This window comes from Rhinatrema bivittatum, chromosome 1, assembly GCF_901001135.1.
Source record: "Rhinatrema bivittatum chromosome 1, aRhiBiv1.1, whole genome shotgun sequence".
In the NCBI taxonomy this organism is placed as follows: domain Eukaryota; kingdom Metazoa; phylum Chordata; class Amphibia; order Gymnophiona; family Rhinatrematidae; genus Rhinatrema; species Rhinatrema bivittatum.
Window position 1 is genome coordinate 508,513,390 of NC_042615.1, and position 143,591 is coordinate 508,656,980.

The following is a 143,591-nucleotide window of genomic DNA, read 5'->3' on the forward strand; positions in this document are numbered from 1 at the left end:
AAGGGGAAGGAATGGATCTTTTCCAGCAGCAGTCACCTAATTTAACATCCTTTTTGGAATCCTCAGTGGACGATATCCCACAAAGAGCCACTCTTTTGGTAACTTTGTGTAGAGAAAATGGTAAAAGTTTAATAATGCAAAAATACTTCAAGAATAAGGATTTCTTATTTTGCGGACAAAGGGTCCAGATATTTCCTGATGTCTCATGGAACACGCAATTAAGGAGAAAACAATTCTTGATTATGAAGCCTAGAGTTACCGTATAACTCTGGGAGCTACGTTCTTTTTAAAATTTCCCTGTAAATGCGTGGTTGTCCTTCATAAGAATAAATTTCTCTTCCAAGACCCCACTCACTTGGAAACCTTTCTGGAAGATAAAGAAAGAGATTGAGATATAGACTGCTATGTAAAAATATATCTCCTGTAGGTAACTTGGTGTTACAGATTAATGTTAGTCTATTTTTTCCTTTTAATCTTAGTCCCGTAATGTGGACTAAGAATTTTGATGCAATAAGAATGCTAAGAGAGTATGGAAATATTTGTTTTCTGCATACAAAATTTGTTCTTTTCATTTTGCAAGTGCATTATTTAAAATCTTTAATAAAGTATAAATTAAAAAAAATGTGTTTTGTTTTTTTTAAATTATTGGATATTTGTCGGCTGTGTTGATGTTCTTTTTATTAGCATGGTTTTAATGTTATGAATGATGTTTCAAATCTCTTTTATTGCTTGATGTTTTGAAAAATGATGTTTGTTCTTCCATTGGTGCACAGCATAATACAGTCGGGCTTATAGTTTCCAATACAGTTTTTGTTGGCACGTTTCTATTTTGTATTTGGTGAGGGTCTATCTGTATTTTAAAGGTCCAGTTCTTGTGTAACTTTAATTCTTGCTGTGAAAATGATGGTACTTATCACTGGCTTTTATGACATTATGGTCCTCTCTTCCTCGTTTCTATTTTAAAGAGAAGTTTCCTCTTTATTAATTTCATTTGCATGCAGAAAGTGGTTTTGAATGTTCTTGCAGAAAATGTTTTTTCATTCACATTTTATTGTAACTGCTGTTAATAGATTAGGCAGACATTGTAAGGGATGGACTCAACTAATTTTTCCTAGGATTTGGTTGCTGTGCCCATAAAATTCACAGGCTTTTTGCTTCAAAGAAAGTAGTGCTCACAAACTAGGAGGTGGACTGGGTTCTAGGGCACCTGGCAGCAAATTTTCTGGCTCCACCAACTTCAGCAGTCATCCTTTGCCCCATCAAATCAAGACTTTGTCTTGCCTGTCCCCTGCTGTAATGAATCTGCATGGGATGTAGCCTCGTGTGGAAGATAATCGGATTACCTCCTTTTGCCTCCCACCCCAGCTGATTCAAAAAGACCATTCTCTTTCAATATCTTTTCTTTATATGTATCTCTCAGTGTACGAGTTAATCTTGCAAAGAGCTTTCAACAGCACAAACATGGCAGCAGCACTGAGGCAACTATTGTTAAGGGATGGATGGCTACTTGCCCCTCCTAAACCAAACAGCTATAGTCTTGTTTCTGTGTAAAATACATTTCTAGTTGTCCTCTGCCACATCACAAGGAAGGGCCCTGTTGTTTTTCGCCAAGATGGTTGACATTGATGTGCAATGCTGCCAAGCTTAGAAGATCTGCATCAGAATATTGCCATGGCTCTGCAAAACAATAAGGCATCTAGTGTGAGCTCATAGCCCCGCAGCCTCCTGGCAGGATGGGGATGGGCGGGGGAAGTGGAGTTGTACAGATGGCAAATGACATTGTCTTATGTATCTCCAAGGATTGATCAGCTGCGTCCAGGAAAGTAGATGGATGTGACCTCTGATGCCCTCAATAGCGGGGGTGAATCTGCGGAAGACAGAAATGGAGAGATATGGGAACAGGATTAACTCAGCTTTTTGTTTCTGTTTTTGGTTTTCATTTTTATTCAGGAAATAACTGATGAAATATCTGGGCTTTAGCAGGAGATGGTTGGGTCTTCTGTGGCAAGAATAATAGACTGAGATTAGAGAAATACTAGGTATTCCTGTTTGCTAACTAGGGTGGCAATTGATACATCCCCATAATATAGGACATTCCCTTGGTAAAAGCCATATCAAATGTATTTAAAAGGCCAACCTTCCTCTATTTCCTCGCCTCCCTGGTGGCCAGATCAATAGTGGTGATGGCATGCCAGCAGCGTTGACACAGTATGTATGCCCTCCCTGTCTTTACCGTTGGTTCTCCTCCCTCTTTTAGGATCCTGACTCATGAGGACAGAACAGCCCAAGGGACAGGAAGCATATACTTGATCCTTAGCCTGCCACTACTTCCCCTCATCATATTGTGTTCCATGAAACAAGGGAACCTTAAGGAGAGGAGAGATGGGGAAGAAACAAAGGAAAAAATCTCACAAAGATAAAACTGATTGGGACCTCAGGAGGTCATGCAGTCTCTCCCCTTTCCCCTCCAGGCAGGACCCACTGTATCTAAACCATACCAGACAGGTGTGTGTGTGCTTCTGCTATTAAAAACCTCCAGTAACAGAAATTCCACCAACCTCCACAAATAACTTGTACTAGCATTTAAGTATCTTCGCAGTTAAAAGTTCTTCCTACTATCTATCCTAAATATCCATAGCAACAGCAAAATGCAACGGCACAAAAACACCGTATGGCCTATCTAGTCTGCCCATCCGCCCAACTAATTTAGTTTAGCAATTCTGATCACTCCCTCAATGAATCCTCGCGTTTATCTCATGCTTTATTGAATTCAGGTACTGGCTGTCTCCACCACCTTTACTCCATTCATTCACTACCCTCTCTAAAAAGAAATATTTCCTAAGATTACTCCTGCATCTACTCCCTTTCACCCTCATCCTATAGCCCCCCTTTCCATAGAAACCTTAGTGATATTTACATGTCTCTTTCATACCTCTCCTGTCTTGCCTTTCTTCTAGGGCAGTGTTTCTCAACCCTCTCTTGGAGGCACACATATTCAGTCAGGTTTTCAGAATTGCTGCAATGAATATTCATTAGCTAGATTTACATATATCAGATATATGCAAATATACCTCATACATATGCGTTGTGGGTATTCTGAAATCCTGGCTGGGTTAGATGTGCCTCCAGGAGAGGTTTGGGAAACACTGCCCTAGGGTATACATTCTTATATCTAAGTCTGTCCCCATATGCTTTAGAATGAAGACCACTGATCCGTTTTAGTAGCCACCCCAGTTTATATCCTTTTGAAGGTGCAGGCTCCAGAACTGTACCCAGTATTCCAAGTGAGGTCTCACCAAGGATCTATACAGGGGCAATATTGCCTCCCTTTATCTGCTCATCACTCCCCTCTCTGGGGGCCAGTGTAATAAAGCCCATGCTAAAATCAGAGTTAGGTTTAATCTAATACCGAACCACAGCATCCAGTGATCTCTGGATCCCCTATGATCATCTACTCATTAAAGCTTATCACTTATCCTTTTCCCAGTGGAGATGGAGAACAACTGATCTCTGTCCTCACTGTAATCCCTTTTATGTATTTGAAGATCGCTCTCAAGTCATCACTTTTCCAAGCTGAATAAACCCAACTCTTTCAATAAGTTATACCATCTAGACTCGTTATTTTTGTTGTTCTTCTCTGGGCTTCTTTCAGAATCCCCATTTTCTCCTTGAAGTGCAGGACTTCTACATATAGCTCGTCAGAGCTAAAAAGGAGCATATAGCATTCTGTCTGATATTATGCATAGATATAACAAGCATCATCTCTACATCCCCCTAAAACAATAAGCATTGGGTGATGCACTGTCAAACAAAGCTGCTACATTGAAACTTTGTGCAGTAAATGAAAATGTGCTTACATCCCAAATGCACACAAGCATGACTGATTGTATATTTCTTTACCTTTGTTGTTTTCACTCTGTTCCCTTGTGCACACATCCAGCCAGAGTTATCCGGTAATGTCTTACACTCCTCTCCTTCCAGACATGGCTCCATCTCGCACCACCACTTCCCAGTTACTATAGAAGCTAGAAAACACAAATGGGAAGCCCAATTACCCTCAATTCTGTTTGTTGATAAAAAGCTATGATTATAACTACAACATCAGTTAGCTCTTATTCTGGACTGCTGGTTCTACACTGCATTCCATTTATTTTAAGATGCAAGGGTAGGAGATTATGACAGAGAAAACTATTTCCTAATTCTTGTATGAAATATTTAATTAACAAAACAACTGGCCAGTCAGCTAAACAGAAAATAAAACATTCAACTTATGGATCACACCATTCAATCATTCATCCAACACATCCAATTTTCAACCATTCAACAAATAGCCAACCAAGCCACAAACCACCATCATCTAACAAATTACCCAGCCCCACTAACTATGGCAACAGACTATCCAACTGATCTACCATTTACCCAGATAACCATGCACCTACCACCTAATCAAACTACTGACCCAGTTACTAACAAGACAATGATCCATTCCAGACTACCATCTAGCCACATACTCAGCCAACCAATTTACCATGTAACTAACCTAACCAACTAATGATGCAAATTAAGCAACTAGCATCCAAAGCAATCCAGAACCCAGCCAATCACCCAAACTAATCAACTTTCTAACCACCAACCAAACCAGTCTCCCAACTATTGAACTACACCCTCAAGATAATCAACTTTCCAACCAATCAAAAATCCATCAACTAAACCAATTCTCCACCCAGGCTCAATCTAACTAATCACCCAAACTAATCAATTAGTAAACTAACAAGAAACCAACTAATGCACAACTCACCCTAACCGACTAATCACTCAATCGAATCCAACAACCACCAAGGAACCATTCATCAAATCAACTAATCAATGAACCAACCAGTAATCTTATGCAATGTCTATTCAACCAATCATCCATCCATCCATTTGCTGAAGGACCTTCTTTAATTATGTACCATCTACACACGATGGTTTGGCCTTTGTGGTCCCGGCCACCTTCCCTGGTAGGCATGAACACTTTACTGTCTGTGACCGCTCCTCAATCCGGTTCCGATTGCAGCAGCGGTGTGCTGCGATAACCTCACAGGTCCCTCCACCTGCAGTGAAACAAGATGAACCATGAGTAATCAAACCCCCACTAGATCAGTTTATGCTCTGTGTCTTTGCACCAGGCTGCATTATCATCATTTTTACACCCTCTGATACTGCAGAATGACAATGGATAAAAAGCTAAGAATGTGTTTTTCCTTTCATCAGACAATAACACAGCCATTGCAAATGATGTAGGATAAGTGACCGAAGGTGATTACTTGGTAAAGAACATAGGCTGGGCTTCACATTTCAGTAACCCAGTGTGAAAATCAGGTGTAACTAGTAAACGGAGACAGATGTGAGTGGGGAATCACAGAGCAGAGACACCTATAAGGATCATCTAAAGATATCACTGAGCTTTATCACTGGAGGAAGAGTACTACTAGCACCGAACGCATTCTTATCAGCCTCATCCATTGCTGCTCTTTAGTTCTGCACCTGCATTCAGTAATGGATGTTTTGTGTATGGTACACATGTTCTTTGGTTTAGCTTTTTTTTTTTTTTTTACTGTCAAACGCATTTGCATACCATTAGCTTACTGTATCTGAAATTAACTCTCTGTTAATGTAGGACTAAAGAAAATGTGCACTAAAACTCATTGCATATTTTGTGCTCATGTCTTATTACATTCAGCCCTTAGTGAGAAAAATGAAGTGTTATTAGTAAACTGAGACAAATGTGAGCTTGGAGCCACAGAGCAGAGAAACACACAGGCACCACAGGAAGGGATCCTTATGGGGAATACAGCAGGTGTCACTTTTAAAAAAGGGTCTAGACTCCAGAGTGCAAGTGTGCAGCCAGTGGAGGGATAAAGCAGCTAGGCTGTTTGTAAGACCTGCTAATGTGATTCATGGCATCACACCTAGCACCCCCCCCCCCCCCCCACCTCATTTACAGATCGCCCCCACCGAAAATAATCTGTGGCTACAGCTCTCCCCCCAGCTACTGACAGAAGCAAATTCCACAGTGAGAGCCTGTGAAGAAAGCTGCTGCCACCCCCACCCAACATCTGGACTCACATTACCTTACTGCATATCCAGGGCTTTATTTTGGTAGCTGAAGAGAGAGAGAGAGTGGGAAAGGTTAGGAGAATCTGCAGTGTCGCCAGCCTCTGTCAAGAGGCAGAGGCAGATTGGTGGATATCAGCACTTGTCTCGCTCTCTCTCTCTCTCTCATGGCCCCCCATCCTCTGATTCTTTGTCCCTATCTATCTTTATATCTCTTGGTCCCTGTATCTTTCAGATTCCTCTCTCTCCCACCCCAATCATACTTTTTCCTTCCTTCTCTTTCCCTCACAATTCCCTCCTAAGTAAATTACTGCCTCCTCCTCCTCTCTCCCCCTTCCTCTCCTAAACAAACACACACACACTCTCTCTCTCTCCCCGATCCCTTCTCCATGGTCAGCGGGAGATGCTTCACACCCTTCCTCTGCCAAAAAAAAATAAAATCCTGCATTCCTTTAAAAAGACAGAGTTGCTGAATATTTCCAGCCCCACCTAACAGCCAGCACCACCACTCCCTGCCAAACATGGCTTCTTGTAGGAGGCAGCCGCAAGAAAGATCCTTTAAGTTTTTTAAATAATAAGAATGTGTAAGGATTAAGAATAAAGCAGCAACTCCTCTCCCTGCTCGGGTCTGTGTGATAAGCAAATATGTGCGTTATGTGATATATATAAATGCTGAGTTACAGGAGGTCTCTCTGATGCTTTTATTCAACCAAATGAGCAAGACATGGCATCTGGGCTTTCAGTGAGATACATATATTTTTCCACACACTGAGCAAATACAAATTAAGCGTATCTCTAAACCATGACTGCTGGAAAGTAGGACACCTCTATACGTGCCCTATTTCTTACACACTTCTGCAGCTGCACCTGCTGCGTGCCCTGTTCCAGGGGCCGGAATAGCATTCCCTTGAAATTTAGCACATAGTTTCTTAATGCACACTCTAAACAATTGTTTAAACTCCCGATGCAGTAAGTTAAAGGCTATGCTAATGCATTAGGAGGTTTTTTAAAGCACATTAATCTGAAAATGTGTATTAAAAACCGCTTAGGCATAAAACATGATTTATACACATAAACCATGTTTTCTGCACATAAAATATTATTTATGTGTACAAAAGATTTTTCAGTGTTAAGAAAAAAAAAAACAAGCCAGTGCACCTCTCTCCGTTGGAAGGAAATTAAATCACAGCAGCGGGCCCTTACCTGTATGCAGGGTGTTGTGAGCACCTTTTTTTTTATGCACAAACCTCTTTGCTGCATTGGGAGTAAAGTTTGTACACAAAAAAAGCGTGCTCAGCTGCAGATAAACCTGCCCGCTTCTAAGCATGTCTTCTTCCATCGGCCTTAGAGCCCAAACACTGGGGCCTTTGGCCTGACTCCCATATAACTGTTCTTGTGGGCTTATCAAAAAATAATACACTACAAAGACGATACACGGTGCTGAAAGCTACAGGGACATGAAGTACTTTCAAAGGCTTACAAATATATTTTCTGAAAGAATGGAACAGGATGAAACTCAAATCCCATCTGGTACTGCTTCCTCTGTTGGCAAGGAATTGTCAGTAGCACCCTCCTGTCCCTCCTTATGGAGAACAAACACAGACGTTACTGAAACAAAGCCAGGCGCTCAAGCAAAATGCCTGTGGCTTCCCAAGGAAAGTGGGGGCACGGAGACCTCCAATGCCGTGAACCATTCACAGTAAAAATCAGATGTTTGCGCTGCTGCTGCCCATGCAGTGTGACCCCAAAGTTCAAGCCCTGCACTCGTACAAGAGGATGGTTCAGGTGGAGTGGCAGCTTGGCACTGCCGAGCTGCCAGTGGACTCGGTGGCACAGAGCCCTGGTGGCAGGGCTCAACCTACCTCATTGTCTGTTTTCCCTCTTCCTCAGGCCATCAGCAGGAGTTGCTAGTGCTTATCACAGCTTCAGCTTCCTGAAGGCCCCGAAAGTTGACATTATGATAAGTACCGCCCACTGCTGCTGCTGCTGCTGGCCTGGAGTAGGGGGAGATGGCAGCAACTGTGTCTTGGCTGGCCACCGGCAAGAACCTCTGCTGAAAAAAAAATCAGTGAGGAGCCAGGAGCTAGTGCGCACCCGCTTAAAAGAATCGGTAGCAGCCCCTACCCCTTCTTACTGCACAGGATTCCTGTAACCAGGAAAACCTCTGCTGGGGGCAAATTCGCTGCAGAACCTCTATGTGTGCCGGTTCTCTGCTCCATGCCAACTTTTCTTTGCTGTTGCTTTTGCTCTCCCTCCCATGCCTGCACCAGGCATAAAGGGGAGGGCTGGTGATTGGGGGAAAAGCAGGGGCGGATTGGCCTATCGGGGGATCGGGCATCCCCCGGTGGGCCGATCACTCCGGTCACGTGGTCTGCCGTGCGCGGCCGTGACAGAGCCGCGCTCGGCAGACCACGTGATGTGTCCCGGGCCGGTCCAACATCGTGAATCCGCCGCTGGGGAAAAGCCAAGTCCATTGGTGGACAGAGAGAGAGAAGCTGGGTTGAGGCCGTGTGAAAGAGAGAGGCTCCGAGAGAAGGAGGGAAAAGGACCATATGAGGCCTAGGAGGAAGGGGATCAGGGGAAGGGACACGGAGGAAGCAACAGGAAGGACAGAGGACAATGAGGGGGAAGAATAGAAGGGAGGGAGCTTGACGCAGAGAGAGGGAGAGAAAACAGGACATAGAGAGGCAAGGCCCATGTAAAAGGGGAGAAAGTATCCTGGACACAGTGTAGGGTAAGGGAGAAAGGAAAGAGGTTGGAGGGTGAGGGAAATCAGACTGATTATTGGCGGTGGGGAGGGAGGGAGGACCTATGATGAGGGAGAAAGAATGGGGGAGGGGGGGTGAGAAAGAAAGATTTTGTTGTGGGAGGGGGAATATAGGAATTTCACATAGAAAGAAGGGGAAGAGGAGTGGAGGACAGGGTGGTGGTTGTCATGGTGGTAGTGGTCTTGCGGTGCTCTTTCCTATCCTGTACATAAGAACATAAGAAATTGCCATACTGGGTCAGACCAAGGGTCCATCAAGCCCAGCATCCTGTTTCCAACAGTGGCTAATCGAAGTCACAAGTACTGGCAATTACTTAAACATTAGATAAATCACAAGCTACTATTGCTTATTAATTACTGTCATAGTTTATGGATTTTTCTTCTAGGAACTTACCCAAACCTTTTTTAAACCCAGTTACACTAACTGCTGTAACCACATCCTCTGGCAATGAATTCCAGAGCTTAACTATGCGCTGAGTAAAAAATAATTTTCTTCAATTAGTTTTAAATGAGCTACTTGCTAATTTCATGGAGTGCCCCCTGGTCCTTCTATAATGTGAGAGAGTAAATAACTGATCTACATTAACTTGTTCAAATCCTTTCATGAGTTTGTAGACCTCTATCATATCCCCCCTCAGTCGACTCTTCTCCATACTGAACAGTCCCAACTTCCTTAACCTTTCCTCATAGGGCAGCTGTTCCATGCCCCTTATTTTGGTTGCCCTTCTCTGAGCTTTCTCCAGTGCAACTGTTTTGACATATGGTGACCAGAATTGCACACAGTATTCAAGATGCAGTCGCACCATGGAGCGATACAGAGGCATTATGACATCCATCATTTTATTCGCCGTTCCCTTCCTAATAATTCCTAATATTCTGATTGCTTTTTTGACTGTTGCAGCACACTGAGCCAATGATTTCAATGTATTATCCACTATGACACCTAGATCTCTTTCCTGGGTGGTAACTCCTAAGATAGAACCTAACAGTGTGTAACAATGTCAACAAAGCACTCTGAAATAATCCATTTCCAGGGAGTAATGGAATTGATTTGTACATTATGTCTACTTGATTTTATAGCCTCCCAATATGCAGCGTAACTGAATTAAACAAAGTTTATTGCATAGTCTTAAAGAAATCAATCCTGAGGACAGGAAGGCAAGCTTCTGTACTGGAGCCAAAGGGCCAAAGGTAAAGCTGTTCAAAATAAGGTACACTGGGTCGGACGGAGGGTCCAACAAGCCCAGCAGACTGTTTCCAACAGTGGCCAATCCAGGATCCAATACCTAGCAAGTACCCAAACAACAAATAAATCCCATGATACTAATGTTGGTAATAAGCAGTTTTTGGACTTCTCCAGGAACTTGTCCAAACCTTTTTTGAACCCAGCTATACTACCTGCCTTAACCACATCCTCTGGCAATACATTTCAGAGCTTAACTGCATTGAGTGAAATAGAATTTTCTTCAATTTGTTTTCAATGTGCTACTTGCTAACTTCATGAAGTGCCCCCTAGTCCTTCTATTATCTGAAGAGTAAACAACCAATTGACATCTACCCGTTCTGGTCAGTAGTGAGGTGCACTGGAAGAGCTATGTGTAGAGGTCTCAGTACTGGAATAACAGTTTCCATTTTGCCCCATTGCACTGCTGGGCTTTTAGTTCCACTCTTTCTAGGCAGTCCATAAAAGCAATGGGGCTAACACGAGACTGAATCGTGCTCGCAGGCTTGACCAGGAAGAAACTCTAATCCCCCAGTCTGGATCTGCCTCACCACAAGGCTAGTAATGGCTTAATGCTTTCAGGGGTTTCTTAGTGAGGAAAGATTCTGGTTTGTTACAGGACCCCGAGAGCTGTAATGATTGCAATGGTTTTAAGAACGATAACTTAATTATAATTTTTAGAAAGATTAAGGTATACAAGTCTCCATCAGAAGAGAAAAGGAATTAAAGGAAGTTGGAGCTGTAGCCAGCCCATTTGGCACCTATGGCCAAGGGAAAAAGTGCGCCCTCTCCCTGAGCACAACAGATGACACCATGAGCCTGGGAAACTCTGTCACATATAGAGGGCTTTGGCTTTTATTTTGACCCAGCAGTTTCCTTCTGCTCCTTTGGGCTTCCGGTTTACTTGAAACCAGTACAGGGATCCTGGCGCCATGAGCCTTCGTTTACAACCACCAGGGATCTTTTTCCCCCATATTTTACATCTCCTCCTAATTTATACTTACTCCAGTGATTACAGTGGTGGCTCCGTTCAGAATCCAGCAGTCCTGGGCTCCCAAGCCATCCACCAGGTGTCACCATTAGGCAATGACCATGACGCCTTCCTTCCCAGGGGCTTCCTCCTGCAACATTCCCAGCCCCAGCCGAGCCGGGGCACGGAAGACCCGGCCTGGGAATCAAACCAGGGACCTTCTGCATGGCAATACACAGTGCTTACCAATTGGGCCACCTCTAGCTTTTTATGTTTATTTAACAATGTGTTATTCACTTCCTCAAACATTCAAAGCGAGCTCCAACAACTCATCCAAACATACATTAAACCACACAAATGGTGCATCAAATTACAGATAACATCTTGAAAGTACTGAATTAGCCTGAGCTGTCTGCCTCCTCGTCCCTCCCTTTGCAGTCTTCGGGCAAACACAGGTCCGTGCTGGGAGACACACTGATATGCTCATTCCTAAAAAAACCCTTTCTTTTTGAAGCTCTTGAATTAAAAATATACATTCATCATTTAAAGCACGTTTCTAAACGATTCTAGTGGACATTGCTAACTACCGCATGCATTTTCTTTGTACTCTCATCATTAGGCCTATGGTAACACATATTGGGGGTAGGCTTGGCCCTTTGAAAGCCACGAGTAAACTGAATTATAATTACAATATAATAAACCTCCCATACCAAAACAGCACCAACTGCCAGTACTCAAACAGTAACAACCCTACCTATGAAAAGGCAACACTGTAAATCTTATCCTAGGCCTTAAAACACCAATACACCTCCTATCGGGAAAACAGAACAAGTCAAGATGCTATAGACCCTTACACAGAAATTACATGCTAGCAAAACACCTCGCCTCATTCACATATGCATAACACAGATATACTCTTACCAAATATTGAATAAAGAGTTCAGAAACATGCAGAGAAAAACTCAGCTGGGAACAGTAACAAGTCAGACTCTATATGCAGTGTAACAATGGAAAAACAGAATCACCACCATTCCTCATAAAACATCAAACAATAAAATCAAGAAATATAAACCATAAGAGTAAAACTAAACTAATAAAAATATTTTTAAAAAGCTGATGAATAGAACATCTAATAATTAAAAATTTATATCAAACTTTTCCAAATGCCAATAAAATATTTCAAAACAGCAGATACATCAAATAACACCTAATAATTAAAGCTAATAAGGATAAAATTAATTCCATTCTTCATATCTGGGAACTTTTGATTTCTAGACACCCTGAGATTGTTGTGGATTAGCAGAGTGGGGAGGGGACTGAAGCCCACAGACTTTCTCCGTGCTCTCTCTCACATATACGCTCTCTTTCTCACATACTCAATCATATATACACACATGCTCGTATGATCTCTCACATGCTCATACACACACATATATGCTTGTATGCTCTCTCATATGCTTAATCATATGTACACATGTATGTATGCTCTCTCTCTCTCACATGCTCAACCATGCACACAGAAAACTATGCTCATACACTCTCTCTCAAAGGCTCAATCATATACACACACATATATGCTCATACACTCTCTCATAGGCTCAACCATTTACACACATATATGCTTATATGCTCTCTCTCTCACATGTTCAACCATTTACACACATATATGCTTATATTCTCTCTCTCATGTTCAATCATTCCCACACATGCTCATTCACTTTCTCTGTCACATGTTCAGTCATGCACAAACCCACACACATACTCGTATGCTGTCTTTCACATGCCAACATAGAAACACAGTAATGACAGCAGAAAAAGACCATCTGGTCCATCCAGTCTGCCCAGCAAGTTTCTTATGGTAGTAACTGCTGCTCCGTGCAAGTTATCCCCATGTTTCTGTTAAGGGTAGTAACTGCCGCTCTGTGCAGGTTACCCTCAGGTCTTATGTTAAGGGCAGTAATATTAACAATCAGAACCAAGCAACTGTCAAACCCATAACAAAATTACTGCTAGCAACATTTTTACAGGATGAGCAGCCTTCCTGATGATTCAGACAGTGCTGCTTGAATGTCCTTTGCTTTTGGACTTCGCCACAGAAGCAGTCCTACGCTTTTTTCCCTAATGGCTGTATATCAGTACCCCGGACCATAAAAGTCAGGGCCAAGTATTGGCTGTTATCTGAATCCAATTCCCCTCCCCCCCCTTCTGCCAAAGTGTGTGTGTGTGTGTGTGTGTGGGGGGGGGTCAATACACACATACAGACACACTCATACTCTTTCTCACATGCACAATCATATACACACACATAATTCTCATACGCTTTCTCTCACATACTTAACCATATATACACACACACAAACACACACTCGTTCATTGTCTCTCACACATGCCCAATCATACATACACACACATGCTTGTTTGCTCTTGCTCTCTTACATGCTCAATTCTACACTTGCACACACACATGCTTGTTCACTCTCACATGCACAATCATATACTCGCACATACATGCTCATGTGCACTCTCTCTTTCACATGCTTTACTATACACACACACACACGATCATACATTCTCTCTCACTATATACACTACTCTACTATATACATGCTCTACTATATACACGCTTGTTCGCTTTCGCTGTCTCTCTTACATGATCAATAATACACATACACACACATGCTCCCTTCTCACATGCACAATTATGGTTAAATATATTTTTATTTTGAATTGCAACAAATGAACAACCAAAGCCAGGGTACGTACACTCTTCTGTACCCCTGGCGTCATAATCACCAAAAGAACAAGCAACCAAAATCTCCCACCGCCGCACCAGAATCAGCCGTCCAAAACACAGTCCGGAGGGAGAAGACAAAGTAAAAAGAAACCTACAGGCTGATACAGTACAGTGCGCTCCAACGGAGCGCACTGTTAACCCACGATTGGACGCGCGTTTTCAACATGCTAGCTTTACCCCTTATTCAGTAAGGGGTAATAGCGCATCCAAAGCGCACGTCCAACCCCCCCCGAATCTAATAGCGCCCACAACATGCAAATGTATGTTGATGGCCCTATTAGGTATTCCCGCACGATACAGAAAGTAAAATGTGCAGCCAAGCCGCACATTTTACTTTCAGAAATTAGCGCCTACCCAAAGGTAGGCGCTAATTTCTCCGGGCACCGGGAAAGTGCCCGGAGAAAAGCAGTAAAAATTGCTTTTCTGTGCACCCTCCAACTTAATATCATGGCGATATTAAGTCGGAGGTCCCAAAAGTTAAAAAAAAGTAAAAAAAATAGAAAAAAAAAATTTGAAATAGGCCCGCGGCTCGAAAACTGGACGCTCAATTTTGCCGGCGTCCGGTTTCCGAACCCGTGGCTGTCAGTGGGTTTGAGAACCGACACTGTCAAAATTGAGCGTCGGCTGTCAAACCGCTGACAGCCGCCGCTCCTGTCAAAAAAGAGGCGCTAGGGACGTGCTATTATCCCTAGCGCCTCTTTTTACCGCCGGCCCTAATTTTAATAAATTAAAATACTGTATCGCGCGCACAGGAGAGTGGCCTGTGCGCGCGCCCGCTCTCCTGAGATTTTACTGTATCAGCCCGATAATGTCCTGGGTGACGACTTCCAGCATGTATCAGTACATAGTCAGATCATTCAAAATTAGACTTCTCGCTCAAGGGGGTAGATGTTGCAAATATAAATCTAAAGTTTTCAGGAAAGACCTGTGCTTTTTCTGGAAATCCATTTGCTCTGCATATTTCTCCAATTGACAAATGTGAAAGATCATGTTCTTCAATTGTTTAATAGTGGGGGGATCCCCTGATGTCCATTTTTGTAATATGCATTTTTTTTGCCAATAAAAGCGCCTTATGACACCACAGTTTCGTATTACCTGATGAAAACGAATAGGTGCAGAAATCATCAAATAAAAATACTTTAGCATCAAAAGCAAACAACACACCCGTTACGTCATGTAACCAATACTGCAAGTCCCTCTAATAGGCTTGAATACTCTCACATTCCCAAAAACTGTGCCCCAGTGACCCCACCACAAGGTGACATTTCAAACAGATATCAGAAGACACCAAATTCGCTTGAGATTAAGAGTAAAATACCCATAAAAGAAACTTAAACTGAGTTTCTCTCAGCGGAACATTATTAGTAATACAGCATACTTTAGAAAAGCTCAGATGGAGCTCCCTGGTCCACCCTGATGCCACTTGCTCATAACCAGGGCCTTTGTGAGGGTTCTGTAACATTTTATACCAAAAGGAAATGCAGTGACAATCGGGGTCATCTATGTCAAACAATTCAAGTTGAATGTCCCTTTGGTCACCTTGTAAAGCTTTAAGATCTAGAGACCTGAGATAATGGCACAATTGGAGGTAAGACATCTGTTTCATGAAAATGGCAAATTTGGAACAGAGGTCAATGTACGGTACGATAGAGCCATCTTCCATGAGAGCATGCTGTATAATGTGAGTCCTCTTATGAGCCCAATCCCTAAAAGGGCGAGAGTGGGAATCCTGGACTATAAAATCAGAATTTACAATAATAGGTAAAAAACAAATGAGAAACCCTGTAGTCAACATTAGTAAGCCTACAATACCAGTGCCATGTTTTGATAATGGGAACTATAGCACATGCACAATTATATACACACCCATGCTCATATGCTCTTTCACATGTTCATACATACACATGCTCATTCTCTCTCTCATGCTCAACCATACAAACATCTTGTTTGCTCTCTTTCACATGCTTAGTCATATATATTTATATATACAGACACACATACACACACATGTTCTCTCTTTCTCACATTCTCAATGATACACACACACACACACACACACACACACACACACATGCTCGTATGCTCTCTCTCTCTCATGCTCAATCCCATACACACACCTTCACTTGTTTCCTCCTCTGGAAGCACAAAGATCGGCAGCAGCCTCCTCCTTCAGACACTAGGGCCTACCAGCCTCTTCCTCTTTCTTCTAGCCTTCAGGCATGCTGTTCCTGCTCCTGACTTCAGGGAGGGGAGCTGGGGGTGGCCTTCTTCTTGCAGCCCCACTGCTGAGGGCGAGGAGAGGAACAGGCTGATAATTGATGCATCCCCACTGGCTGTGCTGCGCCTCACTGCAGGGTGGGAGGAAGGAGGAGATCGAAGCTTGTTGCGACCCCATGGGCCATGCTCCTCACTCCCAGGCAAGGGTGTGGAGGAGGACGCCGATGCTTCTCGCTGCAATGGTGCCTTCTGGTGAATGGCGCTTATGGCAGCGGTCATATTGGCCACAGGCTAGTTACAGCTCTGAAGGAAATTCAGAATGGGAGAGCCAAGAGAGCAGCAACAAGGAAGAAGAAACAGAAAAGTAAAGCAAACATTGAATCCCACAGCCAACGAGGCTGCAGCACCTGGCTAGCTGGCTGTGCGATCTTGTGTTTGCGTACTGTTACACAGGCAAGGGGCAAAACAACTAAAAGTTTGTTAGTGAAATGCTTCAAGCTTTTCTGGATCAACTGTAGGCAAAGCCAGCAATGCTTGCCGAGATGACATCAAGGATCTGTTTGGCACATATGCAGGGCCGGTGCAAGGGTATTAGGCACCCTAGGGCATAACAGACTGCCACTCTGTGGGGAGCCAACCCACAACAGATCACTAACTCCGTCTATGGAGTTCAACGGACTGCTGGCTACTCTCCTCGGGGGAGCAGATTCCATAACAGATTGCTACTCCTCCTCTCTGGAGGAACAGATCTACATCAGGTTGCTAACTCCTCTCCTCTGGAGGAGCTGATTACTAACAGTCTGCTAACTCCTCCCCTCTGGGGAAGCAGATCCATAACAGATTGCTACTCCTCACCTTGGGAGGAGCTGATCGATAACAGATTGCTAGCTCCTCTCCTCTGGGGGAGCAGATCAATAACACTTGCACACACACCCACACACACACACACACAGAAGCACCCTCCCTGTCTCACACCACACAGAAGCACCCTCCCTGCTCACATACACACCACACACACAGAAGCACCCTCCCTGTCTCACATACACACCACACACAGATGCACCCTCCCTGTCTCACATCACACAGAAGCACCCTCCCTGCTCACATACATACCACATACACAGAAGCACTCTCCCTGTCTCACATACACACTACACACAGACACAGAAGCACTCTCCCTGCTCACATCACACCACACACAGAAGCACCCTCCCTGCCTCACATACACACCACACAGACACAGAAGCACCCTCCCTCCTCACATACACACCACACACACAGACAAAGAAGCACCCTCCCTGCCTCACATACAACCCCACACAGCACAGAAGAAACTTCCCTGCCTCACATACAACCCCACACAGCACAGAAGCACCCTCCCTGCCTCACATACACACCACATACAGACACAGAAGCACCCTCCCTGCCTCACATACACACCACATACAGACACAGAAGCACCCTCCCTATCTCACACCACACAGAAGCATCCTCCCTGCTCACATCACATAGAAGCACCCTCCCTGCTCACATACACACAGAAGCACCCTCCCTGTCTCACATACACACAGACGCACCCTCCCTGCTCACATACACACCACATACACAGAAGCACCCTCCCTGTCTCACATACACACCACACACAAACACAGAAGCACCCTCCCTGCTCACATCATACCACACACAGACACAGAAGCACCCTCCCTGCCTCACATACACACCACACAGCACAGAAGAAACCTCCCTGCCTCACATATACACCACACAGCACAGAAGCACCCTCCCTGCCTCACATACACACCACACACAGAAGCACCCTCCCTGCCTCACATACACACCACACACAGACACAGAAGCACCCCCATACCTCACATTCACACCACACACACACACAGAAGCACCCTCCCTGCCTCACATACACACCACACAGCACAGAAGAAACCTCCCTGCCTCACATACACACAGACACAGAAGCACCCTCCCTGCCTCACATACACAACACACACAGAAGCACCCTCTCTGCTCACATACACACCACACACAGACACAGAAGCACCCCCATACCTCACATACACACCACACACACACACAGAAGCACCCTCCCTGTCTCACACCACACACACACAGAAGCACCCTCCCTGCTTACATACACACCACACACAGAAACACCCTCCCTGCTCGCATACACACCACATACAGAAGCACCTCTCTGCTCACAAACACACCACACACAGATGCACCCTCCCTGCCTCACATACACACCACACACAGAAGCACCCTCCCTGCCACACATACACACCACACACAGAGGCAGCCAACCTGTCTCACACCACACAGACACAGAAGCACCCTCCCTGTCTCACATACACACCGACACAGAAGCACCCTCCCTGTCTCACATACACACCACACACAAACACAGAAGCACCCTCCCTGCCTCACATACACACCACACACAGAAGCACCCTCCCTGCCTCACATACACACCACACACAGAAGCACCCTCCCTGCCACACATACACACCACACACAGACACAGAAGCACCCTCCCTGCCTCACATACACACCACACACAGAAGCACCCTCCCTGCCACACATACACACCACACACAGACACAGAAGCACCCTCCCTGCCTCACATACACACCACACAGACACAGAAGCACCCTCCCTGTCTCACATACACGCCACTCAGACACACACAAAGGCCCCCAGCAGAACAGCTCGTCTTCGGCCCACCGGCCTTGTCTCCGGCGGCAGCTGACAGCGCCGATCTTCTTTTCTTTGGCCCCCACTGGCCTGGTCTCCGTCGGGCAGCAGCTGGCAGCGACGTCACTCTCCCGGGTTCTAGTGGCAATACTTGGGGCTTGTCTTCACTTTTTTCAGCCACTGCCAGCTTGGGCTCCAACAGCGGCTCACGGCTCCTCTTCCTTTCTTCAGCCGCCGCTGGCTTGGGCTCCGGCGGGGTCTTGTGGCCCCTCTTCCATTATTCACCTCTTGCAGGCCTCTCTTCTGGCTCCACATGGCTGTCTTGCAGCTGTGGCAGGATGCCTCTGCTGCGGCCCTGCAGGTTTCTCTTTGGGCTGCGTGCCGGCAGACCCTCTTCTTCTCTTTGGCTGGGAAGGCCATCGGCGCCAGGGATGGATTGCCTGATCCCCCAATAGGGCAATCCGCCCCTTGTGCCGGTGTCCTTCAGCCCCTACCATGTGGCTACCGGTGCCATTGGTTGGCCCCTGTCACAATGTAGGGGCTAAAGGCCACTGGCACCATTTTGGTTAGTGGCAGCCGAGGCCCCGGGAGCGTCAGATCGCTACCAGGCCCTCTGCTGGACGACCAGGGAGGCGTCAGGAGGGTGGCACTGGGGAGGGAGGCAAGGTGAGGCGGAGGCTGGCAGAATTTTGAAAGGGCACTTTTTGCCCTTTCAAAATTCTGCTGCGGTGCCCCCTAAGTCTCGGCGCCCTAGGCACAGGCCTAGCGCGCCTAGTGGTTCCTCCGGCCCTGCACATATGGGACCAGTTGCTCAGCCAGATACGAGGGAATTATTATTTTTTGTTTTTTAACTTTTTATTTAACAACTATTAGCCATGTAGACATGGGAAAGCCACTGCTTATCCCTGACTATGAGCAAGAAGGATTGGATCTATTCTTTTGGGATCCTGCCAGATACCTGTGACCTGGATTTACCACTGTCAGAGGCAGGAGGCTAGATCTGACGGACTTTTGGTCTGACCCAATGTGGCATTTTTTTATGTTTCTTATAAGGTGTCTGACAAAATACACTGTTGAAATGTGTCCCTTCAATTACAACGTAGGGGTCCATATTCAAAACTTATTTAGAAGGATAACCCAAAAGTTATCCATCTAAATAGCAAATCTGGCATATTCAGCTATTTATCCTGCAAAATTATAGCCAGATAAGTAGTTATCCAGCTACACTTTAGCCGGATACAAAAGGGGCATTCCAGAGAGGGGTTGAGATATCCAGCTAACCTACCCTAACAGGGTCATTTATCAAATTGCTATAAGGTGTTTTCGCATGCGTTAAGCCTCTTTAACGCAAGCGAAAACGCCTTTAATGCCTGCGAAAGCACCATAACGCAAGGTGCGATGCAAATCAGAAAAAAGGGAGGAGTTTGGAGCGTGATTTGTGACCGAGTGGGCTGGGTTCACAATTTTGGGAAGCCGTATCGCACGGCTTTAATGCATATTTTAACTACACCTTTTTCATTTGACTAAAGCCGTGCGATAGGGCTTTATCACACTTTGCAATGTTTTCTCAAATGCCATTTTAAGCGCTTGGAGAGCCAGCCTAGCTGTCAGGGCCCTTCTACAACCATGGGGAGAGAGAGAGAGAGAGAGAGAGAGAGAGAGAGAGAGAGAGACTAGCCATAATGCCCTCATCCTAGGTATGTTTTTATAGCTGTATAGGAGGCCCACCTAGTAACTGTAGGTGAGGGGCCACTTTGACATTCAAAATGAGACGTAAGAACAGAACAGTGCTCTCTTGTGAAGATTTGATGACCTTCGGAGTGAGGAAACTCACCCAAGATGAGATTTGTGCAATGTTCTCTCAACCTAGCTTGATGTTACCCAGGTAGGGAGTCCATCAAGCTAAGTTGAGAGAACATTGCACAAATCTATCTTTGGGTGAGTTTTCTCACTCCGAAGGTCATCAAATCTTCAGAAGAGAGCACTGTTCTCTTCATACGTTTCATTTTGAATGTCAATGTGGCCCCTCACCTCACCGCGAGTTACTAGGTGGGCCTCCTATAGAGATATAAATACTTACCTAGGATGAGGACATTATGGCTAGGTGTGCTCTCTCTCTCTCGCTAACGCAAATTGCGATAAACTGCCTATTACCATAAAACTTGCCCCTTTTCCTATCGCATGCGATATTTAGTACATTTTGATAAATCCAGGCCTAAGTTAACTGGATAACTTTAGACCTGTTTTAAAAGAGGTCAAGTTATCTACATATCTTTAAAAGATATGCGGTTAAATAGCACTAAGTAACAGCATGGAGACAAAAAATAGATATTCAAGGGCCCGCAGCTCTCAACCATCTCTGTAAATTGCCCTGTCTCTGTCTCTCCCAGCAATTCTGAAACCTCACAAATTTCTGGGCTGTCTCCCCACCACATGCACATTTTCCCCTGTTTCATTTTTAAACTTCCAATCACGAATTGCAACCCCCCCCCGCCCCTCCCCCCTGGACTTTGAAAGCTCCCTCCCACAATTTAAAACAAAGTTAGCCTCCCATTCCAGGCCCCGGACCCCCATCCCATCCCATCCCTCAGTGGCCAAAGCTATCCCTGCCGGAAGCGAGGGTCTCATTCACCCGCTCCTGGCGTCTCCGGCGCTGCCTCTGATAGGCAGAGCTTGAAGCACATTCAGTTTATGCTTTCAGTGGTCCCAAGCATTATGAGAGGCAGCGCCGGAGACGCCCGGAGCGGGTGAATGAGACCCTCGCTCCCGGCAGGGACAGCTTTGGCCACCGAAGTGGAAGAGTGGGATGGGGGAATAACTTTGTTTTAAACCACGGGAGGGGGTTAGGGGTTGCAACTCATGACTGAAAATTTTAAAAATAAACGGGGAAAGTGTTGGGAGGGGTGGGGGAGGGGGGAGAAGACAGCCCAGAAATGTGTGAGGTTTCAAGATTGCTGGGAGAGACAGGACAATTTACGGACATGGCTGGGAACCGCAGGCCCTTGGATATCTGAGGGGTTGGGGGAGGGGTTCATGCTAACACTGACAGCGTTACTTACTCGGATATCTTTGAAAGATATCCGGATAAGTAGCAAGTTATCCGGCTACATGTATTGGGCTGACTTCAAAACCTAACCGGCTATATTCAAACATAGCACCTGATTCACTATGACGGTAAACTTTGAAACACACGTATGCACGTTTGCCAGCTCACATCCAGAGACGAGGCCATTTTATAATATACGCACGCATGGCATAAAATGGGCCGAACATGCGTGCGCACGGGCAAGCAAATGCCACTTCTACTGCGTAAGGAGGGGGAGATTTTAGTAGATACGCGCGCTGACGCAACTACCAGTTTTTCCAGTTCATTCCCAGTTCATCCAGGCAAGGGATAGGACTCAGATCCCCCACCCCCACCCCGGTTTAATAGCCTCCCTTGCCCCCTGTTAGCCCCGACCCTTAAAACCCCGCTGACTAGCCTAGAATGTTTTATTTTATTGCTTACCTGCTATCCCTAGCAGTAGTAAAGTTACGCGGCAGGGAATCCCCCACGCACTCTTATGCACGAAAGTATTTAAGTGCACGTCTCTTGGCTTTCCCCAACGCGCCAATGCCCCATCCAGACCATGTCCCGCCCCTTTTTCAAAGGTTTTGGACTTCTGCGCGTAGCGGGAAATATGCACGCACTCTTGTGGCTTATAAAATCCGCTCAGCGCACGCTGGCCCAACTTGTGTGCGTACCTCCCGGCTTGGGCGTGCCTGGGGCTTTTAAAATTCCCCTGTAAGGGTTTTCCCCCATAGGCACAAAATTGGACAAAAGCCTTAATGAACCTGACCCGTAGCCGGTTAGGTTTAAAAGTTAGCTGGATACGTGCAGCTGGATAACTTTACACAAGTATATTCAGTGGGATGTTTATCCCACTGAATAATATACGATACAAGTTGTTATCTGGCTAACTTTAGCTCCAGACTCCTAAATGCATCTTTTGGGTGTCAATGTGGTTCCCGTAATAACTGCCAGAATTTTCAACACCTTCCCTTGGCTGCTCAACCCTAAGGCTTCTGACTTTGCAGGATTAAGTTTGAATTGGTCTGTCCACAGCAACTACCACTAAGCGGGCCATTCAATTTAACTATTACAAAATTTCTGATCCGACATAAGCAAAGTCTATCAACCAAGTGCCATCTGCACAGAAAACGCAATCCAACACAAAGCTTTCTATCCCAGCTGCCAACGGTCCCAGATATAGGTTGAAAAGCAGCAGGGAGAGGGCTCTGCATGCTATCAGGTTCTCACAAGAGTATTGTTGATTCCACCGGACGCCTGATACCTCTCATGCAGGAAAGAAATCAGTCGCTTCAACGTCTTCCCCTGTAAACCCAACCCAATCAATTGCTTCTCTTTTAGCCCTTGATCGATGGTGTCAAATGCCACCACCATGATGTCCGCCTGCCCCCACGTCAGCCTGCATCCAAACTCCGTCAGTCAGGGTTAACAGTAGTGTTCTGACATTGTGTCCTTTCCAAAACCCCAACTGCAACTATGCAGACCTCCCACATGCCCTATAATCTGCTGAAAAATCAGCCTCTCCAGAATGTTCCCCAGAAATGGCAGATGTGGCACTGATCAGAAATTCTGTACCAATGAAGGCTCCAAATTTGACTTCTTTAACAGAGGGCATAGCGCAGCTTGTTTAAGAGGTAGTGACACCATCCCTTGTCTCAAACTTTTATTACTCAAGGCTGGCTATGAAAGGGGGTAAGCCCAACTCCTGGTTTTTCACCAAGAACAATAGCAAGCGGTAGAGCAGTCATGTAAAGGTCTTTATTCGTTAGGCTGTTCAGTGGACAAATTCATTCGGCCAGGGCCGGTGCAAGGGTATTGGGCGCCCTAGGCGACCCTTGCGCTGCCGCCGCCCCCCCACCACCTGTTTTGGCACCGACTGTGTGCTTCTCAGGGCACACAGTCCCTATTTCTCTTTGCCGCGAGCGGGATAGGCCCTGCTTGCGGCACCACGTGGCTGCTCTTCGGCGCCCCCTACGGCTCGGCGCCCTAGGCGACCGCCAAAGTTCGTCTAATGGACGCGCCGGCCCTGCATTCAGCTACAGTTGGCTGGATAACTTGTCCCAAATACTCAGCGTGACAAGCATCCTGCTTAAAGTTATCCGGCTGCACTGTGTACGGCTTCTAGCGCAGCTTATGAGCGAAGCTGTGCCGGACTTCCCTGGGAGTGGGTAGATTCATATCAGGAATGTTTAGGGTAAGGAGAGAGGGTCCCCAGGGGTGGTGGGGAAATCAGCCCTGAACAATGAAACCGGAGGGAGGGTGGAAGGGCCCGGCGGCCACATTTAAAATAAAGCAAGGTCTGAGGAAGGGGGTGGGGGTTAGGGTCCTGCGAACCCGGCAACACTTCTTTTATATTTAAAAGGGAGATTAGGGGGTGGGGTGCATGGCCTGGTAGGGCTTCTCTACAAGTCCGTAGGAGAAAGTAGAAAATCGGCCGTAGGCCCTTTACTTTATCTTTCTTTTTTTTTTTAAAGCGCTACTTAACCGGATATCATTTGAAGATAAAAATCAGCTAAGTGAGTCAGAAAACTAAATTACTACTCGAAACGCCCCTGGAAGGCCTCTTTTTTTATGTGGCTAGATTTTAGCCGGATAAGGAGCCGAATATACGAAAACTTTCCATTTTCACAAATGACTTTTGGGTTACCCTCTTTGTTGCCCTCATATTGGATACTACTTTCTCAGCTTCGTTCTGGAGACTGCACCTTCAAAAGGACAGAGACATGCATTCTGGCTGCAAAATCCCAAGGAAGCAATACGGGCTTTGCACAGAACAAGAACGGGATCTGAAGTGATCACATCTTCTGATCTCAAGGTGGCCAAACAGCGATAGCAAAAGCCAGAAAGGAGAGAGGAACGATCAGCAGAAAAAAGGAGGTGATAATGCCCCTGTCGAAATCCCTGGAGAGTCTTCATTTGGAATACTGTGTATAGTCTTGGAGACCACATCTTCATAAGGATATAAATAGGATGGAGTCAGTCCAGAAAGCAACTGCTGAAATGGTCAGTGATCTTCACTGTAGAGCCTATGGGGTCAGACTTAAAGATCTAAAGTCCTAGAGGAAAGGCAAGATAGGGGCGATATGACAGAGACATTTAAACACCCCAGAGGTATCAATGCACAGGAAATGGGTCTCTTTCAATGGAAAGGAGTCTCTGGAAGGAGGGGTCATGGGATGAGGGTGAAAGGGGATGGAATCAGGAGAAATCTAAGGAAATATATCTTCGCAGGGAGCGCAGCGGATGCATGGAACAGCCTCTCAGTGGAGGTGGTGGAGCCAAGGACAGTATCTGAATTCAAGAGAACATAAGACAAACACAGGGGGGTCTCTGAGGGAATAGTAAGGATTATAAAGCTGAGCAGGAGGTGTGGAAAGGAAGACTAGCTAGGCCGTGATGGGAGAACGTATGTGGTAAATATTTTTTTTGTTAGCCGGAAGAGCAGTGAGGGCTTAGGCACACTGCCTTTTCCTTCTCTTCACTGAATCTGCTTTGCCGTGTCAGCTTTTCAATATGTAAACCCCCACGTATGGGAGGGGTCCACACAAATAACTCTACCTCTCAGCTGTGCGATTTAGCATGGGGAAGTGTAGTGCAGTAGCATGCCAGCAGAACTAAAGGTTCTCCCAGGGGTGGGGAGGAGAGGCTGGAGCAGAAAAAAAAATGATATAAAATTTAAAACCCCCCCACAAAATATTACTATTATTATTACTATGATTTTTGTAAATGCAAAACAGAAAATCCATAAACCCTGCCCTTTGTCTCAGTGTCAGTTTAAGCAAATTAACAATGAGTTCCCAAAATTACCATCTACATTCTGGCCAAAATATTAGCATATGATTTCTCAGCTCAGTCTTGCATTATTGTCGAATACTCTAGATAAGATGGAATTTCTCTGCAGTCCACTTGCTCCAGTTGGGTAATGATTGCAGTTGCAAGATGCTAGAGGAATCTTCCATGACTTCCAGTGCTCCATGTGGACCAAGCGATCCCCACCAAAATAAAATAAAAATGCCCTCTCTATTATGAATAAAATCATGACAAATCTTCCAAGTATTCCCTAAAACTAATTGTTGTCTATTACTAATAGTGTGTAAAATCTACCCTAATACTGTCGGCTATTTGGAAAATAAACAAACCAAAAATTATCTAAAAATCACATTAATAACCTTTGCTAAAAAAAAAAAAAAAAAAAAAAACTATGTTTGTTTGACTGAAAAAGAAAACAGCAAAAAAAATATAAAAACCCCTCCTTTTTTTTCTTCTTTTGTCCTCCACAGCAAAGCGCAGGTAACATCTCGCCTTATGGCTACATCTCTGTGTCGCTCTCTGTGTCTGCCTCGCTTCCAAAAAAGCCATTTTCACAGGGATAACTGTGAATGGTATTCATTAGTATTCATTCTCTGGTCTTTTATTGGCTACAGTGATGAATAGATATGGTATTGCTTAACTAAGCTCTGAGACAAAAGTCTGCAATTCACTAGTTTAAAATTAAACATGTCTGATAGGTTGACAAAAAAAGTTAATTATAATATGCTCCCCCCTTAATGGACTGCCCTCATGCCAGTAGTGTAAACTAGCAAGTAGCACAGCACTGACTTCTAGCCAATAGAATTCTTTGCTAGGATCAAAGTCTTTCCCATGGAACTTTGAAGGAGAGAATTTGCCATCAATAGCCAAATAAAATAACGTTGATTATGGTTCCTTTGTCTTGCAAAAAACATTTGCTGTCTTTTACCATTACACATTTCTTCTTTAACTAACAAAATAAGAATTGCAAGAAGTTCTTTTTTGTTACCATTTTTTCTTTGAATTAAGCCTTGCTGAGCAGAGGAAGAAAACATTTAAATTAATACATTCTTGTAAGTCACAAATAACCTAAGAACAGTGCTCCGAGCAATAGAATTTTGGGGATATTACCACAAGCATGGAGACTAAAAGGGCCTAAGCTGCATTCTCAGTATAATTTCACAGGGACACCTCAGTAGATAAACAGACAGTTAATACGAGCTTAAAAATAAGTTGAGAAGGCAAAAGAATAAGGTAGAGGGAAACAACATACCAGCCACCAAAGCTGCCACAGTTGAAACAATTAGAGAGTTGAAGAGTGTAAGATCAGAGACCACTTCCTTGATTGCTGAGTGTAAACAAAAGATCAGTGAACAGAACTGGCCAGAACAAAGTTTGGATAGGCGAACAAGCTGATTCCATGGTTCTCTTTTACCATAGGTTAAAGGTGCAGAGAAACAACTAGAGGCATAGGCGTCAGAATGGGGTAGGCCACCTGGGCCCTGGCACGATCAACTTTCAGGCCCATTGTCTTGGAAGTGTGCCTGCAGGCTGCATGCACCACTTGGCTCTCTGCAAGTTTGAACCATGTGGGTGCCTGTAATCTTGTGCTGAGTCTCGTGAGAACAGCACAAGAATACACACATTTATACATCTCAGATTTGCAGAGAGCCATGCACTACTTGCAGAAGGGTGAAAAGTAGGTGGCTTGTTGGGGTGAGGAAGAGAAGGAGGTTGCCTGGTTGGCTTGATGGCTAGGCTGGTCAGAGGCTCAAGGCTAGGAGGATGGTCCAAGGCTCAAGGTAGGCTGGGGATCCAAGGCTGAGGGCTGAATGGGCAGAGAGGTTTGAGGTTTGCCGGGGGGAAGCTGAGAGAGGTCAAGGCTGACTGGCTGGGGGAGGTTGATGGCAGTTGAGGTTGGCTGGCTGGGGGGTTTTGATGCCAATCAAGGCTGGCTGGCTGACTCAGGGGAGTGAGGCTGTCTGGGGGAGGTTGATCAGGGTCAAGGCTGGCTGGCTGGAGATGAAGTTGAGGTGATCAAGGCTGGCTGTGGTGAAGTCGAGGCTGGCTGGGGTGAGAGATCAAGATTGTCTGTGGGTGAGGGGCATCAAGACTGTCCAGCTGGCAGCAAAACTGGGGATTGAGTTCGGGGGCAGAGCTTGGCTGATTTGCTTGCCCCCCCCTCAACCAAAACGGTGTTCTGCTGCTCCTAACTAGAGGGGACTCAGCATCAAGACAACCACAAAAATAACGGTGCAGCAATATTTATATGCTGGCCAACTGAGAGAAAAGAGGTTCTGAGAATGTGGTACTAACAGGGAACAGCCTGAATATGCTGCAATGTCCAGAGAGTCATAAAGAGAGGCTGTGAATATTGACTCAGCTCAAAGACTATGAAATTTCAACAATAGAAACTAGGGAACCCCCAGACCTATTATTGCCACTTTTTATAACATTATCAACAAACAATCGCTACTAGATGAAAGGAGAAAGACAGAGATGACTGAGCATATTTCAAGACCTTTCCCAGTTTACTTTAATATGAAAGAGATTGTGGCCACTTGTGCAATTTTTAAGAGCTAAGGGCATGAAATATTGGTGGCATTTGCCCTTTGGCTTGTTGTCTCCTTCATGAACAAACAGGGCTGATGCTGCGCAAACACTTATGGTTCTGCCCTCTACCCCCATTCTTTTTTTTTTTTTTAATACATAATTTTGGTTGTTTTCCCAATAACCAACACACAATAGAAACTGTCAGTCTCACACTCTGTCTCGCACCCCCTTTCCCTGCCGAAAAAAGCCCTGCGCCCTCCGACAATCCAAACTTTCAAAATTGACACCCCCTCCGAACTTATCTCACCCCATCCACAGGCCCAAAACACCTAAATTGTGCAGAAGTGATCCCCAGGTATTCCTGCCCCACCTGCCAGTACATAAAAATGGCACCGGCTGGGTCCTGGAGCATGCATTGTTGTGGTGCCACCCAGAAACCCCTGCAAAAAATACATTTGGAACCCATATGAGGTTATGCCTATTGTAATGTGTGTAGATGTAGGTTTGGCCCTCAGAAAGCCTAGAGTAAACTGAATGACAATGATAAACTAAACTTCCTGTACCAAAAAGGTACTAACTGTCAGCACTGAAACAGGGACAACCCTATCTATGAAAAAGCAACACTGTAGATATTACACCAGGCTCTAAAACATCTCCTTTAAGAATGCAGAACAAACCAGGCTTTATAAATCCCTATACAGAAACTATATGCTAGCAGAATATGCCACCTCAGTCACAGATGCCGAACACAGACAGACCCCCTCATCAAATACAGAATAAGGAGACCATAAAGAATAAATAGAAACGTGTAGACAGAAACCAAACTGGAAACTGCAACAAACAAGACCATTTATGCAATGCAGCAAAGGAAAAACAGAGACATTCCTCACAAATCATCAAAGGATAAAATCAAGAAATATAACTCAAGCATAATAAACCATACCAATAAAAAGAATATTGCCAAAGAGCTGACAAATAGAATAATATCCAATAATTAAGAACACATACAAAAAGTTTATAATTTTTCTAAATATCAATAAAAGATTTCAAAATAGCAGAGACATCAAATACCCCATATTTAAATTAATAAGAATGGAAAAATCCCCCATACCTGAAAACATTTGATATCCTGACACTTTGAGCTTATGGTGTATTAGTGAGGCTGGCACAAACATTTCTTCACACATGCACACAACTCAGGCAGGCTCCCAGTCACACAAAACACACACAGACACAACCCAGGCAAGCTCCCATTCACACACACACACACACACACACACACAGTCCAGGAAGGCTCCCATTCATACAAACACAGACACACCACTGCTTCCATTCCTCTTTTTACAGGGTTTCCCACCTCGTTCAAAACTTCTGCAGCTGCTCCTGCTTTTTTCTTTTTCTTCTTCCCACTGGTTCCTCTGCAGGATAAGCCCCCCTACAGGTTTAAATAGACCTGAAAACAATTCTACCTACATCTGTTCTGGCAGATCAAAATAAGCTGCTCAGAGGTGTTTCACGATGCCACTCTGCATGCCTCTACTGGATGCAGGAGCCATGGCTTCGGAGAGGCTCAGGGAAATGAAAAAAAAAAAATGCTGATTTCAGTGGCAGATGAGAGGAGGGGAAGGGGCATGACCTCCAAGGCATTTTTCCACCGTGACTCTGTGCTTCTGCTAATTCTATTGAGCTCTGCTCTTCAGTACACTGGCCAAGCGGGACTCGGGAGGGTAAGGATGAGGCTGCAATGAATCTGTCTGCCTCCACTGCTGCCGCTACCCCCCCCGGGTATGCCGCCCTGGGCAAATGCACAGTCTGCACACCTGGTTGCATCGGCCCTGTGAACAAGGACAATAATGTTTCAGGAGTGGAATATGTTGGAGGAGAGATAGCAAAGGTCCTCCTCCAGACCAGACAGCCGGGGGTTAACATTCCCCAGCTGTGTCACCTGACCCTGCATGGGAAGGGGTGGGACTGTAAGAGTTTCCTAGATAAGATGTAACCTGCACTGGTGAGTGTGAGTCTCCCTCCTTGTCTGTTGTGCTGGTCAAATCAACCTATACAGAACCGCGTAACTGTGTACACAATGGGGCAGATTTTAAATACTTGCGCGAGCGCGCACTTTTGTTCGCGCAGCAGGCAAGAACAAAAGTACGCTGGATTTTATAAGATACGCGCGTAGCTGCGCGTATCTTATAAAATCCGGGGTCGGCGCACGCAAGGGGGTGCACATTTGTGCAACCTGCGCGCGCCAAGCCCAGCGCGCGCTGCCTGTTCCCTCCGAGGCCGCTCCGAAATCGGAGCGGCCTCGGAGGGAACTTTTCTTCGCCCTCCCCCCACCTTCCCCTACCTCACCCCCCCCCCCCCCCCGGCCCTGTCTAAACCCCCCCTTACCTTTGTTGGCAAAGATTCGCCTGCTGAAAGCAGGCGTAACTTTGTGCGCGTCGGCCGGCTGCCCCGCTCCGTGGTCCGGTCCCGGGGGCTGTTCCGGAGGCCGCGGCCACGCCCCCAGAACGCCCCTGGGCTGAAACCACGTCCATGTTGCTGCCCCCGAAATGCTGCGTCATCCCGCCACGCCCCTGCCACGCCCCCGACAGGAAGCCCTGGGACTTACGCGTGTCCCGGGGCTCTGTGTGTGCCGGCGGCCTATGCAAAATAGACGCGCGAGGGCCCTGCGCACGTAAAACTGGAAGGATTTACGCACGCAGGGGTTTTAAAATCCGCCCCAATGTTTAGTGTTATTCTATCCCAGTATCCCAAGTAAAGAATCCTTGCATGCTGCCACAGAAGAAAGCTCAGTTATTTCTGCTTCACAGCCAGTGGTTCTCCTGAAAGCAAGGGGGTTCCTGCTGCACATAGCCAGTTCTGACCATGAAGAGTTAGATTGGGTCAGAAATGGTACCAGAAGAAAGAACTCGATAAGAGCAAGCACTAGAATCGGCGGAGAAGTGTCTGGGCACAGCTGGACCCAGGCGTGTCTATGAATCCCTACCAAAGAGGAAAAAGCTCTCCAACAGAAGAAAATACCCGAATACCTCTGCTGATCCTACAAACGGGTGTAACTGGTGGAAAACCAGCCAGGGTTCCCCCAGAAGAGAGTTTCTCTACTCTCTCTACAATGATTCTCTATGGCTTCCTCACAATTTGGGAGATGCTTTTGTATTTCCCCCTTACACCTGAGAATGAGTGCGAGGCTGAATGAGGTGAAACAGAAACAGGCTGGACACAATGCATTTGGATTCAGGCTGGGACTGGAGCAGGAAGTGGGGTGGTTGCGCTTAGTCACTGAGGGGTCTAAAAGTGAAATTAAGGGGGACTGCAGTTTGCTCAAGAGGATAAATAGAGTGGGGGGGGGGGGGAGAGGGGAACAGGGTCAGTGCTAGCCTTTTCTGCTTAATTTTTATTGATTTTCCAATCAGGGCCAGTATTGGGCATCCTAGGCCAACCTTACAGCCTTTCCTTCTGTCCGCCTCCTTGCCCTCTTCACCCACAATTATAAATTATGCATTTATAATAACAGATTTTACACGAAAAGTTTTCACTGTTCACCATTTTTTTGACACATACTTGTTTTGTAAACATTTTATGGACAATATTTTTGTTTTATGCTCAGGTGCTCAAAAAGAGCTCTTGAGTTTTTACAACTGGCTGAATAGCTGTGATGAAAGAATACAATTTACTTTGAACTATCATTCCACAACTATTCCTTATTTGAATTTAAACATAATAAAGACTTCTCAAGGAACCACCATATTTTGTAAATCTACTGACAGGAACATGTTACTACATTATTTTAGTTCACATTCAATACGACCGAAGAAAATGTTTACGTTGTTTCTCAGATTTTTGTGGTATAGACAGAATTGCAAGGATATGTGCCGAATGCAAGAGAGCGTCACATATACTGAGTGAAAGATTATTAGCTTGCTTGAGGTTATCCAGATATGTATGTGTCAAGCAAGCATACAAAAGAGCCTTGTACTGTGATAGGAGGTGGTTACTAGTCCCACAGGTCAAAAGAATGACATCTAATGTTCTTTCGTGTCTTGCAAGATATTCACCTTTATCCGAAAGCATTGTGGGTTGTATTCAGCAACACTGGAGATTAGTTTCAAATCCCCCAGGTTTTCAGAATATCCATTTTAGAATGGCATACTCTCGTGCTAAGAATCCACATGAATATCTGTATCCAGCAACATTGCCAGATAAAGAGAAGGCTTCAGTACAGACAAGTCACTATCCCAGACTCAACTTCAAATTGGCAGAGATTGTCAACTGGGGTCCCACAAGGGTCTGCTCTATCTGAAGTGTTATTTAAGATTTATATGGCCCCTCTGTTCAAACTCTTAGCAATACTGGACATAACAATATACATTGTAGGCAGACAATATTCAATTCTTTTTTCCCATTTTGTAGTTGTGGTCTGCTACGAGTGACCTGTTGACCGTCTCTACTTGTCAACACTCAGGGTTTGGCTTAATCATAATCACCTTGAGCTTAATATAAATAAAACAGAAATCTTGATTTTGAGTAGGGTACCCCTAGATAATGTTCCCTCATATTTTCAATTTGAGGAATTGCAGATTCCTGTTTCTTCTGTTGTTTGCAACCTTGGAGTGATTTTAGATCCTGAACCTTCTATGTAAACACACGTTAAGGCTGTAGTTCTAAAGTTGTGCTTTTGCAGACTCAAACCTCTGTCTTCCACTAAACATTTTCATTCTGTGTTGCAGGCATTCATTTTAATAGGCATGCATTACTGCAACACTTTGCTGATAGGCCTCCTAGCCAGCACCTTAAGCGTGCTTCAAATAGTACAGTATGTGGCTGCTAGAGTTCTGACAGGACTAGTCAGCAAGAGCACACATCACCAGTACTGCAAGCACGGCATTTGCTGCCTGTGGAATCGCGTATCAAATATAAGATCTTGATGCTTGTTTTTGGGTTATTAAACCAGCAGATTGCTCCATGGGCCAATGTTGTATTTCTGCATTCCAATGCATTCCTTGCGGTCATCTAATCCTGGCCTTTTGGATGTCCCACCCTCTCAGGTAATCCATCTATGTGATTCTCATGATCGAGTTTTCTCAGTGGCGGCACCTGCGTTAAGGAATAATCTCCCTGGTGTCAATAGGATGCTGACCTATGCTACAACTTTCAGGAAGGCACTAAAAGCTGACTTATTTCCTCAAGCTTTTGGCAAGGGCTAGGTTTTGGTATGTTTTCCATTCATTTGGACCCAGCTAACTTCATGATAAAAAGCTTTAACATCATTAATTATATACATTTCAGTCTGAGGTTAAGATAATGGCATTATTAGTTTATACGTTAGAGTATTTGCATGATGTTTTTTCTATGTTAATTTTGAATATTTTATGTATGCTTTTATTGTAATCCACCTGGAACATTTGGACATTAATGACTCTTAAATCTTTTAAGTGGACAGAAGCTTCACGGCCATTCCAAATATGGCCACTGTGGTGTTGGTTTTGTCATGCTGAAGCAATTTGTACACCCCAGTACTCAATGAAAAAATACAAATTAGGTCACTTTGCAACATGCTCATCTGTTTTTGTGGTGTACTTTATTCCTTGCTCCTGCAAGTTGATTTATGCAGGTAACTCAGGCCAAGCAACCAATTGTTCGTGTATACTATTAATGATAGCAATAATATTTAATTTATATAGCAAGCCCAGTGGCTGCTGTAAAACAGGAACTTCTGATCTTGTTTAATACAAGGAATTCCTTTTTACATGTGTAATGTGCTTTTTGAATTAAACAAACCAAGGACTTCTATTTGGACAATTCAGCTCCCAATTTTTTCCTTCTAAATGGAAAGTTAAGTCTCTTAACCCTGAACGAGAGGCATCTAATATCAATTTCTGCTGTCGTAACACAGTGAGACTCCATATCCAGCTGTATCCACAACACCAAGCAGCGTGTCAGCATTGCTTTAGGAGTAATATTTATTTAAAAACATTTCTAGACCGCCTTCCTGGCAAAAAAGAATCCATTTGGTGGCAGTGCCATAAATATAGAAATGCCAGAGGGGCTTCCAACTTCCACCTGCAGAAGAGGATCATATAAATACAGGCATGCCAGAAGGGTTCCCAATCCCCACTGGCAGAAAAGGAAGAGGCCTGGGTAAGAGGGGAGAGGGGGAAATACAGGGAAAGTAGTGTGTGTGAGGGGAGGGGGAAGTGAAAGAAAGGAAGGGAGGGGAGGAGATGAAAGGAAGGAAAGGGTAAGGCAAGTTGACGGGAACAGAATCAAAGAGATGAAAAGAGGGGAACAAGAGTAGGTGGAGGAAAGGGGTGAGAAAGGGAAAGGCCGGAGAGAGCAAGAGTATATGGGAGGGGTGTGAGTGGGGGAGAGAGTATACCACAAACACTCTCCCCTGCCATTCATGAACCCCCCAACTCCCCTAAAGAGCAGATGCAGATACAGTGGGGAGGCAGTCGGTAGGGTTTTGGGCATAAGAACATGCCATACTGGGTCAGACTGAGGGTCCATCAAGCCCAACATCCTGTTTCCAACAGTGGCCACCAGATCACAAGAACTTGGCAGGATCCCAAACAGCAGATAGATCCCATGCTGCTAACGCCTAGGGATAAGTAGTGGCTTTTCCCAAGTCTATCTAGTTAATAAGAATTTATGGATTTTTCCAAGAACTTCTCCAAGCCTTTTATAAACTCAGTTATGCCAACTGCCTTTACTACATCCTTCAACAATGAATTCCAGAGCTTAACTGTTCATTGAGTGAAAAATAATGTTCTCAGATTTGTTTTAAATGTGCTACTTACTAACTTCATTGAGTGTCTCCCTAGTTCTCATATTATTTGAAAAATAAATAACCAATTTATAGTTACCCATTGTATTCCACTCATGATTTTATAGACCTCTATCATATCCCAGCCTCAGCTCCCCCTCTTTCCTCATAGGAGAGCCGTTCCATCCCCTTTATCATTTTGGTCACCCTTCTCTGTACCTTTTCCAGCTTTTCCAGTTTTATCTTTTTAGAGATGCAGCGATCAGAACTGCACACAGTGCTCTATGTGCGGTCTCACCATGGAGCAATACAGAGGTATTATGACATTCTCTGTTTTATTCTCCATTCCCTTTCTAATAATTCCTAACATTCTGTTTGCTTTTTTGACTGACACTGTACACTGACGATTTCAAAGTATTGTCAACAATGATGCCCAGATCCTTTTCGTGAGTTATAACTCCTAATATGGAACATAATCTAGCATAACTACAGTGTGGGTTACTTTTCCCTATGTGCATTGCTTTGCACTTGTCCACATTAAATTTCATCTGCCATCTGAATACCCAATCTTACAGGATCTTATAGGATCAGGAAAAGAGTTTGACAGAGTGCAGCCAATGAGGGAAAACATACATTTTCATGAGTTTTGCAGATGAATCATCTTAACAATAGGAATAGACAACAAATACTTTCCTTGAGATCTCAAAGAACGAGAAGAATATATCCTGTAATTTTCTCTAATAAATAATTGGGTCCTTTACCCAGTAGCACTTTGAAAACCAGGGTCAGCATTTTAAAATCGGATCTATGGCTAACAGGTAGCCAATGAGGTTCTTTTAACTTAGGTATTATGTGATCTCTAAGGTTACTCCCTGTAATCAGACGGGCTTCGGCATTTTGCAAAAGCTGTAAAGCATTTATTGATTTCTTAGGAAAGTCAGTGTAAAGAGCATTATACTAATCAATTACTTCCAGAATTTATTCTAAAATCATTCTTATCAACCAAAAATCTGATTTGCCAAATTAATCTTAATTTGTAAAAAAGAGTCCTTAATACTGGCTTAATATGCATGGATAATGTTGAATTAAACATGACTCCAAGATTACAAACTAATTCGGTGAAAGGAATTATTGCTTTATCGAGATGTGACGTAGCTTGTGAGGGACTGGGCCAGCACATTTCTGTTTTCTGCATATTCAGCACCAGCTGGTTTTCCTGCATCCATACATTAATTGCATTGATGCATGTGGCTAGTTGATTTAAAGAACCAGCCAAATCAGAACTAACTAAGACAAATAACTGCACATCACCTGTATAGATTCTACAGCTGACATCAGAAGAGGCAATAAGCTCACCCAGCGGCTGGAGACAGACATTAAATAGTATCACTGAGAGAGCAGAACCCTGAGATACTCAGAAACTCTTCGTGGAAAACTCTGAATTGCGAACACCCAATCTCGCTTGAAAGTGCCAGTTTCAGAGGCATGATCTAAACCATTTTACAGTATTTTCACCTATTCCCTAAAAGGATATCATGTGGGAGAGTGTGGAATGCTGTGGACATATCCATTAAAACTAAGATCACTGCACTTCCTTTGGCAAAATCAAAGAGAATAGACACTTGTATTATTATTTATTTATATTCCACTTTTTGGCACTTTTGGATCCCTTATCTCAGAGAGTTTACAATCTAAGGCCTAGATTCGATAAACTCTGATGTTTTCTTGCAGGAGCGGGGTCACACTATCGTGGGGTGAGGGGATGTCTGCGATAGTGGGGACCCTCCCCCGAAAAAACATCATGGCTCTCTGGTGCGTTCTTTTGTCTCGCGCCCAGCGGTCCTTCAACGAGATGGCAGCCCCAACCTCACGGAACCACCATAGCCTTAAAGGGCCGCCGGCCCAATATTAAAAAATAATAGCGGCAAAACATGGAGATTGAGCGGGGGTCAGGGCCGACCCCTGTCTCAGCCCAGGGCCATCACTGGAGGCGGCCCCGACTCCCACCAGTGTAAAAATAAAACAAATGCACCTGCATGGAGACAGCCTCGTCTCCCTCACCCCCCCCCCCCCCCACCACCCAAGTGAAAAATATTTTCCCGACACCCTCCCACTTCCTCATCAAACATCAAGTTTCCCCATCCCCACCCCCCAAGAGAAAACAAGTCCCCCCACAAGTCAAACTTCAAGTCCCCCACCCCCTTGAGAGAAAAGAAATATAATGGTTCAGGCCCCCCACCCCCATGGCAAGGGGAAATCTCTCTCTCGCTCTCTGGATGTACTCACTATTTGATGAACTTGCTGCCAGATCTTCACGCCGGTAACAATATTATGGGGGGGGGGGGGGGGGGTTCCGAAAATAACTTTACTGCAACCAAGCTTTCGAAGTAAATCATTCCTCAACCGTTAGGCTGATCTTCAAAACAAATCCAACAGTAATAATCATCTCGATGCTGCTCTTCTGAGCGAGTCCTTGTCAAAGTGGCAGGCACTAGGAATACCTTCCCCTCCAGGTGGTGGAAACCGGGCTCCTTGCAGGGCACCAGGCTTTCCTCCTCTCCTCTCATGTTGTTTCTAGGGATCTCTCAGGCAGGAAGGTCCAACCTGCAACACATGGCACTTCACCTGGGCAGGAACGGGAGGCAAACAAATTCCTCCTAACAAGAAGGAAGCAAAGCTTCTCCAAACACACAGAAAACAAATCCTCTCTCGCAGCCAAAGACTGCTGTCCCTCCACGTGTTGTAGGATGGGAGCCGCGGCTTGCTTTCCTGACTCCCTCCAGGCAGGACAGAAATCCACAATCCCCTTCCAACAATATTTCTCTCAAGCACTTCTCTCACTAGACCGATTTGGTCCTGGACCAAGGATGAGTCTCTCCCCTACCTCCAGGTAGGGGGGCCTGGCATTGGGAAACCCAAGCAGGGCACTCTCCCCTCCTTCCAAAATCTAAACCAAAATGCCAACATCGCTTTCCTGTGCTGCCTGTTTTTTGATACAAGCTGCGCTGACCAGTTCAGCAGCCTCACTGGAATGGTCCACCCTCACCTACTTCCTAAGGGGTTCTCTTCATTTCGCTTCAAGAAATGTGGATAAATCAGTTAAAACATCTATGAATGGGTGTTCAAAGCTGGATGTAACCCAAAATGGGTAGTCATCTATTACACAGAAGGCAAGAAACATTTTGTTCATGTTTACTGTGTTGTGGCAGAGCTGCTATAGTCCTGTTGTAGAAACCTGCGAACCTTGATCATATCAGTGCCTTTTAAATATTTTTTTTAATCTCTGATTGTTGGAAACCCCAGAAATAAAAGTGTTGTTTCTTTAAGATTCCTCTTTTTTTTTTTTTCTGCGAGGCCCTCCTTTATCCCACGATGGGGGTTCCTCAGAGGTCGGTGCCAGTATAGAGGGGAAAGTCGGGAGATGTAAGGAGGGATGGGTTACAGGTGTGGCTGGGTTTGAAAGCCTTTGTGCCAGCTCCATTGCCCCATCTTCTGGTCCGTTTCTTAGTGACCCCGCAGAGAGGCTGGTGCTCAGTTCATAAGCAGGCACCAGGCATCTCTCACACGTTGTGTGCCCCATCAAGAGGGGTAACAAGACCAAAATTGCTTGCATAGTTTTGAAAATCCAGCACTAGTTGCATAGGTTTCTCCCCCTGACCTAACCCCTGCCCCGGAATGCCTTCACTACGATATGGGTCAAAATTTCAGGCATTCTTTTACCCACATTCAGGCTGGGCAATTTTCAGACGGATGCTTTTTACCCTGCGGAAATCCCTTTGAAAATGCTCCCCCGCACCTCACCCCCAACCCCCACCTCTCCACCATGTGCCACAGGAAGCCACGGTGGGACAGATTTTGTGATCTAATCGTGCTCCAGTGTCGGCCTCCTTCTTATTCAGTCCACATTTAGTTTCATGTCAAAAATAAACTTTGGGGGAGGGATTATTGAAAAATTAGGAACTCAAAAGAGCATTAGAGGATGCAGCTAAACAGTATTTTGTAATGAATGAAATGGATAATGTGACCCCCTAAGTATATCATGGGATACTGCCAAAGCTACATAGAAAGAGGGGGTTATTTCCACAGTGGCGTATCAGAGGCATAAAGCTAGAAGTTGATATTCAGCCACATATCCAGCTAGCTTGTCTGGGATATTCAGTGGTATGGCTGCACCACTGAATATACCCAGATAACTTATGTGGCTAACTTATTCAGATATCCCATCCACCACTCAGCCGGATTACTATTTAGCCAGATAAATAATTATCCAGCTAAGGGGCAGCTGCTAAATGTAGTCAAATATTCAAATGCCACCACTTTTCCAGGTAAGTCTGAACTTATCCGGCTAAATGGCATGAAATAGCAATCCCTAAGAAAATAGTTAAGGAAACGGAAGATTTAAATAAAGGTTATGGTTCATTGGTCTTAGAAGCTAGGAGGTCCATATTCAGAAGTATTTAGCCGAATAACTCAGAGGCTACCCAGCTAAATGAATATTTGGGCATTTATCTGGTGAAATTCTAGCCGGATAACCTTTTATCCAGCTAAAATTTGACCAGATATTTCAGGGGTGTACCGGGAGCATAACTGGGAGAGCTGAATTAGCCAGATAACTTATCCAGCTAACTCCAATATTCAGTTAGACAGATAACTTATCCAGCTAACTCTGGTTGTCCCATAGACCCTTCCTAAAGTTAGGCCCAAAAAACAAGAAGAAAGTCGGTCAAACAAAGCCGTGAGGAATATAAACACAGAACGGCCGATGTCCTCAAAAATATTTATTTGTAAAACAATATTTCAATGAATGCCCAACTCAAGGCCTGAGTTTCGCCCAATAAAGGGCTGCTTCAGGGGCTGTTAAAAACAGATTATGTCATTCGACAGGAAGCATTTTAGTAGTCTCATACCTCATTCAACTAACATCAACAAGGAATCCCAAAATATTGCTTGCAGGTCTCTCAGCATATCATGTTGATGTACTTATTCCAATGTAATTATGAAGAAGCTTAAAAATCAAAAAAGATATGATAAAAGGAAGGAGTAATATTATAGAAACTTCAAGTGCATTCAAGGGTAGTTAAACTCTTGATATCGCAGTATTTAGGTTTAATGACTTGGAATCAATATCGTCCCAACTGTAGAAAAGCCGATACACACTGTGTGCTAGACTTGAAGTTTCTACAATATTACTCCTTCCTTTTATCATATATTTTTTTATTTTTAAGCTACTTCATAATTACATTGGAATAAGTACATCAACATGATATGCTGAGAGACCTGCAAGCAATTATTTTTAACCCTGTTTTGTAAAAGCAGCCACTCCCAAAGATCAAGCTTAATGCCTTAATTTCAGTTATTCATGAGGAAGGGAGAGATCCCCCTAAATGTAATTCGTATAGACACATATCTGTCCTAAAGCACAAATCCTAACCATGAGATTTGATATAGTTCACAGTCACTCATCACCTGCCTGGCTTCCAGTACCTTTCTTCTCTCTGTCTATCAATCCAAACAGTTTAGCTTTCAATTCCCTCTTTCATTTCCTTCCCAACTCCCCTATTGCCACCCTATTTCACCCCTTCACAGACCTGTCCCTTTTCTCTGACTCCCCCCCCCCTTCAGTCCTGTAAGAACATAAGAAATTGCCATACTGGGTCAGACCAAGGGTCCATCAAGCCCAGCATCCTGTTTCCAACAGTGGCCAATCCAGGCCACAAGAACCTGGCAAGTACCCAAAGACCAAGAAGATCCCATGCTACTGATGCTGGTAATAAGCAGTGGCTATTTCCTAAGCCAGCTTGACTAATAACAGTTTATGGACTTCTCCTCCACGAACTTGTCCAAACATTTTTTTAAACCCAGGTAAAATAACTGCCTTAACTACATCCTCTGGCAACAAATTCCAGAGCTTTACCCTGCTTCTCAAACCTTCCCTACCCCTCTAGTCTGTCTCATTCCCTCCACAGCCCCCCTGTTCCTTTTCACTGCCTCTCTTAACCCTCCCCAACCTCTTCAGCTCCTTCACATCATCTCTTAACCCCTCTCCATCTTTCTGCATCCTGTCTCACACCGCCCAGCCTAACACACCCCTAACTCATACCCCCATCCAATTGCCTTGTCCCTGCTGTCCCCCTAATCCTTGAGTATCTCTGCTCTATCTCTCAGTCCCCTTTCCTCCCTATCCCCGAGCCCCCATCCAATCCCCGAGTCCCCAAACTCCTTCCATTCCCTACCCAATTTCTGAATCTGTGCTCTTCTACTCTCCCACCTAATCCCTGAGTGCCCACTCTTGCCCCATTCCCGTCCCCACCCAATCCCTGAGCTCCTGTTCTCCCCCATCTCTAAGTCCCTACCTAAGCTCCGAGTTCCCATCTAATCCTGAATCCGTGATCCTCCTCCCCCATACACAAGTCCATATTGCTGGGCTGCCCCACAACCCAGAAGCTTCTCATTTGTCTCTCCTGCCTCCTGGGGTCTCCCCCTCTTTTTCCTTCCCTGCCTCCTCTCTGTTCCAGCACAGTAGAGAGGTTTGGGTCATTTCTAACTTACTAGCTCCTCTGCTGCTGTGGACGCCACCTTCTCCCACTCAGTTCAACAATCAATCAGCTGTTTGTACCATGGCATGCTCAGTGCAGACAGGGGGAGCAGTGTGGTTCAAGCAGCTGACTGCAATTTGAACTGAAATAAAAAAAAAGTGGCGCCAGCGGCAGCAGAGGAAGCAGGTTAGACGCACTCCTTCCCTACTGGAACAGGGAGGAAGGAGACTGGGGTGGCAGATGGGAGGAGCAAGCTATTTTATTTGTGGGGGAGGGGGTATTTGCCATCCATTGCTCTCCTGTAGCGATGCTACCGCTGTCACCCTTCATCTCTGTTGAAAGGTAATAACTCTGATCTTGTCACTACTATTTTACATGCAAAAGCAAAATAGAGAAGGACAGAAGATGAACACTGAGATTTAAAAAAAAAAATGAGCGGACTGTCTTTTCTTATGCATTTATAGCGGGTTCAGCCGGACTCCCACTAAAGCCTCACTTACAACAAAATGCTCTCAAACAGTAAGAAATCAAATGTAGAAAGACATTTTCTAAAAAAAAAAACAAAAAACCCAAAACATTTTCTGCATCGTATCCAGCTAGTGATGCAAGAAAAAAAAGCTGTAAAGGAGCTATAGTGTAAAGCAAATCAGAAGATGGATGCATTTGCCAAATGAGTACAATTGTAAAATAATTATCAAATAATATCACTGCTGCTAGCTTTCTGGCAGCTGAAGAAATCATTAAATGTGAAAAGCCATTCACAGATGAAAAATATGTGAAAGCATGTTTATACAAAATATCTGAGCACCTTTTTAGCGATTTTGAAATAAAAATCAAAATAGTTTATCAAATAAGGGAATTGCCACTGTCTACAAGGACAGTAAAAGACCAGCTTGTAAAGATGGGGGGGTGCGCACTGTACTGTATCGGCCTGAGAGTTTGGTAGTAAGCCTTAAAGATGTCATTGATGAGCTGTGCATGAGAAGTAACATCAAGAAGGCCTCCAGTTACTATTAATAATAGACTGGGTTCTCCTTTTTCGAATGGCACTGGCTAAGAGCACTCCTGTTTTGTTCCCGTGTTCATAAAACCTCTGGCGGGAGAACTGAAACAACCTCTCAATGCCCTCCACTTGTACAAGACGGAGCTACTCCCTTGCTCACGGCAGCAACTGATAGACCCCCGGGGAACAGATAGCCTTATGCCGTTCCTCTAGAGCTTTAATTTTTTTCTCCAGGAATCTCTCCCGCTGCAACCTAATTTTCTTTTGGTGGGAAGCAAAGCTAATAATCTTGCCCCGTAAAACAACTTTAAGCATCTCCCATAAAACAACTGGCAACTGCTCTGCTGTCTGGTGTACCACAGCAAAGTCCTTGATAACATCTCTAACCATCTGACAAAACATCTCATTACCCAACAAAGACGGATTAGAACGCCAGACTTTAGTCGTTAAAGGACCCTGAGATAATCGTAGTGGCAAGAGAACTGGGCAATGATCGGAGATATGACTGGACAAAATATCAAGTTGCCCCAGCCCCGAGGTTATAGAAGCTGTACACAGAAAAAAGTGAATCCTACTATATGATGAGTGCCTCGGGGAAAAACAAGTATAATCTCTGCCGGATGGGTATTGAGCCCTCCAGACATCCACCACATCTAAGTGGGACATCAGAGTTTTAAGACCAGTGGCCTGATACGCATCTGAAGTACGCCTCGCAGAGCCATCTTTAATAGGGTTAGGGCATACATTCCAGTCCATCCCCCCCAATCACCAAAGAGGAGGGAGAGAAAGCTTCCAGGATCGGCCCTAATCCCTTATAAAAGGCAGTCTGGCTTACATTGGGCCCATATACATTAACCAGCATAAACTGATCTCCATAGAGTTCACACTCCAATGCCAGATAGCAGACCTCTTAATCTTTTAGGGACTTGCTCACAGTGGGTGGCAGGGTTTTATTTATTAAAATACACAATCCCCTGCTTTTCGTGTTATAGGAGGAGTAAAACACCTGGCCTACCCACTGCCTCCGGAGCTTAGCGTGTTCATTATCAGACAAGTGTGTCTCCTGCAGGAGCGCGATATGAACTTGACATTTGGCATGATGATGTTGATCTCTAGACTAGCCATAGTCCCGATGTAATTGATAAGCCAGCATAGAAACGCTCATGCCCAAAAGAATCCCCCTCCATAGCCCCCACCACTACCTGGTACCCACCAACCAGCGAACACAGAAACTAGCACCCACCCACATTTTCACAACCCAGCATGGCAAGAAGCAAAGAATGCATACCACCCACAAACCACACAACTCTCCGCCTCCCACATCAGTCATAACCCAAATGTGACCTCCACCTGCTCCCCAAGCCCCCAAGCTACTAACCTATACCAGCAGATACAAAGAAAAAACTCTGAACCAGCTGCTACCCAGATTCCCAGCCCTCCCCCTTACTCCCCTACAATACCTCAGCAAATCCATTGGTGCATGCAGAAGTCTAACCCATATCCAGCCCCATAACCCAAATGCTTCAAAACTAGATGGAAAAAGTCCAGGGTGTACAGTTCTTATCAGTGTCCACCATCTCCAAACCACAACGGGAGGTTTCCACTTTTCAGACTTCCTTCCTCCGCAGCTTTGAATCGCCCAGGAAAGGATATTCAGGTGAACCGGCAGCACACATGCTACCACTCTCAAGGATGGAACCAGGTCATAGAGAATAAATGAACACAAAGCAAGGAGCAACCACTTGAAGTACCACCCCCCCCCCTCCCTACTCCAGTCTAAATCCAGCACTTCCTCCCAGTGCATCACCCGATAATCCCCCGGTGGGAGCATAACCCAGCAGGCCTCCTAATTCCACCCGAGACCCCGGCCCATTAACCCAAAGAGAGCCTGCAATACAATCAAAGCATCTACCTCCTTAGCAACCCTCTTGTCTCCTCCTATTTCTAATATAGAAAGAGAAAAAAAAAAGGATATTTCAGAGATGCCGAGGATTCTGTGCTTGGTACAGTCCAACTCCAGCAGCAAATAGATTCTGGAGAGAACACCGTCAACATATTAACCAGGGAGAAGTGTCAGCCTGCTGTTTCCCATTGTTCACTGATTTTTGGCCGATTATTCTTAGCTGGAATGGGCTCTCCCTTCTCAATTCGGCGAGGGCTACCCAGAGCCTCTCCTCTGGGCAAGATGGCTGCCTCCGCCTCTCTCCACCGACCTCTCTGGTGTCCCTGGACCAGCATGGGCGATTGCGTTCGCCATTCTTACACTGAGGTTACTTAGGGCGCGCGCGCGCCGCCCTCTCTTTTGAATACGTCATGGCGGGAACCTCGGGGGCGTCCCTACCTCCGGGTACTAGCCTCTGATCTCCAATCCAGCTACAAGTTAGCAAGGATTCCGCTCCAGCTAATTTTGACTTCCTTCAAAGACACCTGCTCTGAGTTCTCGCTCCTACAAACCCTCTGGGGTTACGTTGGCTACACTAGGGCATTCTAGGTACCGGCTCCTCGGGGGCCTTTTCGCTCCTACCTACCCTCCGGGGTTACGCTGTTCCAGGAAGGACACTCAAGGCACCCGCTCCTCGGGGGTCTTGCTTCGCTCCTATCTACTCTCCAGGTTTCCCGGCTTATCACGATCTTAGGTACCCGTTCCCCTGGGCCTTGCTCTCGCCTGCCTTCCTCCTGGGTTAACCTGCATCTACAGAGGATATCTTGGCTCCGGTGCTCCGGGTCTTGCATCATCTCTACCTCCGATCTGCGGAGGCCATCTCTTCTGCAGCTATCAGCCTTCGTGAGTACCTTCTCTCTTCAGTCTCTCTGCCTTGTCTCACCACAGAATAGATTCTCGGTGTTCTCCGCTCCGCGGACCACTACTGGAACTACCATCGCTGACTACGTCATCTGTGACTGGGTTCTTGGTCTACCCCGCTCCGCGGACCACTACCGGACCCTTCACTTCCAGCTTCTGGTGAGACCTTCTCTGCACTTGATACAACTCAGTGCCTGGGGTAAGCTTACGGTAATCATCAGAGACCTACTCCACTGGCTGAGGAACGCAGGCTGTCCTCGGGCTTTGCCAACTGCTGTATAATAAAGCTTCTATGCTCTCTGTGGTCATTACTGAAGAGTCAGCCTATTGCTGTATTTTCCCCATGGGGCCTCTCCCCATGGGAGGAGTCATCGATACAGCAACCAAGGGTCCACAGAAATGTCAAACATACAAGCGTGTTTAAAAGCACAGGGGTGACAAGGGAAAAAAAAAATCAATGGACTTGAAATGTCACCCTCAAAACATACAAATTGTTAAGCGCCATGCCATTTTTTATGACGTTTATGGCCAGGGAGACAAGAACACTTAGATTTTTGGTAGAAAGCATAATTTTTTATTATTCAGTATAAGTATTCTTTGGAGATGCTGATGCCATGCCTCTGACAAACTGACTACCAGTATCTCCTCGTATACAGGAAGTGATCCTTCTTTTATAGATAACATTCAATACTGAACAAGGGTAGAAGATTCTAGAGATTTGCGTGACTGCCCAACGAATCATTTACATAGGTTGTCATGTCAACAGCATGATGTGACTATCTCTGAACTGCCCTGATTAGATTTCCCAGGATGTGGGCCCATTTACCATGACTCTCGAGATAGTCCTTTGTTCTGTTAAAATCTTACTGGTCAAGGTAATTAACACATCTTTGGCTATGTTTATAGATACTCCTGAGAATAGTGCCTGAAGCTCCAGCAGTTGGTTTCTTCTTTGTATGACCTTATGAATAAGCATCATCTTGGAGTCAGCCTGTCCAGATGTCCTGAAAAACCTGCAAATCATTCTCAATAAATCAATTAGAGTTCATTCAACCCAGGCAGGTTAAGAAAACAGAGGACTCTGGGACATATTTTCCTTTCTCCATGTTGGTTTTCTGTTCAGGCACATATCAAAATACAGGAGGTGGGAGGAGTAAAGAACAAAATAAGTCCTTGTTTATGCAAAAGCACAGAAAAAGTGCCCGGGAAGAGCAGCAAGCTGAGGAAGAAAACCTGGAAAGCTATGTGCACAAACACTCACAGTCTGAGCAACACAGTTCCAGATTTGCAAGCCCTAATGGTGGAGGTGGACTTGGATGCTGTTGCTATCAAGAAGACATGGCTTATGGAGTCTCATGATTGGGATAACAGCAGCCATCCCAGGTTATAACTTGTTGAGGAAGGACAGAGATGGCAAAAAAGGGGGAGGAGTAGCTCGTTATGTCAAAAATAATATCATAGTAATTGAAATGCAGGGGGTGTGGGGGGACGGAAGAAAAGGTGTGGTGCTCCCATTTACACTGCTGTGGTCTATAGGCCTCCAAGTCAGACAGAAGAGCTGGACGGAGATTTGGCTGAAGACAACCAAAAAGGTGGGAAAGAAGGGAGACATGTTTGCTCTTTGGAGATTTTAATTACCGGATGTGGATTAGAGTATCCCTACTGTAAAATCTGCAAGGAGCAGGGAGATTGTGGATGCCTTTCAAGGAGCTCTGCCTAAGCAAATGTTGATGGAAGCCACGATCAGGAGGTGCAAGACTTGGCCTGGTGCTCACGGATGGAGATAATATCTCTAATGTCCAGGTAGGTGCCCGTCTGAGCACCAGTGATCATTGGACGGTATGGTCTGATATAGCAGCCAAGATGGAGAGAAGTCCTGGACTTCAGAAATGCAGAGTATGTTAAAATGGGGGAGTCTCTTCGGGAGGAGCTAAAAGGCTGGGAAAAGATGGGTCAAGTGGAACAACTGTGGGCTACAACAAAGTCGACAAAACAGTATGTGAGAAAAATATATAAAAGCAAGAGGAAAAGGAACCTGATCTGGTTCTCTAAAGAGGTGACTGAAAAAAATAAAGGCAAAAAGATCAGCATTCAAAAAGAGAAAGACAGGGAAGAATATCTAATGAAGCTGAAAGAGACATGAAAAGAAATCAGGAAGACAAAAACTCGAGCAGAAGAAAGGATTGTCAAGGAGGTAAAGTGAGGTGACAAAATATTTTTCAGATCTAGCAGGGAAAAGAGGAAAGCCAGAGATGGTATCCTAAGACTGAATGCAGGCAAGGATAATTGTGTGGAGAAAGATGAGGAAAAAAGCAGTTTGGTGCTCTCTAAAGAAGACCCAGGAGAAGGAGAATTGCTGGATGGGAGGGAGGTAGATAACCAATCCATTTATAGGAGAGAGTGTTTGGGTGAAACTAGCAAAACTGAAACTGGACAAGGCCATGGGGCCGGATGTGACATCCCAGGATAGTGAGGGAGCTCAGAGAAGTGCTGACGGGGTGCCCTGAGAGACCTAGTCAATAGATACTTGGAAACGGGAGTGGTGCCACGAGGCTGGAGAAGGGCAGTGGTGGTCCCGCTTCACAAAAATGATAAGAGGGGAAAGCCTGGGAACTACAGGGTGGCTAGCCTTACCTCGGGGGTGAAAAAACTGATGGAGATGCTTCTGAAGGAAAGGATAGAGAACTATGTGCAATGCAGTGGGCTGCATGATCCAAAGCAACATGGTTTTATCAGAGAAAGATCATGCCAGACAAACCTGACTGACTTTTTTAACTGAGTGACCAGAGAATTAGATAAGGACGAGCATCTGATATGATTTTTCTGGATTTCAGTAAAGTTTTTGATACTGTCCCGAAGGGGGAGGCTTATGAACAAATTGAGAAGCCTGGAAAAGGGTCCCAAAGTGATGGAATGGATCAGACACTGGTTAACTGAGGGATGACAGTGAGTAGCTTTAAATGGAACCTACTTTGAGGAGAGAAGTGTGATAAGTGGAGTGCCTCACGGGTTGGTTCAATATCTTTGTTAACGATATTGCAGAATGGTCAGAAGGAAAGATTTGTCTTTTTGCGGACGACACTAAAAAATCTGCAACAGAGTAAACGTAACTGAAGGAGTAGAGAAAATGAAAAGCAATCTGATTGCGTTTGAGGAACGGTTGAAGATTTGGCAGCTGAGATTCAATGCCAAGAAGTGCAAAGTCATGCGTTTGGGGGTGCAAAAATCCAAAGCGGTTGCACATGATAGGAGTGGGGTGGGGCGAAAGTCTGATGTGCATCGACAGGGAGATAGACCTTGGGTGTGTGTCACGGGCTTGGAAGAGAAGACCCTGGCACCGCTGACTGACAGGGCCAAGGCGCGGTACAGAATTGTGAGGCAGAGACATGGTCAGGCAGGCAAGGTCAAGGCAGGCGGAGTCCGTTCAGCAGCAGGAGACAAGCAAGGATCAGGGCAGGCAACCGAAGGAAGCAAGGGCAGGAACCAGGCTGGGTCCCAGCCAGGAACAGCCAAATGCAGGGGACTGAAGAATTCAGAACCTGTTACTCGGGTGCCTGCCCAGAGGAGTGAGCTTCCTTTTATGTTAGAGCGGGGCTGATGTCTTCAGTCCATGTCCCGGGAAATCCGAGGAGCGGTTGTCTAGGTTAGTGAGGCCCCGAAGGGTAGTAGGAAGCAAGAGACCCCCGAGGAGCGGGTGTCTAGAGCTTCTGCTGGAGCGAGGCCCTTAGCGATAGGAAGCGTCTAAGCTGGCAAAGTAGCGAAGTGAAGTCTTTGCTAACTCGTTTAGGTAGCGGAAGTGGAGGCTAGTTATACCCGGAGGTACTGACGTCATGCGGTGGGGCCACCCCATGAGGTTCCCGCCATGACGTGTATTTGAGCGTCAGAGATGTGCATGCTCGCGCCCTAGGAGGCCACGGGAGTGAGCATGGCAGATGGGGACGCCCATGCTGGTTGGAGAACGCCGAGGCCCGCAGCACTCGGCACTGGAGACAGCCATCTTGCCCAGAGAGAGAAAGGGGAGAAATAGAGGTAAGGCAGAGCGGTCGCAGCCGTCTGCGACCAATTGACACAACAGTTGAGTGTAAAATAAAGGGCTGAAGCATTCCCAAGTCCCTGGTTTGGATCTAGGAAATCTCCGAGCTTAGACAGACAGGGGAATATGAGGATTTGGTGCTCAAACTCCAGCAGGTGAAAGCCTCTGGCAGAGTTACATCATGACTACCGTATTTATATGGTGCTGGAGAAATACTGGACCTCACTGACTATTATCAAATGGCTGAAAATCTTATACCAAGGCATGGTATATGTATTAATTATGTTTATTTTACTTATGCCACGCCATGAATGATGGATAAAGTGGGAATAAATCCTTTAAAAATAAAATATAGTAAGGAGGTTAAGCAGTATGACTGCGTTGGGGATCCGCTTAGCTCTGTGCCTGACTGTGGCCGGACATGGCTGGTCTCTGATTCCCCCTGAGCTTCCTCTCTCATGAGGCGTACGACACCAAGCAAAATGTTACAGGGAGTCTGTCCTGCTCATGTACGGTAGGGTGCAGAGATAGGCTAAAAGCATTTGCCTGTGCAGACAATGTGCAGGAAGGAGGGAGAAGGCCACAGATCACGTGAGACGGACCTGTGACAGCACAGTAACAGATACCACTGGGCAGACCGAGTCAATCAAATAATAGTTCTTTTCCACTGACATTTCCTACTGAGAATGGCGGAAGCTGATAACTGCTGAGACACAGCAAGATTCCCTAGCATCGAAGGCTCATGTGAACGAGATAGATCTATGGCATGCCAGGTAGGAGATGGAAGCCCCCTCCTCGGTGAGACAGAGAACAGCGCTGAAGAAATCAGAACTTTGGTGGGGGGGGGGGGGGGCATCATTTTGGAAGGAGGGAGGCCAATGTCCAAAGACAGCACTGGCAGGGGGGCTCTTGCAAGGGTTATAGTCACCCTAAAATTTGCCTCAGTCCCCCACCCTCTACCCCTACCCCAACTCCTATATCCACCCTTCCCGTTTCCCTGCACAAAGGTCAAATGTGTTATTAGGGTTGGCACTGGTCTCATTGCTCCCTCTCCTGCTCCCTGTGGCGGCAGCAGCAGGCAGGCAGGCAGTGAGGGCACTCACAGGCTCTGCCCCCTTCTGGCTTATTTATTTATTTATTTATTGTTTTTTATATACCGCCGCTCATCAAAGATATCGCATCGGTGTACAGAGAACAAGAACATACGCCGGAGCGTTATACATTAAACAAGTAAATAACAAATGAAGCTTTATACATTAAACAAGTAAAAAATAAATGAAGCGTTATACCTTAGATAAAAAACAGATGAAGGTAACAAATTAAAAAATTAAATTGGAGGATAACATGGGAAAACTAATATCAAATTAAATATCATTTGGAAGGGAGTGGTAAAGGGTGGTGTGGTAACTTATAAATAGCATATGGAAGGAGAGAAGGAGAACAAATAAGGTAGAGACTAAATAAGGTATGTCAAAGATACAAGGTAGTTATATGGAACGAGAAGGTAATAGGGCATGATAGGAGAATAGGTATTAGGTGTAGGTGGGAAGGGCAGAAAGTGGGTGTAAAAGAACGTGTGGATATCATGTATAGGCTTGAGTGAATAGCCATGTTTTGAGTTTTTGTTTGAATATCTTAGGAGACAATTCAAGACATAATTCAGTGGGCATAGTATTCCATAGCGTGGGGCCAGCTAGGGAAAGGGCTCGAGCCTTGGTAGATGCATAATTAAATAGTTTGGGAGAGGGGGTCCGTAAAGCGGCGAGGTATGGATTTCTGGTCGGTCTGTTAGATGTATGAAATTGTAATGAGTTAGTAAACCATTTCATTTCAGGATTGTGAAGGGCTTTATGGATGAGTGACAGTGTCTTGTATTGTATGCGAGAGTGAATAGGGAGCCAATGTAACTCTTTTAAAACAGGGGTAATATGTTCCTTTGAACCAGTGTTGGTGAGGATACGAGCTGCTGTATGTGCTGCAGATGGGGGCATGTTGGCATGTGTTGGCTCAGCCCCCACGAGGACTGTGGGAAGAGGGGGGGGGGGAGGGAGTGGGAACAATGAGGTCTATAGGGGAGAGGGGTTGAGAGGAAGAGATGGGTTCTGTGTGGTTTGGGGTGAGAGAGGAAGTGATGAAGTCTTCAGGAGGAGGTGATAGGCAGAGTTGGTGGTGGGGGGAGAAGGAGTAGTGAGGTCCAGGGAACAGCCCTCACCCCCACCGGTTTTCCGGACTGGCCATCTGAGCCCTAGAGGCTAGTATCGCTCTTGTTGACATTTGTAAATGGGAGAATACAATGGACATCTGGAAGCAGTCAGTGATTAGATGGAAAAATGTCAAGCTGTCATACAAATTATTAAGAATGTTTTCCTTTCCCAGTTTTCACTTAAGTGACTTTTTTTCTCCCCAGTAGAGTGGGTAATAGCAAAACTCTCATCATTTCTCCATATGCTTTGGGGAAAGGGTTTAATCCTCATTACGATACTTTTATGTACTTCCCAGGTGAGAGTGGGGGCTGGACATAAAGAACCCAGAATTTGGTTCTAGCCCCATTTTTTTATTTGATAGGAGAGAAATCCCAATCCTTGGTCTCTGCTGATTAAGAGTTGGTCCCCGTCTGGGGGCAGGAGAATCTCTCAAGAGATTTGCAGAACAACTCAGCTACTTCCCTTTTCCCTTGTATGTGCTGAAAACAATCGGGTTATTGAACAAATGGAACATGTATGTAGAGCAGAACTAAAATCCCTGTCCCAGAAACATTGTACCAGCTCATTTCAGAAAGGAAATATTTTAAGCCTCCCATGCTGGTAAATTTCCCAGAGGATCTACACAGTAGTGCCTTAAAAATCTCGGTACTAAAAGGACCAGAAAGCAGTCAGGGACCTGAATTATCATGGCAATCAGTGTGTGGAGAAATATAAACTACAGGGGGGTGTCCTGTACAGGAACAGCAGAGTTGACAAGACATAGGGATGTGTCAGTTTTCTTTTCTAATTATCATGCAGGTGACTGGTTTATTTGTTTATGCTACTTCTAATCAACCTGTTAATTAACCTGTTCATAAGCTTCAGTGCACCAATTTACATTGTACACAATAAATATACACAAACAGTTTAATTTGTAAACAAACATTTTCAGAGTAGATCTGAGGTGCATTAGCAGAGCTGTGTGTGCAGGGGGTCTCAGTATTGGAACAGCAAGGGGTGCTGCAGGGCAGGAGTGAGGTGCATTAGCAGATCTCAGGGTAGAGGGGGAGTCTCGGTACTGAAATAGCAGGGGGTGCTGCAGGGCAGGAGAGAGGTGCATTAGCAGATCTCGGGATAGCGGGGTCTCGGTATGGAATAGCAGGGGGTGCTGCAGGGCAGGAGTGAGGTGCATTGGCAGAGCTCAGTATTTATGGAGGGTCTCTCCTGGAATAGCAAAGGATGCTGCAGAGCAGGAGAGAGGTGCATTGGCAAAGCTCAGTGTGTGTGTGTATGTGTAGGGTCTCTCCTGGAATAGCAGAGGATGCTGCAGGGCAGGAGTGAAGTGCATTAGCAGATCTCAGGGTAGAGGGGGCTCTCGGTGCTGGAATAGCAGGGGGTGCTGCAGGGCAGGAGAGAGGTGCATTAGCAGACTTGGAGTAGAGGGGGGGTCTCAGTACTGGAATAGCAGGAGGTGCTGCAGGGCAGGAGTGAGGTGCATTGGCAGAGCTGTATGTGCAAGTCTTCAGTACTGACATACTGGGAAGTTCACCCTTTAAAAGAACCATTTTTCTGCCTGCATATCACAGCCCTCCCTCAGTGTACTATTAATACATGCCCTTTATAAACACTGTGGTACTTCTGAGACGCCTCTTGCCTGCTGGTGCTTTGGGCTGTTCTCTACATCATTACTTGTTGCTCATCTTTTCCAGTGCTCCCTCTCTTTCTGCCTCTCTCTGTCTCCCATTCAGTCTCTTTCTGACTTTTCCGCTTGGTTTATCTTTGTTTCTCTCTCGCTCACTTACTGTGGAACAGATTTTTTGTGGGAGTTCTGCAGTTTCCTTTCTGCCCGTGGGCAGCAGGTGGGCCTGTTCCAGAGAGTCCGCAGGCTCTGCCAAAGGACCGGGGATGTCTGCATGGTGTGGGAAGCATACAGCCTATCATGCCGCCCTTGTGCTAACATTGGTTCTGATGCTTAGCTGAGTTGTACAACCAAAGAGAGGTCTAGAGATGTCATGCAGACTTTCACAGAATCAATAATTTTGTTTGTAAGACTTCCTGTTCTAAAAACTAACAGAACTTTCCAGCTTTTGAAACTTCTGCCCACTGGTTCCACAAAATTGTCTGGCTTCCAAAACTTCTCCCATCTGTTCCAAAATATCAACTTTCTGTATCTCCACTCCTCGTCTTAAAAGAACTTTCCAGAACTTCGCTCCCTGTCCTAAAGAGCATCCCAGTTGCCAGAACTTGTCCTTCCTGATACAACAAACTTTCTGGAACGTCTGGTACTCCTCGCCCATGTTCTAAAGAACCTTCTAGAATGTCCTGGTTTTAAATACATTATAATTCTCATTATTCATTCCATCTGTTCTAAAAAAAAAACAACTTTCCGGAACTTCTGGAACTCCTCTCCCATATTCTAAAGAACCTTCTAAAACTCTCTCCTTTCTAAAATAAACTTTCCAGCTCTTGAAAATCCTGACCTTGTTCTAAGGAACTTTCCAGCTCCTAAACTTCTTCCATTATATTCTAAAGAACTTTCTTATTCTTGAATCTCTTCTTCCTTGTTCTACAGAACTTTCCAGACCCCATAACCAGAATGCTAAGCGAATGGGGAAACCAGGAATGGATCATCCGGTTCCCCGTGACATGGAGCCAAGTCACCATGAAGATGTATTATCTCATAACAACACTTCAGAGAAATTTCTCGAGACTTACTAATGACTGGCAGTTGGTCCCCCCGGGACTGGAAATGGTAGTGATGGTGCCACTCGGGGCTAAGGTGAAGGTGCTGCCCGTGGACATTCTGGATAAAGAGAAGGAAAGCCCAAGCAACCAGGTAGGTCCCCAGCTGCCGCCACATGGCACAGGAGCTGCAGAAATGCAGAAGAAGAAAAAAAACCAAAAAACTTCAGCTTTAGAGAAATTACTTTTAGGGAAGGCTGTGACTTTCAAATAAACTGTACTGGGGGAAGGGGGATTCTGTGACTAAAGTTTAGGGGGCTGATGCAATAAAAATGCTCCGAAAGCAGGCGCTGAGTGTTCAGTGCCCGCTTTCCTAATGCGTGCCCAGGCACCTCTCCTGGGGGCGCCTTGCAATATTTAAATTAGGGGGTCACACTGCCAAGGAGGCGCCAGGGTCGATTGCGCGCTCCTAGCACCTCCTTGGCAGCTGGCGCCCAGGAGAGGTCGGATGTCCACGGGTTACGAAAACGGACACTGAATTTATCAGTGTCCATTTTCCTAACCAGCACATAGCCATGGGTTAGGGAAACGAACACTGGTTAACTGAGGGTCCATTTCCCTAACCTGACCACTGGCACTCTTTTTTTTTTTGTTTGTTTAATTTTTCTTTTCTTTTTTTTTAAATCTTTTCAACTTTTCGTTCCTCTGACTTAATATCGCCACAATATTATCGCCACAATATTATCACCACAATAAAAAAATATTAAAAGCAGTATTTTCTGCTTTTCTATACAACTTTTTGGGGTGCTCAGAAATTAACGCCTGCTCTGGGCAGGTGTTAATTTCTGAGCATAAAAATGTGCGGATTGGATGCACTTTTTTTTTGCATGTGGGGTGAACAACGAATAGCTTCATCGATGTGCATTTGCATGTGATGAACACTATTAGTTTTGTGGCGCGTTGGACGTGCGTTGTGGAGGCATAAGGGGCTGTGGACATGCGTGCGGCCAACTGCAGGTTAAACACTTAAAACTAGGGGCAGATGCAAATGTTTTGCCCCTAGGTTTTTACCAAAGTCTGTGAGACCTGTGACTTTTAGTTGCTGACCGTTAGAGAAATCTGATTTGTAGGGCCTGAGATTTTTAAAGAAGTCTGTGACTAGGGAAATCCTGTTACTTCCAGCAGCCAACCTGTGACCTTTACAACAATCTGTGTCTCAGGAACAGCCGTGACTTTTTGAGAAATAAGATGTGAGGTTGTTCCTTTAAGAGGAGTCTGTGACTGGGAGAGCACATGACTTATTAAGATGCCTCTACAATTTATTGTCAGCAGAAAAAATCAGATCACCAGCAAAAACTAAACTAAAATAAAATAGAAAATGCATATCCCCCAACATAGGTCTGAATGCATTAGGAAGGTACAAATCCATGCTAGAAATCATTCCCAAAGGGTTAATATTCTCCTGTGCTGTTCCCTCCTCACACCTATCCTGTCTGAAAGTCTCAGGAGCTGTTTATAAAAAGCAGGTGTGACAAAATCTTGTGGGGTTTTTTTTATAAGCAAGTGGGAGTGACAAGTGCTGGATATGTTAATAGGATGTGTCAGCGCTCTGGGAACTGACACCTGGAGAGAGAAGGCAGTTCCACTCAGGGACAGCTGGGTGTTATTTAAACATACATTACAAAAACGTAACAAGGTATTTAAAAATAATATAGCATATGTGTATTGGGGACAGTGAAGGGAGTGGGAGTATTATCTTTAAGAAAATGCTACACAGTATAATTTGGGCATGGGGGACAATGAGGGGAGCAACTGTTTTATCACAGGCACTGCCCCCAGCACAGAAGAGCTACAGCGAGGGGGGAGGGGAGGGCAGGCAGCAGTGCAAGCTTCATACACACACACACACACACTGCCCCACCACAGACCAGATACTACACAGGGGTGTGGGGCGGCAGCAGCAGTGCAAGCCATACACTGCCCCAGTACAGAATAGGGTCAGCAAGGGCACCTGAAATGAAAATCCTTTTTTAAAATGTATTTTTAGGTATAAAAAATTTGAAAGGGCTGAAGCAGATCCCCTTAAGTTAACCCTTCAATGACTGTGTTGTCCCCACCTCTTTGTTCCCCCCCCAAAAAAAAAATACGTATTGGAATTAACTACTCTATTTATTTCTCTACCACCTTTTCCCTCAAAAGTCACCAGAAGTTTGAATGGGTGGGGTTGCAGGCGTAAAGGCTTTAGCAGTGAAGAGGGTGACTGGCTTTTGTGAATTTGTTTTTATATTTTTATAGCTGTTTTTATTGTAAACTGCTCTGGTAGTTTTGCTTAGGGTGTGATATAACAAATTCTAAAATAAATAAAGTTTAAAGATTCCGAAAGTCAAGAGATTCTATACATAGATGTACTCACATTCACATATCTATCTACACATATGAATACCTGTCTATAAACATATGCATGTTTATATCTGTGTGTGTGTGTGTGTATATGAATACACACACACACCAAGTTATGACATCTTATATGTGCAACAGTGTCTTCCATTGATGTAGAGATCACATGACCCAAGATAAACAAAAAGTCCCCTCTTTAGAGGTCTATAGTCCTCAGGTAGGCAATAGTGGATTGATGACATCATCAAAGTTGCTAGGGCAAATAAATACAGATATTGCCAGCCTATAACAAAAAAAGCTGGCACCTGTTAGCCTGGTAATTCTCTGGCAGTTACTAACCCCCCCTTTTCTAGTCAATTTCCCACTGGGATGCACGTTCAGCAGATATAGACCAACTTTCTCTAGGCGCATATAATGCAGACTCACCCCGTTCCTGGGCAGGGAGAAAGTTCCTCACAGCTCCCTCAATCCGTGCAGAAAGAAGGCGAGAGAGAGCCGCGGGGAGCGCATTTATGACGGGGGGGGATCACGAACCTGGGCAAGGGAAATTAATCCGAGGGCTGACGGAGGCCAGGGGAGCAGCCGCGGGAAGTTCCTGCCGGGTCCGGCTTGACTTTGCTGTGCGCGGGGAGCCCCTCGCCTCGCCGGCTCCTCCGCCTCAAGGGGAACGAGCGAGAGGGGGAGAGAGAAAAGGGCTGCCAGCCCTTCCAAGTTGTGCCCTTATCGCGGGGATCTCTTGCTTTCCCGCCCCCCGAGGACTCTGCTCTTCTGCTTTCTGGCTCTGCAGGATTGCCGACTGCCGGCTCTCCTCCCGCCTCCAGAGAGAGAGAGAGCGAGAAAGACTCTCTCACTTTAAGGTCCTTCCTCTCGCTCCATCTCCCTTGCTGAATCTTTCCAGCCCTCTTTCCTTTTTTTCTCTGTGGTTTTTTTTTTTTTTTATCTTTCCCCTCCTCTTACCTTATGCTGTTCCCTCTTCATGTCTTTCTTCCAGTTTCTATGGATAGGTCTTCCCCTCCCCCTCCATATGTCTCTGTCTCTCTGTTTTCTTCTCCCTTACTCTCTGTCTCCCTCTCTATCTCTTCTCTGTCTTCCATGTCACTGGTCTCTTTCCTTGTTTCGCCCTCTGTTTAGGTCTCTTCCTCTATGCTTTTCTGTATCTCCATCTCCTTTCTGGTGTCTCTCGCCCTTGTATTTATTTTTCTCATGTCTTCCTGTTCTCTGCCTCATCTATTTCCTCCTCTGTCTTTCCTTCCCTCTTCCTTTATCTTCTTTCTCTATTTCTCCTCATGTACCATTTTCAGTCTCCTTCTCTCTGATACTTATCAATATTCATGCTAGAGACTACTCATATTGTGCTTTTGTAAATACTTTAAATTTGTTTTTATTAAAAGATTTTTGCAAGATTGTGTCTGTGTTTCCTATCCTCCTCTGCTTTTGCTCCACGCTCCTTTCTCATAGTGCCCTCTTTAAAATGGGATCCTGAATCTCCTCCTGAATACCCTGACCCCTCCTCTCCCCTGATTCTAATAGAGGAAGCTCTAGCCAGGGAAGGGGATGCACTCGTCAGGAACCAGGCCCAGAATTCTCCCTAGCTCCTTTGGCTTTCCCTCTCGCTGCTGCTGCTCTTGCTCCCTCCTCCCCGTGTTCACCAGTTGGAGAGAAAAAAAAATTGGATTCTCAAAATATTATCATACAATCCTAGCAGGAAAAGACATCAGGAGATCCACCAGCATCATAGTACAACAGGGCTGAGCAAATATCTGAATGAGATCTAAACTCAAGAACTGACAGCTGAAGGATCTGAATTTTTCCTTAATTTTTGCAGTTTTACAAAGACAGCCATATAGTAGACATTAGGAGATAAGGACCATTTGGCCTACTTAGTCTGCCAGTTGCTCCACCCACACTGCTGTAGCTAAGGATATTTCCCAGCTGTTAGCCTTACAAACTTAACCGCCTACACTACTCAAGTTCTGCTCATTACCGTTCCTTGCCCTTATTCCCACTTCCTGCACTAAGGCTTTCTCGCCGCTGTCAGCTGTACAGACTTGAACACCCATAGAAGACTGTTCCTTATCCTTTATGTCCTCATAGCCAAGTCAATCTACAACCCATGCTATGCAACCTGACTTCCAATTATGTATTTATTTATTTATTTATTTGGAGTTTTTTATATACTGAGGTTTAGCGAAAGCCTTCACCCCGGTTTACATTGGAACGAACAATTATACATAGAACATGTCGTATAACACAAATTTATGCATATAACAAGTCATGGAACAGGTTGTAACAGGTTATAACTAAAACCAATTAACGGGAACGAAAGTGAAACAAGGAAGGTAGATAATAACTAAGGCTCATGTACAAATATGTATTAGGTAGGTAACATATTATGAAAGAGGCCGGGAGGAGAAGGGGTAGGAGGCAAGGGATGGGCATGGGGTAGGAGGCAAGGGGTAGGAGGCGAGGGGTAGGAGGCAAGAGGAGAAGAAGGGGGTAAAGACAAAGGAAAAGAGAGGTAGGGAGAAGAGGGGATGGCCTATGGCATCACGACTGTAATTAGTCTATGCCATCACTGAAAGTCTGGCTGAAGATCCAAGTTTTCAGTTCTTTTTTGAATGATTTGCTTTCGCTGATTGAGGTGAGGTAGTGTGGTAGGGCATTCCATAGGTTTGGCCCCGCTATGGAGAGAGCTCTATTTCTGGTATTTGTAAGCTTCGCCGTGGGGTATGCGGGTACGACAAGTAGTAGTTTGCCGGCAGCTCTGGTGTTCCGTTGAGGTTTGTGTGGATGGAACATTTTACTAATTGAGGAGTTGTCCGTATTGTGTACTGCATTATGAATGATCGTCAGGGTTTTGTATTCTATTCTCTGTATGATTGGTAGCCAGTGTAGACTTCTTAGTACAGGGGTGATGTGATCAGATTTTTTTTTTCCGGTCAGAACTCTAGCAGCAGCATTTTGCAGTAATTGTAGTGGTTTTATAGTGGATTTAGGAAGACCTAATAGCATCGAGTTGCAGTAATCAAGGCTGCTGAAGATCAGGGATTGTAGTACCGTTCGGAATTCCTGTTGGTGGAGGAGCGGTTTTAGGTGTTTTAGTACATGAAGTTTATAGAATCCTTCTTTGGTTTTGGTTGCTATGTTTGTTTTTAGGTTGAGATCTTTGTCGATCCATACGCCGAGGTCCTTCGTTGAGTTTTTTAGTGGGATGGAGATGTTGTCGATTAGAAGAGAGTTATGGGAGATGGTTTGGTCCGAGATGTTTCTTCCAATGAGGATGCATTCGGTTTTATTCATGTTTAGGCATAGTTTTAGCTTGTTAAGCATGTTTCTAATTGTGGTCAGGTGTTTGGCTGCTGTGCGGAGAGCGTCTTCTAGTGAGTTGGTGACAGGGATGATGAACTGGATGTCATCGGCGTACAGATAGAAAGTTATTCCAAGACTGGAGATGAGGTGGCAGAGAGGGATTAAGTAGATGTTGAAGAGGGTGGCCGATAGAGCAGATCCTTGTGGTACACCGGTATCTAGAGGGAGGGGTTTTGATGAGTTGTTGTTCATGGTGACCTTGAAGGATCTGTTGTTTAGGTAAGAGGTAAACCATTTGAGGGTGGTGCCGGAGAGTCCGATGTTTGAGAGACTTGATAGAAGGATTTTGTGATCTACGGTATCGAATGCCGCAGATAGGTCTAGGAGTATTAGGAGGTGATTTATCTTGTCAGCACTTCTTAGAATTTCGTTTGATAGGTTGGCGAGTAGTGTTTCCGTACTGTGGTTTTTTCTAAATCCATGTTGAGTCATGTGTAGGATACTGTTGATTTCAAGGTGTTCGTTTAGTTGGGATAAAGCAGCTTTCTCCGTCATTTTGGCCAGTAGGGGTAGATTGGAGATGGGGCGGTAGTTATTCGGGTCTGTGGGGTCTAGGTTCTTCTTTTTTAGTATGGGAGTGATGGTTGCTGATTTGAGTTTGGTTGGGAGCTCGCCTTCTTCGAGTGATTTGTTAACGATGGCGGCTAAGGTAGGGGCGATGATATGAGCCATTTCTTTGAGGTTCCATGTTGGGATAGTGTCGAGTTCATGACGCGCAGGATTGATTTTTTTTAGCATTTTTTTAGCTTCAGTGTTGGAGACTGGGTTGAATTGCGACCACTGGGATATATTCTTAGATTCGAAACGGTCGTCTGCGGTTGTAGATTTGTTGAAAGAGCTTACTAGACTGTTGATTTTGTCTTTGAAGAACAGGGCAAGGTCTTGGGTTATGTTGCTATCATTGGGTGTGTGGGTGGTGGTGTTTTTGTCCTCTGTGAGGTTTTTTACAATGTTGAATAAGGCATTTGAATTGTTAGAAGAGTTTTTAATCTTTTGGCTGTAGTAGTTTCTTTTCGTGGTCGAAAATGTGCTCTTATAGATGGCAAGGTGAGTGCGGTATCTTTGTTGGTTAGTTGGGGACATCGATTTTCTCCATTCTTTTTCCTGTCTTCTGAGGTTTGTTTTCATCGATCTTAGGTTGGAGTCAAACCACGGGTTGTTTTTGTCGTTTTTTTAGTTTTCGCTGTCTAGTTTTCTCTGGGTTTATATTGTTAGCTGTTAGTTTGGTTAGATGGTGCCATGATTGAATCGCTCTATTGGTGCAGGAGAGGTCTAGGTTTGAGAGTTGTTTTCCTAGTTCTTTTTGTAGTGTGTCAGGATGAAAATGGGGTCTGAATTTGAAAGAAGTAGGGATGTTTGCTTTAGTCGAGTTTCTGGTTTGTAGTTGAGTTTTACAGTGAATGAGGAAGTGGTCAGACCAGGGGACTGGGTTGGCTGAGGTGTAGGTATATGAGAAGTGGTGGCTGGTGAATATTAGGTCTAGAGTATGTCCAGCTTTGTGAGTGGGGGTGTTCACTTGTTGAGTCATGTTGAAGCTGGATAGCATGTCCAGTAGGGTTTGGCAGCTTTGAGATTTGTTGTTGATGTCAGTGTGGAGGTTGAAGTCGCCAAGTATTATTGTAGGTTTTTTTGTGCTGATGTTGGTAGTTAGGTATTCCAGGAGAGGGGACAGGTCATTTTCTAGTAGGTTTGGAGGGCAATTACTGTATATCTGTATATTACTGTATATTTTTATTATATATATATATATATATATATATATATATATATATATATATAGCAATCAAAAAACTATTGGCAATATCGTCTCTACCAGTGCTATGAGAAACATATATCAAAAAAAAACCCTTACATTAACAAATGTATGGGAAACAACTAGCACTTATGTGAATTCAAAAAATATTTCAAAATGATTTATTACTGATAAAGAATCATTACTTTATTTAATAAGTTAATCACCTATCATCATTACATACATTAAATTTTCACATGTCACAAAAAGTACATACACATTAAAATTAGCATAGAGTCCTCTAAAGTATATCCCTCAATGCTCACCTACTTCTTACCTCAATCTTACCCTAAACGGACCTTGTACAGCCTAATCCCATTGATGTTAACTTAGATCTTTGTTGATGAATACACCTCTTACATCAAGAACCTCATGTATAAATCTTAAATAATAACCATATATGTTTCCAAAAATCATAAATCCTAGGTGTATTGCATTCATCCAGTTCTTTAATCCATCCCGACAAGGGCCTCGTTTCGCCACTGCTGGCTTCTTCAGGGGAATACTCTTTTTCTAAAGACCCAACATCAACAGTTACCCATGGCTCCCACCTCGTGTCTACAATACATAAAACAGTATTACAGAAAACCAAAAAATTTTTTACAAAACAAACACAACTCATACTAAAATATATTTATGCCCAATTTATCAAAGTTGTCCAATTAAATTTAACTTATTTAAAACATTGCATATATTAATATAAAGTGCCTGAATAGTAATAAATCAACTCTGTGATTTATAAAAACGTATCCTAAGTCCCACTCCTACCTAAAATTGAAGGAGCGGACTCAGACACAACACACTCAATTCACTCCAGCTCAATGGCTCCCGTTGTTTATCATGAAAAACTCCCGAATATGAGTGTGATCCTAAAAATTGGTTCAAACAAAAAAATCTTTAGTATTAAGCCTTCACTATGAACAATGTTTTAACAAAAACTCACAAAAATTGATTAAATATATTTTACGTCAGGTGTAGTCTTGAGATACTCCCATACTGAAACCAATGTAGTTTTACCTCTTCACTCTGTTAGAAACCCGACTCCCTTGGTATAAACCAGGAGTTTCACTGCCTGGCTCCCGACTCCCTTCGTATGAGCCAGGAGTTTCACTTCCTGGATCTCCTCCTCCTTCACCACACCTATAAAGACCATAAAATTTATAACCATGCTTTTTGAGGGGTCACTACCCTCAATATACAAAACTTTATATAAGATTATACCTTTTTCACATAATCAGTGCTTTCAAAAATGGAGTCGCCATACCGTCAAACTTCAATCTTACTCCTTAAATTGCACGATGAGCAATATATATCCTCTTGAATATGTTCAAACGCTTGCCCAAACTTTCTCGCACGCTATTTTCTAGTCCAGATGTAAAACAAGAACCAAATGAACACCCTCAACCACTGTGTTACAATGAGCCTCACCATGATACAACAAAAGCGACAACGCTCACCTTTTCCGGTTTTTCCACCATGCGTATCTCCTCAGCGTCTCCCACTGGGGCTTGTACCACCTAACCTGCCCTTTTATACTCCTCCTCTTAATCTTAAAGCGACCAATCCACACACACCTTAAACCACCATACGTATCACCTCAGAGTCTCATAAAAAGGCTCATACCTCCAAACTAACCTATTATACTCCTCCTCTCCACATTAAAACAACCAAACCACTCCCACACGTTAACATCCATCCGAGCAAAACACTCCCACCTAAAACCACCATACGTATCGCCTCAAAGTCTTATAAAGGGGCTTATACCTCCAAACTATCCTATTATGCTCCTCCTCTCCACATTAAAGCGACCAAACCACTCCTACACTCTAACACCCATCCAATCAAAACACTCCTACCACATTTCTGCAGAACGTTCATATATTTCAACCCCTGCCCAACCCCCTCCCTCAGTCAGACCCTTTATGGCTAGCTCCTATTGCTCTTCTTCTTAAGCTTACCCACGGTATTAACATCCAGCCTGATTATATAAAAAATTATATCTACACCCTGTCAATAAACTATGACCACCATGTAAAACCTTCCATTTAAATACCGAGTCAAACTCAATGCATAGCTTATTCACAAGTGTAAAAAAAATTTTTTGCCTTTTCAAACGACAAATATATTACTCAAGCCAACATTATAAACCAATGAACTTCGATTTGCCCCTATTCCTATCTTATCTCAACAAAGACCTAAGTTAACATCAATGGGATTAGGCTGTACAAGGTCCGTTTAGGGTAAGATCGAGGTAAGAAGTAGGTGAGCATTGAGGGATATACTTTAGAGGACTCTATGCTAATTTTAATGTGTATGTACTTTTTGTGACATGTGAAAATTTAATGTGTGTAATGATGATAGGTGATTAACTTATTAAATAAAGTAATGATTCTTTATCAGTAATAAATCATTTTGAAATATTTTTTGAATTCACATAAGTGCTAGTTGTTTCCCATACATTTGTTAATGTAAGGGGTTTTTTTTTATATATATATATATATATATAATTACTGTATATCTGAGAATTGGTGCCAGTGTGTGCTGCCTGATCTTCTCTCTTTTTGGGAGCTTGATATATCTGTGCCAACACTCTGCAATTCTGCTTTGTTTTTTCATCTCCACCCCCCCCCCCCCCCCCAATACTATTCAGGGTGGATGAGCATATAAGTTTCTACACATAGACCAAGCACCCAAGCCCCCAATTTCTGTTACCTAACTCCTAACCTCTCCTCAGCTTTGCTCTTTTCACTGCACTCTGTGTGTCTGTTCCAAGCATGGTTAAGAACATAAGAACATAAGAAATTGCCATGCTGGGTCAGACCAAGGGTCCATCAAGCCCAGCATCCTGTTTCCAACAGAGGCCAAACCAGGCCACAAGAACCTAGCAATTACCTAAACACTAAGATGATCCCATGCTACTGATGCAATTAATAGCAGAGGCCATTCCCTAAGTCAACTTGATTAATAGCAGTTAATGGACTTCTCCTTCAAGAACTTATCCAAACTTTTTTTTAAACCCAGCTACACTAACAGCACTAACCACATCCTCTGGCAATAAATTCCAGAGCTTAATTGTGCGATGAGTGAAAAAGAATTTTCTCCAATTAGTTTTAAATGTGCTACTTGCTAACTTCATGAAATGCCCCCTAGTCCTTCTATTACTCGAAAGTGTAAATAACCGATTCACATCTACTCGTTCAAGAACTCTCATGATCTTATAGATCTCTATCATATCCCCCCTCAGCCATCTCTTCTCCAAGCTGAACAGCCCTAACCTCCTTAACCTTTCCTCATAGGGGAGCTGTTCCATCCCCTTTATCATTTTGGTTGCCCTTCTCTGTACCTTCTCCATCGCAACTATATCTTTTTTGAGATGTGGCGACCAGAATTGTACACAGTATTCAAGATGTAGTCTCAGCATGGAGCGATACAGAGGCATTATGACATCCTCCGTTTCCTTCTACCTTTGCTGCTAGGCTATGCCAGGTAGGGATGTGAATCGTTTTTTGACGATTTAAAATATCGTCCGATATATTTTAAATCGTCAAAAATCGTTAGAGCCGCGATACAATAACAATTCCCCCGATTTATCGTCAAAAAATCGTAAATCGGGGGAAGGGGGAGGGGAAGGGGGAGGGCGGGAAAACCGGCACACTAAAACAACCCTAAAACCCACCCGACCCTTTAAAATAAATCCCCCACCCTCCCGAACCCCCCCAAAATGCCTTAAATTACCTGAGGTCCAGAGGAAGGGTCCCGGTGTGATCTTTTACTCTCGGACCTCCGTGCGTTGTAGAAATGGCGCCGGCGCTACCTTTGACCTGTCATATGACAGGTCAAAGGTAGTGCCGGCGCCATTTTGTTTTTTTGTCCCCCGACGTCAGGAGCGTAGGAGATCGCTCCCGGACCCCCGCTGGATCCCCAGGGACTTTTGGCCAGCTTGGGGGGCCTCCTGACCCCCACAAGACTTGCCAAAAGTCCAGCGGGGTCCGGAACGACCTCCTGCAGTCGAATCATGTTGCCGTACGGTCGGCGCCATTTACTGTTTTTGTTTTCACCTCCTCTTCTGTAAGAGCATTCCAGGCGTCCACCATCCTATCCGTGAAGAAATATTTCCTGATTTTGGTTCTGGGTCATCCCCCCTGGAGTTTCATTTTGTGACCCCCTAGTTCTACTGTTTGCTTTCCAGTGGTAAAGGTTAGAGGATTATGCATCATTAAAACCTTTCGGGTATCTGAAGGTCTGTATCATATCTCCCCTGCACCTCCTCTCTTCCAGGGTGTACATATTCAGATCCTTCAGCCTCTCCTCATAAGTCTTCCACCATTTTAGTCATGCTTCTCTGGACCGCCGCCATCCTGTCTCTGTCCTTTTGTAGATTCGGTCTCCAGAACTGAGCACAGTACTCCAGATGAGGTCTCACCCAAAGACCTGTACAAGGGGATTATCACCTCCTTTTTCTTACTCGATATTCCTCTCTATGCAGCCCAGCATTCTTCTAGTTTTAGCTATCGCCTTGTCACATTGCTTCACCACCTTCAGATTGCTAGATACTATCACCCCATTATGTGAAATAATACATAAAACTACAGCGGTAACACACGAATTTAGAAAGGGTGATTGAAAAAATGAAGATGCTCAAAACTAACTCATTTAGAAAACCAAATATATTTTTTCTCTTTTCCTTTTTATATTTCATCACAAAAACATTTGAGAAGATAATAGGACTCAGACGTGTTAGTATTTTTAAAATACTTTTATTTCAGAAGACAGAAAACATTCTCTAAAATAATGTTAATGCATAAGAGCACCTATGAGAAAAAGACATTGTTACAATTCTGCTCGCGGATCCAGCCCCGAGCAGCCTCTCACCTCCCACCAGCCGCCGCCGCCTTCCTCCCTCGCGGCCTGCTCTCCTCCATCGCTGCCCAGTGGACGCTGAATTCACCGCTTGCCTCCTCTGTGTGGCAGGAGTGCCGCCGAAGCCGAACCTGTCTCCCCACTGCCCGAATGCCGCCGCCATTGCCACTGTCCATGCGGCGGGAGCGCCGCCGCTGTTCTCTTCTTTCCTGCTCTCCGTGGCGGGGGAGCCGCCGCTGATGCTGCTGTGATTCCTTCTGTCTTTGCGGCTAGGATGCCGTCGCTGCTGTTTCTGCATCGCACTTCTCCCTTAGGTGCGCGGCCGCGCCTCTCTACAGTATTTAAAGGGCCCAGGGCGGGAAAAGTCCCGCGGCCCTGTTAGATGATGTCACTTCACTGTCGCCTCTTCAGCCCTATAAAAGGGCTCTTTGCCAGTTCCTTGTGGGAACTGGCAAAGTTCCCACACAGGGAGCTGTCTGCTCCTGGATTCTCCGTTCCAGTCTTCCTTCCAGGAGGCTCCGAGGTCCATCTTCACTCCTTCAAGGTCTTCTGTTCTTCGTGGGAGCTCCCTTGTCTTAGTCCTGTGTTCCTGGTCTCTTGACGGATCCTGCATCCTTGTCTGTCTTGTTGTGCAGATGTTCCAGTCTCTTCGGTTCCTGCTCCGAATGATACAGTCTCTTCGGTCCCTGCCTTCAGATGTCCCTTTCTCTTCAGTCCTGTGTCCAGTTGTTCCTGATTCTCCAGTTCCTGGCTCCGGGAGTTCCAGCCTTGTCTTTTCCCACTGGATCCAGTCTCCAGATGGCCATCCATGAGTTAAGCCTGAATCCGTGTCTGAATCTGTTCCTGAGTCCTGTTCCCGGTCATTGGAGCTCCATTCCGGTTTGGATCCTCTCTCAAGCATTGCCTGGATTTCTCTTTCTCCTCGAGCTTCAGTCCTCTGCTTGTCCTATTCTCCGCCTGGTCGCAACCAGCCTCTTCGGGTTGTGTAGGACGCGCAGTGGGACAGCGTGGTCCGCAACCAGCCCTCGGGGGGCTGTGTAGGGTGCGCTGAGGGGCAGGGCCCTGCCTGACTCTCCAAGTCTTTGTTCCAGAGTCATCATCTGTCCTCGACCTCTATCCGTCCTGTTGCATCTGCCGTTCCCAGGCGGCAGGTCCGAAAGGGCTTTCGAGTGGCTGGAGGGGTACCTCAGAGACCAGCATTGCATTGCTGGGTCTCTTCTGGTACGTTCAGGTTCGGCAGAGGTCAGAGTGCTCTGAGTCTTCAGCCTGTCCGCCCTGCTCAGATACGCTTCGCCTGCCACGACGCATGCCCTGGGTTCTCCTCGGGGACATGCCGTGATCCAAGGGCACACACTCTCCAGAACTAGCAGCCGCTCTCCTGCACTCGCAACAGACATAATTTATAAAAGCCAAACATTTAGGAGGAACATTTTTATCTCAAATATCACGCATCCTGGAATCTTGCCTTAAATTTGGCATGGTGTTAAATTTCCATGCACTTATAAATAATGCAAATCTTGCAGGAGCTTTTTCATCCCAGCGTTAAATCAGATATAACATTCTCTGGTTGACTGCCTCTCACTCTGTCTCCTCTGTTAACCTGTGCCATCACTCCCTGATTGTCCTTTATTACATCCATATCTCTCCCTCTCTCTCTTTCCCTGTTTCTGCCTTTCAAACTTCAAGAAACTTTGATGGTAATTTCCAAAACTTTTTCAGCAGGTAAACAGGTATTTATCTGCATAAAAAGCTTGCCTGAAAATTGCTCCTCCCTCAGTGCAGGTACGACGTTTGCACAGGCCTGCAAACTCTTTGTCGGTATTTTGTAAATTGCCCCCTTTATTGGCAAGACAGTTTGTATGTGTTGCTAAAGTCAAACATAGAGTGACAAAAGGAAAGAATTACATAGTACAGGAGCAAAATAAAGACAGTTTTCGGCTTCTGATGATGTTCAATATTGGCTCTGGTCAGATTATGTTTCTGGCCTGATGAAAGGATACCAAATATTTTACTGCTATGGTTACTTTTTTTCCTCAGGACCATACAGAGATTTTCCAGCTCATTCTTTGATGGAAAAAAATGTATTTTGTCTGGCAGCTCTGGGAAATGTGCATTTTATATATTTACTAGTAGTAAAAACCTATCCAAGAATGGGGAAATATTGTGAAGTGTAGGAAGGGTATAACTGCAGTGTGTGATAGTAGAGAGTGAGCTCAGGTGTACAGTGTGGTAGTAGAGAGTGGATTGACTATTCAGAGAGAGAGAGTGGATGAAGCTGGAGAGTACAACCAGAGAGAGCTGAAGCTCAATTTCCATAAGTGGTAGTAGAGGGTGGTTTGGACAATACAGAGCAAGAGGGGTAAAGCTGAGGAGTACAGGGAAAGCGAGGACAGTTTAGGTAGGAGAGGACAGCATGATATTTACTCCTGGGGGTATTCTGCTACTATACAATTTACGCAGAATTCCCTTCCTGTGTAGAATTTACGGTTTTCACACAGAATTTGGGAGAAAGGCCTGCTCACAGAGAAGATCAGCAGGCCCGGCAAAGATCAGGAGGCCACAAACAGAGTCTATCCTGCTCATGGCTGAAAGTCAGCTGGCCTGGTGGGCTGCAAGCGGAGCCCATACCACTCAGAGCCGAATAGCAGCAGGCCTGGCAAAGATCAGCAGGCTGCAGGCAGAGACCACCCTGTTCATGGCAAAGATCAGCAGGCCCTGTGGCCACAGGTGGAACCTATCTCACCCTTAGCCAAAGAAGACTAGAGAAGGCCCAGTGTGGAAGGCAAGAAAGCTTGGAGCCTGTGTGTGAGAGAGAGGAAGTGTGCGCTTATGTGTTTGTTGTGTGTGAGAGAGAGAGAGCCTGTGTGAGGAGTGTGTAGTTGTATGTCAGTGAGGGTATATGTGGCTGAACCTGTATGTGTGAGTGAGGGTGAGTGTTTGTGTGTGGGTGTAGGTGTGGTTTTGTGTGTATGTGAGGGAGGGTTTGTATTTATGTGTGAGAGAGGGATCCTGTGTGCAGGAGTGTGTGTGTGTGCAAGAGAGAGGTAGCCTATGTGAGGGTGTGTGTGTGAGAGAGAGAGAAAGGGAGCCTGTGTAAGTGTGTGTGTGTGTGTGTGTGAGAAAGAAAGGAAACCTGTGTGAGGAGTGTGTATGTGAGCCTGTGTGATGGTGTGTGTTTTTGTGTGAGAGAGAAAGGGAGCCAGTGTGAAGGTGTGTATGTGAGAGAGGGATAAAGAGAGCTTGTGTGAGGGTGTGTGTGTGTGTGTATGTGTGTGTGTGTGTGAGAGAGAGGGAGGGAGTCTGTGTGAGGGGCTGTATGAGAGAGGGGTCAAATTCTGGATGTGGAAGATTGGGGGGGTGAAAATAGAGTGGAAGGGTTTGAGCTTGGAGGAGGAGGGGAGAGATAGTGTAGAGCAGAGGAGTTGGGGGCCTGAGAGGGCAGAGTGAAAGAGGTCTGGCCAGGGAAGAAGGGAAAGAGGGGAAGGGACACTTACAGTTTACTTCTAGGGGAATTCTGCTCAAATAACCAAATTTTCAAAGGCCTGCACGTGTAAAAAGTGAACTGGGAGGGAAATGGAGGAGGCCCGATTGCGTCACCGCGTGTATTTATGGAAAATTCGGCCCCTCTGTGCGCGCCGCCCGCAAATGCGCATGCGGATTTTAAAATCCACGTGCGCATGTGCGCACAGCCATGAAATTCTATAACATGCGCGCACTGGCACACACATATTATAAAATCGGCGCGTCCATGTGCATGCACCAGGAACTGCTCGCACATGGACGCGCACGTGCTCCTTTTAAAATCGACCCCAAAATCTTTAAAACTCTGCATCTTTGGGTAAGAACTTTTCTATATTACATTTTAAATTAAGTACTAAGGCTGCGATGTATATTGTGTAATTTTGATCAATATAAAGTATGCAGAATTTTGCAGCGTTTAAAATTTTGGTGCACAGAAGCCCCCAGGAGTAGACATTGCGCCATTGAAGATGGTTGTGCTGACACACTGCCTCCCGGTGCTCATCAGCTGCCCAGATGGACTCAGTCACCACCGATTCCCATTTACATCGGTCTCTGGCAACTTCTTCTCAGTGCTCTATCTGGAGATTTATTTTCTTCAGGTTCCTTTTCGAAACATCCTTACGGGTCAGATTTTGTCTTCCTCTATCATGTGTCTCTTTCTTAGGTTCCCTGCAAAGGAGGAGTCTTTGGGAGACGATACTCAGGCCTACGGACAGCACAGCCTGTCCACCTCAGCAGCCACTTCCTTCTTGCAAGCTGGCACTGATGATTCAGCTTTAGGCGGGTAAGCCTGTGTTTATCCGCATAAAATCGCGGTCTGTTTGTTATGCCACCCCCCACCCCCTTCCCCATGCCGCTAAAATTGTGTGTGCTGCTCGTGGTGCTTGTACTTTCAGCTGCAGGGAAAAGTGGATGGAGTTAGGCCCGGGGATGGGAAACTAATTTCCGGTGCGTGCTTTGTGCCCATGGTGTGCACACTGGCAGGGTTTTTAAAGGGAAACTCTGTACGGTCTTCCCCTTTGAAAATGGGCTTGCAGTCCTGCGGGTACTTCGTAGAAGGCACCCAGTACCCGAAAGTCTCCTTATGACGGAGAGGAGGGGGCTCGCTTTCCCAAGAACGTTATGGTTGCTTTAGAATACAGAAGCACAGTCAACTGCAAGGCATGGTAAGCTGCCATCTTAGCTACTGTAGTGATGCCAGAGAGATTTCAATAGTCTCCCAGATATTTTATGCCTCAGTTACAGGCTATTTATTGTCAAATCAGCATCCTTTCAACTTAGAATGTTTCGCCCTTTAAAGTACCTGATTCCAGCTTCTGATTTCCGTTCGGTTATTCAAGCCTTCATTTTAACTACAACTGGTTACTGCAACCCTTAAAAGATGGGTCTGCCAAAAGCACACGCTCTGCAGTTAATTCAAAGCGCAGCGGCTCTGCAAGGGAATCGTATTCCTTCACTGCTCCAGCAGCTCCACTGGCTCCCCATTCCCCAGAGGATCCAATTTAAACAATTCCTGTCCTTAGCTTATAAATCTCTTCAGGAAGATGGCCCAGTCTTCCTAGCCAGTAGATAAACAGATATACTCCTTCACGCAACTTGCGCTCTGCCGATAAAAAGCTTTCGGTGGTTCTCCCACCACCACCACCAACAAAAGTGCGGGCCTTCGCATTCCCAGGTCCCACCTTATGGAAACTTCTGCCTGATGAGTTGCGGGAGATTACAGACTACAGTCTTTTAAAGAAAGAACTGAAAACTTATTTTTTTAAACTGGCATTTTCCTGACTTTAAGGTACCTACTTGTTCTATTTATGTGTTGAGACTCTTATAAATAGTTTTTTTTTTCCTGTTATGATTAGCTGTATCCTGTCATGCGTATTTAGATGTCAGTTGTTTTAATTTTTATCACTAACACGGTTGTCCTTACAGGCGGTATATAAGCAAATTTAATAAATAATAATAAATAAATACTAATTTTCAAACAGAAACTCAAAGGAAACTACCCCGTAATTTCCATTTGAAAATTAGCGTAAAATATGTGCCCCAAAAGTGCCCACACACTTTGCTCTCTTTCGTGCGGGTGAACGAGAGGCATAAAATAGCACTCATATTTGTCTAAGTGTCATGCCATTCCCCCCCCCCCGCAATCTAAACACGCCCCTGGGTTCGCCTCTTCACGATCTGGCTAAAAAGCGCGTGCACTGTGGAAGCCTGGGCCTACTTTCAGCCTGCCAGAGGAAGACGGCGTTCAGACAGGGCAATCAAGGTGCGCCAGCGCGTTTCAACAAGGCTGAACTGCTGTGAACATTTGCCCTCACTTGGAGCTTGCCACTGACAAAATCTTCAGGTATTTATTTGTTTATAAGCATTTGATATTCCACTTTCCCTAAAGGAAGGCCTAAGGCAGATTACATAACGTGACAAGGCACTGAGCACATGAGTAGTGGGTACCTACAGATAATGATAAAATGAGATAGATTTCTATTAAATACATATAAGAAGTGGGAACATTGGGTAGGAATAAGGAGGTGGGTGCAAATCGCAAATATAGAATTAAGAAGTAAGTTAAACACCAGCAATGTGAGAGATAATAAAAACTTGTTGGATAGAGGTAGCCCGGCAGTGGACGAGCCTTGTGGGTTTCATGGTCAGGGAGACTCTCGGTGCACTAGGATGAGTCTCTGTTTTGTCCAGCGGATGGTTGACAGAGAAGTTCAGTTTCACTAGTATATATCCTCAGTCTAAATTGTTTTGCTAGGGCCACAAAACAAAGGGTTGTCGCTTGGATGTCTCTGAGTGAGCAACTGGTGCTGGGTCATCTGCAAAGGGAGGTTCTCTCTGAAGCACATTTCCTGCACCTCAGAGCTGGCACACAATCTAAACAAGTGTAGACACTTCTGGGGTCAATCTAGGCTCCTGAACTCGGGTTTGCTGAAATCATGCCAGCTAAGAACATAGAATAAAGAGAGGGAGCAAAGAATGCAGCCTTGTGACCAATTCCAGAGCAGTCCATAACATTTCTTGCCACAGAACTCTGCCAGCCATCCCATCACGAAACTTTTAACAAAGCATAAAGTTTAGTGAAGTTTATGAAGAAGCCTAAAGTTTAATTAACCCCCATAGCATTTTTCTATCCACTGTATCAAATGCCTTAGAAAAGTCGACAAATGCTACAAAAAGGTCTTGATTTTATTCAAAGGCCTTTTCTTGAAGTCACTTTATAGAGAAAGGCATATCATTAGCTGTTCTCAGCACACAGAGAGCGCATTGAGTTTCTGAGGGAACATTTTCTGCTACACTTTTTAGTCTGTGTAGAAAAAGTTTAGTGAGAATCTTTTCGGCAGCTGATGACAGGGTTATACCACAATGATTATCACAGACAGCCCTCTCACCTTTTCTTTTATACATGGTAATAATAAGAATATTTTTAAAGTCCTGAGGAAGATCTTTCTTTTCTGAGTGTGTGTTACAGAAAAGGTCAAAAGTGACCTTTTGAGCTCGCTGCCTCCATATCGGAACACTTCAGGAGAAATCCCCTATAGGCCCAGGGATTTCCTTTATCTGGATGTAGCATTAGCACATCTCTAAATTTGTAAGAACTCCTCAATTGTATAAGATTGTGAGAAGTCATATTTGGTTACAGCTAAGCCTGTAAACTAGGTTTTGAGACCCTTAACCTAGGCACGCTGTACCATCCTATGCCCAATCACCCCTCCCCCTCCAACCAATATCTACTTACTGTATATGCACACATTTCTTTATTAGGGGATGAAAACAGCTACAGCAGCTTTCTTCAAACATACATGAAGTGCAAAATGCAACTGTATTCAACAACCTAACAGAGGGGCCGATGCAATAAAGGTGCGAAGAAAGCGGGCGCTGAACAGTCAGCGCCCGCTCTCTTAACGTGCGTATGGTGTCCCAAAGTGGGGGGGGCCCATGCAATATTTAAATTGGGGGGGTCGCGCTAGGAAGGAGGCGACCTTAGCGCCTCCTTCCTAGCGCCTTTCTTCCTAGTGCGACCCGCCGCGCTGCCTGTCTGCCAGTAATGAAAACGGCCCCCGGGTTTATCGGCGTCGATCTTCATAATTCGGCAGTCTGCCGAGTTTTTTTATTTTATTTTTTTACTTTAAAAAAGAAGTAGAGAAAAGCAGTTTTTTCTGCTTTTCTGTACTTCTTTTCAATGCGCTCAGCTATTAACGCCTGCTCCATGCAGACGTTAATGTCTGAGCCATAAATATGCGTCTGAGACGCACATTTATCTTTTTGCATTGGGAGTGAATGAGTAATAGGCTCATTCACATGCATTTGCATGTGATGAGCGCTATCTCATTCACTCCGCGTTAAACGCGGGTTAAATAGCCACTAAGCCCCCTATTGCATTAGGGGGTGGATTAGCGTCTATTTATCCCGCATCCGACTGTGGGTTAACAGTGCGCTCGGCTGAGCGCACTCTATTGCATCGGCCCCAAAGTGCTGTAGCGATTCACCCCACAGCAGCAACTTGAATCTTTCTAACTAATCCTCAACCAGTAAGGCGGCTATCCAGCTGCATCCTGCTCCCTGAATGCTGCTGCTAAGAGCAGGCGAGAAAAGCCTCTCCATGCTGTTCGCCTCCTCCTCATATTTTTTATGGCCTTCCCTGGACCACGGTTTCCATGGTCTGAGTCAGGGGTGCTCAAACCAGTCCTCAGGGCCCCCCCCCCCCCTCCCCAGCCAGTTGGATATTCAGGATATCTCTAATGAATATGTATGAAATATTTTTGCATGCACTGCTTCCAATGTATGTAAATATTTCTCATTCATATTTATTAGGGCAGTGTTTCCCTGCCCTCTCCTGGAGGCACACCTATCCAGTCAGGTTTTCAGGATTGTCCCTATGAATAATGCATGAGATAGATTTGCATACCCTGGGTCTCTAATACATGTATATGCAAAACTATATGGCTGGGGGCGTCCCCAAGGACTGGTTTGAGCACCCCAGATCTGAGTAAACACTAAAGCATTATCATTGTTAACTGCACAGACCCCCCTGCCAGTTGGGGACCTAGAACACTAAAGTGCCCATGGCCGTAACTGGCCTGGGTGCCCCCTGTATAGGTTTGTGTGTGTTTAGAGACCCCTAGAGGTCTTCTACCTCAGAAGTGCAGTTCGGTTCTGCAGGAGAGGGTGAAGAGTAAGCAGCTTCTCAGGCTAGCTCCTGTTTTGGCTATGGAAGTGTGGGAAGGCGGGTAGTGATCCCATCTCGGGGTTTTTCGTGTGCCCCTGGGTCACGCCGCAGCCGCAGAGGAGCTCCGGCAAGCACCGAGGCAAATGAGAAGTGCCCCAGCATGGGCTGACGATGTAGGATGGTTGGCCCTGACCACAGCCGAACCTGTACACAGCAGAGAGAGACCCAACAATGCAATGTTGTTCTCTGAAGTAGTCCTCCAACCACTCGATAGCCCTTTCGGACCTGCTGCACGGGAGCAACAACTGCGACAAGAAGGGCAGTGGTTGAAGGATGAGGACATCGAACGAAGAGTTGAAGTGAGATGAGACTCTGGATATGTGGAGTGGGACAACACTCTGGAAACATGAAGAGACGAGACTCTGGATACGGGGAGTGAGACAAGACTCTTGACACTTAGAGAGAGACGAGATTCTGGATACATGGAGTAAAGCAGGACTCTGGTCACGTAGAGAAAGAAACTCAGGAAGGCCACGAGTTGCTTGAAGAATACTGAGTCGGTATTGCACATCACATGCCCTACACAACCTAACTGGACTGGTCACGGACCACGCAGGCGGCACACCTTACACAGACGGGTAGGCTGGTCGCGGACCCCCACTCAAGTTGCTTGCAGAATGCTGAGTCGGTACTGCCACATCACGCGCCCACCCTACTGAGCCAATGAAGACAGGTTGCAGACCACGCTGGTGGTTCCCCACACAGGAAGAAGAGAAGATGAAGTGAAGACTCTGACGGGCCTGGACCGAAGCGCGCCCTGCACAACCAATCAAGGCCAGGCATGGACCATGCCAGGACGGAACAGGTAACAGAGTTCATTCATGAAGTGGAGGCAAGTTGAGGACTCCGAGGATCCAGACAGGGTTCAGGATTCGAGGGGATACCTCAGCAATGAAAGTCAAAATAGGAAGCTGGAACCTCTGGGAGACTTGCGCTGCCGGAAAGGAGATCATCCTGCCCATTCAGGGAAGAAAAAAATGGCTTACGCGGTTGAATCTGGATGCAGTGGAGGCGATGCAAGCTCAGGGAGGGAGCTGCAAGAGCAGAGCTGCATCTTTGTAAGCATGCCATGGCTTAGCTATGCATCTTTTTCGGTGGGCTGGAGAGAGAAGCAGCTAGCTGTGGCAGGCCCGGGCAGGGAGCTGCTTGTTCTGTGGCAGAACTGGAAATGGGAGAAGCTATTGCATTGTTCCACAACCCAGGACGATCTGCCACCCTCAGGCCTCAGCCTGGGAGGAGTTCCAGCTGCTGCCGGGTCCCTACCCAAGGAGAGAGATCAAATTGCTGCCCGTTTGGGGGAAAAAGAAGTGGTGAGGTAGGGGAGGGGGAATGGGCAAAGAAACCAGAGAGAATGAGGAGGTGGAGAAAGGAGAATAAAGGCAAAATGTGTAAAAAAAAGTTACAAAAGAAAATCAAAATATGAGAATATTACAAAGACGAGTAAACTAAGAAAAATACAATAATAGAAAAATTGTGGAAAAAGTAAAAATAAAAATAAAAAGTTAGGCAGGGTGAGATGGAGATTTTCTCAGCCCCTGAAAACTTTGACTGACACCTAAGCTTTTTGAAAAAGGTTCCAGCCCTTACCCTTGTGGTGTATGGCCTGTCTGTCTCGGTGTGGTGCATCTCTCTCTGGGTGCAGGTCTGTCTGTGTGTGGAGTGTGTGTCTCAATGTTTGTCTGGTTTGTTGTGCTGTGTGTGTCTTGGTATGTGATGTGTTGTGTCTAAATGTTATATATATGTCTGCATCTGGTGTTGCTTTTAATGCTTTTAAGGTATGGTATGTCTATATCTCTGTGCCTGTCTGGGTGGTGGGTTTCTGTCTCTCTGTGGGGTGTGTGTGTCTGGGTGTGGGGTGTCTTTGTCTCTCTGTGTCAGTCTGGATATGGAGTGACTGTGTTTGCGTCTCTCTATGTCAAGATGTCGGTGTCTCTCTGACAGGCCGATACAGTACCGTGCACTCTGACGGAGCGCACTGTTAACCTGCTCTTGGACGCGCGTTTTCCCTTACCCCTTATTCAGTAAGGGGAGGAAAACGTGCGTCCAACCCGCGGCACCTAATAGCACCCTCAACATGCAAATGCATGTTGATGGCCCTATTAGGTATTCCTGCGCGATACAGTAAGTAAAAATGTGCAGCCAAGCCGCGCATTTTACTTTAAGAAATTAGCGCCTGCCCAAAGGTAGGCGCTAGTTTCTGCCAGCACCCTCCGACTTAATATCATGGCGATATTAAGTCTGAGGTCAAGTAAAAAAAAGTTAGAAAAAAAGAAAAAAAAATTTAAAATGGGCCGGCGGCTGTCGGGCCGAAAACCGGAATCTCAATTTTGCCTGCGTCCGGTTTCTGAGCCCGTGGCTGTCAGCGGGCTCAAGAACCGACGCCGGCAAAATTAAGCGTTGGCTGTCAAACCTGCTGACAGCCACCGCTCCGGGTCAAAAGGAGGCGCTAGGGACGCGCTAGTGTCCCTAGCGCCTCCTTTTGCACGTTTCTACCGCACCACCTAATTTAAATACTGTATCGTGCGCACAGGCGAGTGGCGTGTGCGCGCGCCAGGAGAGCGGGCGTTCGTCCGCTCTCCCACGGACTTTACTGAATCGGCCCATGTGTTAGGTATCTATGTCTGTCTGGATATGAGGTGTCTGTTTCTCTCTGTGTCTGTCTAGGTGTGGGATATGTGCTTGCTTCTTTCAGTAATATAAATATTATTGTATATATATAAAATGAAGGATCCCATCTTGGAGCAGCCTAAAATGTGTTCTCACTCCTGTTTTAAAGCCTTGTATGTCAATCTAAGGCCCTTAAATTTCACCCGGTACTCAATTGGGAAACAGTGAAGAGATCAAAAGATCAGAGAGATGTTGTCATGAAGTCTGTTTCCTGTTAAAAATTGGCAATTCCGTTCTGAATTAATGGTAAGTGTTTTACAGATTTCAAAGGAAGCCCCAATCAATGGGGAATTGCAATAATCCAAATACAAAAGAATGAAAGCCTGTGTCAATGCAGGAAATGCAGCTTGAGCCAAGACCGGGCATGAAGAGAGGAATCTGGTCTCTCCCCACCCTTGCATGGGCTGCTGCAACTCCTGACCCAAGAGGAAATGATGTCTGGGGCAGAACTGCCGTGGCCAAGCAGTGCCCTCCAAAGCATAAGGCTTGAGGAAATCATCCCGATTTGCCCCCACCACTTCCCTCCCCAAGGATGGGTCCGATACAGTAATTATTTTCATCAGACCAGTCATATTCATTTTGGATAAGCCAAGTATACTACATGAAGCATTGGAAACTATTTGGTTAAGACAGAGTTCCATGGATCATTAATTGTTTTCTTCTCAGATGTATTATCAGACAGAGCTAGAGAGATTGCACTCTCCTCCTTGATCTTGAATATCTGTAGATTTCGGCTTCCTGATTTCAAGGCTTTTAGGAGCAGCAGAAGCAGCTTTGCGACTGGGTATGGAAGCTGAACAGGAAAGTGATCTGTGGAGCACTCAGATCCACGTATGGCTCATATGTTAAGAATATTTTTCATCTCTTTTTGCCTTGTGAGGACATAGTCCAGGAGATGGTAATACTTAGACTGTGGGTGCTTACAAGTTCTCTCTGGCTGACAGAAGTAAGTGTTAGTGATAGCAAGCTGTTACTGCAAGCAAATGCTGAGCTACAATTCACCATTTGTATTACACTTAATACTTGCCAAATTTTCCTAAGGTTGGCCTGAAAGTTCTAAAATCACAACCAACTCTATTTAGCATTTAACTCTCCCAGAATGAGAATTTGATCAGCTGATGGAATGGAATTAACAGCACCATTAATGTGAAAGTCTTTTTAAGATTCATCTGTAATGCACTCAGAAGTGTAATATATCATTTTTTACCTAGGGGTACTCGAACAGATAAGACTGGATGATACATTTTGGAGTAATGAAGTTAGCCTATTGCTGAGATTTTATTTTATTTTTTTGGCTCAGCGGTTTCCGCTTGCTCCTTTTAGGCTCAGTCGGAACCAGGGCTGGGATCCAGTGCCCTCAGCCTTCATTTGTAACTACCCTGGGAAATGTTCCCCTATTTTATATTTCCTCCCAGCTTATTTTTAGTCAGGCCCCCACCCTCAAACATGCCTATGTCTGGTCCTTGCAGTGGCCGTCCTCAGCCATGCACCAGGCCTTCTTCCAGAGCCCTGCAACCATGGACTCTGAATCCGGCCGCTAGGTTTCACCCTTGAGTAAGGGCCACAACTCCCTTTTCCTCCCCTCAAGGGCTCTGACTGCTGCCTCTGCAGCATCCCCAGGCCGCAGCCGATGGGACTCGAGGATGGAGCCATAGACCGTCTGCATGGCAGAATGCAGGAATGCTACTCAGTCACCCAGTGAGATTATTTCCAATGGTAATGTTGCGCCCGTCGGTCGCAGACGACTGCGCCCTCTCTGTCTCACCTCTCTTTTTCCTTTTTCCTCTCCATTGGGCAAGATGGCTGCCTCCGCCTCTCCACGCTGACCTCGCCGGCGTCCCTGGACCAGCATGGGCGACTGCATTCGCCATTTTCCCTCTGAGGTCACCTAGGGCACGCGCTGGCCCTCCTTTTGAATACGTCATGGCGGGAACCTCGGGGGCATCCCCAACGCATGACGTCACTACCTCCGGGTATTTAATCTCCGCCCTCCATTCCAGCTACGAGTTGGCAAGGAATCTCCCTGTTGATCTCTGCCTGTGACCAGATGCCTCCTCTCTGGGTCTTTCGCTCCGGAACGACTTAGATACCCGCTCCTCGGGGGCCTTGCCTCGCTCCTGCCTACCCTTCGGGGTTATCAGTTTCTAGCAAGGACACTTAAGGTACCCACTCCTCGGGGGCCTTACCTCGCTCCTGCCTACCTTCGGGGTTACCAGCTTCCTGCTTGGCTGCCTAGGTACCCGCTCCTTGGGGGCCTCGCTCCATCCTGGACCTCCGCCCTCAGGTCTTTCTCTTCTACAGCTTCCAGCCTGAGTGAGTACTTCAGCTCTTGAATCTGTCTCTGCCTTGTCTCACCCTTCTGAAGTAGATTCTCGGCCTACCCCGGATCTACCCTCACTGTGCCCGGGTTCTTGGCCTACCCCGCTCTGCGGATCACTACCAGACCCCTCTCCCTCACTGGACCTGATGAGACTCTACATCTATGCTGCAGAGGACAGACTGGACTACGCCATCAGAGTTCCTTCTCCTCTGGCTAGGATCACAGCCCGCTCCTCGGGTTATCAACACTCCGGCTATATAATAAAGATTTACTATCTGCTGTCTCCATTACTGCTAGAGCTAGCCTATCGCTGCAAGTCCCCACAGGGAGGAGCCATCTCTTGCAGCGACCAGGGGCCCACGACTCAATGTCTCAAACACAACAGGTAAACTCCGCTCCTGCATCTAGTCTTCCACCAGACTCTTTTTTACAGGCCAAAATATGGAGTGAGTTTTCTTGCAAATCTGTCCTGGCCCCTGCAAAACTACTATATCAACTTTAAAATGATCTAACTTACTGGGAACAACTGCCGTCCTTCTTTTTAGTCAATTTGAGTTTTCATTACCTAAGAGTCCAAATATTCCAGGTTACCAGGGTCATGTTTTATTGCTGTTTTTCTTACTACCTAAAAAGCAGGCCTGGTGGTTGTGGCTAGCCAACCAGTTTAAAGAGCGAGCTTTCTTCACCCCACCTTTTCCAAGAACTTCCTCCAAATGATGCAGGCAGTGCTAACCCTAAAAATGGCTGTCACTCAATCAGCTGTGCTGTCCTGTGGCCGCCTGTGTGCAGCGCTCCAGCAGGCAGCCCTCAGCTCTTTAAATCATCGCCACAGGACTTCCCCAAATCCCTCCACACCTGGCACAGTAGATAAGAACAGTTACTGTTGGGACCCCAGCTGCTGATCCCTCTGATCTTCGGGAATCCTGATCTAGTGGCACACCTTGGTGGGATGGCTGGTGAAGGCAGAAGCTGCCCTGCAGTAGCCATGAACTGACATCGCTTCCCAGCACGAGATCCCCACTGTTGTCCGAAGTCAGATCATCTGCTAAGGTGTGCCACTAGATCAGGATTCCCGAAGATCAGAGGGATCAGCAGAGTATCCTTGCTGGGACGGAAAACCCCTTCCAAAAATACTGATGATGAAATAGATTGGTCTCTGCACAGTCTCCCAAAAGTGTCTCTTTCCCAGTTAGGTGTCCTCAGGCTAGACTTTTAGGTCTTACTCACAGTTCTCTTCCTCAGTTGGCTCAATGGGATTTTGCTTAGGATAAGTCCAGCAGTAGGGAACACAGCAGCTCTTTATAAATGTTTCCTCTTCAGGCAGGAACTCAGAAAAATCTTCACAAAAAGGGCAAAAAAGTAGAACTCCTGTGCAGTGGATCACCATTTGGAATCTTGCCTACCTCCCGATCTAATCTAACTGGTGAATACCCCGAATTCCTCCAGCCAGGTGTATCAGGGCTCTCACAGAAGGAACTCTCAAAAATGGCAAAATCATCTAAGAATCTCAATCAAAATATAGAACCAGCATTAAGACAGGCACTGATCCCCTTCCCACTAGGGTATTGGCCCAGCCTGTGAAACCCAGTACCCAAGCAGGGAACAACTCAAGAAAAACATTCCTACTTTCTCTACCCCAAATCCAAATGGCACACCTACCCTGTTTCCCCGAAAATAAGACCTCCCCCTAAAGTAAGACCTAGCAGAGTTTTTATTTGGGAGCATGCCCGTCGCACAGAACACCAGAGCATGCAGCTGTGATTTTTTTACCCTGCAGGATTCACAGTTAGTTGTCATCACAAACCAGCATAACCAGACAACTATTCAGAATATGATAAATGTTCATTTTTTTGTTCAACAATATATGTGAATTCTTCTTCATGGAAAAATAAGACATCCCCTGGTAGTGCGCACTAACTCGAGTTAGTGCGCACTAATCGGAAAAAACGATTTTTAACGATTTTTTAACTAAAAAATCGTGCCTAAGACGATTTTCTTGCCCTGCCACACGATTTCTATCGTTAAGACGATATGGAAAACGATTCACATCCCTAATGTGCAAGTTAGCAACTATCAGGTCGATACTGTAAGACCGCGGGAGAGCGGTCGAACGCCCGCTCTCCCGGCGCGCGCACCGGCCCCTCGCCGGTGCAGGCGATTCAGTATTTAAATGAGGTGACGCGGGAAAAACGGGGAAAAGGAGGCGCTAGGGACACTACCGCGTCCCTAGCGCCTCCTTTTTGTCAGGAGCGGTGGCTGTCAGCGGGTTTGACAGCCGACGCTCAATTTTGCCGGCGTCGGTTCTCGAGCCCGCTGACAGCCACGGGCTCGGAAACCGGATGCCGGCAAAATTGAGCATCCGGTTTTCGGCCCGACAGCCGCGGGCCGAATTCAAATTTTTTTATTTTTTTTTTTTTTTTTTACTTTTTTTTACTTTTGGGGACCTCCGACTTAATATCGCCATGATATTAAGTCGGAGGGTGCACAGAAAAGCAGTTTTTACTGCTTTTCTGTGCACTTTCCTGGCGCCGGAAGAAATTAGCGCCGACCTTTGGGTCGGCGCTAATTTCTTAGAGTAAAATGTGCGGCTTGGCTGCACATTTTACTTACTGAATCGCGCGCGCATACCTAATAGGGCCATCAACATGCATTTGCATGTTGAGGGCGCCATTAGGTGCCGCGGGTGGGCCGCGTGTTTTCCTCCCCTTACTGAATAAGGGGTAAGGGAAAACACGCGTCCAGAGCAGGCTGACAGTGCGCTCCGACGGAGCACACTTTACTGTATCGACCTGTATGTCTGTAAGCAAGTGTGTGTGTGTGTGTGTGTGTGTGTGTGTGTGTGTTGGAGAGTGTGTGCATGAGAGAGAGAGAGTAAAACGTTTGTGCACCCCCACCTCCCTAATTCACTAATCTACGAAATCTCAGGGTTACTGGAAATCAGAGGTTCCCAGGTATCGAGAGTGGGTGATTTTTAATCCTTATTTGTTTTAATTACTGTGTGTTATTTTAAATCTGCTGTTTTGAAATTTTTTTTGGTGTTTGGGAAATTTAAAATTTTTTTAATGACTTTTTAATTATTGGATATTTTTTTCATCGGCTGTTTTGAAATATTCTTTTTATAAATATGATTTTACTATTATGATGTATATTTTTTAATTTTCATGTTTGATGTTTTATATGGAATGGTGATGTTTCTGTTTTTGCATTGTTGCACTGCATACAGTCTTGCTTGTTGTAGTTTCCATTCCAGTTTTTGTCTGCACATTTCTGTTTATACTTATCGTCTGTTTATTCTGTGTTTGATAAGGGTTTATCTGTGTTTTGCATGTGTGACTGAGGTGAGGTATTCTTTTTTTTTTTAATTTTTAATTTTGCAATTTCAAATTTGAATACAATATTCAAATACAGAAAATTATAAATCAGGAGTACATAGCATACAACTATATATATTACCCTAATTAAGAGAAATATATATTATATTCATCACAAATTACAAATTATTATCATCTATGTCTCCCTGTTACCAAACAATATGGGAGAAAGATCCATTATTGGAGCAAATATACCATATAAATTTACAATCTGAATCAAAATATGAGAGGTTTCGGAGTAAACTTTATCCTACAACTGAGAAGGTTGTGTACTTGGCTCAGTCCCTTGGTTTCGCCAACCCTCTAGATATTTCTCTAACTGTTCAGGTTCATAATAAACAAATCTTGTACCTTCAACTTTCATTGTACATTTACAAGGGAATCTGTATACCAAAAGTTCTAGCTTGATTTGCTAGTATTAAACATTTTTTACGCCTAGTCTGAGTCTCCTTAGAGACATACGGGTAGATCCACCAGTTTTGCCCCAAATATAAAAAACATCTTTACCTAGAAACAATTTTAATACATTATCTCTATCTTCTGAAAACTTGAATTTTACCAATAAAGTCCCCCGCATTTCAATTTGAGAACTATAAGATGTCTCTAACTACTCTGTAACATTTAGTGAATTTCCAGCTGCTAATAAATTTTCATTTTGTTGCTCAGTTTTCCTTGATAGAAAGTAGGCCTTCAATATCACTGGTAACGTTTCAGATGACAACAATAATACTTCTTGAAAATAATTTTTTAGTTGTTCTTTTGGGGAAGTCATTTTACACTTAGGAAAGTTTAAAATTTTTAAGTTGTTATACCTCATAGAATTTTCTATACTTTCCACTTTCTTTTCCAAGATATTTTCTCCTTTGATTATTGAAAGCTGCACACTCTTTATCTGATTAATTTCTTCATCCACTTTTAACAGAGTCGCAGAATGTTGGTTTATCTCAGGGGTTAAGTTCAGTCTGCATTTCTTTTATATTTGTAGACAAATTTACTATAGCATTTTGCATCGACACAATCGCCTGCCATATCAGTTCCATAGTCATAGTCACTCGGAACAAAAGGTAACAAGGTTATTGCTTGTGGTAAAGGTATACCTTGAGTGTCTTGATTCCTCTGAGAGTGAGCTTTCTTCATGTCTGTGCCGGCATCGATTTCGCCGGCTGCAGCTCGGTCTGCGCTGAGAATTTCCTCCAGTTGTGGGGAGGAGATGAAGGGACCTCCGGTTCTCAGTGATGCCGCCATTATTCCTGCTGCACCCTCCTCGATTGGGCTCACTTCCAGAGACACAATCAGTCCTTGCGGTGAGCTTGAGTCAGCAGCTATTTCGGCATTTCTTGGTGGAGGAGGAGTTGTTGGAGCCCTGGGATTTAGAGTATTTTCTCCCTGGAACAAGGGTGCTTGCTCCCTGCCTGCTTGTTCAACGGGATACTCCGGAATGGGGGTGGAAGCCTGTCAACATTATTTGTATGAGCGCGGGTCTTACGGGGGTCGAGCCTCCCTCTCTTACCCTGCCTTTCTGTCCTGTTTAGTGTGTGGCATCTCTCCGAGGCCAACAAACAAGAAAATAGTACAAAAAAAACAGTGTTTCAGGAGCTTCTCAATCCACCACCTCTCATGGATACGCCATCTTGGATCCGCCCCATCCACATTTGAGGTGAGGTATTCTGATAGCATGTGGTTTCTGTGCAGGGATCTATAGCAGCTTGGATTGTCCTGTTTTCCTAATAGGAGGTATATTTGTGTTTTAGGCCCTGGAGTAATATTTGCAGTATTGCCTATTCATAGGTAGGGTTGTTTCTGTTTGAGTGCTGGCAGTTAGTGAAGATTTGGTATGGGAGGTTTATGATACTGTTGTAGCCCTATTTTCATGGATTTCGACTGTTTCCAAGGGCTTAAAAAAGAATTTATTTTATTTATTTATTTTAAGTTTTTCTATACCAGCATTCGCGATAAATATCGCATCATGTCGGTTTACAATTAACAAGTGGATAGGGAACAAAAAAGGTAATAAATAACATTGATTCTAATAATAATAATAATAATAGTAATAATAGTAGTAAAAAAGGTAATAAATAACATTGATCCTAATAATAATAATAGTAATAATAGTAGTAAACAATAAACAAGTGAAAGCTAATTTATTTCTGGGGCTGGCTCCACTATCACTTTCTCCCCTCTCACTTGTTCCCAAGGTGTGGGTCCTTTCTATGGGGGTGAAGACAGACTTTCTTGGCCCAGGTGGTGGTGTGAATTCTTCCAAAAGTGTGCGTGTCTTGCTATAATTCTTTTGGTGTACATGAGGCTGTGTTGCAGGGACAAACAGGCTGGACACAGATTAGGTGTTCAAATTAAATTTACTGATTCTTCAAAGTGAAATCAGTCCAAAATCAATCCAAACATGTGAGATTACAGCTGTGTTTGTTTACACTGCTTACTCTTGCTCTGGGTATGTGTCCTGTCTCTTAGGTTCCTGGGGGGTGGCTTATCTCTCCTCTGCTGAGTGCATAAATTGTCCCAGTGGACTAGGGAAATCTTACTGGTGGGAGGGTCCCCTAAATCACAAAAAAATCCTACCTGAGTCCAAATGTTCAGTCTCTTGCACCCAGCCTGTGTCCTAGTCCCTTGGGGTAGAGATCCAATTTGTGAGTCCCCAGATCTTGCTCCTTCTTACTGACTTTCTTTAAATATGACCTCTCTGGAGGAGAGATCTGATGATGGTATTGGTAATTGCCAGGTTCTTGTGGCCTGGTTTGGCCTCTGTTGGAAACAGGATGCTGGGCTTGATGGACCCTTGCTCTGACCCAGCATGGCAATTTCTTATGTTCTTATGATTAAGAAACTGGCTATCCCCAGCTCAGCTTTCCAGTGAGGAGGGGTGGATCAAAAACCTCCTCACAACACAAAACAGGCAAAACTCTTCAAAGAAGGAAAAACACCTCACACTGAGGTGATGCTGTCAATGATGCTCCTTCTCTGGATTAGAAAGGGGAACACAGAGGTCTTCAGCCCCTGGTCTTCAGATTTAAGGGATGACCTTCCCTTGTGTGCAAAGTGTGCAAGGTTTCACAGCAGCCAACTTCAAAAATTGCAAAAATCTCAACAAAGTCTCTGACTCTAAAAGGAGGCAAATCCCAACAGGCAGGAGGTACACTGAAGAGATCTCCTCGCAAACAAAATTACCCCATCATGGTGATAAGCCTTAAATCAGCAAGATACTCAATGTTAGCGCCTCACTCTCCAAAAGCGAACTCAAATTGATCACACCTAACCTACTCCTAGCTCCCCTCATAGACAAAGAGCAAACCATCACAGGCAGCCTCAGAAGGAGGTGCTGCAAGGAATGATCTATCCCTCTAGCTATCACCTACCTGGGCAGGGATCTAGGGCCATCTAGTGGGTGACCAGGGGTCACACACTGTAATTATAATCCACTTTTTTTTCAAAAGGATTCATTGTCAATTTGTTTTCAGCATCAAATTAAAGATAGCACAATTTTTAAATGTTTAGAATACTGCAACCCAAAGGCTGTATGTAAGTGGATGTGTGCTGTACTGTGCTTGATTAAAGCACTCATATTTCCATAACACTGGAAAAAATGAGCAATGGACCCATAATACACTTGTATGCACACAATTAGTGGAATGCATACATCTGCAGTTTATGCTCCATCATTCTAATGGTGTTTCACATTAATTCACAAGTGCATCATCATCATCATCATTGATGGCCCTGTTGATTCCGTTAATCCATTGGTAGATTGTTCATTGCTCTGTCCTGGAGATGCTAGAATAGAAGGAACAGAGGGACGAGAGAGAAGAGGCAAGTCTGGGGGCAGTGGCAAATTTTTGCTAATTTATGCAAATTATGTGATTTGGTCCCCCAAAGGAGGTGTGATCCGTCAGTAGAGCAGAAGTGGAGCAGAGGAGACGGCAGCAGCAGTAGTCTGGATACAATGGATCCCCCTCCCCCCATAACCAGCATTACCTACCAGCCCAGTTGTATTTCTTCTCATGAGTAAGACTCATGGTCAGGGGTGTTGCTAAGTGCTTCAGAGATGTAGGGCACAGGCCCATAAGTCCCTTCTCTCCCCAGCAGGACTGTCAACTTTTCCATAGAAAGAATAGTTCTTGCATACTATCAGTATTAGGCTAATTTAGAGAACCCTTGGAAAATTTGTTGTGATTTTATACAGCATAGAGAAGGAATATTATTTCTTTTAGAGTGAAAGTTTGGACTTTTCCATGAGGCAAGTTGATTGTGGACCCACTGGAGCCTGGAAACAACTGTGGATCTCCCGAGCATCAGCAACTGCATCATCATCTAGATTGCAGAAAAGTTCTCCTAAAGTATTCAACAATCATGTGCGATTAAACTGGAAATCATGCTAATATTCCGGCCAGAATTTAGAAGGGAATTGTGAAGCCGACAAGTTTTTAATTTGCTGGAAGTGAACTGAACAGAGTTATAGTGAGGGGCTGGTGATTTCTGTTAAAACTTACAAAAAGCTAAATTTCTTAATTTTTCTAATTCCAATAAATTCTTCTTTTACTATAATACCATGTGCTTCTGTTTTCAATAGAGCAAAGAATTTAACATGTTACAAAAATGTGCATGAGTTTTATTATTTTACTTGCAATAGTAACATAGTGCATTCATTTTATTTTATATTTTGCTCCAGCCTCTCTTCCACATCCCTGGGAGAGAACCTTTAGTTGTATAGGCATGTTACATATGCCCATTCAAATCACACAGCTGAGAGATGGAGTTATTTATGTGGCCTCTTCCATAGGTGTGGGGTTTATACTGCCCTTCTACCTGGCCTTTTTATCTCCGCTTTAAAAACTAGGTACCCAAGGTTTGGGACCCCCATGTCGTTCAGGGTGAAGATCTGTTTGTTTGCTAAGACCGTGTTTAATACATTTCTAACACAAATGTCTCTTTTAGCCAAAGTTCTACAATTTAGGACTTTGCCGATATTTAGTTGGGAAGTGACTTTTAATAAATTTATCGGTAATTTGTGCTCTCTTCTTAGGGGGGCTGCTTGACATTCCTTCTCATAAGCTGTCTTGACTACATGATATGTGAGAGAGGGTCTTTTCCGTTGTTGCTCCAGATCTATTGAATACTTTGCCCATTAATCTATGGCTTGAGACATGTACCAATACAGTTTAAATCAAAATTGAAAACCTATGGGGTAGATTTTAAAAGGTGCGCGCGGGCGTAGATTTGTTCACGCAAGGGGGTGCACAATTGTGCAACTTGCGCGCGCCAAGCCGCAGGCCACTGTGCCGGAGGACTCGGGACTGCCCCCCCGAACCTCTGCCACGCCCCCAGACCCGCCCCCTTCCTGCCCCTTTTTCGAAGCCCCGGGACATATGCGCGTCCCGGGGCTTAGGCTCGGCGCGTGCAGGGACTGGCAGGGGCAGCTTTTTGGGGGTTACACACGTAACCCTTTGAAAATCTGCCCCTATTTGTTCAAAGTAGCATTTGGTTAAGCCACAGTATGTATCACTGTTTGGTTAGATTGTTGATTCTGGTAGGATATGTTCTTATTTTTCTATGCTGCCTTTTGAGAGTTCTATGGCATTGAAGTTTTGTTGTAATACAGTGTATGCAAATTGCCTTGGACCTGGGCCTGATTCCACCCCTCTAGTGGAACCCCCCTCTTACATCTCCCAGCTCCTTTTACCTCCCCTGGAACCCTGCTCATCCCCTCTTTCTCACCCCCTCCAGCCCTTTTGGCATCCTCCCAGCAGATCCTCTTACTCCCAAGCCCTTCTTATAATCCCCAACGGATCCTCTGTCATCCCTTCATTCTCAGCCCATCCCCCATTCTCTCCTCACTCTCATCCTCCATCCCCTCTTTATCACCTCCCAGCCTCATGACCTCTATCACATCCCCAGCTAATCCCCTCTTGCTCCCCCTTTCTTATATCCTCCAGTCAATCTTCTTTCTTTGCCCCTCTCTCATCCTCCACAGCCAATCCCTCTCCATCTGATCCATCATCATCGATCCCTCCATCATCTGCTCCCTCCCTTCTCTAAACATTCCCCCGGCTCAGGGCAAGCAGCAACATTTTCCTTTGGGTCCTGGACCAAAGGTGGATGTCAACTGGTGAAGAGAGGGCAGGCTGATGAAATGCACAACATTTTTCTTTTGGGTAGGTTTGATGGTGAGTGAGGAGAGAGAAGCTTGGCAATCTTCACCAGCCCTTGCACAATCAGGCCTCCCCTCTTCTTTCAACCCATGTTTCCTCTGGGGTCACCTTCCTAGCCTTGGGGAGCACTGGGGCAGCTCTCCCAAGGTAGGGGATGTTGTCTCTCAGGCCATGGGTAGGGGGGGCAGGATAACTTGCAGGGCCAAACTAGACAGAAGGCACCACGACCAAATAAATAACTCTCTGTCCTTACTAATGTTGTGCTCCAAAAATAAAACAGTTTATTGACAGAAGTAGGCAACAGATTTACAGTCCATAAGAACACAAGGATCATTTCACAGATCTCTGTTCAAAATAACAAAAAAAAAAAAGTCACACTCAACTTCTTCAAGCAAAATCTTCCCCTCTGCTACCCCTCAGTTTGTATGCCTGCATGGGTCCTTATTCCAGGGCTTGCCAAACTGTAGGTCAGTACCCCAAATGGGGGTCACAAAACCTTCAGCCGGGGTCATAAGGGGCTCAAACAGCAGTACCCCCGCAGGGGGTAACAGCTACATATTTCTGTTACTTGGTCACTCTGGAGAAGCCCCAGTCCCACAGGTAAACAGGGTTTTTATATCCTGCTCTAAACCATGCCCAAAGGAGCTGTACCAGGCTGCCACTCACATAGTTGCCTGTTACACCCTCTGCCCTCAGATTGAACCTCTCTCACAGGAACCTTCCCACAAGCACGACAAAACCCTTCCAGGACTTGCCTTAGGAGGAAACCATAATTTTAATGTAGTGCATCCTCCGGGAAGTAAACCTTGTACAACTCCACAGCACGCAGGGGCCACAGTCTTAAGGATGGTCCCAAGCCAGATAGTGTTCAGCAAGTGGCAGGATCATTAGAAACGAAAGTCAGAATGGAGCCTATGAGCCAGTGCAGCAGGCCCAATCCTGCCTCACACTGGGCTTGCTGCTACCACAATAACTTATGCGAGGCCCACTGCAGGCCTATGAATGTATGCTTATGTATAAATCTGGGCCTGATTCTACCCCTCTAATGGACCCCCCTCTTACATCTCCCAGCTCCTTTTACCTTCCCTGGACCCCTTCCCATCCCCTGTTTCTCACCCCCTCCATTACAGGAGGACCTTGCAAGACTGGAAGATTTGGCATCCAAATGGCAGATGAAATTTAATGTGGATAAGTAAAAGGTGATGCATATAGGGAAAATTAACCCTTGCTGTAGTTACACGATGTCAGGTTCCATATTAGGAGCTACCACCCAGGAAAAAGATCTAGGCATCATAGTGGATAATACTTTAAAATCGTCGGCTCAGTGTGCTGCAGCAGTCAAAATAGCAAACAGAATGTTAGGAATTATTAGGAAGGGAATGGTTAATAGAACAGAAAATGTCATAATGCCTCTATATGGCTCCATGGTGAGACTGCACCTTGAATACTGTGGTCACCGCATCTCAAAAAAGATATAGTTGCAATGGAGAAAGTACAGAGAAGGGCAACCAAAATGATAAAGTAATGGAACAGCTCCCCTATGAGGAAAGGCTGAAGAGGTTAGGCCTGTCCAGCTTGGAGAAGAGACGGCTGAGGGGGGATATGATAGAGGTCTTTAAGATCATGAGAGGTCTTGAATGAGTAGATGTGAATCGGTTATTTACACTTTCAAATAATAGAAGGACTAGGGGGCATTCCATGAAGTTAGCAAGTAGCACATTTAAGACTAATCGGAGAAAATTCTTTTTCACTCAACACACAATTAACTCTGGAAGTTGTTGCCAGAGGATGTGGTTGGTGCAGTTAGTGTAGCTGGGTTCAAAAAAGGTTTGGATAAGTTCTTGGAGGATAAGTCCATTAACTGCTATTAATCAAATTTACTTAGGGAATAGCCACTGCTATTAATTGCATCAGTAGCATGGGATCTTCTTGGTGTTTGGATAATTGCCAGGTTCTTGTGGCCTGGATTGGCCACTGTTGGAAACAGGATGCTGGGCTTGATGGACCCTTGGTCTGACCCAGCATGGCAAGTTCTTATGTCGGCTTGCAGGCCCTAAGCTGCCTTCCATTACAAATGCTGCTGCATCTGGTGCCTGAAACGTGCTGCCATTTGAGGCACTTGCGACCCCCATCTGGGGTTCTGACCCCCAGTTTGGGAAGCCCTGCCTGCACTAGTGTACGAGCAGTGTGCTATGTCGTTGTGCCTTTCTGTATCCAGATCTTCTGACATCAGCACATTGCAGCCAGCCATTAGATGGGAGACTGTTTCCTGTTTTATGCTTTGTCATTTTTCCCACCATTTTATTTTAATCACGCTCTATATTACTCTGGCAACACATGTAAAATTGCAATGCCAATAAAGCTATCTGAATCTGAATCTGTGCTGCAGAATCTGCACTTATCTGTTTTTCCAGCTTTTTCTACGCTTGCTGTGAACCATCTTGTGCATAGTCCAGTATCTTGTGCTGCAATTATCAATCTCTGCCTTGTCCTTAAGTTTACCTCAGCCATTCATGTGTCAGGATTTGATTTACACGTGGTTGTTGAAATAATTCGTATTTTGTGCTTTTGTAAATTTTGTTCTTTCTTTGTCCTGGAGAGTTCTTCTGAAAGCGTGTCCAAGTTTGATGGAATATGTGCTGAGTGTGGGTTGTTTTTTTTTTTTTGCAGGGTTTTGTGTTACTTCACATAGTGCATGGTAGTAGAGAGAATCTGTGTCAGTGTTATTGAGATAACACTAGAATTTGAATACTGTTTTGTTTTGGTTTTTTTTTGTATGGTGGGTAGTAAGGGGAAATTGAAGGGTTGAGCCTGGCCAGGGGTCTCTTTATTGCATATAAGGCCCTTAGAGGTTTTTCTGTCTAGCTCTCTCTTTCCCCTCTTCAGCTCTCTCTCCCCCTCCTCCTTCCTTTTGCCTGTAGGCATGTAGAGACAGCCTTGCTGAGCTCTGCATAGTATCCTTTCTTTCCAGTTAGGATGCCAAGACAGAATCAGCAGAGAACACACAATTGACTAACATCAGCATTTCTCAGGGGATTATGTTCTCCGGGGCTGGGGGGAAGGGTTAATGCTCTACCACAGAGGACACATAACCATGTGGACCCTGGACAAACTGAATATACCTTGTCTAAAATAAATTCTAATATGTATATGTATTTATTTTTACCTATCCCCTCTTCTAGGTGTATCTCAGGACCAGATATAGGCAGAGACAACATAGGCACGTGCCTAGGGTGCCAACTTGATGGTGCCTGAAAACAGAGACTCCCCCTCCCACAGTTCTCTGATTTCCAGGTGAGAAATCTACCTACCTCAAATCTTCTTCCTGTGGCTGCTATAATTTTATATGCAGGGGGACACACCTAGTACCAGGGCTTAGTCCATACACAGTCCCACTAAACCTTGGCATGGATAGCCCTTCAAGGCCCAAGGCGTAGTATAAGCCTCTTTGTCTGTGGTTGTTAGCTCAAATTCTGTGTCTCTGTAGCCTCCCAGTGCTGGTAAACAGGCTGGACACATATGTGGTGTTCCAAAAATAAAAGTTTATTGTTTAACTTGTGCAATGAAAATTAATTGGCATCAAGTGCATTTTCTTTTTGGCACGTTCATAATCACAGTAATAAACCAAGTGCAAAATGTTCTGTAGTCCCTTACAGTTGAATTTTCAAAGGATTTTACGTGTGTAAATGGTAACTACTATCGTAACAATTTTAAATAGCCATTTACTGGAGTAAAGTGCACTTACACGAGCAAACCCTATGGGCAGTTCAATGGCATATATTGCAGCAATTTTCAAAAGGCCACTTACTCAAGTAAAGTGCATTTAATCAAGTAAAACCCGGTTTTATGCATGTAAATGCTTTTGAAAATCAGCCTCTACGTCTTTTTCCAGGGCTCCTGTTTCTTCCTGTGGAAGAAATGTAAGGCTATCAGGGACACACACTGGATGGGTTTTCTTATCCCTTAAGGATCTCATTTGTGCAATACTTGGGGGGTTCACTGTTTGATCCCGAAATCTCCAATCCTCTCCAGATCCCCTTGCTAAAACTCCTGTGTAAAGTCCCTGGGTTCCATTTGATATCAGTTCCTTCTATTCCAAAATTCTCTCAGGTGCCAACTTTTCTACAGAGCAGGACTGGACCCTTGAAGACCAGGGGGTGGGTGGGGAATGGTACCCCCTCATTTGCATAAAATTTAGATCCTGCCAATGTACTGCCTGAACAGTGTATCTATGTATCTGCAGAACCACTGGGAGCTGAGGGCTGTGCTGTGCACCACCTCCTCTCCCTATGCTGTCCAATCACAGCATGGGAAAGGAGGCAGGGATACAGCACAGCTCTCCTCTCATAGGCTCCGACCTGCCTCTCTTCCTCTAACTAAGAGGCTGTGGGAAAAAGGAGGATCCACTTGCAAAACCGGACAGTTAGTGTCCGGTCGGTACTACTGACTGGACACTGTACAGAATGCCTGAAAGCCTGGCTGTCCGGTCCAAAACTGGACAGTTGGCAACCCTTGGCACAGGAATCTCTCTATCTGATGGATGCAAAAGGACTGCAAACAGGAGAAATCCTTCTTCTTTCCACTTTTGCCTTTTGGACAGGAAAGGTGTACAAAAAGCTTCCTACCAACAAACATTACACTAAAAAGTCACATCCTGACCCAGTGGGTGTGGGTCAGGACTTGATCTCTTTGCTGTCCCAAACTGCTCAGCAAAGCTGCTGAGCCAATAGAGTGAATAAGAACAGGGGAACTACAAACATCATTTCCTTCTCCTCAACTTTCAAACAAAAAATTCACACTGATGCTACCTGCTAGTATGCAGGCAGTAATCAACCATTACAGAAACCTCAGTGGAGGTGCTGTTGCTAGATGGTATATACTGTAAACCTGGGCAGGGGCATATGCACAACTGCCACTTTGCAGCCACTGCTGCTGCTGTGCTGTTCTACCCCTCCCCTCCTCCCAGCTCCTATAATCTGCCCTCTAGCTCCCTGTCACAGGGGAGGGGAAACAGCCAATGGAAGAAGAGAGAACCTAGAAACTGTGAATGCGATCATTAAAGTTGCTTTAGAACATAAGCACATTGACTGGCATTTACGTTCTTTCGATTTAATCCCCTGCTTCTTTTCTATGCTCCAAGTTGTATTACTCCCCTGTTTTATTGTAACTGCATACCTTAGCCTTCTCTTGTTTAATGTTTTATTATTATTATTATTATTATTATTAAGATAAATATTAGTTTTTACCTTTTTTGTTACCTATCCACTTGTTAATTGTAAACCGACATGATGCGATATCTATTGTGAATGCCGGTATAGAAAAACTTAAAATAAATAAAATAAAATAAATAAGATATGCCATACTGCGTCAGACCAAGGGTCCATCAAGCCCAGTATCCTGTTTCCAACAGAGGCCAATCCAAGTCACAAATACCTGGTAAGTACCCAAACATTAAATAAATCTCAAGCTACTATTACTTATTAATTAAAAGCAGTTTATGGATTTTTCCTCTAGGAACTTAGCCAAACCTTTTTTAAACCCAGTTGCACTAACTGCTGTAACCACATCATCTGGCAATGAATTCCAGAGCTTAACTATGCGCTGAGTGAAAAATAATTTTCTTCAATTTGTTTTAAATGAGCTACTTGCTAACTTCATGGAGTGCCTCTTAGTCCTTCTATTATCTGAGAGAGTAAATAACTGATTAATATTGACTTGTTGAAGTCCTTTCATGATTTTGTAGACCTCTGTCATATCTTCCCTCAGCCGTCTCTTCCCCAAGCTGAACAGTCCTAACCTCTTTAGTCTTTCCTCATAGGGGAGCTGTTCCATCCCCTTTATCATTTTGGTTGCCTTTCTCTGCACTTTCTCTAGTGCAACTATATCATTTTTGACATGCGGCGACCAGAATTGAACACAGTATTCAAGATGCGGTCTCACCATGGAGTGATACAGAGGCATTATGACATTTTCTGTTTTATTAACCTTTCCCTTCCCAATAATTCCTAACATTCTGTTTGCTTTTTTGATCGCCATAGCACACTGAGCCGATGATTTCAATGTATTATCCACTATGATGCCTTTGAAGCACTGAAAAAAAGTGTGAAAAGCGGAATATAAATAAAAAAATAAAAAAAAAAAAAAACATTGTGTAACTACAGCAAGGATTATTTTTCCCTATATGCATCACCTTGCACTTGTCCACGTTAATTTTACCTGTGATTTGGAAGCCCAGTTTTCCAGTCTCGCAAGGTAAGATATGCCATGCTGGGTCAGGCCAAGGGTCCATTAAAGCCCACTATCCTGTTTCCAATAATTGCCAATCCAATTGCCAATCCAATCTTCTGGGTTCCTGTATGTAGTTTGTGTGCTCCGTGCTCCAGAACTCCCAGGGGCGGGGCTTGGTTGGCTGCCATCCAATAGGTGAGGGAACCGTAAGGTCCCATCCGGCACAGGCAGCAACAGGACCAATAATGGGGAGAGTGGAAAGCGAGGCCCCCAAACACCCAGGGGCTTACCAGGGTAAAGAGTGTAGATGCTGAGCCTGAACTGTGGTCTGCTATGGTGTGTGCTCTGTACAGCTCTTGCCATGTGGCCCTTCCCCCAGTCCCAGTAACTGTCCGGAGGGGCCTGAACGCCACCAACCGGAGGTAGAAGAAAGGATACTGGGCCATCTTCAGAGGGAAGATGGCAGAGGATGAGGCAGCAGCAAGGAAGAAACGCTACTTGCCAGATTCCTCTCGCCAGCTGAAGGCCATACAGAGGGGGAAAGAAAAGTGATGGGGGAGATGGTTGGGCAGGGAAGGTAGTAATGCCAAGGGGGTGGCAGGGGAGGAGGGAAGGGAAGTTGGCGATACCAGAGGGGTGGGAGAAGAAGGAAGGCATGGTAGTGTCTGGGGGTGGAGGGGGTTGGAGGGGAAGGAAGAGAAGCTGGTAATGGCACAGGGTGGAAGGATGGGAAGGGATGATACCAGAGGGTAGAGCGGAGGGAAGAAAAAGTGATGCCAAGGGGTTCAGTGGGGGAGAAAAGGGAAAGACAATAAGAAGTTAATGAAAATTAAATGTGATGTTTCTGAGGGTTTTGACAGGATCGTTCTCAGCGGGAGGAAGCAATTGAGATTGTTTAGTTTGAAATCAAAATCATGGTAGGGTTTGGGGGAAGAATTATGGGTCCATGCCCTGGACTTTATAATGCTTCTGGCGGAGATCGTGTCTGTTCTGCACTGGTATCTATGACCCTTTTTCAACTCAGAAACCAGCAGATAGACTGGCATGAAAGGCAGGGAAGAAGTGGGGAGGTTGGTTAGTCAGACATTAGAACTTCTGGTACAGTTGCATTCATGATCTTTGTTGTCCAGATTTTTTTCACCATTAGACCATGGCGGCCATTGAGAGCATGAACTAACAAACTTTAATGCGTACTATAATGCTGGTGTATGCCTTAAAGCATGGGAAGCTACAAGTAAAAAGTGAATTAGCCCGCAGTAAATGGAAAAGAATCTGTCCTTATCTGATGGGTCAGCAATCACCAGTTCCATATATGTGTACACTCACTGTAAGTATACAACCATTACTTGTTTATTTATTTATTTATTTTATTTTATTTATTTATTTATTTAATATCTTTTATATACCAATGAACGTTGGGAACATCTCGTCGGTTTACAGAGAACAGAACTTAGCAACAGGCTTTACAATTATCACATGATTATAAGAGGAACAGTAGTTATAATAATTATAATAATAACATATAAATAAGAGGGTGGATTATACAAGTAATAATTAACTAGGTGGGATACAGGATAGGGGTTACCTAAATAAAAAGGGGGGGGGGCGGCAGGGAGGTTCTGATAATTTGGGATGGACATCAACATTTGTAGGAGGTAAATATTTGTATTTACAATTATTGTCAAGGGATATATACACGTTTGTGAGTAAAATGTTCTTATTTACAATCTGCTGTCCTGATAAATTGGCTTTACGGGATGCATGGTGGGTGGCTGCTTGTTAAGTAAAGTGGGAAGGGGGTGGTTGGGAGGTGGGGTGGAAGGGGGGGAGAGAGGGGGGGGAGGTTAGAGAATGGTAAGGGGGGTGCTGGTAAATGTGTGAATGTTAAGTGTATGAGTGTTTGAAGTACCAGGTCTTCAGGTTTTGCCTGAATATTTTTGGGCAGGTTTCTTGGCGGAGGGAAGTGGGTAGTTTGTTCCAGAGCAACGGACCTGCTAGGGAGAGGGCTCTTTCGTTTGTGGTGCAGAGTTTAGTAAGCTTCGGTGAGGGGGTGTGTAGTGTGGCTAGATATTGTTTTCTGGTGGGTCTGTTACTGTTGTGAAAGGAGAAATGTTCTTTGAACCAGTGCATGTTCTTGTTGTGAAGGGATTTGTGTATTAGGGTGAGGGCTTTGAAGGTAATTCTAGATGCTACAGAGGTAACCAATGTAGATGTTTGAGAACAGGGGTTATGTGATCATTTTTGTGGGTGTTGGTAAGAATCCTGGCAGCTGCGTTTTGTAGGAGTTGTAGGGGCTGGATGGTGTTTTTAGGCAAACCTAGTAATAAGGAGTTGCAATAATCTATTTTCGATAATATGAGTGCTTGTAATATGGTGCGGAAGTCGCTGAGATGTAAGAGTGGTTTGAGTCTTTTTAGGGTGTGCAGTTTATAGAAGCAGTCTTTGAGGGTGTTGTTGATAAATTTCTTGTAGTTAAGATGACAGTCAATGAGTACTCCGAGGCTTCGTACATGGGTGGGGAAGGTGAGGTCAGTGGCAGGGCCATTGTTTTGTGTGAGTGTGGGGGTCATGAGAAGGGTGGGAGATATGTTGGGGGGTGATATTAGGATAAGTTCTGTCTTAGTAGCGTTGAGGGCAAGAAAGTTGTTGGATAAGAGGCTGCTAATTTCAGAGAGGGCGGATTTCCAGGTTTCAATGGCTTTGTGTATTGAGTCTTTAATCGGAATAAGTATCTGCACATCATCGGCATATATGAAATGCGGGAGGTCAAGTTTGGCAAGGAGATGGCAGAGGGGGAGGAGATATATATTGAAAAGAGTGGAAGAAAGAGATGAACCTTGTGGTACTCCTTGAGCGAGGTTGTGGGGCTTGGAGGTGGAATTTCCCATTTGTACGCTGAATTGTCTTTCAGCTAGGTATGAATGGAACCATTGTAGAGCCAGGCCTGAGATACCTATGCTGCTAAGGCGTTCTAATAGGATTTGATGCTTAATGGTGTCGAATGCAGCGGAAATGTCTAGGAGAATGAGGATGTGTGAGAGACCTTTGTCAAGACCTTTCAATATTTGGTCGGAGAGTGAAATGAGTAGGGTCTCTGTGCTATGGTGTTTGCGAAAGCCAAACTGTGAGGGGGCAAGGATGTTGTTTTCATCCAGGTAGTCTGATAGTTGTTTGTTTATAGCTTTCTCAAGGACTTTTGTGATAAGTGGAAGGTTGGATATAGGTCGGAAGTTGGTGAGATCAGAGGGGTCAAGGGAGGGCTTCTTGAATATAGGTTTCACAATAGCATGCTTAAGGTTTTTGGGGATACTGCCAAGTTCGATGGACTTGTTTATGATGTTGGAGATGGGTTTGGCGATGATGCCGGGGATGGTGAGGAGATGTTTTGTGGGGATGGTATCTGTAGGGTGTGTAGAGGGTCTGATTTTTTTAAGGATAGATTCGATTTCTAGGGATGAGGTGGTGTCAAATGATGAGAGATTAGTATTAGATTGTTGTTGTGTGGTGTCTTTGGATGTTTGGTTGGGGGGGAGCGTGACATGATATTGCTGATTTTATTGTGGAAGAATAAGGCTAGTTCTTCACATTTTGTCTGGTTGTCTATGTCTGGTATGTATGGAGTGCAGGGTTTAGTTAAATTGTTTACTAGTTGGAATAGGGCTCTAGGATTGAATTGAAGGTGGTGTATGCGCTGCGAGTGGAAGTCTCTTTTGGTTTTGTCGATAGCAATTCGGTAGGAGTGCATGTGGGATTTGAATTTATTTAGTTGGGTGGCGGTAGGGTCTTTGAGCCATGCTCTTTCGAGCTTTTTTAAATTGGATTTCATGTTTTTTAGTTCTGGTGTATACCAGGGTTGTTTGTGTTTTTGAGACATGTCAATTGTGCGTTCTTGTATGGGGCAGATCTTGTTGGCAATCGTGTTGGTAATATGGTTCCAGGATGTGAGTGCAGTGTCGACGTCTGTTAAATCAAGTGAGTTGATATCAGTAGTCATGGCTGATATCAATTCTTCTTGTTTACAGTTACGTCTAAAGTGTAAGACTTTTTTCCCCTGAGTGGGATGATGGCTTTTAATTACAGAGCATGTAACATCGATGCGGTAGTGATCGGACCAGGGGATGGGTGTACATGAGGGGGTGTTGGTTTGGATCTGTGAGTTTGTGAATAAGAGATCGAGGGTGTGGCCTGCTTTGTGAGTGGGTTGGGTGAGAGTGCTACACTGTGCTCAAGCCCTTTTGACCTGGATGCCATGAGAGCTGCCTCAAGTGTGTTCTTTGCCTCCATACTCTACAGTTTGTGAGAAACCTAGGGCGTCTAATGCGGTTAGTAGGGAGTCACATGCAGGTGATGTGGGGACATTATCTACATGGAGATTGAAGTCTCCAAGGATGATTGCTGGCATTTGTATGTTTATGTTTTTGGAAATGTATTCAATGAGGGGGGAGGGATTAGCCTCGAGGAGGCCTGGTGGGGCATATACTAGGCAGATTTGGAGGTTGTGAGAGTGGAAGGTGCTGATTTCGAGTATGGGGGGTGTGGAGATAGGTTTTCTGGTGAGTTTAAAACTCTTTTTGGATGCTAGGAGGAGGCCTCCTCCTCGTTTCTTAGGTCGTGGTATGGAGATAATGTCATAATGATTGAGAGGGAGTTGGTTTAGTAGTGTTGTGTCTGTGTCCTTTAGCCAAGTTTCTGTGATGGCTAGGATGTCAGGGCTGTCGTCTAGTAGAATGTCATTGATGAGGGGGGTTTTTTTGATGATAGATTGAGCATTGATTAGGAGTATGGTAAAGGTGGTGAGGCCTAGAATTTGGGTGAGTGGTGTGGCTATGATAGGGATGAGGTTTCTGTGGTGTATTTGATGTGTTTTAGAGTGGGGGGGGTCTTGGTGGGAGGGGGTAGTGTTTGATGGATGTAATGGGGTATGTGTGCATGGCTGGAGGTGTATTGAGTGTGTGGGGGGTAGAAGGAATAATTAAAGAAATTGAGGTGTGCTAGGGATGAGGAGTGGGGTGGAGGAGTAAAATGGGAGCGTCTAGAGATAAGTTGACAAATTACAAAGTTAAAAATGTCTAGAGATAAGTTAAGTCTTTGTCGCTGGGAAGGCCTCGGGTGTTCTCTTTGGTAGTGGTCCAAGAAATTCTCTAAGTAGGCCTTCAGGTGGGCCTCGATGTGCCCTGTTGGGTCACGGCCGTCTAATGCGGTGGAGGTGGTGAAAAAAGATATTGCTGGCTTGGTGTCAGAGGAGTGGTAGAGCGCTTGTGTAGGAATGCATAAACAGTGCTTACCAGCGTTCTCATGCCAGTTGCAGCTGGGTAAGCTGGGTAAGCTTTATAGGGGATGTTGCTAGGTTGGTCTTAGCGTTGGTTGAGGAAGCATCACTCGGTCTAGTCTCTGTAACTGAGTCAAGGTGGAGGGATGCTGGAGCTGGAGCCAGAGGATGTATGGAGGTCCAGGTTGTTCGAGGTTGCTGGTCGGTGAGGGTCTCTTTGTGCTGGGTTCTAGTAGTTATTTTGTTGTCTTGTGGAGGTTGTGGTGGTGTCAGGGAGTGCTCTGGCAGCACTTCAGGGCTGCACGAAGGGGCGCACAAAGGGGCGGGCCCCTTTGTTGCGCTCCTTCGGCGCGCGACGCCTGGTGCGCGACGCCTGGTGCGCGACGCCGTGTTTATTTAGAGAAGATGAATTCTCCTGCTTAAGTCAGGATCCAAATGGCATAGAGTCAAGCATAATAAAAATCCTGCATGAAGCAAAATGCAGTGTGAAATCCTTATGGATAGAAATTCCATGTTTGATGTGTAAGAGTATAGCAGTGGGTGTATACCACCAGCCACCTGGCCAAAAAGAAGAAAAAGACTGTGAAATACTAGCTAAAATAGTAAGTTTGCTTACTGTAAACAGTGTTTTCCATAGACAGCAGGATGAATTAACCATGACATGTGGGACAACATCATCCGGCAGCACCAAACAGACCTCTGTCTCAGCTACTAGAGCTTTTGCTCTACTCAGCATGTGCAGGAATTGCTGCGTGGATGTTCCGTTACTTCTTTCACCAAATCCTGGGGATGGGGAAACACCTCCAGTACCTGAATGTAATTCGCTTTGAAGTGCTGAAAAAAGTGCAAAAAGCAGAATATAAATCTAAATACATAAATCAATCAAGTGCTCCACTGAAAATTAGATCTAAAATTGCTCCCTCTCTTGTCGGTTGATGAACTGTCTGATCTTGATGAACTACACAGGGTTCACCGATTCATTGAATCGTAACAAGCAGTGACTGTAGCTTCTAAAAGACTTACGCAGTTCCTCCATTTTCCAGGCTCTTAAATTTTGAGTATGCGGGGACATCCGTCCATAGTTGTAACAATTGGCCTGGTCGTGGTCTGGTCCAAGATGGCAGTAACAGAGTTTGACCCATCCATTATGGACATTCTCCTGCAATAAACAGTTTTTGAGCTCACTGACTGTGGATTTCTTCTTTCTGGACATTGTGAGGAAAAAATAAGTTGGTAATTTTTCTTCCGTTTTCTTTTTTTTAGTAGCACTGAAAAGTGCTGTTTATGGGCACTGAAGCAGCGAGACAACTTTTAGAGATAAAAGTATTGATATTTTACAGAAAAAAAACAGAGAGGTGCATGTCCGTGCTGGTGCTTGGACAAAAAAAGACCGAGGAGGCTCATGAGAAAACACTATTGCAGGAATTCCCACAAAAGCTCTAATAGCTGAGAGCAAGGTCTGTTTGGTGCCACCAGATGATGTCACATCACATGTCATGGCTAATACAGCCCTGCTTATCAGTGAAAAAAAAAAAAGCAAATAAATGTGGCAACATAATAATAATGGCATATTTCAATTACCCCAGTATTGACTGGATCAGTGTCTCATCAGGACATGCTAGAGAGGTTGTTTCTAAATGCTATAAATGACTGATTCATGAAGCAGCAGATCCTAAAACTGGCAAGTTGGGAAGCTACTTTAGATTTAGTTCTCAATGGAACACATGACCTTGAACAAGGGTTTACTGTGGTGGGACCGCTAAACAATAGCGATCATAATGCAGTCAAATTTGAACATAAGAACTTGCCATGTTGGGTCAGACCAAGGGTCCATCAAGCTCAGAATTCTGTTTCCAACAGAGGCCAAACCAGGCCACAAGAACCTGGCAAGTACCCAAACACCAAGAAGTTCCCATGCTACTGATGAAAGTAATAGCAGTGCCCATTCCCTAAGTAAACTTCATTAATAGCAGTTAATGGACTTCTTCTCCGAGGACTTAGCCAAATCTTTTTTGAACCCAATTACACTAACTGCACTAACCACATCCTCTGGCAACAAATTCCAGAGCTTAATTGTGTATTGAGTGAAAAAGAATTTTCTCCGAAGGAAGGAAGGAGTGGAGAGAATGAGACGAGATCTAAGGAAACTGGAAGATTGGTCGAAGATATGGCAGCTGAGATTCAATGCCAAGAAGTGCAAAGTCATGCATATGGGGAGTGGAAATCCGAATGAACTGTATTCGATGGGCAGGGAAAGGCTGATGTGCACGGAGCAGGAGAGGGACCTTGGGGTGATGGTGTCTAATGATCTGAAATCGGCGAAACAATGCGACAAGGCGATAGCTAAAGCCAGAAGAATGCTGGGCTGCATAGAGAGAGGAATATCGAGTAAGAAAAGGGAAGTGATTATTCCCTTGTACAGGTCCTTGGTGAGGCCTCACCTGGAGTACTGTGTTCAGTTCTGGAGACCGTATCTTCAAAAAGACAAAGACAAGATGGAGGCGGTACAGAGAAGGGCGACCAGGAAGGTGGAGGATCTTCATCGGATGACGTACGAGGAGAGATTGAAGAATCTAAATATGTACACCCTGGAGGAAAGGAGGAGCAGAGGTGACATGATACAGACTTTCAGATACTTGAAAGGTGTTAATGATCAAAAGACAACGACAAACCTTTTCCGTAGGAAAAAAATCACCAGAACCAGGGGTCACGATTTGAAGCTCCAGGGAGGAAGATTCAGAACCAATGTCAGGAAGTATTTCTTCACGGAGAGGGTGGTGGATGCCTGGAATGCCCTTCCTGAGGATGTGGTGAAGACCAGAACTGTGAAGGACTTCAAAGGGGCGTGGGATAAACACTGTGGATCCATAAAGTCAAGAGGCCGCCAATGAAGAGTGGGTGACTCGCCAGAATGAGGGCTACTGCCTGGAGTCAATACCCTTATTAAATAAACATACACATGCTTACTGTGACTCCAACATCTCTCTAAGCTTCAACAGCAAGAGGAAATGTGGAAAAAAGGATTCACACTCACAAAGAGGGGAGTAGCTGGCTTGTTACGGCAGTTACTACCCCAAATCAAATAAGTCTGATACTTCACTTTCAATGCATATACAGCATAGTTCTCTGATTCAACGGCAGGGGAGAAGAAAAACCGATACTTCACACATCCAGCAGAGCTCTCTGCTTCAACGGCAGGGGAGAAAATGAGGGTTCGACTCACAAAACGGGGAGTAGCTGGCTTGTTACGGCGGTTACTACCCCAAACCAAATGTGCCTGATACTTCACTTTCGATGCACATCCAGCATGACTCTCTGCTTCAACAGCATGGGAGAAGACTGATACTTCACGCGTATCCAGCATAGCTCCCTGCTTCAACGGCAGGGGAGAAGAAAAACAACCAATAAGGGCTGTATAACATAGGCTGGGTAAAACAAATAAGCATGGGTGTAGCTTGCTTATTGCGGCGGCTACTACCCCTAACTAATCAAGCTAGATATTTCACTTGGATGCAGCTCCATCACTGCTCTCTACATTAAAACTGGGGGTGGAAGGGAAATAGAACCAAGAGCTAAGAGAAACAGATAAGTATGAGAGAAAAAATGTGTGAAGCTTGCTGGGCAGACTGGATGGGCCATTTGGTCTTCTTCTGCCGTCATTTCTATGTTTCTATAAATGTGCTACTTGCTAACTTCATGGAGTGCCCCCTAGTCCTTCTATTATCTGAAAGTGTAAATAACCGCTTCACATCTACTCGTTGAAGACCTCTCATGATTTTAAAGACCTCTATCATATCCCCCTCAGCCGTCTCTTCTCCAACCTGAACAGCCCTAACCTCTTCAGCCTTTCCTCATAGGGGATTTGTTCCATCCCCTTTATCATTTTGGTTGACCTTCTCAGTACCTTCTCCATTGCAACTATTGTTTCCTGTCTTTTAGCCAGTTTGTAATCCACGAAAGGACATCGCCACCTATCCCATGACTTTTTACTTTTCCTAGAAGCCTCTCATGAGGAAATTTGCCTTCTGAAAATCCAAATACACTACATCTACCAGTTCACCTTTTTCTACATGTTTATTAACTCCTTCAAAAAAGGGAAGCAGATTTGTGAGGCAAGACTTGCCTTGGGTAAAGCCATGCTGACTTTGTTCCATTAAACCATATCTTTCTATATGTTCTGTGATTTTGATATTTAGAACACTTTCCACTATTTTTCCTGGCACTGAAGTCAGGCTAAATGGTCTGTCGTTTCCCGGATCGCCCCTGGAGCCCTTTTTAAATATTGGGGTTACGTTAGCCAATCTCCAGTCTTCAGGTACAATGGATGATTTTAATGATAGGTTACAAATTTTTACTAATAGGTCTGAAATTTCATTTTTTAGTTCCTTCAGAACCCTGGGGTGTATACCATCTGGTCCAAGTGATTTACTACTCTTCAGTTTGTCAATCAGGTCTGCCACATCTTCTAGGTTCACCGTGATTTGATTCATTCCATCTGAATCATTACCCATGAAAACCTTCTCCAGTACAGGTACCTCCCCAACATCCTCTTCAGTAAACACCGAAGCAAAGAAATCATTTAATCTTTCCGCGATGGCTTTATCTTCTTTAAGTGCCCCTTTAACCCCTCGATCATCTAACGGTCCAACTGACTCCCTTACAGGCTTTCTGCTTTGGATATATTTTTAAAAGTTTTTACTGTGAGTTTTAGCCTCTACGGCCAACTTCTTTTCAAATTTTCTCTTAGCCTGTCTTATCAATGTCTTACATTTAACTTGCCAATGCTTATGCATTATCCTATTATCTGTTGGATCCTTCTTCCAAATTTTGAATGAAGATCTTTTGGCTAAAATAGCTTCTTTCACCTCCCCTTTTAACCATACCAGTAATCGTTTTGCCTTCTTTCTACCTTTCTTAATGTGTGGAATACATCTGGACTGTGCTTCTAGGATGGTATTTTTTAACAATGACCACACCTCTTGCACACTTTTTACCTTTGTAGCTGCTCCTTTCAGTTTTTTTCTAACTATTTTTCTCATTTTATCAAAGTTTCCCTTTTGAAAGTTTAGCACGAGAGCCGTGGATTTGCTTACTGTCCCCCTTCCAGTCATTAATTCAAATTTGATATTATGATCACTATTGCCAAGCGGCCCCACCACCGTTACTTCTTTCACCAAATCCTGGGGATGGGGAAACACCTCCAGTACCTGAATGTAATTCGCTTTGAAGTGCTGAAAAAAGTGCAAAAAGCAGAATATAAATCTAAATACATAAATCAATCAAGTGCTCCACTGAAAATTAGATCTAAAATTGCTCCCTCTCTTGTCGGTTGATGAACTGTCTGATCTTGATGAACTACACAGTCTTTCCAAGTGAAGCTACAGGATTTTAGCCAGTATTTTCAAATCAGAACTCAGCAGCGATATGGGGAGCTGTGATCCACACTCAGTGATATTTTTCCCAAGCTTACAGAGGACTGAAATAGTGGCATCCCCCAACCGCCCCAAAGAAGAATCAGCCAATCCAGTGTTCTTGTATAGAGAAAACAGAAATGGGGCAACATCTTCCAAACATTTTTTCTAAAGGTCTATATGGTAGCCCATCAGGCCCACGGCATTTCCCACCCAGAAGAGTTTTAATGGCTTCCTAAATCTCTAAAAGAGAAACAGGTGCCGCCAGCATTTCCCCACTGAGCATCATCCAGCTCAGGAAGAGCCATGCTGTTTAGGAACTGCTGAATGGCTCCCACAGCAGGAGGGCTAGGTTCCGAGTACAGAGTAGAAAAATATTGCACCAAGAGCTGTTCCAAGTCATGCGGGTCAGTAGTACACAAGCCCTCAGGAGTACGTAAAGTTGCAATGTGCGACTTCTCTTGCCTCTTTTTCACAGCTCTTGCCAGTAGGATCCCCACCTGACATTATTCAAGATCATGTGCTTCAAAACAACTGCAGAAAAAGGTATGATATCTCAAATATATGGGATTTTATCCACACCCATTGATAGTAAGGCTACATTTTAGCAGTTGGGGGGGGGGGGGGGGAAGATCTGGGGGGAGGAAACAGGCGCAGGGGGATTAGGATAAGTCATTTTGGTGAACTGCTAAGAATTCTTTTTCAGCCAGGATCATAGAGAACTGCTATAAAGTGTTACTGCGATGGTATTGGACTCATAAGCGATTGCATGGGCTGTTTCCAACCCAACGGGATAAGTGCTGGAGACAGTGTGGACAGTCTGGATCCTTTAATCATCTCTCGTGGTCTTGCAGTGTGATTCAGGAATCTTGGTCAAAGGTGTGACAATTGATAGAGAATATTACGACAGTGAAAGTGGCTAACGATGCCAAGTCTTTTCTTTTATCTAATTTTTCACCGGATTCACCTTTGACTTTACTTTTAATAACTCAAACCACTTTTGCGGTGAAGTGTGAGCTTGCTTCTAATTGGAGGAAAGAATCCCCAACATCCATGGATATGCTCACTAAAAGAATGTGGAATGCCTTTTTTATGGGAAAGCTGACGGCTTTATGACAAGACAGACTTGCTTTTTATTTGTGAACTTGCCCCCTTCCAACAATGGGAGAAATATTGGTTAACTATTGGTCCTAGCTTAGATTTTGGGTGTGGAGGTATGTATACATTTTTCTTTTCTTTTACTTTTGAGGATGTGCAAGGGCACCTTACATAGGTTGATGTATCCAGGGTTTTTCATGGTTATGTTGGTACTATGTGGGATGCATAAAATAAGCTGATTGTAGTGGGGTGGGGGGATTTGGGGGGGTTAGGGGGAAAATATTGGAACATTTATTATGGAACTGTATCTTATGATATATTACAGACATGCTTTTTTTGTTTTGGCATTTTACCTTGTAAGCATACATGTTGCTTTTAGTTTAATAAAAATATAAAGAAAGAACTACAAATTTTCCTGTTCTTCTCTTCTTTAGGAATCAAAGATAAAGAAGCTGGTAACATGAGGCAGGGAGTGGCTTCCTTTTCAAAATCTCGTTATAAATTTACGTGAATCACAGAATGCCTGGTAGTGGAGGGAGTCTTGTGTCACTGTTACTGAGGTGACACCAAAAGTTGCACATTCTTTTTTGAATGGTGATAAGGGAAAACCTCCTAGTTCCATTCTGTTTGCCAGATCCAGATGTAGACATAGGCAACTGCCTAGAGCCTAAAATGTTAAAGGCGCCAAATATCCAGGTGAAAGAGGAGCCTGCTCCCACTTGCTTTAGGGCTATGTGCTGCCACAGTTTTAAAGGGGGAGGATGTGTGCACCACCATCATATTCTGCCTGTGGGAGTGCAAATCTTAAATCCAGCCCTGCTGTTTGCAGAACTAGAAGTGCAGGGTTTTTACTGGGGTTCTGTCCCATTCGGTATAGTTTTGGGTTAATGACAGAATCCAGACCTCACTCCCATATAAGAGGATTAGCTGAATGATGCTGTCAGATAATTATTTAATAGTTGTTTTACTGGAGCTTGCAACACACACTCTTTTTCCCCTCTTGGCTGTGCCCTGGGGGCTTACTTGATTTAGAAACTTTATCATCATTTTGATCTGTCAGAAGCCAATAATAAGTAGGAAGCAGTTCCTTGCTGGTCTTATTCTAAAAACGATCCCCAGCACTGGCATGAGACACCTATTAACCACATTCAAACTTTCAAGTAATTCAGTAAATCACATAACCACACCCCATTTTAACTTTTTCTTCTATTTCTCTGTTCCTGACTTCTCTATTATCCCCTCTTTCTATGCAAATCTTTGTCTCATTGAATCTTTCTGTCCCTCTATTTCTCCATATATGTATAGAATGTATAGAAACAGATACAGATATCTTCCTTTTTGTTTCTTTGTCTCTTTGTAGCTATCTCTCTCACACAATGTATCCCCCTTTTTTTGTGTCTCTGGCTCTCTATGTCTTAGGCATAGATAGTCAAAAGAACTGCTGAACGGTGCTTAACTGGTTAATCACCACTGATATCTTCAAGCCAGACCGGGTACAGTGTCGAATTAGTGGGTCCAGGAATGCAGTTAACTTTGCCCTGCTGGGGAGCTGCTTCCTGGGGTTTGCATCCCTTGCTCCTGCTTCCCAGTATCTGAAACTGCTGCCCTTCTGTTTCAAAGACCTGCCTCCCTCTCCACTGATGTCATCAAGTTGGCTCAATGCTCAAAAATCAGGCCCAGCTTTTATGAGGAGTTGCTGCTAAATGGACAAGCCCAAGGGTCCATCCCTTGGTGAAAATCTGGGAGCAGGTTATAGTAAAACATGTAGGGTCCCACTGGGATCTCTACTAAAGGAATTGTGGCCTAGGGGTTAGGTTGAAGTAAGGTAGTGTAGAGGATTATACCAACTGTGTCACAGTACCCCCTTATGAGGCTGCGGCAGTGGTTGCTACCTGCTCCTATATAAAATAGTGAAGAAACCACTCACTAGGAAACATATAATTATATAGAAAGTGGAGAGACTGGGGTGGAGTTAAGATGGCCGACCTGACTGCTGGTGGGTGAGAGCGTTCCTTGGCGTTTTCCTCTATTTTGTGGTTAAACATGCCACATTCCGTGCAAAAGCGCAGGGGAAGAGAGCGCGAGATACCCTCAGTGCCTCAATTACAATTGGATCGATGGATGCACACCTAATTCGGAGAGGATTAGAATTGGAGGAGAATGGCTCGCGGCGAGGTTACTGGGAGGAAGCAGGAACTGGGGCCTCGCAAGAGCTCCAGACATCTCTCTCCCCGATATAGTGTATGGACCCAGAAAATCCTACAGAGGCACGGCTAGTGGAGAGACTCTGGGAAGAAGAGCGTGAACCGGAAGGAGAGGGAGCCGTTGGAAGCCCCCATGTAATGGTGTCCACACCCGGAAGAGATGGAACATCGATGCAAGCAGTGCCTAGCATGGGAGAAACTGCAACCGACGGGGAAACTCTCACAAAGCGTGCTGAGCCTCTGATTCTGGTAAGACCAGAAAAAATTACACTTGAGACTATTTGGAAGGCAATTCAGGCACTGAATGAGAGTTTAAACCTGAGAATTAACCCTGTACTAGAAGCTCAGACATTAATAGAAGAACGTCTGGATAAAATAGAAAAGATTGTTGTTGAGAATTGTGAAAATGTGGTGGCTTTAAAGAAAGAAAACCTGGATACCAAGAATCTACAAATGAATTTGGTTAAGGTGAATAAAGTTCTAACTAACAAGGTAGAAAAGTTGGAAAATGTCATACAAAGCAAGAACTTGCGTATAATGAATTTTCCTAAGGAACCTTTAGTATCTGCTAAAGATGCAATCAAGAAGTATATGCTTCAAAACTTGAAAATAACAGAGCAAATGCTACCAATAATTGCCAAAGCCTATTTTATACCACCTTTTAAAAAAGGCTCTGTTAACCAAGAGGGGTTACAGGTATTATCTTCTGTTTCACCACCGTTGGATGTATTGAGAATATTGGAATCTACACAACAGGAACTGTTGGAGCCATCTACTATGATTGTAACATTTCTTATACAATCAGATAAGGAGTGGATTCTGAGACTTAATTTTAGACATCGACAGGAATTGTTCTTGGGACATAAAATAAGTATATTCCCTGACATATCGCGATCTACGCAACTTAAAAGAAAGGAACTTCTAAGATTGAAACAGAGAATATTAGAAATTGGAGCCTTTTATTTGATAAAATATCCTTGCAAATGTATTTTGAAATATCAAGGGAATACATATATTTTCTTCACTCCAGGGCAAGTTCTGAATTTCCTGGCAAATAAATCATCAGAGATAGTAAGTTAGGCATGATTGTGAGAGTACCGTAAAAAAGATTGCAGCTACATACACATAAATATTACCTCTCTGTGAAGTAGACAGGTCAATCTTGTTTTCTAAGAAATGTTCAAATGTGTTATAGGTTGAGATTCTAGTTATAATTTTTTTCTAAAACAAAAGAACAAAACACACTCAACGTTTCTCTCCGCATATGGCACTAGCACACGGCCCGACACGGTGCGTGTTTCGTAAACCTTCTTCAGGGACCTTAATAGTAATTATTTGCACTATTCTGAAAGAATAAAGCGAGATATAACATTTAAATACCTAAATATACCCAAAATAATAATCAAATAAACTGTACTATATACATACATGTCTTAGTTCCAACCTGCATGCTCTCATTTCAAACAGTGGCCATAGCGTTTCCAAAGGATCCGCCATTTTACTTAGCTTTTAAACTTTCCTACAACTCAACATTCAACCAATTGCTGACCAATGAAATAAATCTGTTAGAACCAATAGGATAGCAAAAACAGGCTCTTTAAATCAATGTCATCCATTCTACGTTCTCATTCATTCCAGACGTAAATTCTGATGCAAGATTATAAATCCAACGTTTCTCTTTATAATTCAACAAAGATCGTGTATTACCTCCCCTGTTTGGCATTTGAACAACATCCAAAATAGTCCATCATAATTGTTCAAAAACATATTTCTTTAACAAGCAATGTTTAACTATGGGAGCTTCTGTATTTTGCGTGTGAAGCAGACTTCGATGTTCCCTCAACCATACTTTGATAGGTCTAGATGTACGACCAACATAGAGTTGAGGGCAAGTGCATTGCAAAACATACACTGCATTATGAGAATTACATTCAGTATGAAATTTCTTCTTGCAATTTCTACCCGTGATGGGATGTTGCCAAATGTCTCCTGGTATTGTAAATGGACACATGTCACAACTATCACATGCTTGATGACCAGGGTCATTAAAAGACTGCCTATACAGTTATATGTTTCCTAGTGTGTGGTTTATTCACTATTTGATGTTCATTAATACCACATTGTGACCAGTTTTTTGATTTATTTTGTTTCTATATAAAGTCAAGGTCCCTAGTGTCCATTTGAGAAACAAGGACCGTTCCCTTGATTTTCTTAATTTTCCTATGCAAAGCCTGAAATCCTTTGATTGGAAGTTTTTGAAATGTAGCAAAAGAGCTTGCAACTCACATCCAGTGAATGTGAAGTTTCTCCAGTGATTCTTGAACTTGAGTACCCAGTGAGAACTTTTATTTTGTGACTAACTTTTCATCCACCTTTCTTGCCCATCATCCTGAGAGGAGAAGGAACAGGAGTTCCTTGAAGATCCTGATGTTTCATGGTCCGAGGGATTCCATGCCCAACCAGCAAAAACATGAGTGGAAGAGAAAGGAGCACATACCTTTCCAGTATCCATTGCTTGATAGAGAGAAAGTGTGCCACCCACCTATTTCTATTACTTGAATTGTTATAGTTCTACTTGACATATGCAGCACTGTACAAAAAACACTACATCAGAGACAATCGCTGCTCAATACACCTGGTATACAACTACGGAAAATACCCTTCCGGTACACAGAGAAGAGCAATAAAGCTTTATCCACTCAGTACAAAAAAATTGCATAGGAAAAGTTTAAGGATTCAAGATCAGTTATTGGATCTCAGGCATTGTAATGGGGATTAGATTAGGAGAAGAGGACCTCATGTGTTAAGGCTTACACAGGAAGGCTTCCCATCCAATTCAAAGATAAAGAAGGGACCCAGATTTAAAAATAAAGGATCTATGGAATTGCAGATTTACAAAGTTTTCCATGAGAATTGATTTTTGGAAAGCAAAGAAAAGAGAGACGTATGTGCCACAGAATATTTGAACTAACTCATCAGTAAAGTTATGTTTGGAACACCATTACTAACTCAGTTTTATTATTGGTAGTAAACAGATTGCTAAAGAGTTATCACCCAGGGTCCAAGAGGCTATCCTTCCCCTACAGAGAATCCTGTAGAACTAATAAGAGAAAATATTTTTTTTTACTCATCATATAATTAAACTCTGGAATTTTTTGCCAGAGGATGTGATGAAAGCTGTTAGTGTATCTGTGTTTAAAAAGGTTTGGACAATCTCTTGGAAGAAAAAATCCATAAACTGTTATTAAGATGGTATTGTAGAAATCCACTGCTTATCCCAGGGATAAGGAGCATGAAATCTATCTAGCCCTTAGGTTCCTGCCAAATTTTCGCCTGCGTCCCGTCCGTGGAGCCGACCGAGCACGATCCTGTAGGTGCTGGGAGAAGGGCCGCGCAGCCGGCGCAGGACCCATCGGGCCGCCACGAGTCAGTCGCACGCCCGATGACGTCCGAGAAGAGAGACTAAGGCCGGGGATTTAAAGAGCCGCATCACCTGAAATCGCCCTTTCGCCTGCGTCCCGTCCGTGGAGCCGACCGAGCACGATCCTGTAGGCGCTGGGAGAAGGGCCGCGCAGCCGGCGCAGGACCCATCGGGGTAAGGCCTTAATTTCTCGCCCTACCTCCAACGGCACCGCACCGGCCACCTGGCTTTTCAACGCGACCAAGCACCCGATTCTACTTACCTTCACCAGGCCTCCCCTTGCTTCCCATAGCCGCCACGAGTCAGTCGCACGCCCGATGACGTCCGAGAAGAGCGACTAAGGAGACTGTTTCCTCTATAAAACCCAAACTATTTCTAGGCGTCACGTGCCTAAGGAGCACGTCAAAGGGGCCTGCCCCTTTGATCGCCCCTTCGAGCAGCCCCCTTCGGCAGCCCCATTAGGCACCCTTGAAGGGATTACAACTGTGTCCAGGCGGCATTTTACCGTCTGCAACTACCATCGTTCCTGCTCCGCACCAATTCCCAGACGACCAGCCCAAACTTATTCTGGTGAAGTACCCAAGCTTGCTGTATGTATGAGCCATTAACGATATAGCTACGTAACTTATACCATCTCTCTGCTAAAGCTATATACTACCCTACCCTCCTAACCCCCCCTGTTCCCCATTCCCCCTTCGATATTCAGCTTAACATTTGAATTGGCCTCTCCAAGACCATTACCGCTAGTCTTGCTACTCACTACTACTTTAGCCTGTTTTGTCATTTGCATATTCCTACCGCATTGTTGTTTTGCAAACATACTGATACCCTACCTTTAAAGGTACCTGTATTTTGCTCCTCGTTGTTTTGCCATATTTTTGCTATCACTCCTGTACTCCACTAACCCTGTTACTAGCTTTACGCCACCATGCAACAATGCCTCCTTTCCTTGGACATTGTACCGTAACATATCAAACAGAAATCCACCCATACAATCACCTTTTATCCACGCAGCAAACCACACACCACAAAACCCCTCAAAAAAACGGAAGACTCATCCCCATACACACTATCACTCGCACGTAAGCCGTTAGCCTTTCTCTTATGTCCTTCATCCTATTTAATGCACAATCTCTTCAAAAGAAAACCCATCTTCTACAAGACATTCTCACTGATTCTAATCCTGAAATATGCGCTATCACTGAAACCTGGTTCAAACAACAGGACACTCCCCTTATCAACCAATTATCCGTAGATATCTATGATATTTTCTCAATCCCAAGGAAGAAGAAGAGAGGAGGCGGCTTACTCCTAGCTGTAAAAAAGGACCTCCAGCTCTTGGCTCATAAATGTGATATACCACATCAATATGAAATTGGCTTCTTCAAGTCAAAATCACTTCAACTATGTCTCATCTATACCCCCCCTGGTCTACTCGAGAAAGATTCATCACCCCTTATCCTAGGAGATTTCAATTTGCACGTGGATACCTCACCACAGTCACCTGCCTGCGAAGCTTTCCTGTCCTCACTCGAAGCTATGGGCTTCCAACAGATAGTAAACTCCCCCACACACAAAGCTGGCCACACCCTTGACTTGATTTTCATCAACTCCTCCATCAGCGTGAACAGTCCACCTTTGTGTACGCCAGTACCATGGTCTGATCACTCCTTGATCAAGACCATTCTTTCACTTCCCCAAAGCTCTTTGTCTGCGCCCCGTCAACCCATATCCTTCAAATTTCGCAAACCCTGTGATGTAGAAACCATCACTCTTGCATGCTCAGACATAGACAAACACATTGACCTTTCATCCCCAGATAATGCATTCTCCTCCTGGGTGAACGTTACACTCAGCATTGCCAATAATCATTGCCCCCTAGTAACAAAGACTATCAATCCCAATCGCAAAAATAGAAAACCTTGGTACACACCTCTCCTCAGAAATCTCAAAACCCTACTCAGAGCCTCCGAAAGGTCCTGGCGCAAACACCAATCCCCTGCTACCAAAACCCTCTACTATCAACGCATGCACGAATATAGAAATTCCATCCTGAATTCCAAACGGGAATACTACGCCAAAAAAATAAACGGTCTGCAATACAACCCCAAGGCCCTTTTCACCATGGTTGCTGACCTGACCTCTCCCATACACACACAACAACTAGCTAACTCCTCCACAAATCGTTGCAACGAACTAGCTCAATTTTTTAAAAACAAGGTATCTTCCATCACAGCACAGTTTTCGCACAACAACCTCAATATCTGTCTTCCCAATATCAACTCTCCAGTCTCCCTTTCATTGTTTGAGTCCTCATCCTCCCTAGAAGTGGAGAACATACTAAAGAAAATGAAACCATCAACTCACCCCTCTGAAACCATCCCCTCTAAACTCCTACTATCCATACACAATGTGATCGCCAAACCCCTCTCAAATATTCTCAACTGTTCACTAGAGCATGGCACCGTCCCAGACTTTCTGAAACAAGCAATAGTGAAACCTCTACTTAAAAAATCCAACCTTGACCCCAACACTCTTTCTAATTACAGACCGGTATCCAACCTACCCCTCCTAGCTAAAGTTCTTGAAAAGCTAGTGAACTCACGTCTATCCGATCACCTTGAACAGAACAACATCCTCCCTTCCACCCAATATGGTTTCAGGAAACATTTAAGCACTGAAGCTCTGCTCCTCTCCCTACACGATACCCTTATCAAAGGAATCGACTCAGGATCCTCTTATCTCATCGCATTACTTGACATCTCAGCTGCGTTTGACACAGTCAATCATGATGTCCTACTCAACATTCTCAGAAATATTGGGATCACAGGCAAGGCCATTGATTGGATTCAATCTTATCTCCAAAATCGCTCTTTCACTGTCTCAATGGACAACAATGAATCTGATCCCATCAGTCTTCCCCAAGGTGTACCCCAAGGTTCCTCACTTTCATCCATGCTTTTTAATATATACATGCTTCCCCTGACCACGCTTCTCACTAACCTGCATATCAAACATTTTATTTATGCTGACGACGTGCAGCTCATTTTCCCTTTCTCTGACTCCATCCAAACTGCTTTACATAGCTGGGAATCCTGTCTTTCCTCAATCAACCAACTCCTAAAGGACATGCACCTTGCTCTCAACTCTAACAAGACTGAGCTCTTAATCATATCGAATAGACAACCACTCCCAGACATCCCTCTTGCTTACTCAGCTACCAACTTCCCTTCGCACACTCGCAACTTAGGAGCTATTATTGATAATCACCTCTCATTCAAACCATTCATCAAATCCATCATAAAGGATTGCTATTTTAAACTCCAAACAATAAAGAAACTCAGACCCCTACTACACTTCAAAGATTTCCATACAGTCCTACAGGCTATTATTTTATCCAAGCTCGACTACTGTAATGTGCTCTTACTCGGCATTCCTGCATCACACACCAAGCCTCTTCAACTCCTACAAAATGCCTCCGCTCGGATTTTGTCAAACACAAAAAAAAGAGATCACATCACCCCCACACTTATTCAACTACACTGGCTCCCTATACAGTCACGAATTCTTTACAAAACACTCTCGATCATACATAAGAGTCTAGTAAATTCTAACCTGAACTGGATTAACCCCCCCCATCTCACCCCGTACATCCAATAGACCCACCCGCCCAGCACTCCAAGGAACACTCCATGCCCATTCTATCAAATCTTTTAAACTCTCCTCTACTATTAACAGAGCCTTCTCTCTTGCCGCCCCCACCTTATGGAACTCACTGCCCCATGATATTCGAATAGAGACTTACACCCCCATTTTCAAAAAGAAACTTAAAACCTGGCTCTTTCGGCAAGCCTACTCCATCTCACCCCCTATTACATAAACCCCCATGTGAATTGTTAGATTGATATCCTGGTATGAACGCCTTTATGTCTGCTGATTCTGTACTGTGCACTTTCATGTATATAGTTCTAGTTATAATTATTATAATCAGCATCTACCCATTGATGCTTGTTATATCTAAGGGCTCCTCCCAAAGATTATTTATTTGTTACTGAGTTCACCATGTTTATCTGTTATTTGTAAGGGCAATGCCCAAAGTTTTGTGTTCACTGTGAACCGATACGATGTGCGAACGGATATCGGTATATAAGAAATGTTAAATAAAATAAAAATAAATAAATACTTGTGACCTGGATGGACACAGGATACTGGGATTGATGGACCTTTGGTCTGACCCAATATGGTAAGTCTTATGTTCTTATAGGGCTGTAATAGATTCAATAATTGAAGAAGACGACTTAGCCTTGTGTATCTTGTTTTTAGGATTAGCCCTGTGAAAACTGAAGTATTCTCTACCTAAGATTACAGACTTACTTAGATTTTTATATTCCCCTTTTTGGCACTTCAAAGTGTACATCAAAGCAGATTACATTCAGGTACTATAGATATTTCCCTATTCCCACAGGGCTTACAATCTAATTTTGTACCTGAGGCAACAAAGGGTAAAGTGAATTGCCCAGGGTCACAAGGAGCAACATTGAGATTTGAACCCTGGTTTTGCTGGGTTGTAGCCCGCTGCTCTAACCACTAGGCTACTGTTAATCCTGTTTCTTAAATAAACATTTCAGTCTTTTAAACTTAAGCAAAATGCTTTATTAGCAAGAGATATAAGAAAGCACTACAGAATGTTATATAAAAACTAAATAAAATCAATCAGACAGGCAAATAAAGTACAAGATAAGATTCTGTAGGGACTAATATTCAATCTGCTATGCTGTCCAGCTAAAAGGTTAGCAGAAGTGAATACCAGACACTGATCATCTGCTTTAGTCACACCTTTATATCTTTTCTTATCTTGAACACAACCAGCATTTCTTCTTTGACCATTTATTTGTTTATTTTTATATACCGGTGTTTCGGTTTTACACATCACATCGGTTTACATTCCAACAAAAAGAATGCAGGAAATCAAGCATTTCCTTTGTCAATACATTGAAACTATAATAGAACATGGAAATTGTTAACAATGGAAATAAAAAACATGGAAATGGATAACACTACAGGTTGCATGAAAGGATGCACAAAGGGGAGTGCCCCTTTGTCGCGCGACACCTGTTGGCTTGGCGCTTTTCAACGGACCGGCTCGGCTGCGATGACGTCGGGGGGGGGGGGGGGGGCGGGGCGGGTCTCTCAATCCTGGCTTTCTTCACACTATTCTCTGCCCAGTTTCAGCGGTTTTTCAATTTTTTGGTCTTTTTTACCTTAGATGTTACAAGGTGCTCAAAGGAATAGTGGCTAGCCCTCCCCTTCATGAGCAGCTGTTGGCTTGGCGCTTTTCAACGGACCGGCTCGGCTGCGATGATGTCGGGGGCGGGGGGGTGTCTCTCAATCCTGGCTTTCTTCACACTATTCTCTGCCCAGTTCAGCGGTTTTTCAAATTTTTTGTCTTTTTTACCTTAAATGTATACCATATAACGTATTTCCTCTGCCTTTCTTTGTATATTACTTTCTTGTGTCCTGAGTACACATCCATCACAGTGCTTGATATCTATGTGTTACTTGGCATATGCATATCTTAGCGGGAGGTGCTGAGAGAGTCTGGGTAAAGTTGTGCTGAGCCTGGCCCTGAGGAGCGGGAAGCGCTGAGGGAGAGTCCAGTAAGGGTGCGCCAAGCCAGGGCCCGCGGAGCGGGAGATGCTGAGAAAGAGTCCGGGTAATGTTGTGCCAAGCCTGGCCCCGCGGAGCGGGAGACGCTGAGAGAGTAACCCGGAAGGAGAAGCGCTGAGATCCAAACAGGAACACCCGGTCTATGGAGAGAATATGGCACCAATTAGGAACCATGGAACTCGTTCCCAAGTTGGTTAGTGGAGGTTGGAGGTGAAGCTTAAATACTCCGGGTCAATGATGTCATCAGCTGGGGATGAACCCGGAGTTCCCGCCATAGGCCCTTTAAAGGAAGGACTGATAGTGCGCTCGAGTGCCTAGAGAGGCCCAGGATTGGAGTGCTGGTCGGCAGCGTCCCGGCCGACACGTGGAGTGCAGAGAGCCAGGAATTGGAGAGCCAGGCAAGACATGACATGAGTTGAGCCTGCCACGGACGGCCGCAGCCAGTGGTCATAACACTATCTTTCCTTAGACCACAACTTAAAGGGGTGGGGGGATGGACCCAGAAAAGTCAATGGAACAAGATCTGTACATCAAAGAAAAAAAATAAAAATAAAAAGACTGCCAACATAATTAGGAATCAAGCCAAAAATTTAAACTACACAACTATACCAAACGATGATTAAGTTCTATCTTCCCCCTTTGAATCCAAAAAACTCTTACTTGCACAGGATCAAAGAAACCTATTTCAGGCCAGTATAATTAAAAACAAATTTGCAAGGATACCATACAACATAAGTAGCACCAAATACCCTGGAAAGCGTTATTACAATTTTTTTCTTATGCTCCTGTATGGAACAAGAAAGATTAGGATAAATTTAAAGCTTTGTCCTTTAAAGAAGGCTTGGTGATTACGGAAGCAGAGACTGAGATCTTGTGGAAAAATGAATGATACTAAAAGTGTTGCTCTTGAAAGAACCTTCTGCCTCTGACATCTCAAGGAGTCCAGAGACATCCAAGCTAACAGAATATATTTCCTGAATTCCACCACTTTCTACTCCCACTTCACCAGATTCTTGGAAGATAAAATATTTATTAATGGGAGGAAAACCATCTTCTGGGATTTCCAAAACCTCCTTTGTTGGAGAAATTACTTACCTGATAATTTTGTTTTTCCTTAGTGTAGACAGATGGACTAGGACCAATGGATTTATTGCTCCCCTGCCAGCAGAATGGAGATGGAGCAAGCTGACGTCACAGTATATATAAACCTGCAGGACCCCAGCCTGCCAGTATTCTCTTAAAATCAACTGTGGACAGACTAGCAACAAATTTGATTAAAAATATGATGAAAAACAGGTAACCAGAACTGTACTCACCAACCATAAACACTGAACTCCACGTAAGATTCTAGGTACCCCAAGCTAGGGTCTGGATGGACACTTAACCAGTTATCCCTTGGGAGATAGAGCCCCACAGGAGGACTATTGACACACTCAAGCAGCAGCCGAGGGCAGGAGCTGAGTCCATCTGTCTACACTAAGGAAAACAAAATTATCAGGTAAATAATTTCTCCATTTCCTAGCATGCAGACAGATGGACTCAGGACCAGTGGGTTGAACCAAAGCTACTCCAAATCAGGGTGAGAGACTGCCCGTGATCCAGTCAAACACTGCAGGTATAAAGGCTGCATACTCCCAGGTTTACACATCCATACAATAAAAACCTGGAAAAGGTGTGTAAGGGGGGCCACCTCACAGCTCAGCAGATATTGATGGGAGACAATAGACTAACCTCCGCCCGTGACACTGCCTGAGCCCTAGTGGAATGAGCCCTAACCTGAATAGGCAATGGCTTTCCAGCATCCACATACATCCTTAATCCAACGAGCTATAGTAGTCTGCGAAGCCAGAGCACTCTGCTTACTCCTGCCATGGAGAACAAACAGGCAATCTGTTTTTCAAAAAGACTCAGAAACCTTCAGATTCTACACGACATCCAAAGAGTGCAAAAGATGAAACTCCTCCACATCCCTGGCCTTATCCAGGAATGGCAAGGAGATGGACTGATTCAAATGAAAGTCCAAGACTACCTTGGGCAAGAAGGATGGAACGATATGCAGCTGTAATGCCCCTGGAGTCACCTAAAGGAACGGCTCCCTGCAAGACAAGGCCTGCAGCTCAGAAATCCGATGCACAGAACATATAGCCTCCAGGAACACAGTCTTCAAATTCAACAACCATAAGGAAAGGCTACGCAGTGGTCGGAACGTAGGGCCCACCAAAAAGACCAGTACCAAATTAAGACTCCAAAATGGAAGCAGTAACCTCAAGGAAGGCCTAAGATGTTCCACTCCCTTCAAAAAATGGGCCACGTCAGGATGAGACGAAAAAGAAACACCATTCACCAGGCCTCTGAAACAGGCAGAAGCTGCAACTTGCACCTTGAAGGAAGTAAGGGCCAAGCCTTTATTCAATCCATCCTGCAAAAAATCCAGAATGAGAGGGATCTTAACTGAATGAGGAAGGACTCCCCTGCTCCTCATACCAGGCCTCAAAAACTCTCCAAACCCACACATAAGCCAAGGAAGTGGAGCTGAACCGCATCACGATCAACCTCATCATCAGTGCCATCCAGATTTCAGTTGGGAACACCTACAGGGAACTGAGGCAAGTCCCTGCCGCTTAAGCACAGGACTGGAAGAGGGAGGAGCCACTGACTGAGGGTCCGACCTGACAGAAATGGGGGAAACTGAGGTCTGCACCTGAAGAAAGGCTTGTAAGCCTTGAAAAAATTCCACCCAAGAAAAAGCAGCCAGGTCCCAGACCAAGCCCAGAAGGAACTGGAGCTGGTCCCATAGAACTGCCCTCGCCAATGCTTGAGTAGTCAAGGGAGAACCAAGATCTGGCGCACTTTCCAGCCAAAACCATAACCAGATAATCATCACAATGAGAAAATCCAGGTTTAGCAAAATCCGAGGAAGACAACTCTCCTGAGCATCTGAACAGCGCTGACACAGGATAGAAGCCAGGTCAGGCTGAGAAGCCCTGAATTGACAGACAATACAAAGAGAAAGGCGCTTAGGCTTCTTGTTTATCAGCGCCATGAGTGGCGGTAACTATGTGTTCAAACGGCTCGCACTCAAAAAACTCTGCGCACACAAATTATAGGCGCCCCAGCAATACGTGCAGCAAGATGTATGCACCACTAGTGTACTCTGCTGGAGCTGTATTACCACGCTCAAAAAAGTTATGCGCACAAAAGTCATGCCTAGCGTATCGCAGACCAGACGCACTATACACACCAAAATCCTGTAGAAAACATGCACAAGCTTGCAAAAATGCCCGCCGCGGCCTACCCACACAGCATGCCGAGAAAAGCCTACCGTGGGGCCTAGCCCACTCAACCCGCTAGGCTGCCAAATTCCCCCTAATTCCAACAGGAGCAGGGAATGTCAGGCTGGCATGCCGAGCACGGAGACTGAAGGAAGGCCTAAAAACTCCATCTGTCTCTGTAGATAAAGTTCTTTCTATTTATTTTTATTTATTTAAAAACTTTTCTATACCGTTGCTAAGTTAAATACCGTCACAACGGTTTACATGTAGGCACATATTTAATGTAAGTAAAAGTGTACTATAGTACATTCTAACAGGTGCCGTCAAAGGTTTTCTTTTTTTTTTTTTAAACTTACCTGAGCTCAGCGCTTATCGACTGAGCACAGAGACAGTCTCCGGCTGCTGGGGGAAAGGGCATCTGCCATCACCGCCATGCTCAGCCTTCTGCACCTACTACCTTTCAGCTGTACAAGCAGCTAAGTCCATGCTGGGAACTGGCTACCGGACCAAGGCTCACCTCTGAGGGACCACAGAAATTACCTCAGGAATTCTCAACTGTGCGAGGGACCATAAGGTCCCACAGGTATGGTCCCACAGGAGACCTAATGGTCCCGCACAGGAGAGCGGGACTTTCTTTTCCTGAATTTAGAATTTCAAATTTCTCCTTCCAAAAAGCTCAAAGCAATCCCCATAGGGAGATGCATGTCCACCATCTGCTGGAGACAGAGAATACTGGCATGCTGGGGTCACTGCAAGGTTATATATACTGTGACGTCAGCTTGCTCCGTCTCCATTTGCTGGCAGGGCAACATAAACCCATTGGCCCTGAGTCAATCTGTTTACATGCTAGGAAAGATAGGATTTAAACAAATCCAAAGGAGAAGTAAATCTTATCATAGTTTTTGTATTGTTCGAAATAGGACATTGCTTCCTGTCCCATGACTTTTTAATTCATTTTCTCAGGAGTCTCCCATGGGGGACTTTGTCAAACATTTTCTGAAAAACCAAATACACTATATCCATCAGCTTACCATTATCTACATGTTTATCAACCCCTTCATAAAAATGTACCAAATTGGTGACTGTCCATGCTGTATATGACTAAATTTCTGGGGCCAGTGAATTTTTGAACTTTACTAAATTAGCCTAGATCAAACTGATATTAACCTTTATTTGCTTTCAATAGTTTTTGAGAGTTAATTGATTTTATTTTAGTCTATATGCTGCTAGGTCTTTCATTGTTGATGCATGTCTATTGATTCTTAGTCTTGAGGTGCGGAGGAGGGTTAGGTATGTTAGTCTATTTTATGGTTTTCTTGATATTATTCTATGAGGTAAAATGTATTTTAGTTTGTTGAAGTTAGTCAGATTGAGTTAATTATGAGGGAGAAAATTATACAGTGGTCACTTTTTTTTTTTTTTAACATTTACCTTATCCAACTAAAGTTGGCCGGATAACTTTAATCTTAATCAGTATTCAAAAGAATATAGTTAAGAACAGAGTAAAAAATATACAAAGACTCAAGCGGTTAGCGGCCCGATCCCCCCTCACCCAAATGTAGTAATATAAGGGTTGCCATCCTGATCCGCCCTCTCAAACAAAGTTTTTTTTCTTAAAGAACTGGATCGCCGCAGGTCTCTTCCCCATCCCTGGCTCACCAATAGCTACTTACCTCAGCCAACTCCTCTTCCCCCCCCCCTTCTTTCTCCCATTACACTTATCCTAACCCTCCCACCCCATTCAGCACCCTGAAAACCATCAGCCCACTCAGGGACGTGGTACACGCCTATCATGATCCCAGAGATGGTAGGGGTTAGGATAGGGGTGCTGGGGAAGGAGAAGAAAGAGGACCTGGTCAGAGGTCAGTAGCTACTGCTGAACTAGGAGGAGGTGTGGGGGAGCTGCAGCAATCTGGCTCTTTAGAAAAGAAACAAAAACTTGCCTTGTTTGAGGGGGCTTGGGAGGGGAAGGAGGATTGGGCTGGCAGCCTATTTGGGTGGGGGTGGGTGATTGGACCCTTAGGCCTAGAGTTTTGTTTTTTTTTTTTTTTTTTGGCTCTTAACCAGCTATTCTTTTGATTAAAGCTGTGTACCATTAAATTATCCAGCTAGTAAGATAACTTGAAACCTAACCTGCTATATTCAAAAGATGGCTGGTTAGGTTTAAGGTTATCTGGCTAAAGATAGCCAGATAAGTTTGTGTTTAAATATCTTTATTCATATCATATCCTTTTCATAACAGAAGACTGCAAAGAAAAATACATTTTAAAGAACATAATTCACAGCACACAGTCTCTTATACAAAACAAATATTACAAGCGTCATTAAGATGCCTCTAAAATCAAGTTTGCTTACCGTAAATAGTGTTTTCCATAGACAGCACGATGAATTAGCCAGGCTATCTGGGACGACCCTCCGGGCAGCTCAAAACGGAAATTTCTCTCAAGTGATACAGAGCTTTGCTCTATGCACTGGCGCAACAGTTCCCACGCGATTACCTGAATAGGCAACGATAGAAAGGATGAGAGGCTGTCCAGGGAGGAGGGCGGGATTACATGGCTAATTCATCCTGCCATCTACGGAAAACACCGTTTATGGTAAGCAAACTTGCATTTTTTTCCCATCGATGAGCAGGCTGAATTAGCCATGCTGTCTGGGAGTCCCCAGCTAAGGGTACATGGAGCACATTGTTGACTATCTATACCTAAAGGTGACATTCTTTCTTTTTGTCATAGTCTCGACTCTCCCAGCCCCTTCCTCTTCTTTTCCTTTCTGCCCAGCTATCCCCGGCCCCCTCTTTCCTGCTTAGCAGTCCCCACCCCCCCCTTTGTCTTCCATCTCTCCCTGCCAGCATCCCCAACCTCCTTTTCCCCATGCCCCACAGGGTGAAGAGAGTATCAGCAGCATCACTGCAGGTCCAGCAGGGGAAGATAAAATTGCTGACCCGTCAGGCCCAGAAGAGCAGTGATATCACACTCTGATCTGGCCTATCAGGCCCGATAAAAGCAGCCTCCTGATGGGAGGTCGCAATACACCGGTGTCCCGACACACCTGTTGAGAACCACTGGCTTAGATTGTACTGATTATTATAAGAGGGCAGGGTGGCTTCGGACTAACACATAGGGCTTGATATGATTTGTTTCCTATCAGAGCCTGATTTTTTGGGGATTTTATAATTGCCACATTATAACAAACTGTGGTATTATGAGGGCCTTGGTACCCTTAATGGGAGGGACATGTTTTAAAATTTGAGTAGAATGGGGATAGTTTAATAACATCCAAGGTGTGATATGGATGTTTACAGTTTTGGGTGGGTTGGTAGTATGTTGGAGCTTCCATTTAGAGTGACAACTTATTTTACGTTTCATTGTTGTGTATAGTTTAGGGGGTTTTTTTTGTCTTTTACTATGACTATGTTATAATTGTTATTGTTTGTAATGTTTTGGGTGGACCCTTGGACACTGTGGCAGCTGACCACACCCACGGGGGGAAGTCCCGTGAGGGGCCACAGGTCAGGCTCAGCTTTGGGACACACAACACAAAGTTATATCTTTTATTAGACAGAGTTGAGAAGCCACCAGAGGTGGCAGTAGTGAGTAGAGATGAAGCCCGGCTGGGCTTAGGGTCCCTCAGGACACTGGAACAGCGATTCCCTCTATGGCTGTGCTGTAGTGGAGAAAACTGAGATAGTGAGTACAGTGGAGCATACACAGAGTTCTGGTATAGAGCCTCGTTGGTAAAGTTACTCACACTGCAGTTTCTCCCAGAAGGTGACACAGAAGCTGGAATAGAGGCAGGCCCTCGAGGAGGGAGTACCTGGTTCCAGGGAACAGCTCTGAGGAAATAAAGTTGGTAACTCACTGATGATGTAGGCAGCGGTTTCTTCCAAGCAGAAGCGATAAGTTCAGGCAGCGAGTCAGGGAACATGGGCCCTCGAGGAGAGAGTACCAGTTCCTGATAGTGACCTGAAAGAAATGAGAGAGGCCCCCGAGGAGCGAGTACCCTGTTAGGATAAAGTCCAAAAGTTGGAGAGGCAGAGTAGCTAGGTATGGAGAGCGAATCCCATCCATAAGGAGATCCCTTGCTAACTCGATTAGCTAGCAAGAAGTGTAGGCTTTTGTATCCGGGATGTGTGACGTCATCACAGGGGGACGCCCCTGAGGTTCGTGCCAAAGAGAGAATAAGAAGCAGGGCCGTGCGGAGCGCGCGCCCTATGGTACCTGGACAACATGGCAGGATGCAGCGCCCAAGCCGGACCGGGGATGCCGGAGAGGATGGCAGGCAGACGTTCATCAACTGCGGGAGGAGTCGCAAAAAAAGTAAGGTGGGCGGAGTGGAGACGTCGGGCAGCGACAGTTGTAACAGTAATGTGTTGTTTTATGTGTTAACTATTACATTATAGAAATTTTTTTAGACAGTGATTTGTTTGTTGATGTTAGGTGCTATATGTATACATTTGATTATGTTTTTAGATTTCCTTGTAACTTGTTTGGAATGTCTTTTGTCATCAAGTGAATAATAAACTGAATTTAACAATAATAAGAATAATAATCGTGACACCATGCCTCTCTATCAATGACCCAGCTTTAAGAAACCAATCATAGCATTGTGCGCAGATCCGCCAAGAATCAATATCCCTCTGATCACAAGATGTCTTGTGCTCTCAGCTTCAGAAGTCAAGGAGACATGATTAAAGGCAAGAGTTGTGTTCCAGGTCCAGGCATCTACGCAAGTGCCTAATTACAAAAGATTAAAGGTGGCAAGAAAAAAATCTCCATCAATGAGACTATAAAAGGGCTGTGAAGAATGCAGCTCCACTCAGATGGCCGATAATTCCATAGTGAGTGAATTACACTGTACATATTTATCAGTCAATCCATCTCTCCACCAGAACAGCAAATAAAATAAGGAGGGAGATACAAGGGTTACCAGATGGCTCCAGGTTATTAGGTCAGGGTGAACAGCTGCCTCCTTTTGTTTCAGTACAGGTAGATCCAGCCCAGGTTTATACAGTACCACAGGCTTGCTTTATGCTTTTGTTATGAAAAATCAGAGCAACAAGCCTGTCATCATTTTGTTTCACGCTTTTCCAGCCAAAGAGTTCAAAGCATGTTACAGAAGTCTGAGGATTACATTTATAGCCATACAATGGGTTTAAACCATTTACCTGTCCTGAAACTAGAGAGATCCCTGGTCACCCTACATTGAGGACAGGTTTACCCAGTCCTGGTTTTGCAACCTCACCCTCAGTGCTAGACGGAGGTTTAGTTCTAGTTTATCTTAGGAAAATGACAACCTAGAATTGTTCTCGTGCAAAAGATGAGATATATGGATGGATTTAATGGTTCACCTTTCTAAATCTGAGCTCAAGACAAGTTACAGTTAGTTACAGTAGGGAGTTCCTTACCCAGGAGGGCTCACAGTCTAAATTTGTAGGGTGAAGTGATTTGCCCAAGGTCACAAGAAGTGAAGCTTCCCTGGTTTTCAGCTGTCTTCTGTAAATGCTGGGCTATTACTCCATGCTACACCTTCAGCCGTATTACCTCACTTTCAGGAAAAAAGCTGAGGCATGGCTGCTTGGCTACACCTTCCTTTAGCACCCTCTTGCCAGAGACACTCAGTCTATCCGACCTATCTACCTGAACCATCAAGTAAGGATTATAAATTATGCATCTGGTCTCTCAATGCTATCCATTGTAAATTTGATTCAGCTATGTTTGTAAATGGCCTTCTACCTAAGCAATGTAATTGTTAGTTAAAACTTGTTTTGTAATTCTCCTTGAGGCCACTCAAGGAAAAAGGCAGAATATCAAATGTCTATGAATAAATAAATTATTTCTCAGCCATTCCACAGGAAAGATGGTCATCCTAAATAGTTGTGGGTGGTTCTTGAAAGTTGGAAATTAATAAATAGCCCTTGAATATAATGAGGTATTTTTTTTAATTCTGTTAAGAAGTAGTGGAACTGGGCTTTCTTTTTATTTCAGCTTTCTCAATTGCCAGATCCTGCTATAAATTCCTCTGTCTTCTGTACTGCAGAGTTCTAGTAGCCATATTCTGAGATAATTAGGGTTTTTAGAAATTTAAATTGATAACTCACAAGTTACCCATCTAAATGGCAAGTTATCCATTTAACTCATAAGTTATCTATCTAACTCATATTATCCATCTAACTCCCAAGTTAGCCATTGTGAGGGAATGTAGTGACAACTCCCTCACTCTACCTTAAGAGGCCTGGTTCAGGCTTCGAACCCAGTCCTCCTAAAGACAGAATGCCGCAAGGTAGTTTGGGTGAAGAGAGCTTCCCTTCACCCTATCATAGAGCAGGAGGCGGCCCTGGGGACCAGAGAAGAGTCAGGGTTGCCTAGAACGCTTATAACTGAAGGATGCTCCTATAAGCTGAAGTTAAGTGAGCTGCATTACTGTAAATCCTGAAGTAAAAACTGCTGTTCTGCTTCGGTTTGGTTTTATTTTGGTGAATAAGTTGTAAATAAGGAACTGCCAGGCTCAGCCTCCTTTTGTTTTACTGGTTATTCCCGAGGCTTGGCCAGCCTAATGCATCACATATTTTTGCTTAAGCAGGAAGCACAAGTGAAAAACCACAGCCGCAGAAAAAAAAAAACCCTTGCAGAGATTTTTAATCACCTTTTCTGAGGCCTTCTGACTTCAATTGTTTTTGCTACAGCGGGCCAAGGGGGCTAGCCCCGCCTGGTCAGAGTCAGAGCCGGACAGGCTAGCAGGTGTTTTTGTTTTCCCCGCCTCGGGTGAGTTATTCATTTGAGAGCTGGCTCCAAGAGGAGAGAAAATGGAGCAGGTAATCCAGGTCTTGGCCATAGGCTAGCAGCAGCTGCAGAACACTGTACAAATGCAAATAAACAGCACGATAACAAGATCAATTAATGCAAAAAAGCGCAGTATTAACTCAGCTAGCAGAGGCTCTCAAATGGCTCTCTCCAGAATGCTCTTGGTTAAGATGAAGGCTGGCAAGGATGGGGAGGTCTTTCTAAAAAACTTTGAATGGACCACCCGTCTGTCAGCCTGGCCTGAAACCAACTGGACAACCTAATTGGCTAATTTACTCACTGGCAGAAGTCAGGCAGATTTTCACGCAGCCAATCCAGATGAGAGGGCTTCCTATGAGGACATCAAGGTCACTATACTGCAGAGAGTTGGGTACTCCCCAGAAACCTACTGGCAGTGGGTTCGGCAGGCTGCCCTATAGCCAGGGGAGAGCCCCCGAAACCTTTCACCAGTTGAAAGATGCTGGCTGGAATTGGCTCCAGCCAGAGCCAAAGTCTGGGTTGGAAGTAGCATACCAAATACTCCTGGAGCAATTCCTAGACGGATTAGACTGGCCCATGCGGAATTGGGTCTGCCGGCACATCGGACTCAGCTTAGAAACAGCCCTGGAAGTGGTGGAAGTTTTTCACCAGGCACAATCAATGCCAGCTAGTCCCAGAGGCTTAGAAAGACAACCTATTACAAATACCTGGAGTGGTACAGAGAATGGAGAAACCCCATCAGTGAACCTCTGAGATGGGGAGGTTGTTCATCCTCCATACCTGGCTTCCAAGCACCATCCCGAACACGTTTTAACTGTGGATGGAAAGGTCACTTGGCAAAGGACTGTCGGTATGGCTGAAGTGAATGTATAGATATCAGCCTAGTGACCCGACCAACACCAGAGGGAGAAGTACACGTACTTAAAAAATAATACTCTCAAGCCCTCAACTCCCAAAAAAGGGGAACCTTGGAAAGGCTGGAAAAACCCAGAAACGGGGCTTTGAATACCTTCTCCTTTTGTGCCTTCTGTGCGGAAAATGGGCATGAAGAAGAGTGCTGTCCATATAGGCAGGCACAAATCGAAGAATCCTTAAAAGAAACGGGTAAGGCAAAAGCCTGACCAACTGTCCCTCACAGGAGGATCGAGAGACACAGGTTGATGAAAGGCCTCCAATAGCGGATTCCATTGCGCCAACAGAGCTCTCTGCAGAGGTCTAATATGTGCAAAGGCCCATGGTACCAACTCCAGCATTGAAGCCATTGAACCCAGGACCCGCAAGAAATCCCAGGCTCCGGGTACATGCAATGTAAACAAGCGCCGAACTTCTTTCTGTAACTTGCAGACTCTCTCCTCCATCAGGAAAACTTTGCTTTGCCTTGTATCGAAACGAGACCCCAGATATTCGAGAGTCTGAGATGGGATTAGGTGGCTCTTTGCCAAATTTACCACCCATCTTATCGATACCAGAGAATGAATCACCGTCTGCACGGTACAACAACCGGCCTCCAACTTCGCCCTTATGAGCCAATCGTTGAGATAAGGGTGCACCAATACTCCCTCATGCCATAAGGCTGCGCCACGACAACCTGAAGGTGCAGGGCGCCGTGACCAGCCCAAGGGGAGAGCCTGAAACTGGAAATGCTGTCCCAGTTCTATAAACTTCAGATAATGCTGGTGATCCTGACAATTGGGAATATTATTATTTATTTGTTTTTATATACCGACATTCACCCAAGGGTATCTAGTGAGATAGTGTGATAACAGGTATCTAGTGAGATAGTGTGATAACAGGTCATACTATCTTTACACTGAGACATTGTAAAATTACATTGAGACATTGTAAAATTACAGCGAAGTGAGGTTTTGTGACGCTTAAATTATGACATTGTAAAATAAAAGTGATTTGTTGTCTTAACAATATAACAACTAACATTTGATTTGACTATTGAGAGTTCTCATTGTGGGATATGTGCGGGGTTAAGGTTCTGTTTGTTATTGGTTGTTGGGGATGACAAGGGGTTAGCTGTTGGTTGGGCAGGCTTTTTGGAATAGCCATGTTTTTAGAGATTTCTTGAAGTTCTATGATGAGGGTTCCGTTCTGAGATTTGCTGGTAGTTTGTTCCATAGTGCAGGGTCTGCTATTGAAATTGCTCACTTTCGCGTTGAGGCGAGGTGGGCTAGTTTGTTGGATGGGATGGAGAGTAGTCCAGTGTTATTGGATCGTAGGTTTCATTGGGAGGTGTATGGCTGAAGGGTGTCCCTTAGCCAGTCTGACTTTTCGTTGTTAAGGGATTTGTGCATTAGGGTAAGGGCTTTATATTGAATTGTGTGTGTTATGGGGAGCCAGTGGAGTTCTTTCAGTATGGGGGTGATGTGTGTGGAGCGTTTGCTGTTTGTGAGGGATCTGGCTGCCGCATTTTGGAGTAGTTGAAGGGGCTTGAGGGTGGAATTTGGTAGCCCAAGGAGGATGGAGTTACAATAGTCGAGTTTGGAGAATATGAGAGCTTGGAGTACTGATCGATCATCTTGAATGAGTAGAGGTGGTTTGATTTTTTTTTGAGGACTTGTAGTTTGAAGTAGCCTTCTTTTATTATGGTGTTGATGTATGTTTTTAGGTTGAGCTGGGTGTCTAAGGTGACGCCTAGGTTTCTTGCAGTTGTAACAAGATGGTTCGTGCTTTGTGTGGAAGGTCCATCTTGGATATTCCATGTTGGGGGTTTGTTAGAGATGTGTAGGATTTCTGTTTTTGCGTGGTTCAGGGTGAGTGCTATTTGGGATAAGAGTTTTTGTATTTGGGTGAGGATGGAGCTCCATTGTAGAAGGGTGCTCTGTGTGTTATCTTTCGTGGGGATAAGGATCTGGACATCATCGGCGTAGACAAAGAATTGGAGGCCCAGGTCAGTGAGGAGTTTGCATAATGGGAGCATGTAGATGTTGAAAAGGATGGAGGAGAGTGATGACCCTTGAAGGACGCCATGTGGAAGGGGAATTGTTCTGATTCCTTGTTGTTGAGGATTACTTTATAGGTTCTGTTTGATAGGTAGGAGCTGAACCATTTGATTGTGGTGCCGTCTAGTCCAATTTCGCTTAGTCTGGTTAGGAGAGTGTTGTGGTTGACGGTGTCAAAGGCGGCGGATATGTCAAGTAGTATGAGAAGTTAGGATTGGCTGGCATCAAGTCCTCTGAGTGCTGAGTTGGTAAGGGTAAGTAGGAGTGTTTCGGTGCTGAGTGTTTTTCTGAATCCGTGTTGGGATGGGTCTAGTATTTTTTGGTTTCCAGCTGTTTGGAGAGTTGATGGTTTACCGTTTTTTCAAGGATTTTTGAGATAAAAGAGAGGTTCGAAATGGTCTGAAGTTGGTGGGGTCAGTGTTGTCAAGGTGTGATTTTTTGGGTATAGGTTTGATGATGGCACATTTAAGGGCCTCGGAAGTTTCCTTGCTCTAGCATACGTTGATGATGTCAGTTATAGGTTTGGCTATGGTATCTGGGATTAGTTTCAAGGTTTTGATTGGTATAGGGTCAAGGGGGTGGGTGGCTGGGTTTATTTTTTGTATGATGGTTTTTATCTCAGAGGAGGCTGTGGGTTCAAAGGTGGTCCAAGTGGGGAGAGTGGTGGGTTGGGGGTTCAGTGTTTCTTTAGTTGCTTGAGGGTTGGAAGTTATTAATTTGGTGGTTTTGTCCAGAAAGAACTGTGCTAGCTTGTCGCATGTTATTGAGTTGATCTCATCGGAGGGTGGGGTTTGGATGGGTTGAGTCAGCTTGGTGCCGAAGTTGAAAAGGGCTCTTGGGTTGTACTGGTGTTCGTGGATTTTCTTTGCGTAGTATTCTCGTTTGGCCTTGTCTATATCAGATTTGTAGATGTGGAGTAATGTTCTGTACTTGTCCAGGTGGGGTGGGGTAGGATCTTTTCTCCATTTCTTTTCGACTTGCCGGAGTAATCGCTTTATGTTTTTCAGTTCGTGTTTGTACTATGGTGCTTTATGGATGTTGTCAGTTTTGATTTCTTTAGTGATGACAGGACATTTTGATTTTGCGATTTCAGCGCTGAATTGGAGCCATGAGTTTGTGGCTGTGTTTGCTGTGTTGAGGTTAAGATCTTTTAGGTTAGTGGGGAGGGCTTCTGCAATGATTTCACTGGGGCATGGTTTGGGGAATGAGATGTATTTTTTGTTGTTGTTGGTTTCTGTATGGTTGATTTGGAGTTGTAGTGTGGTTTGGATGAGTTTGTGGTCGGACCATAGGATGTTGGTTGTTGTGAGGGGGATGTTGGTGATGCTGTTTTGTTGTTGATAAATATGAGGTCAAGGATGTGACCAGATTTCTGAGTTGGTGTGTTTACTATTTGTTTGAAACCAATGGCTGACATGGTGTCAAGTAGTACCGTGTTTCCCCGAAAATAAGACATCCCCCAAAAATAAGACCTAGTAGAGATTTTGCCGAATTCCTAAATATAAGACCGCCCCCGAAAGTAAGCCTTCCCTTGTAAACAGGGGCAGATTGACCTATTAGGGGATCGGGCTTCCCTGGTGGGCCAGTCAATCCTGAGATGTCTTTTTTTTTTTTTTTAAATAAAGTTTCCAAGGTATTAGGGGCAGACGCGAGCAGTGGTATCCCGAGGGGAGCCAATGCCCCCAGGCGCAAGGAGGCTCATGCGGCCGCTGAGCCTCCTTGCCCGAAGAAAAAGATCGCGTTCAAATGCGCTGATGCTCTTCCTCCTTCCTGCCTGTGCGCCCCCGGAAGTAAACGTTGCCGGAGCCGTGTGGGCAGGAAGGAGGAAGAGCATCAGCGCGTGCAGAACAGGAGCCGCCGCCGTGGGCTGCTGCGAATCCCAAGTCGCAGCGGCCCAAGAAGAGGAAGAGGCCCGGTAGCAGGGCCGAGGAAGAGGCCCGGTAGCAGGGCTGCCGCGGCCCGAGAAGTTCAGGGCCGCTGCAGAGCCCATCCTGCGGCGACCCGCGAAGAGGAGGCCCAGAGGTGAGAGAGAGACTGAGGGTCTGTAGAGGGTGTGTGCGTGCGTGTATGAGATGAGTTGAGAGACTGTGTGTGGGAGTGAGGATCTGAATGTTTGCAGAGGCAGCATTTGAGAGCCTCTGTGTGTGTGAGAGAGACAGCGTGTGACGGTGAGAGCCTATGCTTGAGCAAGACAGCATGTGGGAGTGAGAGAGAGCCTGGGTGTGTGAGAGTCAGACAGCATGTGCCAGTGAGAGACTGTGTGTATGAATGATTGTATGAGAGACAGCATGAGACAGTGAGAGCCTGTGTGTGTGTGTGTGTGTGTGTGAGAGAGAGAAATGCATGTGAGAATGAGAACTTGTGTTTGAGGGAAGAAGATGGAGAGAAAAGAAATACGGAAGAAAAAAGGGCAATATAAAAGGAATTGGCAAAAAAATAAGAAAGGGAAGGTGGGAAAAAAAAAAAGCCTGTGACCAACCGATTAGAAAACTAACATCAGCCAGCAAAGGTAAAAAAAAATAAAATTACTTTTTAGTGTTTGGCACATGTAATCTTTGGGAATGTGCAAAAATAGCACTTTCTCTATGCGGATCTCACAATGTAGAGATCAGCATGGAGAAAGTGGAAGCCCACAGGGCCTGCACAGAGGAGGCAGCAGAATGGGCTTCAGTGTCAGTAGCAGCAATTGGCGCCTCCCCAATAGCCAATTGGCAGCAGTGACAGTGGCAGCAGATTACTGACATCTGGGGATGGTGGCAGTACCAGTCGGGGACCCCTTCCAAGCAGTGTGCAGAGGTTCAAAAGCAGCAGAGTCAGCCCAAGCTGACTACCATGAATGCTGCACACTCTTACCTCTCTCTGACAGCACACTGGTGGGACATGGCTGACGCAGGGGCAGCCAGCAGCTCTATTAGACATCCCCTGAAAATAAGGCCTAGTGCATCTTTGGTAGCAAAAATTAATATAAGACACTGTCTTATTTTCGGGGAAACAGGGTAGTTTGCATATGGGAGATTGTGGGTTGGAATCTGTGTGGAAGTTGAAATCGCCTAGGATGATTGTTGGTGTGTCCATGTTAATGTGTGAAGGGATGATTTCAATGAGTGAGGATAGGTGGAGGTCCAGGGATTTGGGTGGGGCGTATACCAGCATGATTTGAAGTTTTTTTGTTTTAAAGAGGCCTATCTCTAGGGGTGGTGGTTGATTAATGCAGTGTTGGGTGAATTTGAATTTCTTGAGGGCTAGGAAGAGTAGTCCACCTCCTTTTCTTTTTGGTCTTGGTAGTGAAAAGATGCTGTATGCTGAGTGGGGTAGTTGATTGATTAATGTTGTGTCGGTTTTCTTGAGCCATGATTCTGTGATGCAGAGGATGTCAAGGTGGTTGTCCGTTAGGAGATCCTGAAGTATGGGGATTTTCTTCGAGACAGATTATGCATTAATCAGGATGAGCGATAGGAGGGATAGTGTTGCCATGTGATTGTTTGGGTTTATGGGGATGTTTAAGAGGTGTCTTGGTTGTTGGTGTGTGTTGGTTGTGGTGTTTGTTGTGTGAGTGGGTGTGTGTGTGGCGTTTTGTGTTAAGGGAGGGGTGGTTGGTTGTTGGTAGGGGTATGTAGTGAGCAGAGATGTTGTGTGGGGGTGGGGGTGATAGGTTACAAGTGCATTCTTAGGTTGCTGGAATGTGTGGGCTGGTTGTGGGTGTTGGTGTATTGGGGGTGGAGTTGAGGAGGTAGTAGGTATGGGGATGGGAGATTTCTAGTTGGGGGAAGGGGGGCATTGAGTGGGGTACAAAAGGGCGCACAAGTCTGTTCTGTCCTTTAAAGGGCTCGGTCGTGCTGCCTCGACATCAGGGTTGGTGGGCGGGATCTACCGCCTCTTGTTGGGGTGGTTCGGCTGCCGGGAGGTGATTGATCGGCTGCGTGGGGTCGGTAAGTAAAGCCCCTGACCCCGGCAGTTCCACACTGTTCGCACAGGGAATATGCAGGAATGCCTCCATCAAGTCCAAAGAAGCCAGGAACTCAGTCGGGGAACAAAATGGCGTCTTGAAGGAAGGATGCGTTTAGATGAGCTCCGGATCGCTGTGCAGAAATCATTGCCTTTGACTGACTATGCCGCACACTAAAAGAAAGGGGAAGGTAAGGGAGGAAACCTCGACCCCCCTGAAGCCTACCCCGGTTCAGACAACGATCCGTTAGTTTTATCCCGCTATGGGGGCAAGCCCAGGAGAGTCGGCATTAGTGCGGGTGGAGGAGCAAGCCCTCGCACTTCTTGACGAGCCATCATTAAGTCCTGGTGCACCGATTACTCCTTCCCCCCCTGCCCATGTCGAAGCGTGCGGGTCAGCTGGAACCCCTGAGCCGAAGCTGCTCCAGGTGTCTACCACATCAGTGAAGGAAGTGAAAAGATTAAGATTACATTGAGATACAGAGATCTTCCCAGCTGAGATCCCCGTTTACGCCTTCTCCATAACCCAGGTCACATTAGAGAAAAAATAATTATGCCTAATCACCCATCACAGTATAGAAACCATCCAAATACATCAGCATACCTTCCTCCCTTCCCACCCCCCCCCCCCCTCAAACAGATAGAGAAACACATCCCCTCAAATTAGTGGAGATCACTTCAATGCCCAAAACCCCAACCCATCCAGCACCCACTATGTTAAGAAGTGTGATAATTATTACACAACCAGATAAGAAAACAAGTAATACAGGAAAACCTCCCATAAATGTCTTATGCCGCAACGGTACAGCCCAAAATGAACACAAATTTGCCCATAGGCTACAGATAACATAGCAGTAGAAGAAACAGAGCCCAATGTCAAAATCATCAGGCAGCTCTGGAGTACAAATATAGAGGAGAGACCAAAAAAAGAAAAATCCAAATTTCAAAGCAGTAAAGTGGGCTCTGAGAGCTTAGTTTGCGTCGCAATGGCAGTCTTGAAAAGAAAAAAAAAGCATAGTCTCTTGGCAGGCCGCACGTGAAAACTGCGTGCAGCAGCCATGCCTGGCCCCCTTACCCACACACCGGAATATCCCCAAAAGCCTCTCGGACAACAGGCTCAGCACCGGAGGGGCCCGGCCAAAAAAACAAACGCTGCAATGCAGGGTGTTATGCAGCGACCAAGCCAGCCTCCATGAACAAGCGTCAGCTGATCTTACCGGCCCGCCGAGCACAGCAAGGGTAGCTGCACGGATCTCTGACCGGGAGCTCCCGCTACCACTGGCGCTGAAGTTTCAATGGAGGCCCAGTATTGCCGGGCTTTTTCAGGATTGTTAAGCCAGCGCGTGCCATTCGAGGTAGGGACCCGTATAGCGCCGGATAGACTAGAGTCGCCCGAATTTTCAATGCGTGTAGGCGGTTGCAATATGGCGCCAGTGCCCTGCTGCTGGCTGAGCCTGGCCGAAAAATCCTGGAAAACCAATACTTTTTATTTTCATGTATGAGGCCCATTCTAGTGCGCGCAGCCCGCAGGATTGTCAATTTGTATTGGAAATTTAAAATCTTTGCAATCGTGATCCACGGCCGCGCCTCTTCAGCTCGTTTAGGGCCTAAACGATGGGCCCTTTCAATCCTCAAGGGCCCATGGGCCCGGGAAAGCTCCAGCACACGGGGCAACCAGTCTTCCAGAAAGGTTGCTAGGTCTCTTTCAACCACGTTCTCCGACAGGCCAACAAACCGTAAGTTTGAACGTCGGGAGCGGTTCTCTAATTCCTCCAGGCGGTCTACCTGGTTGTCAACCGTGGCTTTCAAGGAGTCTAGCTCTCTTCTGGTGTCAGCATGGCCGTCATGGACATCTGATACACACTGCTCAATCGCGGTGAAATGGGATTCAAACAAACCCCGTTATAGAGGTGGTCAGTTCTGTGAGCTGAGTAGAAATGGATGGCAATTCGGGCCCTAAGGCCTCCCGAACCGCCGATTTGATCTCTGCAAGCGCCACTGTCGGAGTTGCCTCCAGAATTGTCGTCTCCTCATCCAGGACTTGTTCAGGTGGTCGGGCCTTCTCCTTTTCCTTTTTCGCGGCTCGGGACGTCATATTGCAAAGTTTTTGTATCTGGGAGGTCACACGATGTTGATGATTTAGTTCATCCAATTTAAATCAGGATGGGATGCCTCAGATGGGTTAGGATGGAGGCGGAGAGGCCGAGAAGGGAAATCCCACGACTGATTCCCTTACTACATCATGTGAACCCCCGCAAGAATTTTTAAATGTGACGAAGGAGCCTCAAGCATGACATAAAAGTTTTCTGGCTTTGAGACCTAGGATAATTGCATTAGGTGTTTTCATTTTCAAGTATCCATGAGGATATAAGATTTTATTAGGGACTTTCATTTTCAGTTGTTTTATTTTTCCTGGGAATTTACCAATGTTAATTACAACAGACACAAAATTGGGAGAAATCAATGGGAAAAAAAAAGACTCATTCTTCCAGATGAATATTTTTGTTCTTGTTAATAAACCCTGATAAAATGCAGGGAAAAATGAAAAACACTGAAAACTAAAGTCCCTAAGTAGTGCGACTGATGAGTCTGCTAGCCAGCTAAAAGGATATCCATTTTAGGTGTTATTTCAGATGCAGCTATTCTGAGTTCTAGATCCACATTCAGATGTGAATGCAGTTTGCTCAACGTAGCTTCACACAAATATGTTGAAGCAAAAGACAAGGGCACATCAATAGCTTTTTTGTAAAGTCCTGGATATTCTTTTATGGAAATCCAAACGTTTGCAAGGCCTTCTTGTTTGAATTCAATTTTTCCTGTAGAGTCCTTTGCTATCTCTGTTGACTTCTCTTGGTCAACAATCGATAGTTTGATGTTTGCTATATCCACATCAAAAGGATTTCAGATCCAGTCAAGGTCTTCCATTTATAAGTCCTCAAACTTCACAGAGAAACTGTGGTGGAGATGTTCAAGGTATGTTACTACAATTCCATCAATTTGACTCCTATTAATATCAGAGTGTTAGGACCTCGACTTGGGATGTAGACCCCTGGCCTGAGTTGGGATTGACGCAACTTGGGAGGACGACCTATCGCAGGTTCCCAACGTCAGGAGGCGAGACTGGTGGAAGACAGGGACTGGCTGGAACTTCACTACTACCAACCCCGTTCCCCGCAGTTTGAGCCCTTGGGTGCCAGGGCCGGCTGGACTTAGGTGGGTCCCTGTATCGAAGCTCCAACACAGCATCGGGAGTGAGATCCAAGAAGTGGCTGTGGCCAGGCAGGAGGAGGTCCAATCCGAAGTCTTGGGCAGGCGGCAAACAAGCAAGCAGTGTGAAGTCCGATCTGAAGTCTTGAGCAGGCGTCAAGCAAGCAGTGTGAAGTCCGATCCAAAGTCTTGGGCAGGCGGCAAACAAGCAAGCAGTGTGAAGTCCGATCTGAAGTCTTGAGCAGGCGTCAAGCAAGCAGTGTGAAGTCCGATCCAAAGTCTTGGGCAGGAGGCAAACAAGCAGCGTGAAGTCCAATCCAAAGTCTAAGCCAGGGAGGATCGTCCGAGGGGAGAAGGAACAGGAAGCTGGTATGGTGTAATAAATCTGCTGTTAGTTAGACTGCGGAGATAGCAATCTGTTATGAATGGCTCCTAAAGAAGGAGGAGTCAGCAATCTTGTAGTGTCTCAGATATCGTCTTGCTAAGGAGTAGCAATCTGTAATGACTCTGATATAGTTGTCGGTGGATCCCTGGGCCGGTGGCGAGAGGGACCACTAGCTAGGCTTGAGTATGGAGACAGACACACATTAGTTTTTTTATTAAACAGGTTTTTAAAAACACCAGAGGTGGCAGTAGTGAGCTGATATGCCCAGCAGGGCTGTAGTCCCTCAGGTACTGGAACAGCGATCCAGGATGGCTGAGCTGTTGAGAAACTGTAGAAAGTGAGTAGCAGAGTAGGCACAGTTCATGAACAGAGCTAGATGACAAAACTCACATAAGGTCTCAAGGAAGCTCAGGAGCTGGAAAGGTTCAGGCCCCCGAGGAGCGAGTACCTGGTTCCAGGGAAGCTCTGAGAGAGCGATGGTAACTCACAAATGTTTGTAGCAGCGATAGCTTCCAGGCAGTAGAGAATCTTCAGAGTGTCCAGGAACATGGGCCCTCGAGGAGCGAGTACCGGTTCCTATCTGTAATCTGAAAGTAAAGAGAAAGAGCGAGGCCCCCAAGGAGCGGGTACCTTTGGTAAGTCCGAGGAGGCAGAGTAGCTTGGGGGGAGTAGTCCGTAGGTAGCGAGACACATGCCCGTACCCAACCCCTTGCTAACTCAGTTTTTAGTGAAATAGAGACCTTTAAATATTGGAAGCGGATGACGTCATCTCAGGGGAACGCCCCTGAGGTTCGCGCTCTTGCTGGTACTTCAATCAGAGCGCGCGCCCTAGGTCTTCAGGCAACATGGCAGAACTGCAACATCGAGCCAGTCCGGGGACGCCGGAGGGAGACGGCATGGAGACGCCGCGGCAGCCAGCCATCCATCAGACCCGGAGGGAGTCGCCAGAGGTAAAGAGAGTGGAGTGAGGACATCGAGCAGCGACGGTCGCAACAAATGGGACCGGAAAGCAGGAGCGGGTACTGGAAGGCAGGAGCAGGAACTGGAAGGCAGAATAATGCAGGATCCCAAACAAGGAAATGCAGCACGAAGGGAACTCGTTGCCAAGTCATGGAGGTGCTGAGGAACCAGGCCTAAATAGGCCAGGGCTGATGATGTCATCTGGCGGGACCCGCAGGAGTTCCTGCTGCTGGTCCTTTAAGTCGCGGCCACAGGGCCCGGCCGGCTGGGAAGCTGGCGGCATCCTGCATGCTGGGGGAAGCCCGGCACAGGAGAAAAGGAGAGCCGAGTAGCTGTGGCGCGTCAGAGGGGACCAGGGAACTGGCGGGCCGGCGTTGGCGGATGTAAGAGCCGGTCGCTGAGTGCAACACAGAGCGTTCAACAAATTCACTGAGGCAGTGAAACATTTTACAAGTTCCATTTTCATATTTCTTTTCCCACATAGTGAATTTTAGTAGAAATGCCGAAATATTATCATTGTTAAAATGTTAATATTTTTTCCTTGTAATAATGCTGAATTCAGATAAATTTTTAAAAAACAATTGTCAGATAACACAAAATAAAAAGCCATCTTTCACAGTAGAACTTTTCAACCAGAGTGTGTTTATGTTCGGAAAGATAATGTTGCGCCCGGTCACAGACGGCTGAGCCCTCTCTGTCTCACCTCTCTTTTCTTTTTCCTCTCCTCTGGGCAAGATGGCTGCCTCCGCCTCTCCTTGTCGACCTCTCTGGCGTCCCCGGACCGGTATGGGCGATTGCGTTCGCCATTTTCCCTCTGAAGTCACCTAGGACATACGTGAGCATCAGCCCTCCTTTTGAATACATCATGGCAGGAACCTCAGGAGCGTCCCCACCGCATGATGTCACTACCTCCGGGTATGTAAGCTCCGCTCTCCATTCCAGCTACGAGTTAGCAAGGAATCTCCCTGTTGAACTCTGCCTGCAACCAGACGCCTCCGCTCTGCGCACTCTTGCTCCGGAACGACTTAGGTACCCTCTCCTCGGGGGCCTTGCCTCGCTCCTGTTTACCCTTCAGGGTACCAGCTTCCAGCCAGGACACCTAGGTACCCGCTCCTCGGGGACCTTGCCATCCCAGACCTCCGCCCTGGGCCCTTCTCTCAGTATCCTCCAGCCTCTGAGTGAGTACTACAGCTCTGGGTCTGTCTCTGCCTAGCCTCACCTGAAATGGATTCTCGGCCCACCCCACATTGCGGACCACTACCGATCTATCTTCACCTGCACATCTCCCGTGCCCGGGTTCTTGGCCTACCCCGCTCTGCGGACCACTATCGGACCCCTCTCTCTTACTGGACCTGGTGAGACTCTTTATCTACTCTGCATAGAACAGACTGGACTACGCCATCAGAGACTCTTCTCCTCTGGCCTGGATCACAACCCGTGCCCCGGGTTGCCTACCATTGCTGTACAATAAAGATTTACAATCCACCGTGCTCTTACTACTGCGAACTAGCCTATCACTGCAAGTCCCCACAGGCTCTGCCTTGTGGGAGGTCCCTCCTCTTGCAGTGACCAGAGGCCCACGACTCAAATGTCTAAAACACAACAGATAAAGTGGGTGTTCATCCTTGAGCTCATAGAAGTGATGAAGAATTTATCCTCGTGATAACCATCTGACTTCTGTATGTTAAAGGAAGTTATTATATTGTGAACCCATTTAATTACAGAAAATGGAAAACAATCTACTTTGAAAGGGTCGAGCTTTAACAAAGTTCACAATGTATACCACATCATGAAGGACTTCATTTGCTTCAGGATCTAGTTTTTTTTTTTCAATAAGAACTTGACGGTGAATCATACAATGTGTGAATTTCACATGAGGGGCGATGTTTAATACCTTTGCTCTGAAACCCTTATGTCTCATCATTGCAGTTGCACCACCTGTACACACACCTACACATTTGGACCAGGACAAAGCATTTTCTTGAAAATATTCTTCTATGACCTGAAATAGGTCATTTCCTGTACTGCATTCTGGAAGTGATTTGCAGAACAACATTACTTCTAAAATTTTACCTGCATAGCATTACCTGGCAAAAAGAAGCTGTGATATATTTGCAATATCAGTGGTTTCATCAAACTGAATTGCAAATTTTGCACTTCATTGAATTTGAATCAAAGTTGACTGAAATGTTGTTAGACTGTTGCATCCGTCAGTCTCAGACGGCTTCGACCCTTGTGCCTTACCTTTTTCTCTGCTCTCCCTGCTAGCCTTGGGAAGATGGCTGCCGTCACATCTGCAAGTCACGTCCTCCGGCGTCCCGGAATGGCTATGGCAAAGCCTCACGCCATGTTTCTCCTAAAGGCTTACTAGTGTGCGTGTGCCACCCACGTCTTTATCCACGTCATGGCGGGAACCTCGGGGGCGTCCCCCTCGAGTGACATCACGCCCTCCGGGTATTTAGCCTACACTTGTTTGCTAGCTCCTTGAGTTAGCAAGAATTGGACTCATCCGGTCTAAGCTACTCTGCTGCTTCCTTGCTACTGCTGGAAGCCCTCTCTGCCCTTCAGGGTATACTCTAATCTGGGTACCTGCTCCTCGGGGGCCCTATGCTTTCTTTCAGGTGCCTTACTGGGATCAGGTACTCGCTCCTCGAGGGCCTGCTCTCCCCGCATCGGTCCCTGTTACCATCTACTTCTGCCTGGTAGAATCATCAACCTTACAGCTACCATCTAGTGAGTTTTCAAATAAATAAGTAAATCTAATTCTCAGTCTGTCTCATCTACAGCTCTGCCGTGCTAGGAAACCTACACATGGATATCCTTATACCATCTTGGTGAGACGGGTTCCCTCTGCTGAGGGTCCCTGGACTGCTACCTCTGGATCAACATACTACTGCCACCTCTGGTGGTAT

At 45.0% G+C, this 143,591-nt stretch overlaps 1 protein-coding gene across 2 annotated transcripts; it reads right to left on the reverse strand.

Annotated features, from left to right (window-relative positions):
• Positions 1-722: 722 nt before the first annotated feature.
• Positions 723-57,412, reverse strand: LOC115096540 (chemokine-like protein TAFA-1). Of its 2 annotated transcripts, none has more exons than XM_029611295.1 (5): positions 57,125-57,412; positions 54,227-54,381; positions 4,953-5,093; positions 3,901-4,025; positions 723-1,867 (listed from the first exon to the last, which is right to left on the reverse strand). In XM_029611295.1, the coding sequence occupies exons 2-5, from the start codon at positions 54,369-54,371 to the stop codon at positions 1,850-1,852; spliced, it is 429 nt and encodes a 142-aa protein (XP_029467155.1). In that variant the 5' UTR covers positions 54,372-54,381; positions 57,125-57,412; the 3' UTR covers positions 723-1,849. The 2 variants fall into 2 exon arrangements, with proteins under 2 accessions (XP_029467155.1, XP_029467143.1); XM_029611283.1 differs by having other exon boundaries at positions 724-1,867; positions 57,017-57,411.
• Between the last annotated feature and the right edge of the window lie 86,179 nt (positions 57,413-143,591).

Coding starts and splice junctions, on each gene's coding strand:
- LOC115096540 (XM_029611295.1), bottom strand. CDS start 54,371: ATGTGGCGGCAGCTGGGGACCTACCTGGTTGCTTGGGCTTTCCTTCTC. Junction 5,094..54,226: donor GGACCAACTGCCAGTCATTA/GTAAGTCTCGAG, acceptor GTTTCACTGCAG/GTGGAGGGACCTGTGAGGTT. Junction 4,026..4,952: donor CAAACCATCGTGTGTAGATG/GTACATAATTAA, acceptor TGTGTTTTCTAG/CTTCTATAGTAACTGGGAAG.